The sequence below is a fragment of the Ambystoma mexicanum genome, chromosome 10 (genome assembly GCF_040938575.1).
Source record: "Ambystoma mexicanum isolate Mex_15411 chromosome 10, UKY_AmexF1_1, whole genome shotgun sequence".
In the NCBI taxonomy this organism is placed as follows: Eukaryota; Metazoa; Chordata; class Amphibia; order Caudata; family Ambystomatidae; genus Ambystoma; species Ambystoma mexicanum.
This window is the reverse complement of record NC_090932.1, coordinates 1,078,023,185-1,078,167,363: the sequence shown is the minus strand read 5'-3', so window position 1 is coordinate 1,078,167,363 and position 144,179 is coordinate 1,078,023,185. Positions and strand designations below refer to the sequence as shown.

Sequence of the window (144,179 nt, the reverse complement as noted above, 5' to 3'; positions counted from 1 at the left end):
AATGGGAGAGGGAGCAAACAATGGGCCATTACGAGTTGGCCCATTGTTTGCTCCCTCTTCCCCTCGCGGGACCCGGTAAGCACGCCTGGTTTGACCAGGCGTTACTTACCAGGTCCCGCGAGGGAACCTCATAATGAGGCGGTACGGGATTAACGGCGCCGGCACCTTTTACGAAACCATTAACCCCGTACCGCCAGGGTCGTAATGAGGCCCAATGAGTCTTGTATGACTACTCTACTACACCCGCTTGGGGTCGCCGGTGTCACGCAGTCATAATACTGAAAATATTTATATTGTGGTGTTGGCAGAGGCTTTTGGTGCTCTTTCTGCTTGAGGTGCTATGGCCTCTAAGCCCTTCAGGTTTGGGCTCAAATTGGAAGATATTTTGAAGGCAGCTGATAGGTTTGTTTGTTTGTGCATTTATGTCAGCAGGCTCTGCACGGATGTCAAAGCGAGCGCTCTACTCGCTGTGCTATCTTACTCAAACGTTAAGTGGTTTTGCTTTAAGCCTGAAGAGTGCACTCTCTGCACCAGGATCTGCGCCGCTGAGGGCGGGTACTTTGCTAATGCACTAATGCATTCATTCATTCAGATCTGTGTGTGTCTCACAGGTGGATATCCTATGGAGGCAGGGCCTTGGGTGGTGCAGATGTAGATGATGCAGGTGGGCGATGGAAACGCAGGCATTTCCCCCTCGTTTACAGCCATTGCATCGATGCTCCAGTCATTGCACTCCGAGTCGGGTAAACAAGGAGTACTCGCTTCAGGCATGTGGCCCTCATGGCCGAAGATCACTGCATTCGCGCAATGGATTTCCAGATGCGTATATGTGGGATATAAATTCTGAACAGACTGTCCCTGAAAAGCCCGACAAGTGCCTGGTTTATCAGCCTCATTCAGGCGAATAAAAGACTACGTTGATTAATAGCAACATTACAAAAAAGGTAGCAGGTGCCCCTCTCTAGAAAGACCATAGCTGATAACCTGTTCTGTGGTTTTTACCCACTTTGAGAATCTATCGCTTTTTGCTCAATGTACTTTTCACAAAAGAGGAATATCCATTTCTATATCAGTCTTTGTCCTGCCCACAAGGGCAGTCCAGCACCGAAATGCCAGGCAAACCTCCTTTGAACAACAGTACCAACAGCAAGCCCAGACACATATTTCAGCTCTGTTGGGCCTCATCGGTGAGGTGGTGCTGTGCCTCTCTGAGCACAGTGAGCAAGAGGTCCACGTATGGGTACACCCAGGTAACTTAGGGTGACCAACCCCAAGTTCCTTGCAAAATTACAAAAAGGGTTTATAGCAACACCTGTTACTACAGTGATTTGATTCTGTGGTGATACAAGCCACTGATAATTATTGCCCGGCCAGTGAGATGTGGGACAAAGACTATATGAAAGGCTGGTGGTATGGTTCCTAAGTCTTTTGATATACTATTGGAAAGCTGTTTTCATCATGATATAGATGCTGCCTATTTAATGGACTCCTAACATATTTCTGTTATGGGAAAAATGTGCAATTCTTTTTCCATTGATCAACACAAACGGAATTGTTTCTTGGGGCTTAAATAATAGATTGTTTTATTACCCAACTTCTCATCCTCATTGTATCCACTGTGGAGTGGCATCAGGGTGGGTCAGTTTACCGGAATGTAACCCTCTGACCTGCAGGTCCTCACCCAACTGAGCTAGCTTAACCGTTTGAGAGGGCAACAAACCTGGTCTCCCTGCAATGGTGGTTTACATTTCCCTACTTGATGCATTCCTGATAATAAAACATAATGGATGTATTTGTAAAGCACACATCCACCTACAGTGAGGTATCGCGGCGCCATTGACGGATAACAGATGTTCTATTGTTACCCAACTTAATGGTACTTATTTTATAGACCTGAGAAAGATGATGAGCTGAGGGGACCTGCTGGGATTCGAGCCTTGACCATGCGGTAAAAAACAGGCCCCTGTAGCAGGTGCATTAGTCCACTGAGCCACGGACTCGGCTGACAGCCATGCAAGACCTGATTAAAAAGCTAACAGCAAAAATAATATCAAATCGACCTAAAATCTAATTTGAAATGGACACAAGTAATTCACATATGAAAGAAATGGATACCGGTTCTGACAAAGCAAGGTTTTCATTGTGGCTAAAATGGTGTATTTGTTTAGTATGAAAACCTGTTCGTATTTTTTGTTGTCTAAGATTGAAATTATGCATGGCAGTTGTTTCAAGATATTTAATGATGATTTGATAGAGGCAGTCATAATTTGTTCAATGTAGGAACAAAGGTGGAGCTGGAGACTAAGTAGCATCTATGCTGCTGCAGTAGCCATGATTCCAGTAAGACTGCCCTTTCCAGGGAGCCCTTGCTGCCATCAATGCATATTTACCTATGTAGCCCACATATACAACTGCAAACATTTAAGGAGATGCGATCTTCATGACACATTTTACAAGCAATATAATGTACTCTTTCATGTGGAATGCACCTTTCTCCTGCACGGGGTACAGAAATATTAAAGAAACACTGCTTCACTGATCGCCCAAAAACAGTGTCATCAATCCAGATAGTGTGCCAGGTGCCTGATGCAGTCCTATATTGCGCAGTACTGCCATCATACTGCTCATACTGCAAGCCAGCGTTTAGATCCTGCAGTGGCAATGTCAAATGTGCTGTTCTCCTTAATGTCTTTGATCAAACGCATTAATTCCTTTAGGGTACAATTCTTTAAATATGTCAATAACGTTATGTTATGTTATTTGGCATTTATATAGCGCTCTATATATCATTGGTATGACCTCAAAGTGCTGGTAGGTTGAACGCCCTTGGGGACCATAGTCCAGGTCAGTCGAGAGAGTAAGGTGTCATAGGTTGCTTGGGTGCATCGATTATGTGCACAGCTGATCCAATTGCCTTATGGTAACTGCAAGCTAGCATTAGGTGTGGTGGTATTTGATATCAGTTGAATGTGTGCAATCTGGAGCTTGTTCACCAAGACTGGGTTCTGGCTGCATCAGGCCTGTGCAGGACGCTTATGTGTACAGCTAGGCCGATTTTTTGTGGGTGTAGCTGCATTATCAGAATGTTGATGTGTTGATGAAGTATTGTTTGTATGTGAGCAGCTAGGCCTAAATTGATTGAGGGGTGTAGCTGCGCTCTAATTGTGTGTAGTCTAGAGAGTGAGGATAGGGATAGGAGAGGTGAGTGTCTGGGCGGAGGTTTTGATCTTAAGAGCTTGCTGTTCCGGATTTCCGGTGCGCGTTTGCTGCGTTCAGAGTCAAATTATTAGCGACTTAGTTGCATTCAGAGGCGTCATTGCTCGGGGTATCCTGAACATTTGTCGGCAGGTTGAAATACTCAGCTTTTGTTTAAACTGAAATAATCACACAGTACACCATCTCGTAAACTTCCCCACTGACTCCTGGGTGAAATACCCAGCAATTTGTTGCTAACTCTTGGTCCTGGCAATCCGATCAGTCGGCTTGACCCCCCATATAACCCCTCTTTGCGAGGAGTGACATTAAAAAATGAAGCTTCCACATTTCAATGCCTGCTTGAGCACTTCTGAAGTCCAATACACAACCATGCACTAATTCTAGTACCATGAAACCAACATACTAGAAATTGTCTTCATAGAAAACATTTCTGGACATAACCCATGCTTTATTCCCTCTCTTCCTGATCAACATTTGTTTGATCAAGTACTAATGGTTTCACAGGCTCCCTTGATTAACATAACATAACATCATTTATGGTGAACAAAACAATACTTTCAAGACAGAGATCATGATTGTGGTTGCAGAGGATTGGCCTTCAGAACTTTGGCCATTAGCTTTGGGGCGTTTTCATGATGGCAATCCCCTTGTATAAACATCTGGGAGTTCACATAGACACTTCTTTATCTCAGAAATTGGGCCTCATTATAAGTATGCTGGTCTGGAAACAATGGTGCCGGTAAGCTTACTGGCACCGTTGTTTATGGACCAGAATACTACAGGTCGACCTGCCAGAACCGCCGTACCTGATAGGTCTAACCCTGCTGGACACAGCAGCCATGGTAGGCAGACCGTCATGGATGAACCCGCACCGTACCTGCTGCTGGGGTTTCGTGGTGTTTTCTTGGTGTTTTCTTGGCTCCCACACCGCGTCCTCTTCCTGCATCTCCTTCCCTCCCGCCTCCCATCCCGCCCCCGGCTCCCATTGGTCCATGGACCGTGTTGGTATCATAGTAGCAGTGGAGCAGGGCTCACCGGCCCCATTTCCATCAGAGCGCGGTGAGTCCTGCCCCTGTCTGCTGCTGGTGTTTCTTGGTGTTTCTCTGTGGAATCGAGGAGACCCCGAGGCTCTAGTAAGACCCGCTCCCACCCAGCGCCCTCTTCCTGCATCTCCTTCCCTCCCGCCTCCCGTCCTGCCCCTCCGGCTCCCATTAGTCCGTGGACCGTGTTGGTATCATAGTAGCAGCGGAGCGGGGCTAACCGGCCCATTTCCATCGGACCGCGGTGAGTCCTACCCCTGTCTGCTGCTGGTGTTTTTTGGTGTTTCTCTGTGGAATTGAGGAGGCCTCAAGGCCCTAGTAAGACCCGCTCCCACCCCGCGCCCTCTTCCTGCATCTTCTTCCCTCCCACCTCCCGTCCCGCCCCCTCGGCTCCCATTGGTCCGTGGACCGTGTTGGTATCATAGTAGCAGCGGAGTGGGGCTCACGGGCCACTTTTCCATCGGAGCACGGTGAGTTCTGCCCCTGTCTGCTGCTGGTGTTTCGTCGTGTTTCTCTGTGGAATTGAGGAGGCCCCGAGGACCCAGTTAGACCCGCTCCCACCCCGCGCCCTCTTCCTGCATCCCCTACCCTCTCGCCTCCCGTTCTGCCCCCCTGGCTCCCATTGGTCCGTGGACCGTGTTGGTATCATAGTAGCAGCGGAGCAGGGCTCACCGGCCCCATTTCCATCGGAGCGCGGTGAGTCCTGCCCCTGTCTGCTGCTGGTGTTTCTTTGTGTTTCTCTGTGGAATTGAGGAGGCTCCTAGGCCCTAGTAAGACCCGCTCCCACCCCGCGCCCTCTCTCTACATTTCCTTCCCTCCCGCCTCCCGTCCGGCCCCCAGCTCCCATTGGTCTGTGGACCATGTTGGTATCATAGTAGCAGCGGAGCAGGGCTCACCGGCCCCATTTCCATCGGAGCGCGGTGAGTCCTGCCCCTGTCTGCTGCTAGTGTTTCTTGGTGTTTCTCTGTGGAATTGAGGAGGTCCCGAGGCCCTTGTAAGACCCGCCCCCAACCCGCGCCCTCTTCCTGCATCTCCTTCCTTCTCGCCTCCCGTCCCGCTCCCCGGCTCCCATTGGTCCTCTCTGCCCTCATACCACTCCTCCCAGAGCAGACCTCTGCCCGTACAGCCCCGCGGCTAAGGGCTCTAAGGCCAAGGGCGGCCCCAACAGAGGCGGCTCCTAGAAGTGTCAGCAGGTGAAGCCAGTGACCAGCCATCAACCATCAACTACAAGGACCAGTAAGGTAGGAGTGGCCCGGATCAGGAGTAGAGTAACTACTCTACCCCGGAATCCGAGCCACTTACCAAACCCATAGTAAACAAGGTGATTACTCCCCACTGCATCTCCCTCTCCCTCAATTTAGACACTATTAATCATTATTTAATACTGTACCAATCTGACCGGCTAGGCTCAGACCCCCCACCTCTGTATAGATCTACACAGGTCTCTCAAATGTAGCAGGGTTTCTGGGTCCAGATTGTACTGTATGATACTCAGATTGCATTGATAGGCCTCTCTCCCACTATACAGGTCTCTCAAATCCACTGGGGTTTTGGGTCCATATTGCATTGTATTATACTCAAATTGCATTGATAGACCTCTCTCCCACTATACAGGTCTCTCAAATCTAGTAGGGTGTTTGGATCTAGATTGCATTGTATGATATTCAGATTGCATACAAAGGCCTATCTCCCACTGTACAGGTCTCTCAAGTTTAGCAGGGGTTCTGTCCCCGAAATTCAACTGTGTGATACTAAGATTGCATTGATAGGCCTGTCTCTCAAATCTAGTAGGGCTTCTGTGTCCAGATTGCATAAAGTGATATTCAGACTGCATTAATAGGCCTCTCTCCCACTATACAGGTCTCTCAAGTCTAGTAGGGTTTTGGGTCCAGATTGCACTGTATGACATTCAGATTGCATTGATAGGCCGCTCTCCCACTATACAGGTCTCTCAAGCGTAGCAGGGGCTCGGTCCCCAAATTCCATTGTATGATACTCGGACTACTTTGATAGGCCTGTCTCTCAAATCTAGCAGGGCCCTGTGTCCAGACTGCATTAAGTGATATTCAGATTGCATTGATAGGCCTCTATCCCACTATACAGGTCTCAAGTTTAGCAGGGGTTCAGTCTCCAAATTGCATTGTATGATATTAAGATTGCATTGATAGGCCTCTCTCCCACTATACATGTCTCTCAAATCTAATAGGGTTTTGTGCCCAGATTGCATTGTATGATAATCAGATTGCATTGATAGACATCTCTCCCACTATACAGGTCTCTCAAGTGTAGCAGGGGTTTTGTCTCCAAATTGCATTGAATGATACTCAGATTGCTTTGTTAGGCCTGTCTCTCAAATCCAGCAGGGCTGCTGTGTCCAGACTGCATTAAGTGATATTCAGAATGCATTTATATGCCTCTCTCCCACTATACAGGTCTCTCAAGTGTAGCAGGGGTTCTGTCCCCAAATTGGATTATGTGATACTCAGATTGCATTCATAGGCCTGTCTCTCAAATCTCTCTCCCACTATTCAGGTCTCTCAAGCGTAGCAGGGGTTCTGTCCCCAAATTGCATTGTGTGATACTCAGATTGCATTGATAGGCCTTTCTCTGAAACCTAGCAGGGGTTCTGTGTCCAGATTGCATCAAGTGATATTCAGATTGCATTGAGAGGCCTCTCTCCCACTATACAGGTCTCTCAAGTTTAGCAGGGGTTCTGTCACCAAATTGCATTGTATGATATTCAGACTGTATTGATAGGCCTCCCGCCCAATATACAGGTCTCTCAATTCACTTACCAACTCACTCTAAAGTAAGACAGAACCCACCACTGAACTACTGTGGAGGGATACTCCGATTAGGAGGTCACGCCTCATACGGCATAACTCCTAGCTGCACCCCTCAAAGTCACTCCTCAACTAGTGCAGGTCCTTCTTAAACCTGCATGGCTAACTCACCGCAGTGAACCGCGTTCAGGGAGACAGAGACCAAAGAAAGCCACCAACAACCCCAACTATAACTATATAACCCTTAACCACATCCCATACCCTAACTGAGACAGCGAATGAAGGAATAGGCAACATCAGCCGGAAATACCACCTACAGACACAGACTAAAAAAACAGTAGCGGACAGCACCCACACCCAGTACTACACCACAAGACAACCAGACCAAAGCAGAACCAACTGGACACCAGCAAACAAACGAAGACTAAACAACTCTGAATCTTATAATGCCACGCAAATGACCCATCCAGAGGGAAAGAAAAGGACAAGAAAGAACAAACACCCCATAACTGCAACAAAGAACCACAACTATAGAACACACCCCCACAGACAGGGAAAAAAATCAAACCAACGCTGAGAGAAGAGACAAATCCCCCTACTTAACTCCATATCTCGCTGACAACTGCTCACCAGACCAAACCAACCCAATGCTAGAAGCGGCAACATCAAACAACCTAACAAAATCACACAGAAGAAGAATGAACAACACCAGAAACAGCAAACACATGACCAAAGCGATAACACCTTACATCACCAAAGCTAGAAGAACTTCCAATCGACAACCACAACTCCTGGAAGACGAACCCGATGAAAAAAAAAACCCAAGACAAAACTTAGAAGAACTATTCGAGGACACTGACACCCCGAAACCTACACCTCAACAAGATCAGAAGACGAGCCTAACAAGAAAAGCCAAACAAAACTACACCTCCAAACCCAACTGCAATCTAATAAACGCAAGATCCATGTCAAAACACTCTACAGAGATCTTCGACCTACTTGATGACAATGGCATTGACATCCTATTCATCACAGAAACATGGCTGGATGACAACTACAAAATCACACTCCAAAGCTGCCTTCCAGCAAACTTCAAATGCCTTCAAATAAACAGGAAAAACAAAAAAGGAGGAGGCATCGCAATAGCATTCAAAGAACACCTAAAAATAAAAACGGACAAACCACTGAACATCCTCAACTGCTAAACCATGGTTATACATCTAACAGCGAGTCCAAAAACCAACATCACATTTGTCTTGGTGTATAGACCACCGACTTATGATGTATCCTTCGTCGACAACTTCATAGAAGCCATTACCAACATAGCCATCAACCACGAACACCTAATCATCCTGGGGGACTTCAACATCTGGTTCGAAGACAGTCGCACCAACCCCCGAAACTCGTTGATTGAACAACTCGCCACCATGAAACTACGACAACTAGTAAAAGGGGCAACACACTCGGCAGGACACACCCTGGATGACGCAATTTTCACCAACGAAAAACTCATCACCACAGCACCACCAATACAAATACTGTGGAGCGACCATCTCACCGTCCCATTCCTGACCAGTCTGCCTACTCAAGGCTGCATCCCACCTCCTAGACTCGCAACCACCACAAAAAGAAACTGGAAAGACGTCAAAGAAAGCAACCTATTCGAACAACTGGAGTTAACCAAACCATCAACTACAGAACTAGAGCTAGCTGACCTAGACGGGAAAGCGGAGCTATTACACAAATGGATTCCAGATACACTTGACAAGATCGCCCCAGAAAAACCATTCACACCATCAAAAAAAAGGGCAACGGCAAAATGGTTCACACCACTATTAAACACCATGAAAAAGGAAAACAAAAGGATGGAACAAGAATGGAGCAAAGAATACAACCCAGACAAAAAAACACTGTTCCAGAAACAAATCCGCACATACAAGAAGGAAATTCAAAAGGCGAAGAGAAGGCATTATGATGACAGAATCACAAATGCCATCAGCACACAAAATGAAATGTGTAACATCAGTAAAGAAATGAGAAACCCACCAGGCTGTGACAACACCTCAACCACCTCGGAGAAACTATGCAACAACCTGGCAGACCACTTCATTAAAAAAATCACTGACATCCAACAAACCATTCAACAGAGGCCAACCAACCACAACTCACAACCAAACGAACCTAATTCACAACCACAGCACAAACTCAAAAACTTTCCTGAAATATCAGCAGAGGCATTCGCATTGCTGGTAAAACAGAGCAAGAAAGCGGGTTCACCCATGGATCCCTGCCCCTCGGACATCTACCAATCAATCCTCGCACAAGGAACACCAGCAGAATATTACAGAAACCTTCCAAATCTATCACTAGTAACAGGAACTGTACCGAGAACCTTCAAATCAGCATACATCAAACCACTTCTGAAAAACACAAGCGGCGACGTAGATGACCTCTCCAACTATAGACCGATCTCTTACATCCCCTACCCGGCAAAACTCCTGGAAACCTATGTATACAAAATAACCCAAGAACACATTGAAAAACACCACCTGCTAGATCAAGCTCAAGTCGGCTTCAGACCCACAAGAGGAACGGAAACAGCACTACTACCCATGTGGGATGACCTAAAAACGAACGCAGACTCAAACACAACCTCAGCCCTTATTCTGCTCGACCTCTCCGCAGCCTTTGACACAGTTAGCCATGACACCCTAACCACAAGACTAGAAGACATAGGCATAACAGACGCAGCATTACGCTGGTCTAAATCATTTGTAGCAGACAGAACAGAAACCGTATGGATTAAACCCTTCAAATCCACCCCACGAGTTAACAACTGTGGATTGCCATAAGGATCCTCACTATCACCACTGTACTTCAACATGTACCAGACCCCAGTTATCAGAATCTTCAAGATATAAATTACATGCTACAACTACGCAGATGATACTCAAATCATCTATAAAATCAAAGACACCCAAGCCGATCATTCAAACTTAACCGACTGCCTAAAAGAAGTCTTCAACTGGATGAATGCCAACAACCTGAAAATCAACCCACGAAAAACAGAAATGATGATCATATCCAAAGACCAAGAGAACGAAACCGCCATCCCGTGGCCAACGGAAATGGGAACAGCACCATCACCATCTAAGGTAGTAAAAAATCTGGGAGTCCTGATGGACAACACCCTAACCTTAGAACCACAAATAAATGCAACAGTCAAGAAATGTTTCTTCCACCTCCACATGGCAAGAAGAATCCTACCTTTACTCTCCTTCACGCACAAAACACTTGCTATCATCGCCCTCATCATGCCAAAAGTAGACTATACAAACAGCCTCTACCTCGGAATACCAGAACACCTCCTGAAGAAATTACAACAGATCCAAAATTAAGCAGCCAGACTACTCCTCAAACTATCCAGAAGAGACCACATCACCCCTGCCTTAAAAGCACTACACTGGCTCCCAATAAAACATTGCATCACCTTCAAAACAATGTGCATAACGCCCAGGGCAATCTGTGGACAAGGAGCAGAATTCCTACAAAAGAAAATAACAATCTACAAGCCAACGAGACCCCTCAGGTCAAGCAACGAAATCCACCTGGAACTAAAACCATACATCAAGAAAAAACTCGGAGGAACCGCCTTCTACCACTTAGCCGCAAAAACCTAGAACAACATCCCAAAAGAAATAAGAAACACCAAAGATCACCTAAAATTCATAAAATTACTAAAAACCTGGCTCTTCAACACCAGAGACTAAAACCGAAAACCAAAAACGGGAAAAATAATTGACTAAACCGGAAAAGGACACTGACAAGCTCCCAGAACTGACTGAGAAGCACCCACGGCACCTGGACGGGTGACGTCGGGCAGAGTGGAACACAGGCGAAACCCAAGGAGACAGAGACAACAAACCCAGCCAATCCCTTCCAACATCTTCACCCGCCCCCCAGCTGCTACTACGTACAACTGTGTTGTGGAATTGTCGAGATACTACCAATCACCACACTAACTGAGTTGTGGACACTGGCGGGTGCAGTTGCCATGTAGGTGGGGGGGGGGAACATGTGGGTTTGTTAGGGAGGTTAGTGGAGGTGGCAGCGAGACGTGAAAGGGACCTCGAATGCAGGACAGACCCAGACCTAACCAGAGGCACAGAGTGCCCTGCAGCCCATCTGGAGAGATTACGCAAGCTCAATTTGTCAAATCAGGATAGAGATGCCAACTACCTAACCACTAACAATTTCCTCCTCTGCTCACACCTCTCAAACTCCAAACCAGACACAACCACAAATCTACAGCACAACAAACTACACAAACTTCACTACACCGCAACAACAAAACAAAAAAACACATAGACTCGCACAACAGTACACAACGACTACCGGCTGCAAACACCCCAGGCCCAGCCAACGGACCCACCGGGCTGAGGCCGCCAATAGCACATCACTGCACTCTTGCTTTTTCCTGCCTCCTCCCACTAACTCGCCCTCCCTCCCTCTTTCAGAGCCGCCAGAGCGCCAGGGGACGACTCCGGTGGTGATAGTGAGCGGTACAAATGTCCTTTAACATTAACATTAACCATTAACAACGGTGCCATTGCTTCCGTGGTCCCTGCTCCCATAGAGTCCTGTTGGACCCCATGGGAATGGGGACTTAGAATTTACAGGCGCCTGACTTTCCGGTCTGCCGGGTTTGTAATCCCCCGGTGTTACCGGGAAGTCAGGCGCCGGTAAATCATTATGGGTCTGGCGGCAACCTGCCGTTAGCTCTAGCATGGTTACCGATGGACCCGTAATGAGGCCCATTGTGAATTGCCCAAGTCAATGAGACTGGCTTCTTCATCATCATAATGCTCAAAAGGATCTTCCCTTTGTGGAAATGGCAGTATCCCTATGCCACTTGTTTACTGTGGGATTTCATTTTGCCAATCTATTGCGTGACTTTCATGTTTCCCAAATGTGTTTTTCACATTGCACTGCATATGTCTGTATATTCACTGCACAGTTTATGCTTGCTGTTTATTTATGTCAAGTGCTTGCAAGTTCCCCAGTGTGTGTATTTCATTTCTGGAACACTGGAAATTTCCCATCATTGACGTTGTGTAGAGTGTGTGTAACCCTGCCTTGATCCGTGTCCCCGGCATGCTCCTTCCACAGGACTCAACTCCCTCCAGGAACTGGTTCCACCTGTTGTTAAGCTAAAGCCTGGGACTGTCCCCTTTCAACCCTTCCGCGGACCTGTAAATTCCATCACCCCTTTGTTCTGCCATCCTTGATCCCTACAAAACTAGTACAACTTGTGTCCATCATGGGGTTGAGTGAGCCCTGGAAAGCCACTTGTCCCATGGCCAACAATTAACCCCCCTTTGGGCCAAACTGCCCTGCACTCTATAATTTCATCTCCCCTGACCCTACAAAAACCCTCCTGTGGGCTGGTAGTGGAGATATTTTGGCGGCAAGTAAAAAAGCAGTTTAAATATAAGATAGCAAAAGGCATATTTGGTGTCGACAACTTTACGGTGTGTGTACCCCCTCAATACCCCACTTGTTGCAACTATTCTATGATTGACAAATAGCAGCTCCATTTTTATTTGATGTTGGAATCTGGATTTAAATTGGGAATTTAGAAAGAAAAAAAGTCTATGCTTCTGCTCGTGGAAGGTGTTAGGGAAACGAACATCTGGGCATAAGCTTCATCCTTGGCCCTAGGCACACAGGGAGGTAGACTTTGGCCTATGCAGGCTCCGCTGGGAACAACCCTGTCCTAGGCATATGCCAAAAGAAAGACACATTGCTGCGATTGCGATAGATTCAGGGCACACAGGGAGGTAAACCCACTTCACTCAGCTTATCACTTGTGTGCCATGACTCCTATATTAACACAGTCCCTCTGCCTAAGTCCCGCCCCCCATCAGCCAGGCCACCCCAACTCCACCGGAGGGGCAATACCAGAGTACATTGTTTAAATTTCCAACACGGATCAAAATCATATTTTCAAGTTGTCATAGTGCTGTGAAGAGTCGACACTAACATCAGTGTTTGAAGTGTAAAAGAAAAAGTAGTGGAATTATGTTGCCACACCTCCTTTTCTGCCCCCTCACTCACCGTCGCCCCCCCCTGAATTCAAACTCCACACCTGGTTCCTTCCTTTCCTTGACTCTGCCCCGCAATCAACTCTCTGCTTTACAGTAGTTGTAGCATAACTGAAGAAAACCGTTAAAGAAAATGCATTTAACCCCTTAAGTGCCAATGACTCATCCCTTTTGCATAGAGTTGCATAATAGCCTGACCCCAGTTAGTGTGTCATTGTCGTCCCACAGCATGCGGCTTTGTGCAGCCTCCACACACACACACACACACACACTCTCTCTCTCTCTCTCTCTCTCTCTCTATTTCTCTCTCTCTCTCTCTCCCACTCTCTCTCTCTCTCTCTCTCTCTCTCGCTCTCTCTTTTTCGCTCCATATGCAGATGCCAAGCAGGGCCTTTTAGCACCTTCAAGATAGCACAGTGAGATGTTACACTGACTTGCTTTGAATCTCCAGAAGGGCAAAAGTTTAAAACACAACACATAACAAAACCTGAGTCCTGGAACGGTACTCCGGGACACATAAAGTAAGGGAACAATGGCGGATGGTGCCGAAAAGTATGGAAACGTCATATCGTTCAGTTCCCCCCCACTTTGACCACTGCTACAGAACATGCGTGGTTTTGGACAACCAATATTAACTTGTTGCACAGTACCAGGTAGGTCAGTAAAATAACAGTCTTAGCAGTATTGCACAATATTCACTCACCGAAAAGTAAACTGTGACACAGCAGTATCTTCATGAGGATCAGTACCATCACATCACATGGCCAGGAGTCCTAGTCCCAGCCAACCCCTACCCCTAGCAACACGAAAGGCACAAAGTGGTGCTGCAGCGGAGTGCACAGTAAAAAAAAAAGTAAAATAACAAGCATTGGCAAGCCAACAGTTTGGGCTTTTGTGGGCATCTAATAGCAGTGCCAGCAAAATGCCTACTCCTTTATACATATGGTCAATCAATGAGGAGGCAAATAGCCAAACACCTACAAGCTTTGAGTTGGCTCCAAAATACGGTACTCACACAATCCAAAGAGATGCAACAAAATTCATCAAAATGGAAGTGCCTGCAACTTCAAGTAATCAGTTCTGGGCTCTGCTTGGCAGCAAGATATGCCAGCAACCAAAAGGGCATTTGCTGCTGTGCCTGCAAGAAAAACATAGGTTTCAGCTCTGCGCTACTAGAAAGAAAAAAAAATAACCTGATATGTGATTGTGTTAATTATGGTCAATCATAGATGGATGAAATCCTGATTCTACCTCAATGGGATTCAAACATGTGACCTATAGATTGCATTCTGTGCTCAGTCAGCAGCATTCGCTCAACCTTCTTGATGACCTGGTTGTGCAGTATTCTAACTATGCAGACGACACTCAGTTCATCATAGAATTAACCGGCTGTCACAGTGCAGACTCTGATGCTATTAATATTATATATGAATCCATTCAGGATTGGATGATGATCAATTCTCTGGCTCTTAACCCCGAAAAAACAGAACTTTGATTGCAGCATCAGGACAAAAGCTTAAAAATATACCTCCTGACTATGAAACATTTCTTATAGCAGGTGATAAAATCAAAGTGTCCAAAAAGCGGAAAACGCTGGGTATAGTGCTCGATGCAGAGTTGTCCATGAAACCCCATGTTGCCCCTGTTCCGGCCTCCTGTGGCTATGTGACCAAATTATTGAATCACATTTGGCCATACCATTCATTAGAAAATAGATCCCTGCTAACTACAGCCCTGATTAATTCACACCTTGATCATTGCAACAGCCTGCTGGTAGGGACATCAAAGGCTAACCTTCAGGCCTTGCAAGTTACCCAAAACGGGGCAGTCAGAGTCGTCCATCATCTCACCAGGAGGGAACATGTCACAAATGCCAGACAAGATCTCCATTGACTTCCTATTAAAGAATGAGTTACGCACAAAATGCTCCCTCTTACCTACAAATGCTGTAATAGTGAAGCCCCGCAATATTGCCAACTGCCTCACCACACTCCCACCTGGTCGCTGCCTACGCTCCCACGATCCCTTGAAACGTATACAACCAATGTATTATCTTAAAACCTTTGGAGGCTCTACAGTTTAAGTTCAGGCTCCATCGCTCTGGAACAAACTCCAAGTGAGCTCAGGCAGGCCAACTCTATCCATGAGTTTAAGAAAAGTATTAAAACTCATATGCTCAACCTTGATCCAGACATGGCTGCACAGTTCAAATTAGAGCAGACTAGACCCGTTTTTTTTGCTTCCTCTGAATTTCTGCAATTTGTGTTCTGTATGTTCTTATTTTTGTTTTTTGTGCACTATGAGGCCCATGAGCGAGTAGAATGTATTAATAATTTAAAATAAAATAAATAAATACATTTTAAACAACTAGCAATTTATCCTAGCTAGCAAAGCAAACATTTTTCCATCGCCTCTAACCTGCTTCTGTCCCTCCTTTCCTCTGCCTCCCCTCTACCACTTCACCCATCATGTTCACATCCTTAGCGCACCTGGGCCTTACTGCCTACCTGCACTTAAACATGTGCAATGTAGGTTATCCTTAATCTATGCATGTCCACTTATCGGGGTACAGCCTTGGAGCAGCAGCAAAGGTGCAGAGATAGATGGGGCATTCCCGTGCTGGTGTTAAGTGGGTTGGAAAAGAGCCTAAAATGCTGGCAATATTTTGGGAAGAGATTTAATGATGAAACTTAACATGACGATTTCAATTACTGATCAAGGAATAATGTGCTCTACTCCAGGAATAAACTATTTAAACGTGGGAGAGTTCATACTAGTGTTCACAGGGCAAATGGATCTGCGAGGCGTTCCAGTATATCCTGAGATTTTCTATATGGGGTGAGCATTTTACTTAGTTGGCTACCTGGTCTGGTGGAAAAGATTCTGAGAATACCTGATTAGTTTCTATTCAGACCACAAATACCCATGGGTGAGGAGAGTGGACAAACTATTCCTATAGAGTTGGAAACAGCCATAGTACGAAGGGAAATGGTAATACTCGAAGGGATAGACGATGAGGGCTAGACCATGAAGAACAGTGATAGCTCTTGAAGGGGGGCACAGATTGACTGACATAACTGATGGCGATATGTTCGGGGAAGACGGAAGCGATGATGAAGTAGTGTTCTTCATGAGCATTACATACTGGAAAGGAATAGAGAAAAGGGAAGTCCCACAGAGAATGGGAATAATGCTGCAACAACCAGCATTTTTTCAGGATGATCTTGAAAAGGTTCCGAGTGCTTTATAGACCACAGGCCCTTATGACCTAGGTTTATTGAAGGGGATAGTAGAGGTTAAAATAAAGCTTAAGCCAGGTGTGAATTTACCTCAAGCAAAATAGTACAGCATGTCTCGAGAAGCCGATGAAGGTATATTTCAGACTATTTCAGCGCTGATGACTCAGGGGATTCTGGTTGTGTTCTCTGAGAGACACAGGGGACCCCACACTCTGGATAGGAGTATTAATATGAAATTGGAACACAGAAAGGCATCCAAAGGGTACAATTCAAGGGTTTGGTATCAAGGATTTTTATTGAACCTGATACAAATTTAATGTATGAAACAAATCATGATTTCATCTACACTTGTCAAAACAATTTACATAGCAGGAAACAACTTTTGTTTAAAAAGAACACATCTAAATAGTAAAATTCATCCTATTCAATCGTCCAAGCATTCATCCACATGCATCCATCCAGCAATCCACTCATAGTAGGCACCAATGGGTGTACAATATAAAATCTATAAGAAAATTCATGATATATAATTATCAGAAAGATTTATAGAAAGAATGTTCAATCAATCTGTTCGGCCACAATAGACAGTATCAGTGGCCTAGGCAATTGAGATGGTCCTAGAAGTCTCCGACCACGACCTCATCCCAATACACACTCAACCGGTTTCGACATATGTACTTTATTGTAGTGACGTCTTCATCAGGAGTAAAAAGTTTACATTCTAACAATGGGGAAGGAGGGAAAAAGAAAGGGAAGGGAAATATAAATACATAAAGTCCCTTAACTTAGGTGACGACATGAAACGATATATAAACTCCAATGCAAAAAACAATATGTAACATCATTTAAAAAGATCAATTAGTAGACACAAACAATAACCTGCTCTCACCCCGGGTGGAATTCTCCAGGGTGGAACTGAGGTTTCAGACAGAAAGAAGTGCTAACATCCTGAATTGATGTCTCAAGGTCACAGTGGAACCAGGTCATAGGCAGAGCTGATACCAATTAAATACATAATCTTAATTTGAAAAGGGATGGGCACAGATGTGGAATGGCTGAAGCACGCCCGGATGGTGGAAGATATAAAGGAAACATACAGGCCACATACTTATAGTATAACCCAATGTGGGCAATTGCGCTTTGACCAGCTATGGTGATGTGACCCAACAACATGGTTGTCCTTACTATGTACTTTAAACTTTCTTGGAATAGTGAATAAGCCCCAAGATGCTAAACCGGGGAAAGGGAAAAAATATTGATAGCGATTAACTAACCTTCACATACACATAGGAAGGCTGTTCGTATCTCCCTTTCATTTGTAGCTCGGTCCACCTGTGTGAACTAATTGACAGCGTCCCAAGGAAAGTTCCTGCACACAAGAATGCTGCGCGCCAGAAATGCTCCAACCTGTGAGGTGTTAATTGGTATGTAAACATCACCGGATAGAGGCCCATTTAACATTGACCTTGTAGTTTGAAAACCAATGAGAAACCGTGTATCTAATGTTTCTGAAGATGATGGGCCTCATTCCGAGTACGGCGCTAACCAATGGCGCTATTAACGCCTTGGTTGACGCCGTACCCGGACCGGCAGCGCCTTGGTGGTTGGCGGAATTACCGCCCCATTCCAAGGTTGGCGGGGCGGTAATTCCCCAATCCCCATTTACCCTTCCCCATTCCCATTCTTGCCCCATAGGGCATAATGGGAGTGGGGAAGGCGTCAATTACGCCACCGTAAATTACGGTGGCGTAATTAACATCAAGGTCCCTTAGCGCCATGTTATTTAACGCCTGCTAAAAGCAGGTGTTAAAAGCACCATGGCGCTAAGGGAACTCGGAGTATGGCGGTAAGGGATTACCGCCACCGCTCTCGTTAGCGGTGGCCGCTATCCCTTACCGCCATCCTCGGAATGAGGCCTGATATGTTTTAGAGGTAGGCATATGTTGTCCACCTGACAGTGGGCAGCCAATCACAATCCTAGTTCCTATAGAATGTGTACTTCAATGTTCCCCTTAAGCCTACCCCGATCTGCAGTAGATTTAACATTATTTGCCACATAGTATGAGGTCACCTCTGATGTATTTTTGATATAAAATCATGTTTTTATGAAAAGATTGTTGAGAGAAATCGAGCGTATGGTATACTGTTGTTTCATCGACAGGCATTTTTACAACTACCTTTTTTATGTGGACACTATTACAAAAAAAGTCATCCAGATTTTCGGGGGTGGGATCCAGATTTTCGGGGGTGGGATAGGGCAGATAAGGTGTTGGGGGTGTCCGGAATAGTTAAAACTTGTTGGGGGAGGGTGTGGTTGGGGGAGCCCCACCAAAAGAATACAAAAAATGTCGATGACTTTTTCATAATAGTGTCCACGTTAAAAAGGCAGTCGTAAAAACCCGAGCGTACGTCCGTTGATGTTCATTGTAACTGCCTGTTTTAGATAATTGTTAATAAAACAGTACTTTGCAATCTTCCTGAGTTGCTTTGGTTATTTGGACTCAGAGTTATTATGTATGAACCCATTCATTGTATACACGTTCCTAAAGGGCCCTAAGCTCACCTTCTTAAATGTCATCTTCATTGGAAAAGCTTTACAGACCCTCATTTGAAGCCCATATTCTAAGTTCTTATGTTAAAGCTCTTAATGACAATAGTTTTGCCTTAAAGATAGTGCTTTCAGCGCCACCTACTAGCCCAACCTAAAAAAACAGAGCCTGAACAACTGGATCTGGCTTTGTGCGGCCGGGGGAGTGACTCAGAAAAGGCGATGGCTGGACACATGGACACATGGACAAGTAATCAATGCTCCACTAAACTCTTTTGTCTGTCCCTGAGCTCGGCAATGAATAGCACAGGCACACAAGGAGAGACTCAAATAGCAAGTCATCAGCAGACAGGGAAACAGTGAACAGCTGACCAGTTATTCAAGAGGCCCATGTAATGTGTGCAGCAGTGGTCGAAGTGTATGACAAGAATAGTGGAATTATGTTCTCTGCTGGCCAGCTCCGCTCCCCACAAACCCCACTGCCCCGCCCCCTCCCACGCACAATACAAGCCTACAAACAAGTTTCAACCGCTTCCTACACTTTTCTTTTAATATGAAACCATTCTGGAACGGTTTCTTTTTTATTTAATGTATTTATTTACTTGTACACCCTAGAAGCCCGCAGGCATCAGAGCACACATTAACACAGTGGACGTGACAGATAAGAACAGGGCAAGCAATGACCTTTTAGAAATAAAAGTATAGGAACAGTAAAACTTCATTTTAAAAAGTAGAGGAGCGGAGCTTCCAACACCTCCCGCCCACTTAGACCACTGGTGCACAGTATAAAGAGGTTTGGTCAGGTCAAACCACAGCCTAAGAATAGGAAACGGCTTTGGAGAGGTTTCCAATATGTTATGCTGTGTAGTGTTATCTCACAAAACGTCCCTACTGTGCCAAATTACCACAGCAGTGGTGTCAGAGTGCAAAGGCTTGCCTGGAAGCTGAGCATTTTGGTAGGAATTCGACTTTGCTCCATGTCAAGGAACAGCCTAAAATATTTTCTTACAAGGTCCAGTTGTCCCTGGAAAGTCTTCCTGACATCAACAAGATCCAATGGCCAAAAGCAGGAGTTGGGATTCCCAAGAAAGGTTTTATCCTTCTGGAGAATATCAATTTATGCTAATCTCCCTCGCGGGCTGGCAGGCTGGAGTTCAGGGCTTTTGACTCTGATTCATTTGCCTTCAAATCTCAGACACAGGGTATGTGCATCCAGATGCAAAGGGTACGCGTGGTGCAGTGTGGAGTGACTTGTCTTGCTATAGCAAGACTTTTGGTTATGGAGAATCAACTCTTTGTTCTAGCCCTCACTAAGCTAACACTGCTAACACTGTCTCACTGGGCCTCATTCGGACGCCATTACATGCTAATGCCGGAAGAGGGAGTTGTCTTTCTATCCCTTGCCGTGGCCACACGACTAGCCCTCATTAAGCTAACATGCTACTTCTGTCTCATTAGTCTTCACTTGCATGCTGTGACATGCCAATGCCGAACCAGGGAGTTTTCGCTTGCCTTTCTGCCCTTCCAGCTAGGGCTGAATGACTTGTTCTATCCTTGACACAGCTAACACTAATAATACTTCTGTCTCACTAGGATGCCACGGCATGCTAATGCCAGACCAGGTAGTGGTTACTTAAGCAGTAGAACCCGACGAGGAGAGGCATTACCGGCATTAATGCTGCCAGTGAATAGTTAGAACATAGCCCCTGGGACATTACCTAACTGGTAAAGCTCCCCCCCACCCTTCGAGGGATCTATTGCTATTAGTACCCTGGCACGTCATACCAGGGTACTAATAGCATTTTTCCCGAGTTGAGAAACAGCGTTGAAACCATTTCTCAACTCTTTTTTTTTTAAATGGCCACCAGATTTCAGCCCTGCTCCCCTTCCAGGGTGGCCATTGGAACAAAGTAAACAAAAAAGATGGCCACCATGGAAGGGGAAGAAGGGACTACATGCAGTCCCTTTTCCCTTTCCATGGTGGCCGGGACGTGGATGCCACCAGCCCAACAAAGGAGTTGTCGGTCTGGTATGGACCCGGCGTGTGCCAATGAGCTTGCTTGTTCCCTCACCGGCTCCTAATAGAGCAACACTTCCAGTTAGGGCTGAATAACGTTGTTCTAGGCTTAACTCGCCTACACTGCTAATGATGTTTTACTACACCTTACTAGTATGCCATTGCTGGACCAGGGAGTGGTGACTTATCTTCAAAGCCCTAACTAGGGAAACACCTCTAGCTAGGGGCCAATGACTTGTTCTAGCCTTGACTCCGTGAACACCACTAATACTGTCTCACCCAGGCTTAATAGAAAGCCAAAAATGGACCACTGAGGGTTAGGTGTCGTCCTAGCCCTTAATAGAGCACACTTTCAGATATGAGTGAAGGATTTGGTGTTCTAGGACTCAGCGAGCACCGCTAATACTGTCTGACTCGGCCTTAGGAGAAAGCCAATACTGGACTCGGGAGTGGTGATGTGTCTTCCTACCCCTTACTAGAGCAACACTTCCAGCTGTGGGTGAATAGTTTGTCGTTCTAGACATAACTCACCTAACACTGCTAATACTGTCTCATTGTACCTCATTAGGATGCCATTACATGCTAATGCCGGAAGAGTGAGTTTGTCTTTTTAGCCCTTACCATGGCAACACGAATAGCCCTCATTAATCTAATATGCTACTTCTGTCTCACTGGGCTTCACTAGGCTGCCGTGAAATGCCATTGCCATATCAGGGAGTTTTGACTTTCCTTCCTAACACTTACTAGGGAAAGACTTCCAGCTACGGGTGAATGACTTTTTTTTAGCCTTGACTCAGCTAACACTAATCATTCTGTCTCCCTAGGTCTCACTACGATGCCATGGTATGCCAATGCTGGATCAGGAAGTGGTTATTAAAGCAAAACTTGCAGTTAGGTGTGAGTGACTTGTCGATCTAGTTTTAACTCGCCTAACAGTGCTAATGCTGTATTACTATACCTTACTAGCATGCCATTGCTGGACACGGAAGTGGTGACTTGTCTTCAAATCCCTTACTAGGGAAACACCTCTAGCTAGGGATGAATGACTTGTTCTAACCTTGACTCAGCTAACACCTCTAATATTGTCACACTCAGACGAAATAGAAAACCAATAATGGACCAATGATGTTTATGTGTCTTCTTAGGCTTTACGAGAGCAACACTTCCAATTAGGGTGAATGACTTGTTGTTCCAGCCCCCACTCAGCAAACCCGGCTAATACTGTCTGACTAGGCCTTAATAGGAAGCCAAGAATGGACTACGGAGTGGTGATATGTCTTCTTAGCCCTTACTAGACCAACACTTCCAGTTGTGGGTGAATGACTTGTCGTTCTAGCCCTAACAACGCTAATGATGTTTTACTAGGCCTTACTAGGATGCACTTATTGAACCAGGAACAGGTGACTTGTGTTTCTAGCCCTTACCAGGGAAACACTTCTAGCTATGGGTGAATGACTTGTTCTAGCCTTGACTCAGCTCACACTGCTAATGCTTTCTCAATGGCCTCACTAGGATGCAGTGGCATTCTAATGCCGGACCAGGGATAGGTAACTTGTCTTCCTAGTACTAGGGCATTATTTCCATTTAGGGGTGATTGACTTGTGCTGGCCCTAACTCAACTAACACTGCTAATGAAGTTTTATTAGGCCTTACTAGGTTGCAATTGCTGGACCAGGTACAGGTGATTTGTCTTTCTAGCCTTACTGGGGAAACACTACTGGTAATGAGGTCTCACTGGCCTCACTAGGATGTTGTGGCATGCCAATGCCAGATGGAGTGGTCACTTGGATGTTTAGCCCTTACTAAAGCAACACATCTAGCTCTCCTTAAGCTAACTCTTCTAATACAGTCACACTCAGCCTTACTAGATTGCAATTGCTTGACGAGGAACAGGCAACTTGTCTTTTTAGTCCTTACTAGGGCATCACTTGCAGTTAGAGTTGAATGGCTTGTTCTAGCCCTCCCTCACCTAACACTGCTAATGCTGTTTTACTATGCCTTACTAGTTTGCAGTTGCTGGGCCAGGTACAGGTGATGTGTCTTTCTAGCCCTAACTAGGGAAGCACTTCTAGCTAGGGGGTGGAATGACTTGCTCTAGCCTTGACACAGCTCACACTGGTAATGATGTCTCACTGGTCTCACTAGGATGCCATGGCATGCCAATGCTGGTAATTTGGCTTCTTAGCCCTTACTAGACCTACAATGCATATCCAGCAGAGTATTTTATGGCAGGCTGCCAAGAACAACCTCGGTTTTCCTCCCAATAGTAGTGAACGGAGAGACAGCAAGGAAGTGACCCTCGGAATGACTTGCTTCTGCTGGTGATTCTTACTTTGCCCCTGCATCGAGCACCTCCTGTATGAGGCAGAAAATGTTCTGTGCTCTCTAGTTGGTGATTATTCCAACAACTGAGAAACTGTCTCCTCCATGGCTAAACCCTGGTGGGCCTGTAGGGGTGTTGGGGTGGTCAGGAAGGGTCCACATTATTACGAAGAGTTTATGTTGCACTCACCATATTGATGACTGGGGACGGCAGCAAAATGGGCATGAGATATGAGATTGAAATTTTATATACTTCGAGTATAGGTACTGATGGATGGGATATGTTACTTCAGTGTTATAGAAATTGATACATATTAGCTTGCATGCACGCAGAAAGATAAAATGTTAAACCCACCAAATATAAACAATTACATGCACAATAATTTTTAAAAAAACATGGGGAATTCATGAATCTCACAAATGAATCAAAACCACGGTAGTTGGGGCTCTTTTGCAAAACACACTTTTACTTTTAAACTGATTTTGTCAGGTTTTCAGAAGGCAGAGGGCAGGTGAATGAGTAACTTCATAACTTTGGCAGTCAGTACAGCTGTAGAAATAGCTATGAGTTTTGATGGTAGGATAAATATAGATAATAGATGTAATCTCCTGATGGCTGAGACCCTGACAGAAGGAGTTTCATTATTTATTTTGGTCATTGGTAAAATGTGCAGTAAACTATTGTCTAGGGCTATTCAGGAATTTCAATTGTGCAATGAAGTGGGAGTGTTGTAGATTGGAAAGTTTCAATGGAACAGTGACCTGGGGAATGAGATAACATTGCTAACCCAAAGAGAAATCATTCACATAGCCTTCCTCATATCACAGGGAATATTCATGCGAGCCATGTGTAAAAAAAGAGTTAGGGGTAAAATGGCTTAGGCCAGTTATTGCTTGTAATGAATTATGTTTCAATACCAATGCTTAACTATGTGCTGACGTCATGACCTACTACGAACGAATCCTAAGAAGAGATGTGTTTTGAATATGATCTGAAGATGACTATTAAGATAAAACTGGCCAATGAAAAACTTAGGAAGTGGGAAAAGATGGTATTTGTCCAATCATGTTTGGGTGGTGAATTACAATACATTATTTGGAAGTGTTTTAACTGTTGCAAAACTGTATAAAGATGTGAACTGATGTGGTTTGTTGCCACTTGGGTTAGTTTGGTCCTGCAACACCATCTAACTGTTCCCTGGAGAATTGTACAATAAACCTGCTTTATGTACAACTGTGCTCTCACTTCTTAAGTGGTGAGCCTGTTTGCGTTAAGGTGATTAAAGGACCATCTGTACATTTGGCTGCGAGCCAGCTAGGAGCCCAGGCTTTCTAAGACATTGGGGGCTCTTCTCTCCACGCTCTCAGCTGCGTCACCTCATGATGGGGACCAGTCTTCCATGCACAGTGAAAAAATGGTTTGCGGAACCCACATTGGTTAAATGTCCACCTGCTCCCCCAGAGATGTTGTGACGTGGCCCGGCTTTGCAGGACGACTTGATGGAGCACCAGATCAGAGTGCCTTGGGTTCACGTGAGTGCACATGAGTAGGGGTTAAAAGGGGTTGTTTGTTTGATTTATGGGTTTTGGCAAGGGTAGACTTGGAGTGTGTGTGTGAAATTCGTTGAGGTTGTGGGGAATGGAAAAGTGGATATTTTGACAGATTGATTGAACTGTTCTGTGTTGTGAGTCCCTTGTATATATTTCATTGCTTAGTTTATTATTTTAGAGGTGTGAGTTGGTATTTTACCACACCTGGCCAGTGTGAGGCTTGTCCTGATACTGTTTAGTTTGCTTGTCTGGTTGACTCAAGCCCGTACATAAGTGTGCGGTGGTATCTTATGGTAAGTCCAATTGTAGATACCTTTCTGAATTAGGCTCTTGACATTCTCTTGCTTTAGCTGTGTGGGTGAACCCTTGCCGCGGTCTTCTTGGTTAGTCGAAGTAGTGAAGGGGAAGTCAGGAAAAGATGATCTTGTCGTAGAGAAGGTCGTACCAGTAAAAGAGAGAGAAGCGAGAGCAGCGGTGCTGTAGTGGAAAGTATTATGCCCCCCATATATCGGATTTTTTCATAAACAATTTTTTGGTAACTTGGGTTGGAGTATGGAGACTCTGTTGAATCATATGTGCCTTATATTGCCCGTCTAAAAGGCGAACACTTTAAAGTATCATAGAGAATAGTTGTGGGAGAGTAAGGGTAAAATGATCAACTCTTGGCCTATTGAGGGAACCTGTAATACAGGGATACTGGATAATTGACATGCTTTCTTGACTATGGAGCATAAGGGCTCGAACTTGGGAAAGCAGCCAAGTGTCTTAGAACTCCGGTGGATGTATGAAAAAGGCGTGAAAGGCCAAAGTGTTAAAATCAGGGACAAGGGGCTGAAAAAGGAGGGTGCAGTAACTTGTTCTGCACTGCCTCCACATGGGTGCTATCCTTTATCTCCCGCAGAGGGGTATATATACCCTACATTCATACCTCCATTATCCCCAGCAGCTACTCCGGTGGCTACGAGGTGGACATATGGCCTCCATCGACTGTGGTTCTTAGAGACTGTGCTTTTGAGGAAAGTGGAATGATAACTCCTCCAATGGTTACGGCTACAGAGCGGTTGAAAGCAGAGAGCGGGAAGGGGATAACTCCCCTGACTGCTAGGCTAGCTGATAGATTAAGGATGGAGGAGTGAGAAAGAGTGAGATCGGCAGTCCGAAGAGCAGATGAAGGATTGAAATGAGAGAGAGGAAGAAGAGGTTAGGCCTTTTCCTGCTAGGATAGAGGATAGGCTGATTAGAGTGGTAGAGACACTAAAGCGGGACAAAATTAAGGAAGTGCTAAAACTAGCAGAGGAAGGGGTAGTGCTGCTACTGCGGCAAAGAGATGAAGAGTGAGAGGAAGTGAGAAGACAGGTAAGGGATGTAGAAGAAGGAAGGTGGAGAAATGGGCAGGTTCTTGTTAGATTGGACAACTCAGTTATCAGAATGGTTGAGGTAGATTTGGAGAACAGGGATACTGCCACGGGTATGGGTCTGTGCAGGGAGGACAGGAGATGGCAAGCTATGGTAGTGCTGATTATGCTTTCGTGCATGCCAAAGGGTCAGGGGATGTAGTAGATGGAGTAGATGATGAAGAAGGAGAGGAAGGAGATGTCGGGCAGTGATAGTAGTGGGCGTAGTCACCCTATCTCCCACTCCAGTAGCAGGGATAGACAGCACACAATGGAACCATAGGACGTGCCAGGGTACTTCCAAGGCTGTAACATGTAGAAGGGGAGAGATGGGGGAAGCCCCAGAAGAAATGAGGGAAACTCAGTTTCCATTGCTCCAGAAGGGCTTGGGAAGTGCGTATTATGTCCCATGGTCACACATGTACTGGATTAACTTGTTGAAGACACTCCCTTCGCTCACTGTATGGGTGGGGAAGTGGATTTATGCATTAGAAAAACACACTGCCGGTGCCATGTTGGCCATAGGGGACATGAAGAGCTTATTCACACCCCTAATGGGGGAGCGGTCAGACAAGCTTTGGAAGAGATTGGGGTATCCGGGAGTTCAGTTGGATAGAAATACCCATGATCGAGGAGCTTTTAATAATCTTAGTGCACAGGTATTGGGGAGCCTTGAGGATTATGTATCCCGATACACCTGATATCAATTCAATTTTAGCTAAGACGATGACATTGGATGATGATCTTGCTGAACACATTGAGTTAATTCAGGAGTTGTGGAGGGCACAAACGGGAGATGCATGGGACAAGAATGTGGTGATTTTTCACCACATGCTGAAGAAGCGACTTTCCAAGTCCAGCACAATTGAGATAAGGTGGTAGAGATGGAGACCAAGGGTTGGCCAGATGTTCAATCACAAATTGTGCATTTTTAGAAAGATGACAAGAAAAAGTGATGGCGCGTGTGGAGCAGGCATAAAAAGCAGAGGCTAAGGTTGTTCAAAAGCAATTGTAGAAGATGTGTCTAGAAGTGATAGTAATCATGAATTCTATGTAGACAGCAGGGGCAATTGGGACAACAGAGAAAGGGTGAATTGGGCATGTCATAGAGGTGGTTGGATGGGTTCCCAGTCCTTGACTGATGAGAGGGTTTTCAAGGGGCAGGGGGTTTTCCACTGGGAAATGGGTCATTTGGTGGGTTCGGAGGTACAGGTCCTCCGTTTAATAGACCAACAGGAAATAAATATGGACGATTTAATGAGATTCAGTGTTGGTCATGTGAGAGTCTGGGACACGCGTCACGAGATTGTCATGGCAGACCACAGTAGTTCAACATTGCAGCTCAACAGATGCAGGCACCGACCTGCCATATGCCTCGGGCTCTGTGCAAATGCAGCAGGCACGGGTTGAACAGAACCCACGTGACTGGGGCTTCACACACCTTCACGATCCCACTGGCCATGCCAGCAGCAGTATCAGTGCATACATGGGACAAGAATTCTTTACCCTACGGAACAGTTGCACATTACACTGGAGCGAGTGTTTCTGGGAAAACCTTTCTCTCCCAGGATCTAATATGTACCAGGAGTAGGACAGCCCACAGGAGTTTCTGGTGTATCCAGTCCTGTCTATTACCACCAATCTGGAAGAGGCACCCCGGATAGGTGTGCAGGTAGGTGACCAAATGTTCTCATTCATGGTTGATATAGGGGCTACAACATTTTGCATCAAGAAAGGTGATTTTCCCTTGTCAGGCAAAATAATGGACACACAGGGATTCTCTGAGGCTATCCTGTCAGTTCTTATATTGATGATCTTTGTATCAAGATGGGTAATCAAAATGTATCATCCCCTTTGTTGCATTGCACAGACACCCCAAGGAATCTTTTGGGAAGGGACATCCTGAGCAAGTTGCAGATGTTGATTGCTTTCATGGAAGAGGGTATATTATGCTCAGGGTTGTATCCAGTAAGGGAAGCAGTGCATTTTCAGATCTATTGTAGCAACAGCGTGATTAGTGGGGTCCTGTGCATTCAGCATTGTTTCTTTATGGGGTGATGGTTTTGTTGGGTCTTGGGGATCAGAAATCAGGCCTGGCGGGCACCATTTGAGTTCTTATTTCATCCTGATGTGCCACAGGAACTAATGCAAGGTGAAGGTGCCATTGTTACGATTCTTGTAGAGGCTGTAGTGATCAAGAAGAACAGGGTGGCTCTCTCAGGCACAGATGAGGAAGATGGAAATGGTGTACAGTTCTGTGCATCAATCCGACCTTGTTGTTAAGGGAAGTGTCTGACAAGCAATTGTTCGAAGACACTGAAGACACAGGAGAGATGGTCTTTGAAATTAGGGTGCCTTGCCAGATAGCGATAGAGGAAAGGGAAGTACCACAGATCATGCTCAACTTTAAAAATATATTACCATTTTAGAAGAAGGATTTGGGAAAAGTGCCAGACTATTTGTGGACCACCAATACTCATGATGTGGGGCTGCAAAAGAGTATTGGGGTGTTGAGGATAGCATTGAAACCCGGTGTGATATTACCACGGGTTAAGCAGTACCCCATGTCTAAGGAAGTGGGCAAAGGAATGTGTGAGACCATTATGGCATTGTTAAAGCAAGGTATAAAATAGCCTTCTGTGTCCCCATGCAATACAGCTATCTACCCTGTGAAGAAAGAAAAGTGTTCTAGTTGGAGGATGGTCCAGGATTTGCACCCCCTCAATAATATTATTGAGGTGAAATTTCTGGTGGTATCAAACCCTGCCACCATTCGATGTAACATCCCTGCTGGGTCGACCCACTTCACGGGATCAGTGATCTTCGATTACTCTAGTTATGTGAGGCCCTTACTGCAGGGACTAAAGGAAGCGCAGAAGGTGAATGGTCTGATAGAGTGGTCTCAGTAAATGGGGACTTGCTTTTTGGAACACAAGGCTGCGATCAGCAATGCTCTAGTCCTGGCGACCCCAAATTATAGGAAGCCATACTTTCTGTTTTCCCAATCAAATGGGCAGGTGATGACAGTAGTCCTGACCCAGCAAACATCGCTAGGTCACTAACCTTGAGCGTATTACAGAGACTTCCAGACCCAGTGATGCAGGGACAATTAGCCTTGTGAGCAAGCTCTAGCAGCAGCGGCTTTTGAGATTCAAAAGTCTTCGACTATTACTATTGGTTGCCAGGTAACACTGTAAGTGGAGCATGCACTCTTCATGATTTAAGAAAAGTTTAAATCTACATTAACAACTCAGAGGGTATCAGAGTATGAGGTCATTTAGTCAAATGCATCAATTCATCCCATGAATTGTCACCTAGTAAATCATGTGACATTCATAGCAGGGCCAGCGCAGCGTAAGGTTATTCTTCACAATTGTGCCACGTATGAGGGAGAAGAGGAAGAGAGGGTGAATGTGAAAGAGGATGCCCTGGAGGGGGTGAGGTGATTTTTGTTGATGCGTCTTCGACCATCAACCAGGAGACGAATGCGAGGCATACATGTGCAGCTGTCGTGGGTCTTGTGGATGGGGCGTACCGGGTCAGACTCAAGCGAGGGTTGCCTTTTCATTACTCTGCGCAAGCAGCAGAACCGGTGGCATTTATAGAGCTGCTAGAAATTAGTAAGGGGAAGACAGTCACTGTTTATTCTGACTCTGTGTATGTCACCTCCACTCTGCATTATGGGTTATCAAGATGGCAGAGAAGAGGGTTTAGGATTTTGTGATGTGTTCCCTGTCCTGCATGCTGCACTGCTATCCCAGCTAATTGAAACATTAACCTTGCCAGCAGAGTTAGGTCTAATAAAGTGTGCTGCCCTTACTAACCGCACTATTTCAATAGCTCTCAAAAATCATGCTGCAGACAAGGGAGCCAAGGAAGCAGCGTATTTTCCTTTCAGTGGTTTCTAGAAAATGGAAACCCTGTTCCGACAAGTACAGTTACCAGCACTGTACACCGCAAACCTGGTGCTACAGATAATAGAAATGCAAAGGAAAGCCCGTAGAGAAGAACAGGAGCTCTGGAAAAATAGAGGATAATTAGAGGATGTGTTCTCTCACCCACAGATTACAGGCATTACAGGGAAGGTAGTAATGCCTGTACAGCTGCTTCTTTTGGCTCTAAAGCAACTACATTACCTGTTGAATACATCTCAATAACAAATCGCAGCAGAGCTCCAGGAGGACTGATTTATCCCTAACATACAAGAGCAGGTGCGTAGATTCGTAGGTAATTGCGTAGTGTGCAAGGAGTTCAATCCTGGAAATACCATGAGGTCGGTGAGCTGTATCTTGCCCAGGCACTCTGATCCATTCAAGGAGCTCCATATCGATTTTGTTTACATGATAACAAGGTGCAGTAACTTCAGATATCTGATTGTCATGGCTTGTCCATTCTCGTGGTGACTTGCGGTTGGTCACTGCATACACCCTGATGCTGAAATTGGCAGTGACCTTTCTGGTGAGAGAGGTATTTCTTTAATTTCTTTTATGGTGCTATAGTCAAAAGACTTTTCACAAATACATAAGAAAAAAAGAAGAAAATACATTATGAAAAAAGTTATTTCCAAGAGATAGGTCTTTCTAATATGGGGAATTTGCGAGGTCCTAAAATCCAACAACAGAAACCACGTCTTTAATGCCTTGTTCGCAGAAATCACTTCGCTGCTAGGAGTAAAGCATAGGTTATGCTTGGTGTACCACTCACATGCCAATGATATTGTGAAGAGGCTGAATGGGGTCCTTAAGGCCTGTTTAGCTTAACTATGTGCAGAGTTAAATAAATCATGGTTAGTGTGCCTTCCGCTGGCACTATTTTATTTACCAAACCAGAAAGGGAGGGACCACCATTTGAGCCCTCACTAATTCGTGACTGGGCACAGGCTACAAACAACTCTCTAACCTACACAGAGACTGCAGCGGTCCAAGGAGTGGAGTTTAGTGAATACCTTGGGGCGTTAACAAAAAATGTTTAAGAATATATCTTCAAAGGTTGTGTCTTCTCACCAACAGACTACAGGAGAAAATAATGACACTACTGATAATCATCACAATACACAGCTTCTCCCTGGGGACCTCATCTATATCCACACCATTATGCATCTCTGTAATGAGAGCTGTTTCCATGGGCCACACAGAGTAATCTACGTGACTCCAACTGTCATGAAGGTGGAGGGCAACAAGAATTGGATCCACCTAAGGGATACTCGAAGGGCTAACAGCAGCACTCCACCTGCATAGGAGCAGGCAGAGAAGTTAAGGACGCCCTAAGGATTTACCGTTCTTTTCATTGTGGAGGGTGCAAATAGAAATATGGAATTTAAACAATTCTGTATAGGAAAAAGAATGTCTAGGATTGGAAATTGTGTAAAAATGAATATTTGTGTGGTTTTCTTGGTCCTTGGGTCATCATGTCTGAAGATGACAAATAGTATATAAAGGCAACATTTTAAATTTTCTAGTTTTATGAAGTATGAGGAGGAAATGTTAAGAGTGAAAAGAAATGTCGATAATCATTTTTTTGATAATGACGGTGATGAATTCAATCTTACAACAAATGCATTTAGTTTTGCAGTGGATAACATATGTATAGTCATTTGAGGATGGTGGGGAGAGAGAGATCTGTAGGATATTGCTATATCTGCTCTCTCATCCCCCATGTTTCTGGTGTTCCTAGGTTATCTAACCCAAGTTAGGTAGAGGTAGAAGATGTGCTTGAAGTGGGAGAATGGAAGACCAGGCTCCCGTCCTTCACCTCTCGCGCTTGGCCTAGAGGGTCACGGCCCAGACACCCGCCGCGAGAAGAGTTTGTCCAGTTACCAGACGACCAGGTACCATGGTACAGGAACATACGGATGTGTCCACCTGTTTGCCCAGCAGCCCGCACTGGCCATGTCGACACCTGCGGCTCGGATCAGCTAGACTAAAAAACCACACGTCGTTAGAGATGCCATGACGACCTAGACAACTGGAAGCACATCTGTACAAATATACACACCTAACATTCCCACAACAATCTACACGAAGAACATACTCAGTGCTCTGACGTAGGCGACAGGCATATTCACGGACGTGCATCTTTATTATTTTTACATAGGCTTTCAGAATGCAGAAACGCAAGATGCATCATGAATTCATCTATAACGCCGCTTGCTCACGCTTCTCTTAAAACCCGTTACCACCATGAGAGGTATAATAGAAACACGATACTGGTCATGGAAACATACGCCACTATAACCTAAAGCACCCATGCCCGAAATGGATCACTTATACACCAGGCCCAAGTAGGCCTCAGGCAAGAGTTCCCGTGGACATTAACAAAGCAAAAGTCAGGTTGCTGATCCCGCAGAATGAGCCTGGTGGAGCAACCAGCCAAGGTCGCAATGTTGCAAACCCACATCCAAGAACAAATCATCAAAGGCATGATGTTGCAACCTTGCACTCCGCGTACCAACGTTAGAATCATATCTACATATTAAACCAGACACACAGTGGAAAAGCAATATTAATTGTGCAGAATTCTGCCTCAAACACGGTCCCGCCTCACGTGACCAAGCCGAACCTGACGAGATGCCAAAGCCCAGGAGAAAGAAAGGCGTCTGGGTCCCTCGCTACGAGACATAGGCCGATACACTTGAAAGGCTTAATGGACATCTGCTACAGTGGGAGCGGTCAGCCTTCCACCTATGAATAAATCCTCACATTGTCTGCACGTACCCTTATTGAAACATTGTTGCAAACACAGGTACACCGAGAGCTGGGAACAACGGTGGTCCCAGGCTGGGGAGCTCACGGATGCACCAATCAGAACATGGGGCTCTTATCTCAGACGTCAGTAACATTAGCCAATCCTCAGGAGTCTTCATGTAACAATTCTTATGTATCTAATTATAGGGACAACCCAGATATACCACCTGACTACACCTTGACCACTAATATCATTCTCTATATGTGTACTATACTAACCCTACCACTCGAGCAACCAATTAATAATGGCGATAGGTTTTTTTTGTTAACTTTTTGAAATGACGCAAGTAGCGCGTCATATTACAATAAAAAGGGCCTGCGAGCCCCACGAGTGTGTGTGTCAGGACGAACGCGTACGCTCCTTGACCCATCCCTGCCGTTTGCATAATAAACAGCAGAAGTTGCCTTGCTCCTTGTGTGTGCCTCATACTCTGTCTCGATCCGAGATATACACGGGAGGAGTTGGGGCCTCCCTGCCCGGAGGTCTGCGGACGGCCCGGCTGACCCCGGCAGAATTTCCCCCCGACAAGTTGGAGGCACTGCTGAGATCTGTTTAAGATCGACTTTTATTTTTAATTTTTCCAGGCACTCCCGTTGCGAGGAGGCCCGGCGGCGCGGCCCCCTCTGCCGTTGCCCCCTTCTGAGGACTACAGGACCATCGCGGAGCTGCGAGAGGACCGGACAGCGCAATCCGGATATTGGCCCTCGGGAGCCGGTTGAGAAGTATCCCGCCCGCGGTCGGCGAGTGTCCAGACGTGGTCCAGACGAGGGGAGGTGGCGAGCCGCTTGGAGGGGTGCACGCAGTCGAGCGGCCCTGCATCGAGAGAACTTGGTGAGCATGACACGCACAACAAGCAATGCGAAATTGTGAGGGAGGAGGGAGGTATTGTAAAGCGGCGAGGGTTTAATTGAGTGTTGCTAATGGAATGAATGGTAGCGAAACGAGTGCGAGAGCAGGCGGCTAACGTTACGCGAAAGAGGGGGGCGGGGCACGAAAATATCACGTGCAGCCGCTCGTAACAGTGGGCTAACGTTACGCGAAAGAGGGGGGCGGGGCACGAAAACATCACGTGCAGCCGCTCGTAAGACACTGATTGGCCTAAATCGCGACTACGTGTGAGGGTGGGTGTGTGGTTTCCTACGGTTTGATATTTATTATTGAATGAGTAGATGAGGTTCCCTATTGTTCGAGCAAGAAACTCGATAGGTAGATGACGTTTCCCTGTGGGCGGTGGCTAGTTACGTAGTTGCCCAAAACGGAAGATAATTGGCTGGTTAAGCCCTCCTGTTGAGGGGCGTATCACACGCGAGGCGACGCAGCGTGTGCAGTCCGGTTATAGTATTGATGAGATTACCTTGTTCCAGGAGAGACAGGAAGACAGCTGTAGGGTTAGCGGGGTAGATTACAAGTGTATTTTGAATTTAAAGAACATAACACGAATATACCAGTAGCTCGAAGAAATCGGTGACGTCACCAGTAGGGATTTAATAGGATATCGCGAGCACAAGGAACATTGGGTTGAGAGTGGTGGGGAGGAGAAGCATGATAAAGGAGCTGATACGGAGATAAACTATAAACCAGTGGATCGAAAGAAGAAGGGGAAAGGGGCGTGGCTGCGCACGGAGAACGCCGGCCACGGCAAGTGTAAAAGGGGGAGGAGAACGGAGAAACAGGACAACTGTATAAGATCGTCGTAAGGGGTACGCAGCCGCAGGGGGCTGCGTGCGCTTCGGCCGCAGGGGGCCGTAGGGGAAGGAATATAATATAACATCACATTTATTACTATTGCATAATTTGTCAAAGGATTGTCGTAAGTCCCCACACTTGCGGGGCGAGGTAAGCAATACAAGGTTGTATATTGTAAATTGGTAGTAAGGGGAAGGGTAACAAGGGGAGTACAACCATGTCATACGGGAGAGGGTCGGGAGGGTGGGGGAACACCCTCACTACCCCACTACAGCACATATGCACCACACTGCCACCACACAGGGAGAAGTTAATTAAGTACAGCATAGAGTGGACCCAGGGGACAGACAACAAAATGTTAACACCATGGCCGCCTAATGGTAGTTTCGATCCATATGCCCAACACTCACTACTGAACCATCTGCACAATACATACAAGGGGAAGAAGTTGGCAAACCACGTGGAGGTGTTTAACTTATGGAGGATGTTCCAGGGGTCTCGACCAGGACCAAATGGAATGTTCACTATGGGGGAAACACCGGAAGAAAAGGAGATTAAGAAAGAAGGAACGGGTGGGGAAAAGGAGAGCGAAAGCACAAAAAATACGGGGAACGAAAGAAAGGGAGGAGAAAAGGTTGATAAATCAGACGACATAAAAAAGGAACCGAGCAATGAGATACCCATAACACCGGGAGTGAAAACAGAGGGAGGAGGGTTGTACCCTTTAAGAGAATTAGGAGAAATAGAAGGACAGTTAAGGGCGGCTGAAGGATACTCAAACCCGGCATACAGCCCTCCACCATATGTGGCTCATGGGAAGATACCAATGGGGGAAGGGAGGATTAGAGAAGAGCAGACTGTAGAGATAGGAGACGATGAGTGGGTAGCTGCACAGATATTGTTGAAATTACGAGGCTCACTAACTGGAGAAGAAAGGGAGGCGGTAAGGAGAACAAACGAGGATAGTGCCAGAGAGAGTGAAATGAGGGGAGAGGAGCTGCTACGGCAGAAGGAAGAGATTTTGGAGGAAAGATTAGCAAAACTAAGGGATGAGCAGAATGAACTGATCAAACAACTTGAGAGGGAGGAAAGAGAGAGAGTGAGGAAAAGGAAAGAAGGTAAGGACGAATTGGAAAGATTAAGGGAACGAAGCGAGGAACAAAAGAGAGAAGCTGAAAGGGTAAAAGCAGCAGCAGATAGGGTATCAAGAGTAGTGCTGAGAGAGAAGAAGAAGGAAGAAGAAGAAAAGGAAAAAGAAATGGAAATATGGAGGAGGAGGATAATATCTGAGACAGCTAAAAAATATGAAGAGGGGAAGGTAATAGAGAGTATAGTAGAAAGAGAAAGGGTGAAATGGGAAAGGAAGAGGGAGGATGAAAGGATATTGGAACAGATGAGCAACGAAGTAATGGAGGAATTAAAAAGGAAAAGAGAGGAAAATAGTAGGGAAATGGAGGAGAGAAGGGAAGAAGGAAGAGAAGGGAGGGGTAAGGAGAGTGAAAGATGGGGAGATGTATATAAAAGTAGGGAGGTAGCAACGACATCAGCACTAGGGGGGACAGTTGGTAACAACGAAAGGGGAGAAAGAGACCTAATAGATTTAAAAACAGTAACAATAAAAGGAAAAAAGGCAGAGTGGGGGGTGCCATTTATAAATGATTTTTGCAGTGAGGAGGAAGAAGGAGTGGAGAAGGATGGAAGAGAGAGTGAAAGGGAAAGTTTAGATAAACTGTACCTCACTAGAACAAACATAGATTCGCCCTGGATGAGTAGAAGAGGGGAGGAGCTGGAGAGAAGTAAGGAGGAAACGAAAAGAATAGGGGAAACACAAACCAATGAAACCACGCCACCCACATCTCCATCACGCCGCCCTCCCACGTCACTACCTACATGTTCAACCACCGCACGCTCTCTGCACAGAATAAAGCTCGCGCCCTTCATGAACGAACTTACACCGTATGCATGTCGGCTTAGGGACCTCCCTAGTCGCAGGCAAGACAGACAAATAAACATACCCATATTGAACACAGGAAATGATGAAAGAAGGGGAAAGGAAGAAGAGGGAGGTAGGGGCAGAGGTAGTAAGGAAGAATTTGAAGTAGTAAAAGAAATGGGGGAAGAGGAGGGGTGTGAAGACTCAATATCATGGAGCGTAAAGGGTGACAAAAGACAGAATTTAATGCCACTGTTGGAGAGAGGAGGGGTTAGACCACAGTATGTACCTTGGAGACATACGGATAAGGAAAATATAAAATGTAGGCTCCCATCACTAAGTGGAGGTGCGGGTAAGTGGATATATGAAATGGAAAAACACACCGCAGGACAGAAACTAGCAGTAGGAGATGTGAAGGGCCTGTTAATATCAATATTAGGGGATAGAGCGGATGACATTTGGAAAAGAGCGGGGTTCCATGGGGTAACAATAACAAACACATCGCATGATGGGGCACCATTTGCAAACTGCAGACATGCGCTATGGCAGGCACTGAGAGTGCAATACCCAGACACCTCAGACATAGGAGCCATTACTTCCCGTAAGATGGGTGAAAATGAGGATCCTGTTGATTATATCCAGGACATTCAAGAGAAGTGGCGCATGGAAACTAGAGAACAATGGGACAAAACACCAGCCATATTTTATCATATACTAGTACAAGGGCTCCCAGAAGGAGTTCAGAAACAACTAAAGAAAGTAGTAGGAATGGAAGCAAAACCATGGCCAGAAATACAACTGACTATAGTACATCACTGCAGGACATGGCAAGGAAAGATGAAACAAAAGGAGGAGGACAGGAAAACAGAAGAGGCCAAATTAGTACAGAAAAAACTTACTAAATATACAATGGAAGGGGCACTAATAACTATGCCCACACCAATGGCCCAAAGCCCAACGCAAGTAGTGGCTGCACAAGATCCAGCTCAAATAGCGCCCCCACAAGGTGTAATACAGCAAGTGCCGCCTCTGCAATTACACACACCGAACATGGGAGGAGGGTACCCAATGCAAGGAACTGGGTATTATAGTTATAACAGAGGAAGAGGAGGGGTTATGAGGGGGAGAGGATATGGATATAATACCCAGCAACAGGGGGGGGGACTCAGAAATTACTACCCCACAGGGCAACCCGTATACCAGGACAACACAGTGAGCTTCCCATGGCAAAACAGGGAACCACCCGTGTGTTGGAGCTGCGGACTATTAGGACACATGTCACGTACATGTAGGGTCAGGCCAGGAACACCAGCATGGAATGAACAAGCACAACCTAGGACCTCACAAGAACAGCAGGGCATACAACAACAGCAGATGTCACAACAAGGGAGTGACCAACCACAACAAACACGACAGCAACAAACCTATTCACTGCCACAACAACAAATAACACAGCAACTGACGCCGCCACAACAACAAGTGGCGTTAATACAACCACCACCCCAAAATGAACGAACACAATTGGGTGGGGTGTCGGTGTTGGGACACAACCCTTATACAGGGAATGGCCAATCATTGTACCCCCAATAGGCCAGCCCACAGACGGCCTTGGTGTGTCCCATCCTGTCAGTAACACCTAATAGTGCGGAGGAGCCACGCATAGAGGTAACGATAGGTGACAAAAAATTATCATTTCTTGTTGACACCGGGGCAACCCGGTCTTGCATAAGGGAAGGTAAATTTAAGATGTCAGGCGAAGCCATGAACACCCAAGGATTTTCTGGGGCTAAAGGGTTGGTTCCATTTACTGATAACGTTCCCTTATCTATTGGAGATTATGATCTGTCAGTCCCACTTTTGTATTATAGTGCCTCGCCAGTAAATATACTGGGGAGAGACATAATGAACAGGTTGAATATGACGATCTCCTTTACAGAGGATGGCATAATTTGCTCTACTCCAGGGATTAACATGCTCGCAGCACGACAGATTTTGCAAGCATACTGTGGACAGACAGCGATTAGGGCGGAGCCACTGGATGGCGAGATATTGCAATATGGCACAGACATGGCATTTGCATGGATGCCAGGGATAGAAGGGAAAATATGGAGGAGGCCAGCAGCCTATCTATTCCGACCAGAAACACCAGCTAATGAACTGGAAGGGAAGGTGTTTGCAGTGGACATTGAGAGCATTATTGCAACAGCTGATTATGTTGCTGTGCACGCCCAAGATAAAGAAGGGAGAGCCTGGAGGGCGGTGATAGCACTAGCAGAAGGGTGTAGGCTGACCCAGGTGTCAGATGAAGAGCTGTTCTCAGAAGAAAAGGAAGAAAATGAAATGGTGTTCATGATGAGTGTAGAAATATGGCTAAGAGTGGCTCACAAACAAGTAGCACAGAAAATTGCAATGGCACTTGAGGCACCCGCAGGCACCCCAGTCCCATTTTTTAAGGAGGATATGTCAAAGGTGCCCAAATCATTATGGACTATTAGCCCTTATGACGTGGGATGCATAAAAAGCATAGGGGGTGTAAGGATAAAATTGAAAAAAGGTGCCATATTACCAAGAGTGAAACAGTACCCATTGTCAAAAGAGGCAGATGAGGGCATATATGAAACCATAACGGCCCTTATAAACAATGGCATATTGGTCCCCTCAGAATCACCATGTAACACAGCTGTGTACCCGGTGCGCAAGGCTAAAGGGGGGTCTTGGCGCTTCATACAGGACCTCAGACCCTTGAACAACATAGTAGAAGCAGAGTATCCAGTAACAGCAAACCCGGCCACAATATTGTGTGGCATTCCAGCAGAAGCATCACGATTTACAGTGATTGACCTTAAAAATGCTTTTTTCTCAATACCATTACACCCAGACTCACAAGATTTGACAAGCTTTACTTACCGAAATACAAAGTGGAAACATACCAGATTACCACAGGGGTATTGTGAATCACCCTCAATTTTCAATAGAGTAATACAGATGGATTTGGGTAACGTTGAGGTGGAAAGCACAGTGTTACAGTGTGTGGATGACTTAATAATTTGCAGTACAAACGAAAGCAAATGTAGAGAGGACTCCTTAAAAATGTTGACAATATTGGCTGAAAAGGGGTATAAGGTAGACATGGAAAAGATACAATACTGTCAGGAACAGGTACTTTACATTGGCCAACTGATATCTCAACATGGAAGAAGGATTGCACCACAAAGAGCACAGGCCATCTCAAGCACTCCCGTGCCACAGACTGTGAGAGAACTGCAGCAATTTCTGGGGCTGTGCAACTACTGTAGAGCATGGGTATTTGATTATAGCTCATACATAGGACCCCTGCTTGAGGGTTTGAAGGAAGCAAATAAAGGGGAGAAAAAGTTGGGATGGACTATGGAAATGAGGGAGGCATTTGACGAATTAAAGGACGCGATATCAACTGCTCCAGTACTGGCATCCCCAGACTATGAGCGGCGCTTCTTTATATTTTCACATTGCGACTCAGCAGTGATGAAAGCAGTGTTGGCCCAAAAAACTAGCATGGGCTATAAACCAGTAGCATTTTACAGCGGTCACTTAGACCCTATAATGTTAGGCCACTTCTCTTGTGAACAAGGTCTCGCTGCAGCTGCTTTTGCAGTAGAAAAAGCATCAGCAATAACTATGGGGTGTCCAACTACACTATTTGTGGAACATGCATTATTTGCGATATTGAATAAACCTAAGTCCACACTAACAACACAGAGGGCATCAGGTTATGAGATTATTTTGTCTAAAGCTGAACTAGCAATTGTTAGATGTAGCACGGTTAACCCTGCAAGGTTCCTAGCAGAAGTAATTGAAGAGGGAGATTACGCCCACGACTGCACCCAAGTAACTGAAATGTACTCATGTACTAGGAAAGTTGAAGAAAACGCACTAGAGGGAGGTGAGCTTTTGTTTATTGATGGGTCATCAACTATTGATCAAGGAGATGGGATACGAAGGACTGGGGCAGCAGTAGTAAAAATGATGGAGGCGCCGGTGTGTGTGGCTATGAAGTGTGTACAATTACCACAGCATTACTCTGCTCAAGCCGCGGAACTCGTTGCACTAATATTGGCATTAAAGGAAAGTTTTAATAAAAGAGTAACTATATATTCTGACAGTGCATATGTTACATCAACTGTCCACTCAGGGCTATCAAAATGGAGAAGAAGAGGATTTAGGAGAGCTGATGGCACTCCAGTACAACATGCCCTCTTGTTGGCTGAACTAATTGAAGTAATAAACGACCCCCAAGAACTAGCCCTGGTAAAATGCACCGCACACACAAATGGAGAAGACTACGTATCAAAAGGTAATGCAGCAGCAGACGCACATGCGAAATATGCTGCATATTTTGGTGAGATATGGAACCCCACAGACTCACAGAGAGGGAGAGGGAGGGGAATAGCTAGGGAGATGTTAATAAGAGAAGGGTACACCCATCTCCCAGCCACACAGATTATGGAACTACAAGCGGCTGCACCAATGGCCGAAAAAGAAGTATGGGTGAAAAGAGGATGCACAATGTCACCAACTGACGCACTATGGCGCCAGGGTGGCACTGGGAAAGTTGTAATACCGTTGGCACTGTTAAATACTGCCCTGAGCCAATTACATCACCCTGCCCATACAGGCAAGGAAATAATTGCAGCACGAATTAGAGAAGATTGGTTTTGTCCCGAGTTAACCTCTCATGTGTCAAATTTTATCAGCAATTGCCTCACATGTCAACAGTTTACGGCCGGTCATACTTTAAAAGTGATAAGAGGTATCATACCCCGGCCAGAAGGACCTTTTCGGCACCTTCACATTGACTATGTTGATATGATCAACATATGTCAAGGTAATAGGTATATGATTGTAGTAGTATGCCCATTTTCTAGGTGGATTGAAGCAGGGCCCTGTTCACACCCTGATGCGTTTAGAGCAGCCAAATTCATAGTAAGGGAGGTCTTCCCCAGGTGGGGAGTGTGCGAGGTGTTAAGATCAGACAACGGGCCCCATTTCGCAAACGAAATGTTCCAGCATATCACATCCCTGCTGAACATTAAACACAAATTTGCATGTGCATACCACCCACAGGCTAATGGTGTATGTGAACGCCTGAATGGCTTATTGAAGGAGGCAATTGCTAAAATACAACAAACAACAAAGAAAAGTTGGTTGTATTGCCTTCCGTTAGCATTGTTTGAACTTAGAAACAGGCCAGGGTCCGACCACCACCTCACCCCACACGAAGTGGTTACTGGACGCCAAATGCGCCTTCCCCTAACACCAACGTCAAGGGCATTCACCGACCACGAAAGTTCAGCGAATGTGTTAGGTGATGAAATGTATCAATATGTGTCTTCTTTGATTACTAGTGTCGTGTTTGTGTCTCAACAGCTCGAGCGCACACGGGGCGGGTCTACCAGCAACCAAGAAAAAGACGAAAATACAGAATTGGGAAAGGAGAACTTGTGCAAACTTGCCAAAGGTGACCACGTACTACTTCGCAATTTCAATAGGAAGTGGAACCAGAAGAGGTTCACTGGCCCCCATCTGGTAGAGGACGTATCAACAAGAGCAGTAAAACTAAAGGATAAGCGTGCCTGGAACCACCTACATGACGTAAAGATCTACAAACTGCAGACCCGCCCCAGCGCCAACGACAGATCCATTGGAAGAACAGCAACCACATCCCCTACAGCGGAAGAAAGTTTAACCACAGACAACGACCCAATTGTTCCCTCGGAGACAATAACTAACGAAGAAGGGAGTGATCCCCATACTGCCCACCCCATGATCACTCGCTCAAAGAGTAAAAATACTTCCGCCATTTGAGCACAAACCCCCCATTGACTGCTAAGTACAGTTGTAACTAAAACTGAAGGACATGCTTGCACTAATACACATGTAAACACGTGAATGTTCTCTTTTTTCTCTCGCACATACAGGAACTGCGTAATATTGTATTGTTAAGAAAGCTAATTAACAAATTCAGTGTGCAGGTGTAGATGGTGCTGCCAGACGATAACTACCCAGAAGAATTGTCACACCAGTTCGTATACGAAATAAAGAGGCCAACATACTTAAAAAGGAGAAGGGTACGTGTCTACTACACAGCCTTCCTCCTGGCCATAGAATATCACATGCCCCACCTCCACCCATACTTGCCGGTCTTAAGAGACCCATCACTTAGAGTAGCGTGGGAGCAGCTCTTCGCTTGGGCACTGAATGACTACTTGATAGGGAGAGCTTAAAACTAACATTTAATAACAAGCACTTTTGAGAATTTTTAGGCGGGCAACTGTAACGTCGCAAGAATAAGCTGCCAGGACTGCAGCAAGGTAAGAGCAAAATGCCGGTGAAATTAGCACATGTAATAAAAATAATGGGGATTTTTATGATCACCGGGTTCTTGGCTGCCTCTGTCTGGCAGTACAGCTATGCTATCGATTTTATTGCTGCGCACAAACTTAATATACCCCCGCCCTCTGCTGCAACAGGTGTTACGTCAGGTGGTAATAGTAACATTGCACCCAAGAAAAATAGAGTTAAACGCAGCACATACTCAGACAATAAAGGTATTGATAATTATGTACAAGATTCAGCACATGTCACAAACAACATATGGTACCAGCACATGACCCGCATTGGTAAGCAGACAACTGAGGATAGCTGTTACGTTTGCTCATTAATACCATACGCCATGAGCGCCTCACGAACATTTGTTGCCACAGAAATAGATGAAAAAACAGCACAGTGCATAATATATTTGGCCCTGTTCCAAACGAAAGGAAGATTTCAAGGAACAGTGGTGCACATGACATGGAAAACGCGAGACTCATACCCATATGAAAACAACTTCCTCAAGACCGATCTGAGTTATCACAAGACCAGTTTACATGCCGAAGCATTCAGGTACATAACAAGTGGCCCTGCAAAAGGAGAAACAAAGAAGGTAACACTGCAGTATCTACCATGTGATTGGTACGCCACTGAAGTTCCGGGTAAACAAGGATGCTGGGAAAGGCCGCTACTGACGATAACAGGAAAGGTGTATCTGGACAACAGCTGGGAGATAGGAGTAATTGGCAGCAACATGGTAACAAAAGAAACTATCTCAACCATCGAGACACACAATCATCGATGTTGGACGACGTGGATCAAGTACGTACCTATGCTCACGTGGGTAGAAGAAGATGAAGACCCAATAACAATATTACCATTGACTGCGCCCAAAGTATGCTACCAGCATAAAGGAGAGGTGGATGTAGGATATAACACCAATTGTGCAAGTGTGATGGAGTTACCTGAGGGGGGTGCGGGAACAGCAGTAATAATGGACCATTATTGGGCCTGCGGAGAAAAGGCATATCATACACTGCCTCCCCTGTGGAATGGTGTGTGCACAATGGTACACGTCAATGTACCATCACTAGTGGTACCTAAGAAGCATGTCAATGTGGCGAAATTTCCTAAAATGGATGAAGGGGATAAGAGACGAAAGAGATCTGCACCACTCCAGAAGGAGCAAGAGAACAAGACCAACAGCGAGGATACTGTCCTAAATAGGAGAAAACGACAAGGAGAGCCACTGACAGGAAATTACCTGTGGGGAAGGTCGGAAACGGAACTAACGTCAATACCGCCAGAACACAGACTATTCAGGAGAGCAGCAATGTTTTTCTCCTCAATAATACATCCGGGACTGCAGGCATACGCAAACGCAAAATGGCTCCAAATAACAAGATGGGAACTAATGATGACCATCAATTCAACAGTAAATGGGTTCAACGCAATTAAAGAGGAGCTGCGAGCTGTAAGGATGGTAGCACTACAGAACAGATATGTACTGGACCTTCTCACAGCAATGGAAGGAGGAGTTTGTGCAAAGATAGGACAATCTTGCTGCACGTTCATACCTGCCAACGATGCTGACAATGGTACACTGACAGAAGCAGTTACACAATTGGCCCAGATGCACTCTAAAATGATGGACGAGAGTAACGGTGTAAACAAGGATAAGAGCTGGTTCTCACTATTATGGTCATGGATGCCATCTTGGCTGTCGGATGGACTGAAAATAATAGTGGGGTGTACTATTTTGGCTGGAGCTACTCTGATCATAATTAAATTTTGGAAAGCCCGAAAGGCACGCACGGCTGACGAGTTGCTGGAAATGGTGGGAATGCACCCCTTGATGCCAGCAGATGATGGTCAGCATACAGGGGTGATAATACAAGAGAGGGAGAAGCTGCGCACACAAATCATCACCAACCATCTAGATCCACCATCAGTGAAGATCGAGAACCCAAGGAACCCCAGGAGCTACATAGGAAGATGGGTATACTGTACTCCTGGAGGAACATGTGAATACATGTATTGGTCGTTTGAAGATCATGTAAACCATTATGGACATCTCGGAGGGATAACTAAGATATGGAGGGTAAGAGGAGATAACGAGAAGGATATGTTTGTGGTCGACAAGTCGACCAGAGGGGGGACTGAAGTGGGAGAATGGAAGACCAGGCTCCCGTCCTTCACCTCTCGCGCTTGGCCTAGAGGGTCACGGCCCAGACACCCGCCGCGAGAAGAGTTTGTCCAGTTACCAGACGACCAGGTACCATGGTACAGGAACATACGGATGTGTCCACCTGTTTGCCCAGCAGCCCGCACTGGCCATGTCGACACCTGCGGCTCGGATCAGCTAGACTAAAAAACCACACGTCGTTAGAGATGCCATGACGACCTAGACAACTGGAAGCACATCTGTACAAATATACACACCTAACATTCCCACAACAATCTACACGAAGAACATACTCAGTGCTCTGACGTAGGCGACAGGCATATTCACGGACGTGCATCTTTATTATTTTTACATAGGCTTTCAGAATGCAGAAACGCAAGATGCATCATGAATTCATCTATAACGCCGCTTGCTCACGCTTCTCTTAAAACCCGTTACCACCATGAGAGGTATAATAGAAACACGATACTGGTCATGGAAATATACGCCACTATAACCTAAAGCACCCATGCCCGAAATGGATCACTTATACACCAGGCCCAAGTAGGCCTCAGGCAAGAGTTCCCGTGGACATTAACAAAGCAAAAGTCAGGTTGCTGATCCCGCAGAATGAGCCTGGTGGAGCAACCAGCCAAGGTCGCAATGTTGCAAACCCACATCCAAGAACAAATCATCAAAGGCATGATGTTGCAACCTTGCACTCCGCGTACCAACGTTAGAATCATATCTACATATTAAACCAGACACACAGTGGAAAAGCAATATTAATTGTGCAGAATTCTGCCTCAAACACGGTCCCGCCTCACGTGACCAAGCCGAACCTGACGAGATGCCAAAGCCCAGGAGAAAGAAAGGCGTCTGGGTCCCTCGCTACGAGACATAGGCCGATACACTTGAAAGGCTTAATGGACATCTGCTACAGTGGGAGCGGTCAGCCTTCCACCTATGAATAAATCCTCACATTGTCTGCACGTACCCTTATTGAAACATTGTTGCAAACACAGGTACACCGAGAGCTGGGAACAACGGTGGTCCCAGGCTGGGGAGCTCACGGATGCACCAATCAGAACATGGGGCTCTTATCTCAGACGTCAGTAACATTAGCCAATCCTCAGGAGTCTTCATGTAACAATTCTTATGTATCTAATTATAGGGACAACCCAGATATACCACCTGACTACACCTTGACCACTAATATCATTCTCTATATGTGTACTATACTAACCCTACCACTCGAGCAACCAATTAATAATGGCGATAGGTTTTTTTTGTTAACTTTTTGAAATGACGCAAGTAGCGCGTCATATTACAATAAAAAGGGCCTGCGAGCCCCACGAGTGTGTGTGTCAGGACGAACGCGTACGCTCCTTGACCCATCCCTGCCGTTTGCATAATAAACAGCAGAAGTTGCCTTGCTCCTTGTGTGTGCCTCATACTCTGTCTCGATCCGAGATATACACGGGAGGAGTTGGGGCCTCCCTGCCCGGAGGTCTGCGGACGGCCCGGCTGACCCCGGCAGAATTTCCCCCCGACATGCTATATCTTGGAAACTAGCCCTGTGCAGGGTTTGAGGACCGTTTAAAGTGCTGTCTGTTACGGCATCCATCATACCAAGTGAGGTGATTGTTCAATTGCCGAGCATGCCGATCCCAAAAATATCATGTGTGTACAATGAGCCCAATTGACCTTAGAAGGGGAAATGTATTCTAAAAACCGATGTAAGCAAGGGTTGAAGAGTTGCAGAGCTCGAGGAATTAGGGGATTCTCACAAGAAGGGTTGGCACTAATAAACAAATAGTGTGGGACAATATGGTGAGATCAGTTGCATTGTATGACATGGTTCAAGGAACCAGACAAAACTGTTAAGATCCAGACACCCAGTTTTCCTTGTGTTTAAGGGCAATGGCACAGTGCCCGAGGCGCAAATGGGAACTCAGTTGCAAGCTTCTCATCACAGATCTGGCTGGAAATATGGCTGCTCTTCCTGATCATTTCTAGTCCTGTGGATTGTATGTGTACAGTCAGTTAACTACAGCCTGGTGAGGTGTGTGCAGTCTCTTTGCACTTCATGTGCCCACCCTTGTGATCCCTGAAGAGCACCTGATTTTCAGTTAACTCCAGCCTGGTGAGGTGTGTGCAGTCTCTTTGCACTTTATGTGCCCATCCTCGTGATCCCTGAAGAGCATCTGATTTTGGCCCATCCAATGCCCACGGTTATAGCTGTTCCCCTTTTGTCCACTGTGCCCCTTGCATCCTTTCATCACCTTAGATGGACAAATTAAAGACTATGTATGACAGCGAAAATCATGAACAATTGAAAACCAGGAGACGATCAAACTACCTTTCAGAAGCATTGTCACAGGTTTTAGCAGACATTCCTGACTGATATCGTCTGTTTAGCCAGACCAAGATTTTCTTTGCATCACTCCTGGCAGCTGGCGTCCAAGCAGAGGCCAATGCCAAATGGCTCCAGGTGACCAGGTATGAACTCCTACTGTTTATGAAAACATCCGAGTCAATGTTCAGTGCCATTAGGGAAGAATTAAGGGCACTCAGCCTTATGACTCTGCAAAACCGGTATATACTCGACCTCATAACAGCAATGGAATATGGGGTATGCCAGACGATAGGGATTACCTGTTGCATGTTTGGGCCTCCCAATGATACTGGAAATGGGACAATTACCAAAACTATTGCTGCCCTGCATAAACTGAAAGTGATCATGGAAACAGAGGCTGGGATCACCAACGACTCATTGATCGACTCTCTGTTCTCATGGATGTCTTCTTGGTTGAGCTTCACTGTAAATATCATGTTACCTATTTTTTTTTCTCATTCTTTTTCGTTCTTGTCATTTGCTCCTATGTTGTTGCTCTGCCTAGGTACCAACATTTACTGTCATTATGACCATATCCCTGTCCATGGCGAGGACCACCAAGTTGTCTTGTGTCCTCCACCAAATTGGCATGATTGTGTGGATCAGTGGGTAGATTGCAGAAAGGGTGGGGGACAAGTTGGGTCTGTTTGCCAGAGAAGTATGCCCATATTGGGACAGGTATGGGGAATCATTGTAGGGTAGTTCACCAAGAAGATGGTTAGGGGTTGTTGGTTAATGTATTAACTAAAGGAGGGAATGATGAGGTGGTCAGGAAGGGTCCCCATGATTACAAAGATGTTATGTTTGACACACCATATTGATGACTGGGGGGGCGGTGACAAATTGGGCACAAGGTTGCTTTTTATATACATCGAGTGTCAGTAATTATAGATGGGATATGCTACTTTTGTGTTATAGAAATTTATACATATTAGCTTCTATGCACACAGAAAGATAACATGTTAAATCCATCAAATGTAAAAACATACATGCACAATAATACAAAAACATGGGGAATTCATGAACCTCACAAATGAATCAAAACCACAGTAGTTGGGGATTTTTTGCAAAACACACTTTGACTTTTAAACAATATTTTGCCAGGTTTTCAGAAGGTAGAAGGCAGGTGAATGAGTAACTTCATAACCTTCGTGGTCAGTACAGCTGTAGAAAATAGCCATGAGTTTTTATGGTCTGATAAGTATCGTAGATAATAGATGTAATATCCTGATACCTGAGAGTGTGACAGATGGCGTTTTGTTATTTATTTTGGTCAGTAGTAAAACACAGGGTAAGCCGGTGTTTAAGGCTATTCAGGAGTTTCAATTATGTGATGGAGTGGGAGTTTTGTAGATTGGAAAGTTTCAATGGAACAGTGACCTGGGGAATGAGATAGCATCACTAACTCAAAGAGAAATCATTCACTCAGTCTTCCTCATATTGCAGGGAATATTCATGCAAGCCATGTGCAAATCAAGTTAGCGTTTATACAGCCAGTTATTGCTAGTAATGAATTATGTTGCAATACCAATGCTTAACCATGTGCTGACATCATGACCTACTACGAACAAATCCTAAGAAAAGGTGTGTTATGAATATGATCTGAAGTTGGCTATTAAGATAAAAGTGGGCAATGAAAACCTAGAAATTGGGAAAAGATGGGATTTCTTTGAAGAGGGTTTTGTTTGGGTGTTGGATTGCAATAAATTATTTGGGGGTGTTTTTTAACTGTTGCAAAACTGTATAAAAGGTGTGAAATGGTGTGGTTTGTTGAGACTTGGCTTAATTTGGTCCTACAACACCATCTAACTGCTCCCAGGAGAATTGTACAATAAACTTTCTTTATTTACAACCGTGTACTCACTTAAGTGGTGGGCCTGTTTGGGTTAAGGTGATTAAAGGCCCATCCACACAGAGGTACCCTGGTAGCAAGGTTTTGGTATCCCACTTTACCATTTGCCTACAGACAGATCTCCTGCCTTGCAGCATATTGCAGTGCTGCAACAACCATTTGGCAGATTAGGTTTCCTGGGTCTGCAAGGCAATTATTAATGTAAAACATTTCATTGATAGCAACTGCATTCGTATGCATACATTTTTAGGCAATTGAAATCATGATGGGATGTAATCACTTGCATGTCAGGGGAGTGATTGGAGGGTTTGAGGGAACAGGAGACAGCTCATTCTCACAGCAGTCCTTAAGATAAAAGTGATACTTCTTTCTTAGGTGTAATATTTACAACCTTTAAAACGTCAAATTGTGTTCTTCCACGGGAATTAGCATGTACCCTTTTTTGGGTTGTGATACAACAATAAAGTGCTGTAGGGGTGTTGTTATGCAGACCATGGTGGGCAGGGGTGGACTGGCCTATAGGGAACTCTAGAGATTTCCCGGTTGGCCTCTACACCCTTTAACCTCTAATGAGTGGTAACCTTTTTTATTTCTGATTGATTTTCTTGTAAGAAAAGGGTTGGGCTTGCTGAAAATGTGTAATATTGGGCCACTTTGAAGTGATTACCTTGGCCTCTTTTGGTTCCCAGTCTATCCCTGATGGTGAGGACGGGTCATTGCAATACTACACATCACATTGGATTGCTCTACTCGCCATTTACATTAACTTGGTTTGTCAGCATCAAGGAGCTCTGCATTAATCTTAAAGCGCATCCACTGCTCCGGCCAGGGTAGGGCAGCTGTGATAGATGCATGTGTTTAGTTGCCAAGTTCCGTTTGTACCCCCTACCGTCATCTCCCCACCATTCTCTCGTGCCTTTAGATTGTGATATTATTCTGAGCTCTTGCTGCGAATCATCAAAGCTGCCAGTGGGTGTCCCTCCCAGGGTTTTGCAAACCCCAGCTTCAGGGATGGCATTTCTCAATGGGGGCTGCAGAACTCTGGGACTGGCACTCTTTATTTCTTAGAAATATCCGTTGAAAGGCTGACAATATGCCCCGTATGTTCTGCCTTTGCGAGATGATGTCTAACACTGTGCTCCCTACAGGAGGTGCAACATGGACCACCATCGAATGGGTTGGAGCCTGCGCATTGGCCCTCATTTTACTTCCTCATAAAAGGATGAAAAGCTGAAAGCATGTATTAATGTATGTGTTTGTATGTATGGGATTTATGAACGCAACACCAGCTGGGAAGCCATGGAGCACTGTACAGAAGGTCCCATCTCAGTGCTCAATTTGCAGTGCCAAGGCCCAAATATTTTTTGCGCATGCGTGTTACACATCAGGGCGGGCAGCTCTCCGTCCACTGATGCCACCACCCATGGGCTGTTCCCCATCATGTCAGGATATTTGGGGTTAAAGCTGTAACTCTCACCGGTTCATCGGGGTTGATGGATACACTACCCAAGGCATATGTGTGTTTTACAGACATCGATCGACCTAACACAAAATAACCCAACACGCTAGATGTGCCTTGAAGTAAGGGACATATTTAGGTGCTTTTTAAAACTCATCATTGTTAACATGTGGCTCTGAGACTATAACTGGCAGTGCCACATGTTGACCATCTATCCACAGAAAAAGAGCAAATGTGCTTTCCTCCTATAGAAAAATTAGCAAATGCAGCAAAAATCATAACTGAACGAATGAACTTCCCTGCAACATTAAATCCTTCTGTGTAGGTTGGCACTCATGACGGGCAGTGCCCTTTGGCATTTAGTTTTTCCCTGTGCTTTGCCCTGTGTTGGTCCAGTTTGCATGGCCACTGTCCTGTCAACAAGCACGGAGGATTGACTGCCACCTTCCAACTCATTGTTCTCCCTGAAAACGAAGAACTAGCCTTGCCCTGGCCCCCTGAATCTTCTGGTTCATGAATAATCGCGAGCTGGCCCGAGCTATTGCACACTGCAGTTGCTTGATATTTGGCTGCGACGACTGACACTTGAAACAATAAAGTTTCCAAAACACCACATCATAATCAAACTGAGTCTGAGACCATAAGTGCCAGGGCTCAAAAATAAGTGGTAGGGCTGAGTCCTGGCAAACACCCCCACAAATTAACAATTACAGTGTAGATAGAAGTCTGGCTGGAAAGGGGCTGCAAGAGACCTTGGTTTCCACATTTATTTTTTTAAGGAAAGGTTGTTGTCCCTCTTCCATTCTTGAATAATCCCCGTCCCCCCCATGAGGCATGGCTAATGCCATGTACCCATGCATGCATCCCTGGGACCATCAGAGCCCCACACTGTTCCACTGTGCCAGGTATGTTGGTAATGGTCAGTGCCATTTTGACTTGCAGGTCCCTACCCAGCTTCAGTGCTCCAGGAGCACTGCTATTGCTATGTGCCCACCGGAGCACAGCCTTGCACTGTTCCAGTGCTCCAGGGACACTGCTCTTGCTATGTGCCCACCAGAGCACAGCCTTGCACTGTTGCAGTGCTCCAGGAACATTGCTAATGCTATGTGCCCACCAGAGTTCAGCCTTGCACTGTTGCAGTGCTCCAGGGGCACTGCTATTGCTATGTGCCCACCAGAGCACAGCCGTACACTGTTGCAGTGCTCCAGGAACACTGCTAATGCTATGTGCCCACCAGAGTTCAGCCTTGCACAGTGCCAGTGCTCCAGGGGCACTGCTATTGCTATGTGCCCACCAGAGCTCAGCCTTGCACTGTTTCACTGCTCCAGGAACACTGCTAATGCTGTGTGCACACCAGAGCACAGCCTTGCACTGTTTCAGTGCTCCAGGAACACTGCTAATGATGTGTGCCCACCACAGTAGAGCCTCACACTGTTCCACTGTGCCAGGTATGTTGGTAATGGTCAGTGCCATTTTGACTTGCAGGTCCCTACCCAGCTTCAGTGCTCCAGGAGCACTGCTATTGCTATGTGCCCACCAGAGCACAGCCTTGCACTGTTCCAGTGCTCCAGGAACACTGCTATTGCTATGTGCTCACCAGAGCACAGCCTTGCACTGTTTCAGTGCTCCAGGAACACTGCTAATGCTATGTGCACACCAGAGCACAGCCGTGCACTGTTGCAGTGCTCCAGGAGCACTGCTAATGCTATGTGCCCACCAGAGTTCAGCCTTGCACTGTTCCAGTGCTCCAGGGGCACTGCTATTGCTATGTGCCCACCAGAGCTCAGCCTTGCATTGTTTCAGTGCTCCAGGGACACTGCTATTGTATGTGCCCACCAGAGTTCAGCCTTGCCCTTTTCCAGTGCTCCAGGGGGACTGCTATTGCGAAGTGCCCACCAGAGCACAGCCTTGCACTGTTGCAGTGGTCCAGGAGCAGTGCTAACGCTATATGCCCACCACAGCAGTGCCTCACACTGTGCCACTGCGCCAGGTTTGTTGGTGATGATCAGTGCCAGTGTCACTTGCTGGGCACCACACAGCTCCAGTGCACCAGGAGCACAGTTAATGCTAGTTACCCACCACAGCTCCGCCTCTCGCTCCTCCAGGGGAGCTCATGTAGTCCGGTGAGGTGCACGGTTCACGCAGCAGCGAGCTGCTCGTGTGCCGCGTGTATCGGTGCCAGCGCCAGAGAGTACTGGGAGCATGGAACGGCTCCATTGGACCCGGAGCACTGCCAAAGCTTCACACTCGTGAAGACAGAGGGATTCTAGTCTCACACTGCTCCTGTGCGCCAAGGGCACACACTTCTAATATCTCAGTCTTCCAGTGCACCAGGTTCACTCTAATTATACTGTTACCCTTTGCCCTCTGAAGCTTCTGGAGCCAAACACTGCTCCCGTAGCACTGCTAATGCCATGCCCTCCACTGCACCTGGGGCACTGCCAAAGCTCTGCAAGGAAACAATCAGCGTCCAGAGACTGCTGCTTCAGCCTCGAACTGCTCCAGTGCACTGCTAATGTTCCGTGCCAATGAAGCCCTCACCGTGGGGTGCTTCTGTGGCCACACAATGCCCCGGTGCACCAGGAACACTACTAGTGCTTACACTATTCCATTGCCCCAGGGTCACTGCTAATGTTCTTTGCCAATGAAACCCTTTCTCATGCAGTGCTGCTGTGGCCACACAAGGCCCCTGTGTAGCAGGAACACTGCTAGTACTTACACTATTCTAGTGCCCCAGGGTCACTGCTAAATGTTCCATGCCAATGAAACCATTTCTCATCCAGTGCTTTTGTGACCACACAATGACCCGGTGCACTAGGAACACTATTAGTGCTTAGCTTATTCCAGTGACCCAGGGTCACTGCTAAATGTTCTGTGCCAATGGAGCCCTTATCGTGCAGTGCTTCTGTGGCCACACAATGCCCCGGTGCACCAGGAACACTACTAGTGCTTACACTATTCCAGTGCCCCAGGGTCACTGCTAAATGTTCCATGCCAATGAAACCATTTCTCATGCAGTGCTTCTGTGGCCACACAAGGCCCCAGTGCAGCAGGAACACTACTAGTGCTTACACTATTCCAGTGCCCCAGGGTCACTGCTAAATGTTCCATGCCAATGAAACCATTTCTCATCCAGTGCTTTTGTGACCACACAATGACCCGGTGCACTAGGAACACTATTAGTGCTTAGCTTATTCCAGTGACCCAGGGTCACTGCTACATGTTCTTTGCCAATGAAACCATTTCTCATGCAGTGCTTCTGTGGCCACACAATGCCCCGGTGCACCAGGAACACTACTAGTGCGTACACTATTCCAGTGCCCCAGGGTCACTGCTTAATGGTCCATGACAATGAAACCCTTTATCATGCAGTGCTTTTGTGACCACACAATGACCCGGTGCACCAGGGATGCTACTAGTGCTTGCACTATTCCAGTGCCCCAGGGTCACTGCTAAATGCGCCATGCCAATGAAACCCTTCATCATGCAGTGCTTTTGTGACCACACAATGACCCGGTGCACCAGGGATGCTACTAGTGCTTGCACTATTCCAGTGCCCCAGGGTCACTGCTAAATGTGCCATGCCAATGAAACCCTTCATCATGCAGTGCTTTTGTGACCACACAATGACCCGGTGCACTAGGGATGCTACTAGTGCTTGCACTATTCCAGTGCCCCAGGGTCACTGCTAAATGCGCCATGCCAATGAAACCCTTCATCATGCAGTGCTCTTGTGACCACACAATGACCCGGTGCACCAGGGTCTCCACTTATGCTATGTGCCCCTGAAATTCTGTGCTAGGCATTGCTTTAAATGGGCTAGTGCTACCCGGCCCTCAGTACCTGCACTTCTTATTTTTGAGCATTTGAGTACCTGCACTTTGCAGCGCCTGAAAGAGTACTGACACTCAAACATGCAGTGAGGTGAAAATTAAAGCTTTTCATTTCACTTGTTTGCAACTTGAAGGACTACACTTCTGCAGCCTTTGATGTGCAAAGTGCCCTCTCCCTCTGCACCTGCCACATTTTCCTGCATAATGTCTCCTTCAGGGCAGACCCTGCATAACAAATGGAGAGACAAGCATGCAGCTGCTGTGCTCTCAGCACACCAGGCGCGGGACTGTTTCACTAAGTTTACTATTGCTGTCCTTGGGTGGAGCAGGGATTGATTTGGAAAGCCTGAGAAATTCGTGTTTAAGTTGTTACTTTGCTATTAGCAAGGCCTATACTAATATGTACATGTTTAAGTCGTTTTCGACGGAAAACTCGCACACCGGAAAACTCACACACAGCTCCAGTCACCTATTGAATTTCTTATTAGGCAATGAAAGCACGCAATAATAAAACTCCCCTTTTAAAGGTTAGTTTACAGCTCAGCTAGCTTGATGCACACAAAAGAAAGTCCCATTTTATGTGGATATTCAACCTTATTAGCACAATGCATAACGGCAAATGGAAGCTGTGTGAAAATATCCCAGATGCACTGCTCTATCAAAGTGTGTGACCCTTGGCACATAATGTAATCTCACTGGGCATTGCCTGCAAACTTCAGACTATGCCTAAAAGGGACCTGGGCACAAGGTGCCGCGCCGAAACGGCCGGCTCCAAAATCGATGTCCAGCTTCATAGCTTGGCGAGTATCCGCACTTCCATTGGAAGCACAGCAGCTAGGCCGAGCTTCCGTGCCCTCCATACGGTTCCGCTGCATTTGGTGAGCATCTGACCGCCAATGCCAATACATTCTTCGAAATGCAACCGTACTGGCCTCTGCCACGCACTGCTGCCGTGCGCAAATGGCACTGTTAAAGCGCCGTGCAGTGCTCAACTAATCAACGATCAAGCCCTTTGGCCACATCTTAGAAAGATGGCACATCCCTGCAGTGCTTCAGTGCCCAAAGGCCAGGCAGCAGCGAAGCGCCAGTGCCAGCCAGAACTCGCGGGAGCGCCAGGACGCTACCACCCATTCGTAATCCTGGACGCACCGAGCCGAGTCCCACGCCAGCCCCAGGCACTTAGTTCCCCAAGGTCCATCCTGATGCGATGCACCCCAGAGACAGGCAGAGTTCATATCCGGCCGCCCCACTCCGCTCTGGAGCATCTCTACCGCAATTCCTTACTCACGCGACCGTGCCCCAGCACCAGAGCGTCTGCACCAACCAACGCGCAGCCGCACACCCTGTGTCGCTCGTTACCCACACATCCCTGTTTAACCCCATGATAGGGCCTGCTCTTACAGCCTCGAGTGCGGAAGAGTGCTAATGGACAGATTCCATTGCTTCCCGGTGATCTGCATCACTCCGAGTCCAAGCCTCCGTCGTCACAGTCCCTAGCATATAGAGTAATGACTGTGACGAAGAAGACGGGCGAGAGGGGTACTGCTCTGTGCTCCCGTGTTACCCTGCGCCCTCCCGAGGGCCCGAAGGAGTCTCGTAGTGTGTCATTTCAACAGATGCAATGCCAATGCCCTGTACTCGTGTGACCCTCTGCCCAGCAGCCCTACACTGCTCCAGGACGCGAAAGGGACTGCTAATGTGGCGTGCACCTATCACCATCTGCCGCGCAGAGTGCTTATGGCCCGGGATTATGGCCCTGTTCTGCTCTAGCGCAACAGGGCGATAATGCCGCTCTGTGCACCTCTGTAACCCTATGTCAGGCACAAATCCAGTAGCCTAGCACTGGTCCTCTGCACAAGGTGCCGCGACACTGCACTCGCGTAACACCTTGCCCAGCGGATCTCCCGTGCCCTCGCACGGTCCCAGTGCACCAGGGGCACTGCCACTGCTCTGTAGCCAGATCCCAGCCATATATCCGCCCCACACATACGTACACCGCTTTATCGTCTTAACATTACAGTCCATCAACATGAAACAAGTATCTATATAGAGCTATGATAACACGGCAGTAAATGTTGGCGCTTTACTTTAGAAGAATACACAATATGCTTAAATAAGCCACTTACTTGTCCAAAATAAAGTACAGATCGAACCCTCCGTAACAGGACGGGCCCCCTTTGCCCCCCTTCTCGTCTTGCCCGTCGCATGCCAACATCAGGAAAGCTGCCAGGAAGAGGCAGCGCATGCCAACACGCAAATCAGCCATCGTGCCAGGGGACCAAAGTCACAGTGGTCCGCAATCCACAAACAAAGGAAGAGTGCACTCAACAGAACTTCCAAACACTAAAAAGAAAAAAGTGCAACTTTTCCGCAATCTTTCCTGAATGAATCCGCAACTCCGCAGTAGCTTTTCCCAAGTCGCCCAAGGAATGTCCGCGTCCCCGGCTGGGCGAGTTTGCACGGACTCTGCAGCCCAGGCTGGCGCTGGCTCCCCTTCTTGGCCAAGTTCAGATTCCAGCTACACGAGTGCAATGTGTTAATATTGTTGTTTTTTTCTGGCCCGTGTTTGCTTTAAAGGGACTTGCCATCTGCTGCGCGCTCCCCCCGGCGCTGCGTCAAGTCTGTGTTTTGCTAACGGGGTAAAGCATTTCCTGACGAGCCTCGCATGGGTCCAAGAGCTAAAAGGGTGCACATCCAGCCCCCGACAGCCCCCTGCTGTTCTCCCACTTTTGTTATGGGACAGTCGACGAGAGCTGAAAGAGCGCCATCTTGTGGGCCCTCAAGGTCTAACAAAGGCTTTTGTTATGAGCTTTGCAGGACTTAAGCAGGGCGAACCAGTCCGTATTTCTGATGGTGTTTACGGGTGGCCTTAAGTGGGCCGGGTCCAAGGTGAAATACTGCATACACTAGCCAACTCTTCTCTGCAGAAGACAGCAAAGGGACACTCTTTCCTCCTCCTCTTCTTCTTCTTCTTCTTCTTCTTCTTCTTCTTCTTCTTCTTCTTCTTCTTCTTCTTCTTCTTCTTCTTCTTCTTCTTCTTCTTCTTCTCCGTCTCCTTCTCCTCCTTCTGGTTCTCCTTCTCGTTCTCGTTCTAGTTCTCCTTCTCCTTCTTCTCATTCTCGTTCTCCTTTTTCTTCTTCTTCTCCCCCCTTTTCTTCTCCTTCTTCTCCTTGTTCTCCTTGTTCTCCTTTTTCTTCTTTTTCCTCTTGCCTTATGTGACAGTGCATTTGCAGAGGCTTCTGGGTATGCACATGTCTTGCTCACATGCGCCATGATACACACTGTCAGTTGTATAGACACTCCTACTTACTGGGGAACTAATGCACGAGGATTTGACCTGGTAAACAGTTGTAACATTGCTATAGAGCACTCGTTATACCTTATCGTGACTACGAGTTTTCAGATTTTGGTTCCCTGCAAGAAACGTTCAATTTCTTTTAGTGCAGGCCTGCATGGATGCCAACCATACCAGAAACGCTAGACACATGCAGTTCTTGCTTACATTTAATGATTTACAGGCAGATATCGAAGTGTTTGCGAAATATATGGAACTGAGGATCACTACTTGTTTACTGTTAACAGTTCCACTATTTTTTGCAAGCATTTTCACCATTCAGGAACTAAGTATTTACTATCTATGTCCCAATATACAGCACATGATGCAGTTCCCCGCAACAAGCGCATAGTTTTTCCTTGTCTATATTTACTATTTATCTATGTTCTAATATGCGTCATGATGTAGTTCCACGCAACATGAGGTGAGCTTTCTCCAAGTTTGTATACTTTGTACCATCTAGGTTATTTAAGTATTCCGTGATTTTTAGCACTTACTGTAACCGTATTTTTAAGTAAAAGCACCTAGATACCTCTGGGTTTTGTGCGCTATATAAATGTCTAAATAAATAAATAAATAAGTAGATGCTAAAGGCGTGCATGTGCGGTCTGAATTCCCATAAGGAAACATTGCATGCTCCACCCACTCCATACCTCTTCATTTTTCCACCCTATAGCAGGCACACCAAACTGAGATGTGTTGGACCATACGTTGATGAAGCCTGGCACATTTCAAAACAAAAGGTGATGGCTGGAAGGTTTACAGTTAATCTCAACCTCTGGCATCGATCTGGGCAAACCCACAGAGCATCGTTTCCTTAGCCTGCCACATTACAGGAAGGGGAAAGGCCCTATGCAAATCGGGATTGGTCCCACCCCAGAAAGGGCAGTCCAGCCGGAACTTCTAGGTCACATCCCTTCTGTGCTAGACCCCAAGTATCCACAGACATGTTTCGGCTTCATGGATGAACTGAAGATGACTTCATCTTGGCTAGCGTAAGATGGAGACGGTCCTCCTTACCCTTAGAAGGAATGTCTCCTCACACCACACCCCTGGTTTTCAGAACATGTATCCAGTTGTCATCTCAGGTAAATTACACAGGTATTATAATTGGTAAATCTCCAGGCCACTAACAAGGGATGCTATTTTATGATCAAGTGGCTCTGTGGGATCTGCCCCCTCATGCCACGGGACAGGTGTGCAGTTTAGTAGGATCCTCGGAGACTAGTCATTGGACACACTAGTCCCTAGTGCACACTCCGGGGTTGGCGGGTACTACAATGTCTCCATGTGACTCAAACGTGATTGGCTTTAGGACATAAGAAAAGTGATCCTGTCCAAGCTGCGCACAGGAACCTGCTGTGGCTTCCAATAGACGAGAGGATTCAGCTTAAAATTCTCTGCATCTTCTTCAAATGCATTGATTGGGCTTCTCCTGCTTACTTAATTGTTGAATTAATCTTTTATAACACGCTTAATACCAGGGACCAGTTTCTAAGCACAGGACCGGGATTCAAAGCTGTGTGGGACTGCTTTGTCTTGCTTCCAAGACATGCTCATTGCCCCTGAGCTATCCTAATGGCCGCGCTTACATGAAGGATAGCATCACACAGTATTTCTCAGGATGGAAACTGTGGTCATAGTCAATGTGATTTCTTTCCAGAATACACTCAACCTGCTGCCCTCCCACATCATATGTTCGAATGAACCCACCCTGAGTTTGCACCTCCAGCGTGCTTCAGAATCTAGCAAACCCCTTGCATGAAGTTTGAGCGGAGTCCAGTATACTCTGTTCATAATGTTGATCTGCCCTTCCTTTCTCCAAGGTTACATATTCTTCTAACACCTTCTCGAAGACAGTGCAGTAGGTCAGTGAAAATAGTTTCTGAAAATCACTGTATATACTGCTAAAATGTTCCAAATGATTCTACAACAAAAGAAACAAAAACACGACCGAAAATACCTCTAATTATTAAACTTACCGTTCACAAAAATATGCTGCAGGAATGCCATCAAATATGCTACCAATATATCTTTACACCTATTAGTGTAATGCCAGCAAAGTCAAACATATGCTAATGAAAGATCTGTCATGTTGGCAAAATATTGGTAAATAATCTGCCATAATCTTTCCTAATTATACCGCTCCTAAAACAAACCACGACAGTGTTCCCAAATGCCATGCTGCGTTGGTCCCAAACATGGAACTAAAATGCCCTAACATATGATGCCACATTAGTCCAAAACATGCCAGACACCAAAGGCAAGCATAGTGATGCTAATGTGCCCACCTGGAGACCCACCCCCAAATTTTCCACTATAGCGTCACCAAAATGTACTGTAATATGGTATAGAACAAAGGTCTGTGACCATTGACTCTCCAGATGTTTTGAACTACAGATCCCATTACTCCTAGCCAGAATAGTCAATGGTGCAGGACAATGGTAGTTGTAGTCCAAAACATCTGGAGAGCTAAGAGTTGCAGACCCCTGGTATCAAACCTCCCTAAATATGCAACCACACATCTCTAAATCTGCTACAAATCTACTTGCAAATGTGCTGCCGGAAGATGCCCAATAATGCCACCCAAATATGCTAAGAAGATTTTCACAAGTATGTGTAATGATCACCCAAAGGAAACACAGGTGTCATTATATATATATCTTGATTTCTGCAAGAAGCATCATGTACCACAGATGAGGATTCCGTGGCAATGATGCGGGCTCATCCCTCCCGCTCCACCAACTCCCGGTTACCTTTGAACCACTGTTTAACCATTCTCCCACCACTTAACATTATACTGCATGCACCATATCTCTCCCTTCTTTTCAAAAAAGTGCTTAAGTGTAATTCTTTAGTCAGAAAGCCTTCATATTTCCTTTCATCCTCCCTTTGCTTGATTTGCTTTTCCCTTCTAGCGTTCACACAATCCTTTACTCTCACCCACCCAATCCTTCTCAATTTTCATTGCTTAGCTATTCTTTCTGGCAAATATGCTTTTGTTATGCTTCCCCAAACCGATGTGTACAGTTCTTTCTATTTCAACCACGCTAAACAACATTTGATATATGCCTGGCATCCTCTTCAAATTCCAAATGATATTGATTTATTTTATTTTTAGATTTATAAAGCGCGCAAAAACCCTTGGGCAACGAGGCGCTGTTGCAAACCAGTTGCATACACATGAAAGCAAAGTGGAGCAGTAGGGCTGACTTGGTGGGCCTTTGTTGAACCGCCAGGTTTTCAATGCTTTTCTGAAGGCCCCGTAGGATTGTTCAGCTCTCAGGCAGGGTGGTAAAATGTTCCATTGTCTGGCTACCACCGCAGGGAAGCTTTTACCGCCCCCTTGCACTCGGTGGAACATTGGTTGGAGGACCTGATGATTGTAGGCCCATCTCATTGGACTGGAAAACTGGGCTTTTATGAACTTCTGTGAGAGGTATGGCGGCGCAAAGTTGGGGAGGCACCTGTGTGTAATGGATAGCATATGGAAGAAGATCCTTTCTTGGATTGGCAACCAGTGGGCATCTCGCCTGACCCCTGCGATGTGTTCGTGTTTTGGAATGTTGAGTGTAGCGCGAATGGCATTGTTTTGGTAACTGAGTTTGTAGTAAATAGTAAATGGCTTTATGCGTCTTGCAAAGTAACCAAACATCCTAAGTCCTACTTGGCTTCCTGTTTCAGGAAGGCTAGAAGTTGCTGGGGCGGGAGTGTTCGAGAAGGGAGGTGGGGTGAGCCAGCCATAGGAAACCAATGTACAGGAGTGGCAGCTTTCAGGGCAAATAGATCGGGGGAAGAGAGGAGAGTTAACTGGCTGTAACACGTTGACTGTGTCTATATAGTGTGCAGGTAGGAGACCAGGCCAGCCTTTGTTGGAAAGAGTTTCTGACTTTGGGGAGCATCGAAGGACCCCATTCCTCCTGGGTAGAGTGAGGGTCCCATACCATGCCTCTGTACCAGACCACCGGAGAGCACCCCGCAAAGGGGACAGTCAGGATTTGGCAGATGGCAAATTAGTGAACTGAAGACTACGTAAGCGAGAGAAGAGGGAAAGTAGCCAGCTTGAGCCTCTGCTTAGTGACTCCGGCTATTCCTTAGGGGCTGGAGGAAGATGTGTAAGAACTGGAGGGGGATGGGAATGGTGGATGGTGCTTTGTTGTCTTAGCTGAACTGCTCCAAGACCAAAGTCCACTACCTTCCTGCCTCTAACACTTCACCTATCCTTCCCACATGCATCCTGTTTCCCCTTCCTCTTGTTCACTCTGCCTTGTGGTCCTTTTCAACAGTGACCTCAACCTTCATCACTTTATTACCTCTACCTCAACTGCAGCTGTAATTAACATGCATAAAATTAGGGAAATCTGCCCCCTACTCACTTACATCTTCACCAACCCCTCATACTGACCTTGCTAATCCGTCACTTTCTCGCTGCTCCTTCTCACTGCTTGACAAAGTACAGAGCTTTGCCACCCGCACCCTCAACAATCCTCCAACATCGCATTGCACCAAACATGAAACACCAGTCCTATTGCTTGTGTTCACATCCAGGCACGGCCTTTCACCTCCTAGATGGCTAATACTATCTCGCACTACTCTCTTCCACCAGCCTTCACTCCACTACCCTCCCTAATTCCTCCATCCGCGAGCACCCTCAGTGCCCCTTCGCTTCCACTCCTTCCATCTGTCCCCTCGCTATTGGAATACCCTTCCTCCCCATGTGAAAAATGCTACTTCAGTCCACTCCTTCAGACATCCACTAAAAGTCCACCTCCTTTAATCCACAAGGATCACCTTCTCCCTACTCCCACATCCTCCGTGACCACTGTCTGTTGTATGTTCGTCTTTTCCATGGTTTCTGAAGCGTGCATTAACAACATCCACCGGCCAGTTGGTCACTATTTTTCCCACTAACGTAAGGCAGCTGATTTAGGGGGGTTATATGGAATTTGGCTGAAGGAAAATTCAGAGTGGTAAGTTTTTATTTTATTTGGGGGGGTCCACCCCAGCTCCCCCGTTTCCCAACCCTTTTAACCCAATCCTCACCCAGTTTAACCCCTTGCCACACTACCATATATATATTTATTTAAAATGGTCTGTATTTTTTCGGTACTTCAGTAAATCTTACCACTCTGAATTTTTTGGGTAAAATGGCTGTATACCCTTTAGGACTTGCATATCGACTGTAAGTTCTTCTGTATATGTTTCTGGGTGAAACACAAGGTATGCTCAATAAATAAAAGCAAATGCAAGAGTGTGCTTTTGTTGTAATGAGAAGGCAATGATGAAACCGTGTAACCTATTTTAAGGGAAAAATATGGTGCATGCTTTCCTTCAGCCAAAAGGGTATTGGGGTTCATCAGAGGTAGTTCCGTGCGGATCCGCCTACAGGATCCACTGCTCTTAAATGATTACAAAACAATTTCATTGGCTAGAAATAGTCTGTCTTTTTTCCAATACATTGTAATATTGGATTGTGTGATTACTCACTTGGCACATCACACTAAGGACAGATACACATTTACTACTCCCTGTGGAATGGAATGTAAAGCATAATGACTTGCTTCGTTTTTTTGTTTTACTACTTGTCATAGGTTTAATAAATAGGCAGAGTTAACCTCTTTTGAAAAACACTTGCTTGCATTATGCTGTAAAAGAGTTGGTATCGAACTCGTAAAAAGGACTCTGACAACAAAGCGTTTCACATAGTCCTTACTCCACTGAGTAGTAGTAGACTTGGCCAAGCTGTAAAACAATAGGTCTGTATCCTGCCTTAAGTAACATACTTAGGGGCAAATTCACAAGGAAGCAATTAGCCATCTAACCGAGCCTTAAGGTAAATCTCAGAAGGGCTATTTGATTCACAATGCCACCAAAAGTAACCTGCCTTACTCCTTAATTACTCTTCTCATTCCTGCAGAAAGTCAGGTGTAGGTCAGAATTACTCATACTACCATCTTATGTTCCATTCAAGGATCCGATTTCTTGCATATGCTGCAGCGAGCATATTTTACTGCTACACCCTGTCATAAGTTACTCCTAAGAATGGAAACGTGATATTCACAAAGAAATCAGGTGTCTTTTTTAGCAATATGTGAAATGTATAAATGCTTTAGAAAAAAAAAACTGTTCTACACCAAAGAAAAGCTGTCCTGCCAGCGATGATCTTGCTCAGGCTACAGCCAGTAAAAAATACACATTTATACAAAGATTTTATAAACGTTTTCTCTCTCCAAATATTGTTCCACTTCATTCAGGAAAGACAGCAATCATTATCCAAAAACCAAGAGAACAACACCTGCATTCCATGGCCCACAGAAATGGGAATCGCACCAACACAATCTAAGGTAGTAAAAAATCTGGGAGTCCTGATGGACAAAACCCTAACCTTAGAACTACAAATAAATGCAATAATCAAGAAATGCTTCTTCCTCCTTCACATGCCAAGGAAAATCTTACCTTTCCTCTCCTTCACCCACTAAACACTCACAATCGTCGCCCTCATCATGTCAAGAATCGACTATGCAAACAGCCTCCATCTCGGGATGCCAGAATACCTCCTGAAGAACTACAATGGATCCAAAATACAGCAGCCATACTGCTCCTCAAACTATCCAGAAGAGACTGCATCACTCCAGCAGTAAAAACACTGCATTGGCTCCCAGTCAAACATCGCATCACCTTCAAAACAATGTGCATAACTCACAGGGCAATCAGCGCACAGGGAGCTGAATTCCTGCAAAAGAAACTAGCAATCTACAAGCCAACGAGTCTCCTCACATCAAGCAACGAAATCCGACTTGAACAAAAACCATACTTTAAGAAAGAAATTGGGGGCTCCTCCTTCTCCCACTTAGCCGCAAAAACCTGGAACAACACCCCGAAAGAAATAAGAAACACCAAAGACCACCTACAATTTCAGAAAATAACTAAAAACCTGGCTCTTCAACATCACAGATTCAAACTGAAAAAACAAAACAATCGAATGTGAAACACAAAGGAAAGGTTGACAAAATTTAGGATGACAGGCATCACGTAGGTGGCCGGGGCCGAACTTGGGCAAGGTTATGAATATGAGTGGATGCCATGTGTGAAAGGGTCTGTGAGTGTCGGACGGAGACGCAGAGATGCTCGTGCACCCCACCTGGAGAGAATACTGAAGTTTAGCACCTCGCTTCCAGACCGCAATGCCAATTAACCAATCCAATAACAACTTCACCCCTCTGCATACACCTCTCAAACTCTAATCAAACACAACCACAAGCCTACAAAACAACAATCTGCACAAACTTCACCACACTGCAACAACAAAAAAAACACACATAGACTCGCACAACAGCACACAACGACTACAGACCTGAAAACACCCCAAGCTCAGCCAACAGAGTTACTGGGCTGAGGCCGCCAACAGCACATCCCTGCTCTTTTGCACTTTTCCAGCTTATTCCCACTAACTGACCCCCCCACTCCCTTTTTCAGAGCCGCCAGAGCACCAGGGGACCACTCCGGTGGTGATAGTGCGCGGTACAAATATCCTTTAACATTAACATTAACATTAACATTATACTGCCTTACTCCAAATGTTCCACTAATTTACATGCATTTTCATTCACTTTCACACTTCATATACTGCACTTAAATTTAGAAAGTTCAGGTGTTATTTAGGCGTGTTCACAAAAGTTCATAAGACAACTTTGAAGTTTTGTGTGTACACATAAAGTTCAGATACTTCTGGGACACAGCGACAACATCCCAGCATGCCCCTTTTTTGACATCTTTGTGATAAGTTTTGCATGCATAGGTGGCATTACTGTACCTAGTAGTGGAAGGAAGTATAATATAAATCATAGTATGCCATACCACTAGTTCATGTTTTTGAAAGGGCATGCATCCCATTAGTTTAAAGCCTCCTGAAAAGCATCCCGGGTGCACTTTCTTCCTCTCTCGCCAAACTAAGCATCAGCTCGGCTTGGATGATCAAGTAACGCCCATTTCCCAGCCTCTGGGGCTTTGCATCCGGCACCTAACTTTGCAAACACATTCCCATACATATGGACAGAGCCTTTCCTTTGTGTGATGGGACATTTCCATTGGAAAGACCACCCACAGCCCCAATTGCATAGCACATCGTTGCCCACATTTGAATCAGTGAAAGGGAATAACCCGATGAAGCTCCCTTTTCAATGTTAGCTTATACCCATGATGTCTGAAACAAGGTTTGCTACTATGTTCATAACCTCGTGTATAAACACGAGCTGGATGTTTGTGACAGAGACTTTCTATATCTGAGCGATATTATTGCACAACTTCTTTTAGTGTGTGCCTTAAAGTGCTGAAAGTACAGTGGTGTTAAGCATTACATTTTTCAGGCTCACATTATTTTTCATTCTAGGGCTTCTAGATTATCCATTTAGGATATGGAAAATAAAGCTACAATGATGTTTATTTGGCATAACATGTTTCTGTAAATGTACATGTCTGGTTGGTCTACTTCGCAATTTGTGTGTTTTGTAAGTAAATTCTAGAAGACCACATTATTGTAGGCCATGGCACAAAAAGCTTAAATATTTGTACCAAGTAAAGCTTGGAAGTTATATGGTATTGTACCTAATTTGAAGAGTAGTTTAAATTCCCCGCCTCACTGTTTAACTAACGTGTGTAATCCTGGGCAAATAAAGCAATCTCAGTATGAGTTCACTGCCAACATTGGAGTCCTTAGAAGTGATGAAGTTCACACTTTTCGAGACAAAAAGTCTCCATGACAACTGGCAAATTCAATGGTTTTATGGACAATATGGTGTACTCTTGTGCTCCTATGTTAGTGACCCAGAGTCTGTCACCTAGAATTTCATTATTGTTGCTCTAGCCCACCCGCAGTCCCACACCATTTAGATAACCCAGCCAGACAGTAAATCAGAGATATGAGGATAGAGGGCAGTCTGTGACAGTACCAACATTAATTTCTTCCTCTCCTGTTGACAGTTACCAAAGTAGCTTGGACCGCCCATGGTACTTCCCCCAGGAGAATAAGTGGACCTCTATTATGGTATGTTACTAAGTCTTGTATAGCACACCTTCTTCCATTTTCATGGTTTTACTGAAGTTTTAGGATCTGCAAGGGGGGGTGGGGTAGGGAAATAATGTAATAGCAGGGGAGCAGGGCAAGGTTCTTTTGTGGAAACATGGATGTGTGCAGATCTGAATAGACAAGGCTCTCTGTAGGGTGTAGGTTTTAGATATTTTGCAGGCTGTCTGGGGCATTGGTAATGTGCGCTCCAGTTTGCTAGGGTAATTGTGTGATGGTCTGTGGTGTCTGTAAGCATGGTGCTTAAGGAGTGTGGAGAGTTGTGTTGGTGTATCTGTGGTGGGTTAGTATGGCGCTTAGAAAATGTAGTACTGAAACAAGCCTTCTAGTGATGTACGTTCTATCATGAAACCTGTACTGGATCAATGGAGACGTTTTGCGTTGATATGTGCTGTTGGTTTTCTCGGTTGTAGCTAGAATGATTTTGAATTTGCGATTGTTACCATAACTTTCTCCAATTCATGCCAGATTTGATTGCATGGATGGACCAAATAAGCACAGGAATTTGGGTATTTCAATGTGCACCTTAGGCATCTACAGCACAGAGAAAAAGGAAGCACATTTCTTACATTTGTTTTCACCAGGAACTTGCCAGGGAGCCATGCACCAGAGGAGAGTGACTTACCAGAGCAGCCACCAACAAGCAGGGTGACTGAGTAGACTGAAGAGGGTTGACGAACCAGATGCAAGTGACTCAACAGGGAGCCAAGGATCTAAGGAGTGATGGACAAGGGAAGCAACTCACAAGGAAGCCATGGACCAGAGAAAAGTGACTAACCAGAGAAGCCAAGGACTAGAGGGGTGATGGACCAGAGCAGCCAAGGACCAGAGCTGTGACTGACAAGAACATCCAACGGACAACTGTGCAATGGACCAGTGGAGAGTGACTCACCAGGGAACCTTAGTTTTACTTCAGTCCATTTTGTTTAATTGAATTGACTACATGTAGATGATTACTGGCACTACAAAGTGCCCAGAGTTTAAGATAAGGGTACAGACTTGCCCAACATGTTGCATTTCTGTTTCATTCAATTTCACTCAGTGACACCGTTTAGAGCCCTATTTAGGTCTAATTTAATGCCAATCACAATATGTTTAGCTAAGTTTCTGTTGGTGTTGTTTAGTGTAAATGATGAATCAAAGTTGACACCAATAAACACCCTAACAAGATTTGTATGTCAAGTGGTATCTTGTCTAATTTGCATCCCCAGGTAGATCAACGATTTCTATGCATTAATATATTGTTTGAATATTAATGTCAGGATAAATCTAGTGCCATTTTTGTATTATTCCAGACATTGTCTAGTCAAGCACCAATAAAACAAAAGCCAATAAAGATTGCAAACCAAAGATCAGGCTCCGTCCTTCCCCATCCTCCCCAAAACCCATTTGGCTGTGCCTCTGGCCCTTCAGCCAACCAGGGTACCACTATATCCCTTTCCCCACCTCTACCGCTGACCCTGCCTAAATTATATTATAATATATGCAGATAGAAAAGTAATATATCCTTCTGATAATCGCTCCTAAGTCTTCTTGTGAATTTGTAGTAAATTACTCATGAGTAAATTACTACTTTTTCTTCTGGCAAAAGCATTGCAAATACCTTTTTGGAGCGAAGGGTTGTGAAAATAAATAAATAAAATATCATATCATATCATATCATATCATATCATATCATTATCAGAGAGAGGCAGTCATTATTTCCTCCCATGAGCTTTCCCAGATCACCTGTCCTGTGACTGACTCAGAAGGACATGTTAGTTACAATGGATAATGAATGCCTACATACTTTGATACACCAAATGGACTGCTTGGCTGTGCTGGGAGATTCTCTTAACCAATGAAACACGCCGCACATACCTCCAATGGGTCTGATTCTAGAAATGTCCCATCTATCAATGACAGAAAACCTCTTTTTGTTTAAAAACCAACTGTATAAGCAGCACATAGGGGTAAGTATGGGGGCTACATTTGCCCCTGATGTTGCCAATCTGTATGTGGCCAATTTCGAACAGAAGTTCATTTCATGGACTAAAAATGCATAGGAGCAACATCCTGAACATCACTAACATCTGTGGATGTGGCGAAGATACATTGAGGATGTGTTTATCATTTGGATGGGGTCGAGTGAGTCTTTGCTCAATTTTCATCAATGGTTCAATAGCTGTAATGGGAATATTAAATTTACCATGGAGTGGAGCCAAACAAAAGTCGGTTTTCTGGATCTGATGATAAGGAAATCATTGGTTAAATGTAAGACCACACTGTATAGGAAGCCTATGGATAGGAACACTCTGCTGCACTATTGTAGTTTCCATCTGGTAGGATTAAGATAAAACCTACCCTATGGCCAATTCTTGCGAATTCGCCGTAATTGTACGGAAAGACAAAAATTTAACATACATGCCTCACAATTGAAAGAAAGTTTGACGGAAAGGGAGTACTCTAAAAAACTAGTGAGAGATAATCTTAAAAGAGCTGGGAATACTAGTCGGGAGGTGTGTCTGACCCCCCGGGATAAAACAAAAAATGACAGATTAGTATGTGTGACCACCTTCAACCTAATCAGTAATGAGATTAAGAAAATTGTCAATGGAAACTGAAGCCTTGTGAAACAACCTGGGAGTCTTTTTAAAAAACCTATATTTGCTTTCCAAAGAAGTATGACCCTAAATCAGAAGCTGGTACACACACATACCGAGAGACCACAAGAGAGCAAATGGTGCTAAATCAATGGGGGCTTCCCCCTGTAATAGGCCATCATAAATGTGGCAACTGTGCTGCTTACTCCATGACTGAAACAAGATATGAATTTAAACACAGTACTATAAGATGGAAACTCAGAAACCATACTAATTGCCTGACCAAGAACAAGATTTATATCATCATATGCCCATGTAAGATGATCTATGAAGGGAAGGTCACTCGAGAAGTGAGGCAGAGGATATCAGAACATAGATCCTGTATCTGCAATAGAGTGGCCGATAAGCCCCTAGCAGATTACTTTGTGCAGAAGAATCACAAACATACAGAATTAAAATGGTTCATATTACAAGCTATCAAACGACAGGCTCGCGGTGGTGGCATGGCCACAACACTTCATTGGATTGAGCAAGGTTGTATTTATAAACTTGACACAGTTCGACAGGGATTAAATGTCTCGGTTGAGTGGAACAACTTAATCACAAAAAGATGAATGTTGGGCCAGAGGATCTGCCTCAGGGTGACACTGGCCGGAATTCCGTAAGAAGAATAGTGTTTGTGTGTTGAAGGGAAGAGAGTGATCCCTGGATGAGAGGGAGCAAACTTTGCCTCCTTTATGAGAGAGGACATTTAGGTTATGTAGAAGGACCCACACGAGCAGAACTTTTTTGTGCAAGAAATACTGGCGAGTCCAAACAAAAACAACATCACCCATCAGTATGGGAAGATAGGCGATATGACATCGGGAGGTACACCCTGCCTGGATGTCTAAATAATTAGTAGGTAAATTCCAAATGGAATAAAGAGATCGCAATATGGCTTTTTGATAAAGAGAAACACAGTCCTTTTATTAGGATTAGTAATGGCGACTAGATGAAGCGTATATAATATGAGCGGAATACGGTATGTCCAAGAGAAAGCTACGTGGAGAAGAGAAATTATACTCTTCTCTCTATGACCACTTGTCTATACTTGAACAGATGCCTGCAAAGCGAGCAGATTTCAAAACACTTGCGGGATAGTCAACTTGTAGATTTTGTGGTTCAGAGGTGAGTGAATTGGAATTGTGATGGACGTATGCAAACTGTGATGTGAGAGAGTTCTACGTACACTGTGCGAGTCCCTGTAAATAATGTAAGTTGGACAGTCAGCAATGAAGTTCAGTTAATAGTTAGACCATGTAAAGCATGTTAGATGGATGGAGCCGCCCGTTAATGGAATAGACAGAGGGTGCAAGGGCGGTTTTAGATAGCGGGATTCGGAAGTTCTGTAAAATGTGGCGACTCAATACAACACGTCACTTTCATTGGGAATAGTAGTCGTGAGTCCAGTAAAGGTATAAGAATGTGAGCGCAATTATAATGCCCGAAATATAGCAATAGGGTTTATCTTCACAAACCACAGCGTAAAGATAAAAAAGATAGTCCTCCCTCTATGACTATTGGCCGGGATGAGAGCAATGTGGGCAGAATTTGTAACGCCCAGGAGAGAGCTACACCTGAGAGAATACATATTGAAGGTGAGAGAATGGAACAATGATTACATGTACGCATTATATTTACGCATAGTAAAGACAAGACATGAGAATATGTGACATGCTGTCTGTCAATCCATAACTAGGATGAGAGTCTGGTAGACATGAATAAGAGAGTGGATGTAAACGACGTATCGGCCAGATAATAGTAAGATGGGACTAATAGAGCGAATAGTCCACTTTCCCCGATTAGTGATCAAAACTGGACGTATTTTTCATAGCTTGACCGGGATTGTACCTGCCCGAGTGAGAGTCAAACCGTTGAGAATGTGCACCAACGAGAAACAAAAGGGGATTGCAAACAGTTGTTCTGAATAAGAGATTGGAATAACAAATGTGTGCTGACAAGAGCCGGTTCTGTTTCTGTGTTTCAGTACTTAAGCACCGGGATGACTTGAGAATGAAGGTCTCCATGAAATTTAGAATCACTGAACGGAAGACAGGTAAGTAACTATTTAGCAGTTACATGACTATATATGAAAGTTCTGAAACTCTTGAACGGTAGACACAAATAGAGTGAACAGAGTTGAAACTCAAACATATAGAGCCTATAAAGCTGAATAATAGTGACTGAAGATGGGGTATATATCTATTCCCCTGCATAGGTGATCTGTGATCAACAGAGAGGACTATTAATGGCATACACCACCAGTGAAAAAGGTTATTTTTGAGAGTAAGTGATTAAGATTGGTTGATCCAAAAGACAAGGGGGATCACGGAAGAGTAAATTTTGGCCTCCACATATTTTTCTCTCGATTTTGAGAATTCCAGCGGGCTGATTGTAAACCGGAGAACGGCTGGACAAGAAATGTCGGCCTAACACGGCATGTTGGTGCAGGAAAGAGAGAGTACACTACCCTTGTTCTCCATTAAAAAGGAGTTTTTGCGATCAAGGTTAAGATGCTTGACGAGGATAAAAAGTGGGTGTATTTTCAACCCAGGTTTTCCATTGTTACAGGCCAAGGAGATAAAATATAGCAGTGACTACAGAGCCTTTAAGGGACATTGCCCAGAACATTCGCACTTCCTCCAAAAACTTTAAATTGGAGGTGAGTACGATGCTGTAACAACTTGTCAAACTAGAAATTATATCGTGCCTCCTATTGCTATGAATATATGTATATTGGCCTACGCCAAGCTGCTAACAAGCTGCTTATAAACTACATGTGAATAAACTCACATTGCAAGGTCCTGACCTTAGAAACCATGTAAACTGTCATTTTGGGTCAAGCCGCCATTTTAGGTTTTCTTGCTCTATAAAGTCACCATGTGAGCTAAAATGGTAGCCTATGTTATTCAGAACAGAACTCGATTGTCATGACCTCTGTACAGCTAATGTATAACTTGCCTGCAGGCCACTTGTTAGGGTCATGAGCTGAGACCTTGTCCTTCTGCTGACCTGTGTGCAATGAATTACCTGTATCACCGAAACTGATCTATAATTGAATGAGAACACCTGCTTAACTATATTGTATAAATTAAGTCCCGCATTGTAATGTTAGGGCTAGAGCATACATTATTACTATTTCTTCTTGTTAATGTATAAACCTAAGATGAACTAGATTTGACCTGGCAAGGGACCCTAGAGCAGTAACTTATTTATGGAATGGTTAACCCAAAGGAGGGCTGAAAAGCCGGCTTGAAATGTATAAAAGCCTGACTGTTTCAATGAATATTTGCACTCACTGAGCACACCGAACCACGCCGGATTTTGCTGTGTTGTACTGAGGGTCGATAGCTATCTGAATTTTGTTCTGTTCTTTTGTAACTGGATTCAGTATAAAATAAAGTACTTTGTATGTTCTTTTGCAACCTGTGTATGGTGTGTTTCCTTTTTGGTTACCCTGCCTCATATTATTTCCTTGTTTTCACAAACTATGAATGTTACCTACATCACAATAATAGTTTATACTAAATAATGCGTGGATGGAAGTTGGTGGTAATAGGTTTAACTATTATGTTTTTTAGATGATGTCTCTAACCCTATCTATTTTGATACAAGACACAATTGGTACTTCGCTTTTGTCCTGAGGAAGTTTGGATCAACAAAAAGGGAAGATTTGTGATGCCCTGCATAGACAACGGAAACACGTGTCGACCTGAAAAATCTGCTGTGTTACACACAGACAGACACATCTGTATTGAGGAAAGGGTGCAAAAACATTGTGTTAATGAATTATGTTACATAGTAATATATTGATGCCACCTTGTTTTGATTTAGTGAAGAGAGATTTCTGGTATGAGAGTATGAGTGTGTATGTGTGATGGGGTAATTGAATTGTGAGCATTTTTATACATGAAATGCATTAACTATGTTGAACTTTTATAATTTAAATAAATATATTGTTTGAGTAAAGAATTGAGTAGGAGTATATTGTCATCCCGATCTATTGGTCTAGCTTGTGATTTTATAATTATTGTTACTGACTCTGCCGCAGCCCCATTTACATTTCAGGGGGACAGATTTGTCTGGGATGCACCTGATTCCGCAGCGGGGCGTATAGTGCGGTATTACTCTGCATAAAATGTGTGTACTATCAGGGGAGGAATTGGGCCAGAACAAGACGGAACTGCTGTCCTGCAAAAAAGTGCCTTGCCGTAGTCCAGAGGCCCCACGCCCCAAGTCGAGGAGGCACTCTGCCCCCGCCTGCAGCAACTCTCCTGAACACATTTGCAACTGCTTCACAGACTGCATCTGAAAGTCATCCTTTGCTCAAGAGCCCAAACTCAACAAATGAAACAATCCAAAGCTGTATATATGTCTCATGCTTTGCGCACACTTTACTGTCATCGGGACTATTCTGACAGATGAAATGAACATCATACCAGGTGTACGTTGCATGATCAGAAGGAATGCACATTTGACTTACTCGCACAGACATGTTTGATAAATTGCTGGTCACTGTTATGTTCCCAGAATGCACTTTATTTTTGTGCAACGCATCCAGCTTCCTATATTCAGGGCACCTACGCTATTTGAGAGTTATCAGTGCCCCTCGGTTCTGCCCAAGCCACTGTTAACCACCCCCGCCCGCTGTGCGAGTGGACGGGGAAGGGGCGAGGGGGGAGTTCCCCCAGTAACTTTTGCCCATTTCCAGCACTGTGCACTCTAGGTGAAAGTGCCTGTATAAATTAAGTATGTACTGCACAGTTTGATGGCGGCTTGTCTGGAGGGGGTATTGATCCACGAATCCATCCATGCACCTACTGACTAAATACATCCCCCCAAGTCAAACTACCCAAAAATGCATCCGCTTGTTCATTAGTCCTTGTAGGACGGCTACATTAGGATTTATATAAATATATATTTTAAAAAAGCACTTTATGTTCGCATAATAAATATCCAGGGAACGCCCGGGAAAAATAGAGCCAGGTGAAAAAGGATTGACAGAACCTTCATCGCTTTTATTGGCTGCTTAAAAACAACGTTTAGATCGTAAACACTTCAGCGCCCAATTTTCCATGGAGACAGGCCCTCACCCTCTCAATCAGCATGGTAATCCTTTAATGTACATTCATAACACGCCCCTGCGACGAATAGAAGATCAGATCTTCAAACACTCGAACTTGGATAGCACAGAGACCCAGGGCCCCTGCAGAGGTTGCGCCTGAAGAGCACGTGGTCGTGAGAAGAAGCCTTGCACAGGATGGCCTCAGAACAGGTGTATTCCTCCACACAGGTTAATTTCCAGGAAGAGGAACCTGGCTCCAGCGCAGCCGCCTCCGCCAATCTCCGGACTTTGGGGTTCTGTAATTTAAAGAACAAATCACTCAAGTAGACATATACGTATTCCCATTCATTAACATACAGAGAAAGGACAAGGAGCTAAGGCCGACCTAGTCAGGGGTGGAGACAGCCTCACAAATGTAGGGGGGCAGAGGACAGTTTTAAACAGGGAGTCATGAGTGGGCCACGCGTGGTCACCGAACACCCAATAACTCTACAAGCCCCTGCATGTCTGCTAGCTGCCGTGCCTATGCTATGTGCTCTCTGGCACGGGCAACCCCTACATAAGATATTTTTCTGTTCCAAACTGTGCTGAAGAAATTGTGGGAGAAAAGTGAAGGATAGGAGTCAGTTTTATTGCAGGTGCTGGCAATCAGGCAGGGTACCTAGTCGAGGTGATGTGAGGTGACTAAAGGTCTCGGCACAGCAAGCAAACCGGCATCAGTATCTCATCAGGAACCGGATGGAACCTCTGCAGCTCCGACCTGACCCAATTCCCTCCACAGACACAACTCCTTTCCAGGCTGCTATAAGGGTTCTAAGTGAGAAGAGCTTTTTGTAAGGATCTTTTTACTAAAAGACTGATTTTGAAAGACCGCGTCGTGACTGCACAGGGCAGTCTTCCTTAATCTGTCACGCCCCTGCCGCACACAAGTGCACGCAGGGGCTGACAGGCTCCGCGGGACCCGGAAGCGCAGTACCAGGAGAACGGGTAAGTTTGTGTTTGCGTGTGTGTTGTGTGTATGTATGTGTTTTGGTTTGCGGGACTGGGGGGTGGTGGGTTGGGGAGTGTGGGGCTGTGAGAGGGGGGTGCGTGTGTGTTGGTGTGTGTGTTGTGTGTAGGTATGTGTTTTGGTTTGGGAGAGCGAGGGGCTGCTGAGGAACAATGGGTGGCTCGTGGGGTGAAACACCCCAAATATTTTTTTAAAAAGGAAAACCGCATTTTAAAGGTCTCAAGAGAAACAAACAAATTACAATGCCGGTTTTCCGAGCAAAAGAAAATCGGTCAATGTAAATCGGTCTTTTTCGCTTGAGACCTTTCAAAAAAGGTCTTTTCACACAGAACCGTTATAAGTGCTGGTATTGTTTTTGCTCTCGTCATCTTTCACTCTGTTAGGAAATTCTGTCTACGTCTGTCTCCCTGCATCCTCTGATTTATTATATTGGTTTATGAAGTGCAGACACCATTCCTTAGTGGTGTCAGAACACTCAAATACATTAGAGCTGGTCTAGAGGTTCTGAGGGCTCAATGCAGAGACCAGGGCATTGAGGGTCTAATAAAGTGATTTTAAAGTCAATTGTGGGGTTTTGTCCTTGACTGATTTCGATTTTTCTTCTCTGGAAGAACTCAGTCGTTCTATCTGGTATCCTGCACGTCACGCCCGCCTGGTGCATTGTGGTGCCCCACCCTCCCCCACGCCCACGGGAAAATGTTGCCAACCATTTCAACATGTAAATAAAGCTCTTGTGATCTAGATGCGGGCCGCAGTGTCTCATTCCTTCGGTGTACCGATGCCACTTAGCTCTATCCACATATGTCCTCAAAGGATGATGTGCGCCGTCTGGGCTTGGCTCCTTGGTGTTCGTGGCATGGATGGCGTATGCCTTCCTGAAATGTAACAGGCTGGAAACAGAATTCCTTCTGCTTGGCCGAGAGAAAGCACCTTCCGGTTTTCAGGCTGGGCTTCTGTCTGTGGCTGTCAATGATATAGAAATGACCCGGATGGAGCCAGCTTTCTCGTGGCATTTCTTTTTTACTCCGGCCTATCTTTACGTTTTCATATCACCAAGAAGGACCAACCTGTGTAATCCCACCTCCATCTGCTCCACTTGGTCAAGCCTTCCCTTCCACTCAAGACACGCCAGATGTCCCATGTTGACGACAGGAGTGCTATGCTAGTGGGGATTTCTACAACAGCCCTGAGGCCCCTGAGCTCAGACTGGTGCTGAGGGCTGGAGAGTATGACCCTATAACAGTGGTCCTGGTTACCCCACACTAGTGGCCCCTGGTGGCTCGGGTTCTCAGTAAGTGTGATTGTCTGGCTTCCAAGGTTGTCCATGCACAACATGAGTCTGCATCCTTTAGGCTCTTGAGATGTTTTGGACTACAACTCCACTCAGCCATAACCAGTATGGTCATATGTGAGGGATTATGGGAGTCATAGTTCAAAAGATCTGCACAGCCTCAGGCTGCAAACTCCTAAACTCGAAAACCCCTTATCTGGCATACCAACCAAAGATGTCTTTTGGCAGCTGAGCTTCTAAGCTCAAAGTAACTCTGGTGCTCGAAAGACTAAACCCCAAGAAAACCCAGCCTCAAAAACGGCCTTGTTCGTCATCTCCTCCATATTTCTGGAACCAGCGCTCTTGCCTTTTCTGCAAGAGGTGATAGATTTCCCAAGTCTTTGCTCCTACTTCTCAAGTGACTAGTCGGGAGCCCTGAGATGCTTTTCAATTTTTCTGAGACCGATTTTATTATGTGTTTTTGTTCTTGTTTAACTTTTTTTAATGTAATGTTTTTTATTGTTTGTGGACTATTTCTAGCTGATCCATCTACTGATTGAATGATGGTCTGCTATTGGTTATGACAATAGTATACCATTGTTGGTATGGCGCTTTAAAGCATACTTTTAATAAACTAAATACATAATTATTTTAGGAGACAGTTGGTAAGCTAGCTCAGCAAGATAATGTCTGTTATGGGCGTCTGTGTGTAACATCTGGTTAAAATCCTGCTGAAGTTGATGAGATGAGTCCAAATTAGTTGGGTAATGATAACACCTTTTAGCATACTCTTTGAATACACCATGATGTAAGTGCTGTAAACAAACCAGTTCGTATATTTTTGGGCAATTATAGGTTTTGACTATGGCCCCAACATTTGGCTTTTTCTCTTTACATCCTTGGAGTGTTTATTCCCTTCCTGGTTGATTTGATCTGATGAGAGTTTATGTTGAAACTGAGTCGAGTGATAAAGGAGAGGAAACGTAATTGCCTCTAGGTGCTACGCAACCAACGTAAGCAAACAGGCATTCATGACACTACAAAACTGAGTGGACGCAATCAACAAAACAGGAAGCAGAGGTGGAGAAATTAGAAAGTAGACAGATCCCTAGGGGGAGATCATTCCACGCCTTAGCAGTCAAGGAAGAAACACATCTGTCACCTCGGCTTTAAGAATTGAGGCATAGGTATCCCAGTAAGGGTGAAAAGGAGGAGCACTAATGTCTTCGGACGGTCAGGATACATTCTGGACACCAGATACAGAGGAGCCAGGCCATGCAGACATTTACAAACTAAACAACACATTTTAAACTGGATCCAAAACTCCACAGGAAGCCAGAGAAGCTGTTGGCATAGCAAAAAGATGGAATAAAAACGTTGATGACCAAAAGTTAGACATACCTCAGCATAAAAGGAGGTCACTCAGTCCTGCATTGAATTATTCAGCGGCCCTACCACTTCCTGATGGAAGTTCTTTGGACCAAACGGGAGAGTGCTCTCACACTTGTGAATCTTGAAGAACGAGCTCTTGCCCACAGCTGGAAGCCGTGAGCTAAGACTAAATTCGGCATCCCCGATGAGTCTGAGGTTTGCCACTTTCTCTTAATACTTCATGGACTGATCTGAGAGGTGCCCTCGTGCCGGAAAGCAAACAGAATCCTGCAAAGAGTGGAACGGACCCCACAAATGTCTTATTCCTTTCTGAAATTAGCTTCAGTCCACTGGCTGGCCTCCACTTGCTCACCTTCTCAGGACCAGAAGGTCTGGAAAGTCATGTTAGGGGCCCTTAACACGCCACAGTGTTTGGGGATCATCTGTGTATTTGGGGATCATCTGTGTAGGATTGTTACTGCAGCCGTATCTGCTTAAGGACTCTCATCCCCTCAATCCATCTTTATGATGGAAGGGTAAGAGGGACTCGTTAGACCTATTGGCCATGATTCTCTAAGTAGGGCCAAACCAATCGAAAAATATCCCCTTCACATGGGTAACTTCTGACAACCAATCCGAAAGGCGTTGGAGATTCACGGTGTCAGAAGTCACCAGTAGATCAGGCATGATGATCGATCGGCCAATAAAAGGATGCTGCTCCATACATATAGGAGTATATATCAGTTCCATTCCTAGGACGAAATCCAGCTTGTTAAAGATCAAGGAATCCAGGAATGTCTGAATTTGTTGGGTGACAACCTTTTCCAGGAGACTAGAAATTCACTGCAATCCGACAATAGGCTGATAGTTCCCTGTAAACCTGCGGATTTAAAGAGTCCTTTTCAGGGATGGAGTCGGAATGGCCTGATTTCAAGATGGGCCGAACCATCCATGATGAAAGGGAGAGGACAATACAATGTTATATCCATGATGGCAGCAACATTGACCTGTATCCATGAAGGATGCCAAAGGGCGGCAAGAAAGGGGAGAAGAATTGTGCAGTCTGTGCAGAGCTCAAGTCGAGGGTACACGTGGGTGGACATAGTCCCCCCACTTTTTTTCAGAGGGCACCTTGATATACTAATTTCTGGTGACACCACATTCAATTGGTATGGTAATGAGTCCCCCGACTTTTGATTTTTTTAGGACTTGACCCCCGAGTATTTGTAAGAAAAAGAACAGAGGGGCCATGATGGAGCAGCGAGGGACTGTCGAAAGGTACAGCAGAAGTAAGAACCAGGGTATTGGCAATGACTGATTGAATATTCATGATTTTTTGAAGAAAGAAGCAGTTAAACTATCACTGTGTTTCTAAAATGTCAATAACACACCACTCATATCAGAGGGAGTTGGAAACTGTTGTATGTTGGAAACAAGTTGCTCAGATGTCTTTAGTGCAGGCACAGATGCATTTCCTAGGAAGGATAGATTGGCTGAGAAAAAGGCAGGTTCGTAAAAATCTAGGGAGACTGTGGCAACTGTCCCATCAGAATATATCAAGGTTTTCATCCAGCACCCCGCTGCATAAATGGAAGTAGGCCATTGATGGCCCTGGTACATTTATGGCATTTAGTTTAAGCTATGACCAAAGGGACCCAAACAACCTTAGACCCATAACTAATTGCAATTTCATTCTCAAAATTATGGACAAAATTGCCACCATGCAACTCCAGTCATATGTGGAGGAGTCAAACGCCCTCCACCCACAACAATCTGGTTTTCGACCCGCCCACAGTACCGAGACAGCCATGTTAGATCTCCAGACCAAAATGCTCGGCATTATTGACAAGGGTAAGACAGGCCTTCTTATTTTACTCGACCTCAGTGCCGCTTTTGACCTCCTTGACCACAACCTACTCCAGGATGCTTTGAAAAAGTCCACCAATTGCTCTGATGAAGCCATCAGCTGGATAATGTCATTCTTAAAAAACAGAATATCCAGGGTGCACTGGGGGGACAAGTTCTCTTTGGAAAAAGAAATCCTCTGTGGAGTCCCCCAAGGGGCAAGCATGTCACCATTGCTGTTTAACATCTACTTGAGGCACTTATGCCTAGTTCTTGACCATATTAACACCTATTTCACTAACTATGCTGATGATACGCAGCTGGTATTTGAACTAAGTGGCGATTATCAGAAGGACAGTGAGCAACTCAACATGATTTATAATTACGTGGAGCAATGGATGGACTCCAACTGGATGTGCCTTAATGGGAAAAAAACGGAGCTCATGATTTTTGGCTCATCATATGCCCGAGCTAAGTTACCTACATCCTACGCATCCTTTCAGATCAAAGACACACCTATACCAGTATTAGGCAAGGTCAAAACCCTTGGTATGCTGCTTGAAGCATCCTTAGGGGCAGAGGCCCAAGCACAATACGTTAAGAAAAACTGTACTTACCACCTCCGCCTAATAAAAGCCATCAGACCCTTTTTATCAGAGGACAATTGCGCGACCATAGCTAGAGCCACCATCTTGTCGTGCCTCGACTATGGCAATGCCTTACTCCTGGGTGCCTCCAAACGGTGCCTACAAAGCTACCAAGTTATACAGAACAACGCAGTAAGAACTGTCAAGCTTAAATCTAGAACAGAGCATATCAGCGACTCCAGAAGGGAGCTTCACTGGCTAAAAATTGAAGATAGGGTGCACTTTAAGACCCTAACTATTGTTCATAAATGCATCCACGGAAAAGCACCAACATACCTAAAAACGAGGATCAGACCTTACGTCCCAAATAGAACACTGAGATCATCCCAACTCGGCAAAATTATAACAGCACCACATAAACTTAAAAGCGGCCTAGGCAGAGCCTTTCCGTCCCTCGCAGCCAATCTCTGGAACAATCTCCCGGACCAGCTAAGAATAGAGCCTAATTACATCCGTTTCCGCAAATCGCTAAAAACCCACATCTTCAAATAAATTACCACATGTCCAAATCCCAGCTGGAGTAATCTCTGTATGTTCATTCCCGTCTCTGCTGTCCGTTTTCCTGTCTGTCTGTCTATCGTGTTCTTATCTCTGCGCCCCGAGGCTCGCGAGCTACCGGCGCATTACAAATATTAAATAATAAATAATAAATAATAATATGGCCAATGGAGCTACATAACCTAGCTCTGCGGTGACAACAGCATGAAAGGCACCAAGAAATGGCTGCCAAGAGGAACTATACATGTAAGTGATCCATATCGAAGAGACCCTGTTATAGCACCGTGGGGACAACTTTCCTCTTGGCTCGATATCATTTTTGTTGAGGTCAGATGGCACCAAGTAAATGCTGAAATTGATAATTTAGACGTAATAAACAGAGCACATGATCAGACCATGCCAAGGGGTAGGTTACGGATAAGGAAAAAGCGACATTCTTGAAGAAAATCAAGTCCAGGCAGCGGGCCTTATCACGGTACGAATCGGTGGTCAACAACGAATCATCGCAGGCATCTATGAGTTCTAGGAATGTCTTGTAAGTGGGGTAATGTGGGGCATCAACGCAGACATTGAAAGATCCTAGAATCAGGAGGTGAGGGCAACCAAAGGGCCCAGAAGAAAGTAAATGACTAAACTTAGTTAAAAACCATGATCTAGTCCCGACGACACAATGCAGACCTGCATTTTAACAGCTACATTATCATTAATCAAACTTTAAAGCCCAGCTCATCAGCAGGCAGGATGGAGGGGAAGGAAAAACAAAGGGAATTGTGTAATTGACTGCAAGGCCTCCACCACATCAATGAAGATGAATGGCCCATGCAATGACGTCATTGTCTGGAACCAGAGTAGCAAGCACAGCGCAGCAGTCGGCCATGGGCCATGCTTCTATCATAAAGAAAGTATCCAGATCTGTATCAAGAAAGACTTCTCCAATGTGGCAAGCGTTTGACACAGCTGATCAGAGGTTTAGAAGACCGCAAAGGAAATGAGAGAATCCATTATGATTTCATTGTGGTGGCCAGTTGTTAGGTGGCTCACGGCTCAAGCCATTTGAATTATGGGTGCCGTAAGTGAGGCGTGGCCAGCCGGGGAGGCACCGGGCACTGTGATGCACAACATCAGGCCTTTTCCTCCAACGTGACCCTTTAAGACCCAGAGGAGCTGTCCAATGACTTGATTCTGCATTAGCAACCGAGCGGAGCTGGGAAATGTAGTCCCGAACAAAAACTATAATCTTAAACCCTGGAATAAGACGACGCAACCAAGGCAGTCCTGAAAATAGGATAGAAAATGGAATAAAAAATCACAGTCGCAATAAAATGTAGAATTCAATTAATCAGTTAAATGCCATTTAAGGAGACAAATACGAAGAGTGCCAATCAAGCTCTGGTACGTTATGTGAGGGTAAAATAAAGCAAACACTGCTTTATGTCAACATCAAAGAATAGTGTGAACCAAGTATTTGATACCTTGGTAATCTTTCATTCTCTCAATACAATGGTAGAACAGGGTGCCCCCAAATTGGCAGAAGCATTATCTCATCTGGTTTTGGGCCTCCATCCTTGTCCAAACAGTTGCACGGAACCTGCTCCAGTAAGCAAGCATGGGTAAAGGCAGCAATTTGGGCTTTTCTGTGCACATGAGATAGGCGTTTGCAAGGCATTGTCATATAGGTTCTACCTGGTGATAAGACGGAAACAGCAAATGGTGCGAGAACCTGTGCATATAATGGCAGTGCGAGGAAAATCCATATTTAGAGCCTATAAAAGAGCAAAAACTGTTGGCTTTGCCAATGCTAATTTTGAATAGGAATTCAATGCAAGGACCAGATGTGAGGACACACATGTTGCTTAAAAATGAATTTGCTAAAGGGGCATTTGGTTAAGACATTTTCTTTTACACAATGAACTGCTTTACAACTGCAACTGAGCAATTGCCTTTCAGAAGGCTGCTGGAGATAACCATGGCAGCCCCATAAAAGCCTGAAGTTTGTTGGTACTACATGATAGAGGTGGCAGGTCAAAGAGATGCCAGCAGGGTGTTTTTCGGGCAGATAGTAGTTGGTAGTGGGTGGAAATTGCAAATAGGGATTAGCATGGTCATGGGCAGCCCATGGGTGGCTAAAAAACAAATACACCACACATGCTGTGGGCCCACCTCACAACCCATCTCTTCGGCCGTGCTTCTATGCCAACCGTTTTGGTTTTGTAGGTGGTGCTGAAGAGTCACTCAATAGCCAAAACTAAATGCCAAGTCAAGGTTGCAGGAAGGGTTCCCAGTTCCCCATTGGAAGGTGGTTGACACTGCTTGGGAGAGTGGGGCAGAAGGCGGCATTGGGGAGGAGTACGGTGTGCTTTTAGCTTCTGCCAGCTTCTAGCTGCTAAGAACGTTTTTTTCCGACCACTAGTCCCTTTTCTATAGCCGGCCTCTTTTCAAACTCCAAAGCACGCTGGATTTCCGGCTCCCTGGCTGCTATATTTTACCAATCTGTCCTCGATGAGTCTGAAGCCAGGTTAGCAAGCGGCCTAACCATAGATTTCTGCAGCAAGGGAAGTTGACATTTTTCTGATATCCCACCTTGTAACGGAACCAGATTTTATGTTTGTTGGGTGATGTCATCTGGAGGTCACCCACAAGTGGCACCCCTGACAGGCACCAAGAATTGTGTTGCTGCAGCACCAGCCCTATCTGTCCCCAAATCTAAACAATTCCCAATGCTTTTCTTGGACGCAGTGTGCGGCTGCTACTTTCCGGATCAGGAGCGTTCACAAGGGACTCGCGCTGCATGCAAAGGCGGCCTTTTAGAAGAGCATTGCCTCGCGCGGCTTCACTAGCAGCTGTCCAGTCACCACTCACCCTCTCCAGAAGGCCGCGCTCTGCTATTTACGATGGGATGACCTCGTTTCTACGATCACATCCGGCGCAGAGGCTTCCGGCTGCGAAGTTCTTTAGGAAAGAGACACGTTTACTATCACCCCAACCCACGGTACTGCCCGGAACCATGAAACCCTGAGCCTTTGCCCAAGCTTGTGCTCCGCTGATACCGGGTTGCTGCAGCAGCAGGCACTTTAAGTAGCTAAGCTAACTATTACATTTTATTTTTTGTTTTACGAAATTGAGACTAGAAGGAGCTTAGCTGCCAAGACCTGGCCTTGATAGAGCTGGCTTCAGGCCTACATCAAGACACGCTGAACTCCTGGGATAAAAATACATACGTTTCCTTAATTGTTGTTTTTTCATGCCCCGGGGAGTGTGGGGGGGGGGCATCTGGGGGTGAGATCAAAGGAATGTGAACAAGACTCCCCCTAGCCCTCTTACTGTTCCTGAAATACCTTACTAAGCAGCTTTTCGAGCAACTGATATTTTCGCCAAAATTGCTGTCTTTTTTGTATCCCGGCGGTCCTCTAAGCAGGACGTTTTCTGGTGCCATCGCACGCTTCCTTGAAGTTCAGTGGAATGGGGTTGCGGGTGGGTTTTATTTTGCTGCAGAGCTGTGCCTGATGGGTGCAGGTATCCGGGTTGAAGCCTGGCAGGTCACACTTCATCCCAAATGAACAAAGATGCTCCATCTAGCTGGGTCATACAAGCAACTCTCATTTGGCAGTTCTATTGGCTATGGGTGCGTATAACTAGTGAATATCATCAATACGTTTTCATTATTTAATTAGTTGACCCTAGGTCGTTCACTTCTTCCCACTGGTGATGCTGCAGATCCGCTAGGGAGCACGCTGTGCCCTTTTCCTTGTCCCAGACCTTCACCCATGCATGTGCCCGTACCCACAATTGAATGCTGAATCAATGCCCGGCAGCAACTGGCTCCTTTTTCACCAGCTGAGCCGGCAACCCTAAGGTTTCTCCATGGCACACCCTTACAGAACACTCCATTCCACTTACGTTCATACTCAACAGCCCAGTAGGTGGGGACGTCCCAGCAGAGGCCCTGGATGGCGCCGCCAAACTGTGCCAAGTTGTTGACCTGGTTGTTGGTGATCTGGTAGTGTTTACGCAGAGCCTCCAGGTCTTTCTTCAGATCCTGTTCGAATGGAAGGACAAACAAAAGGGTGAGGGCATAATTAAGATGTTGACTGATAATATATACTGAGGATCCATCGCTCGGCCTACCCTACTCCTCATCAAAAATTAATGTTCAGGCACATGTAGCTGCTCCAACGTTGCCCTCCCACTTGGCTTCTCCCCAAGCCCCAGTCTGGAAACTCTAGGATGGGGGGCAATTCCTCAACCCATAGACATGGAACGGGCAAGCCAGGCGACCATGGCGGTAACCAGTGCAGCATACAGACTATTTACATGTTTATACTGTGAATGGGTGTGCCACCAGAGAGCCAGGCTCTCAATCTATGGCTGCAATGACTTCAGAATGCCTCTTGAGCAGAGTCATAGAAGATGCAAATCTTACCCTCTTGCTGTGGATGAATTCTTCAAATCGGCCGAGTCCTGGGAAAGAGCTGAGGTGCATATGGGCCACCACACAGATACCTTTGTAGGGCATGTGGTAGGCGATGATGTTCTGTAAGACAAAGAGCGGTAATGGTGGTAAGCAGCCAATCCAATAGGCCTTCAAGTTGTTATGAGTGACGGCCACGCCACCCAACAGGCTGCCAGCTTTCTGTCATTTCAACAAATAAAACGTATTGCTTAGTGCTGATTGGCACAGTCTCCATGTCCACAAAAGGAGCTCTAGGGAAGATGGCAAACCCCTGGTCCTGGGATTACAACTGCTGCAGCCCTGAAATGCATCAGGAGACATTGCCTATTTAATTATTTATTTATTGGAAATTTGTATGGCACCTATACACATGTGTTTCCAGGTGTCACAAGACGAGATGGGGACCGGGGGGGGGGCATGGGAATCAATAAAGTAGAACAACAAAAAAGCAAAAACGGATATATTGGCAATGTGACAATCCTACTGTGCAAGTGCAAGTGCATGACGAGGTGGTAAGTGCAAGGGAGAGGGGGCGGGGGGCATGCAAGAGTATGGAGCCCCATAGTGTGTGGGCAGGCAAGTTCTAGGTGGGCCAAGGCAGCAAGTGCCAGGGGAAGTGGGGAGGATGAGTGTTGTGGACAGGAGGACCAACTTGGGCTAGTCCGGAGAAGGGAACCCAAGGGCAAGTGCTGGCAAAGGATGCTGGGGAGACTGATAGGGGGTGGTATGGCCCCAGTATGGCTCTGAAGGGACCAGGCCCCAGTCGCTGCGACAGGTGGAGAGTTAGCAAGGGAGGAGGAGAGGGAAGGAGGAGGAGAAAAGGAAAGTCTTGAGAAGTTTCCAGAACTTTAGAAGATCCGGCTCAAGTCTAAGGGAGGGAAGGATGCCATTACAGAGAGAGGAGCCAGCCAAGGAAAGGGCTCTACCTCGCACTCTCTGCTTGGAGAAGTGTTTGGCCTGCAGAGAGTTGGAGCCAGAAGACCGAAAGACTCTGGCTGCGAGGTATTTAGGGAGGGAAAGCTGGATGTAAAGATGTTCCTGCCCCCAGATAGTCTTTTGGATGATGTAATGGGTCTTGAATTTGATCCTTGTGGTCACCGTGAGCCAGTGGAGAGATTCTAGAGAGTCTGGAAGCGATACGCCAGAGTTGTCCAACTTCAGGCCTCGAGGTCGACAATCCTGGCGGATTTTCAGGATATCCCTCATTAATATTCATGTGAAGAAGTTTGCATGCATTTGAGAATCATTGTATGCAAATTTAGCTCATTAATGAGGGTATACATGAAAATCTGAAATTTTTCTGGCCCTCAAGGGCTCTAATTGGACAACCCTGCCTTATGATGTTCCACTGTGCGATCCCGCCAGGATCGCCACTGCGGACCATGATACGATGTTACTACAGGGGGGGAGGGAATTGCTGTTCATGGAATGGGAATGTTGGGCTTCTAACCTTGGCATTAGGGGTGTACAATTTAATTATCGCAAACTAAATTAGTGTTGATGTGGCTTAATGTTTGCATCGCAGGCACATTTTGAATAACACAAATTGACTTGTTGCAAATAGAAATCGGATTGCTTATGTAAAAAAGATTCTTCAAAAAAATTAATAGATTTGTTTTTAAAAAGCTATTCTTCAAGAAAATTAACGTCAGAAAAGATAAATTGGTTCATAGTATCAAACGTTTGGTTGCAAAATGGAACGGATTTGTTTAAAAAGAAGACATTTGCTTTTGCCAGTCGCTTTCCACTGGGAAAGTGATTCATGATTTGCTTTCTAGCAAAACTGCAAGTTGATCGAATTTAAAACCCAATTCTCTATTATATCTTTTTTTTCGCCCATCCCTAGTTTGGAGTTACCTGGTTGTAGTCCAAGATAACATTGCTTGTGCGGCGTCCAGCATAGATATTGAAAACAGCCACGTTGGTTTGCTGGTTGACGTTCACCGTCTGGTACACATTGCCGCCATCATTCCCCTGGTTTATGATCTGGATTGCCTAAGGAGAGAAGACACAAGAAACTCCTGGGAAACACTGGGCTATGACCAATCACAAAAGTCAACTTTGTCAAGTGTAATTCGTTGTGACCCTTCTTTTATATGCATGATACCTATAGTTTCCATGACTTCAATGACCAGTAGTGCAAATGACCCTATATCAGGAGGCTACTGGCCCCTCCTTATTTGTCATTTCCTGTACCAATGCATTATGATTTTTCTACTTGCGCTTAATCAGGTGAAGTAGAACGTCGGGTATGTAAACGCCTTCCCATGGGTGGAGCTAATTACATTGCTTAAGTAGAGGGTGTACCGAATAGCATATTACATATTTAGCTGAACATCAGTTCTCCGGATCAACGCGCACACAATTAGTCACTGGCCACCTACCTCCTTCTCTCCAATGCTCCTGCATCCACAGAACTCCATTCCACACAGAGATACCCATCGTGTCTTGCTCCTCACCAAGACCGCGTCTCTCACACCAGGATGTGGAGAACCTTTTTTGATATCTCAGTGCTACGTGGATAGACCTACTCACACCTCACCGCTCAATCCTCATACGCCTACGCCTACTCCCCACCACCCCAGCATATGTCTCTGTGGCTCTCTGGATGACTCTAACAACTCTCAATTCTCAGCTATCCTCCAGCTGAGTGGTTTATGTATGTACCACTTCCTACCAACATTTAGATCCTAAGCACCACCAGTTTTTATCAGAAGTGGAAAGGGAGCACCAGGGGGACTAAGGGGCTGATTCACAGAGCGTTTCCCTCTGGGATTGTGCCATTATAAAATGCTTCCGTGAATCAGCCCCTCAGTGTCTTGGCCAGGATCACACATTGTGGTCAGCTAGAGAAGCAGGGATTAGAACACAGGTGTCCAAATTTCACACTTGGCATGTTAGCCTCCAGACAGCTCATTCTATCCACTAAATTGCCATAAAGTGTGTGCGTAGCTCTCTCTTTCACGCTTAACGGCCCTACCATGTCGTACTAGTCGTCACATTACAGCTGTCTCTGATTCTACCCTGCGTACGACTCTCTCTGTCCCATATAGACTAACACACTCACCCCTCAATGCTTAATCACCACCCTATCATCTTGCCACCACCCCAACATATGCATGGTTCTGTGGCTATAAGCCCTACACAAACATACTCTCACAACCATTTATCCTCAGATATTCTATCCCCAATCCAGTCCATGTATTTACATGGTGTTTTCTATCTGTTTTTACTTTGCTTCTAAGCTCTCCCAATGTTACACAGATATGTGAAATGAGTCACAGGAAGATAAAGCAAATTGCACAGGATCACACAATTTCGTCCACTTGAGAAGTTGGAACGAAAAGCAAGGTCTTCAGGCTCCAGACTTGGCATAATAGCCACCAGCCACTTGATCATTTTCACCACTCCAGCATATGCGCACGATTCTAACCCATATTAACAAGTCCATGCTTTACGCTTCACTCTCCTCAACTCTCCTTCCCACAAGAATATGTAGGGCTCTGTGGTCTCAGAGTGTGTGGACACACAAACACACCCACACACACACTCTCTATCTTTTCCTGCACTCATCACTTGTCCTTGCAGCACAGACATGACACTTAGAACCAAGCACTGGGGAAATATGAATGCATTTGGCTAAAGCCGAATAATTGCACTTCATCGTACATGTTTGCCTGCATCTCTATTTGAAGTCAAGGTTCAGGAGATCAATAGCTTTACCCCTCCATTCAAACTTTGGCCATGTGATGCCACAAGCCAAAGCAAACGACCAAGGATCCCTTTAAATTGCAGAGGTGGGTAAACATCTGTATATCTCTTCCATTGCAAGACACGGCTCCCATCCTTAAATAAGTGGATCACTTGACCGCCTTGGCTAAATAAATAAAACATCTCTAGACGTCTCAGTCGCTTAACTTCCCATAGAGCACAGCATCATTAAATCCCTATATCACTTGATGCTCGCTGTGAAGGTGACAATCTTTGTATGGTAATCACATGTCGATCTCTAAATGACTTCATATTATAATTTAAATTGGCTTTTAGCCCACCACTTGTAATCTACTTTGAGACATCGGGCCTCATTACGAGGTATGCCGATAGCCATGCCGCTATTGGCGGCATGGCTGCCGGCAAAACCACATCCGTGTCTGTGTCCTCGGAATGAGGACTTACCGGACCATTCCGAGTTCGGATGGCCCTGTAATTCCTCACTCGAGGACACGGACACGGTTCATCCCCATTCCCCCATAGGGCTGAAATGGGAATGGGAGAGGGAGTAAACAACGGGCCATTACGAGATGGCCCATTGTTTGCTCCCTCTTCCCCTCGCGGGACCCGGTATGCACGCCTGGTTTTCCCAGACGTGCTTAACGTGTCCCGCGAGGGGACCTCGTAATGTGGTGGAACGGGTTGAACGGCGCCGCAGCCTTTTACGGCGCTGTTTAACCCGTTCCGCCAGGGTCGTAATGAGGCCCATCAACTTTAAATCGGTGTATTGCTCGATGTCATTGTGCAAGACAACCATCACTAAAACTGAAGGTCTTTTCATTTCCTGGGCACCGGCGGCCATTTTCTTTATGTTTTTGGTCTGTTGAGATTTCACTTCACGTCAATTCTTTTGGGATACCTGTGCCGCTTGACAACCTCGGTCCATGCAGTCATTTCTAAATCTTAGCATTACTAGATGTCTGTTAATTTACTCCAGCCTTACGGATCATCAGAGATCCCAGAAGAAATTAGACACATGTTTTGATCATACACCAGATGACATTCTATAGAATGGCAAGGCAGCCATCTTTGGATGTTGTACTGCCCTCTGGGAGATGATCCAGAATTGGCTAATGATTAGATTTTAACGGAAGGGGCATTCATGATACATAGAATTTGCGCATGATAGACAGCAAAACAAAATGCTGCGATATACTGGAGCAGTAGCATTGTCTTTCCACTGTAAAGGATGGTCTAAAAAAGCACGAAAGTGCATTTAAGAAATTGTTTCGGATATTAGTTCTTTTAAAAAATGCAGTGGCAATCAAATGCCATACTATCAGTTTTGTTGCCAAATAATTAAATTGTTTGCATCAAGTTTTCCCAATGGAATTCTTCATGTTGGGAACAGACCTGACTCTCACGTTTCTGTTCAGTTTACGACACGCGCCCTACTGAAGTGGGCGATTAGTCTTCTTTCTGTGATAGTTTGCACATTTCTACCGGAGAGGGGGGTGTTAACTTCTCATATGTCCACCTCAAGAAGACGATTCATGTGAAAATTGAACTATTTCATATCTCAAAAATCAATAATATCAACTCACATCTGCAAAAAATGATGGAACCAATTAGAATCGAAATGGAACTGAGGGCCTTCATCCGCCACATTGAGAAGCAGGAACAGCTGTGCTTACGGATGAGGAACAGAGAATTCTGTCCCTCATGCATTGTTTAAACTCATTTCGAACATATAGAGAGGGTAGGCTAAGTAAAGGGGTATACAAAAAAGCTGAAAGTGAAGTATGATTTAGTCAAGTGAAATAGACTAAGAGAGTGGACGATTTTGTTTCTTCTAAGTTTAAAAATGGCATCACAATGTTATGCATGGCTCTAAGGTGTTAGATAGATTGCTCAAAAACATTACTGTTCAAATCTTTAGCCGTGTCTTCCAATTGAAAACACGTTTGGCGTGCTAAATACTTGCCAGACGTCATACAGAGATACGCATGACGCAGAGTGTGAGTGCATGCAAGGGTGCTATGATATCCAGTATACTTCTGCTTCACAATCATAAGCTGATATTTTTGTATTACTTTACACCTGAGAAATTGAGTCATTGGTACCCAGGGAAGTTGATGATATGTGCACAGCATGGGAAGCTATCTGCAAATCCAATTCATATACTGTTAACATGTCCCTCAATGAAGGTATTTTTGGCTATTTTTTTCTTTTCTAATACATATCTTATGCTAAACAGTGCTGTTTGATTCCGACAAATACATTTTTGGGCTTCCTTTTAGGGTTAGGGCAATTCCCTGTTTACCTATTTTATACCAAAGCCGTGATCATGGCCCAACTTCTATCACGCGCCGCTGGAATGACACGAATCCACCTAAGGAAACGACTGGTTTACTGAAACGATTTACACATGTTACGATGAAAGGTTCATGCACCGAACATGCAATGCACATGACCCTGTTAGGGGGGGATTTATACAGTTTTTGGAATCTCATGGCTGGGCTGCCGATATGTAGATCAGGTTATATATATTTTTTTATCACGTATTCAGGCTAGTAGAGTTATTGCTGATTGTTCATAGTGTATTCATTTTTGATGGATTGACTACTTTTTAAAATATTTTTTCTACTGTCAGTGTGTAGAAATGAAAAAATATTTAGAAAAAAAAACCTTGTTAGTACATGTGATTGAGCAAACATGAGCCTGGGGTTGGAGTACGCCTGGAACAGATAACACAGTGGAATTAGACCGGGTAAACAAAGGCCGAAGTTTAATTGAACACAATTAAGATGTAGGATGAATTTATCTGACTTTGAAGCTGACTTGTGACGAGGACGTGACATTTGCATGTACTTCTATTTTTGTAAACTCCCTGAAAGCAAACGTACCAAGGTATGCATGCTTTTGGAAACTGACTAAGGCTTTAAGGGAGTTCCATGGCATACTTCTATTTTTTCATATTGTAAGATAACATGTAAGATACAATGAATTGTCAAACAATATAAAAGAACAAAATAAGAAAAAGTATATTCTATGGAAGTTTTGCTCCCTTTTCTTTTAAATAGTAAAATGTGGATCTTCGTGGACGCAAAATGAGTAGCTTATTTCTTTTAAATAAAAATGGGAGACACGAATATGGCCTGAGGTGTTGCGTGCACCTCTCTAGCATCGATCGACACAATCAAGTCTATTTGATTTAAAGTGCTGTATACATAATAATATACATTAAAGAATACATGCATACATAGGTAGGATAGGTCATGGGTGCTGGCAAAATGTCGAAAGATAAACAAAATATCAAGGGTAAAAGGAAACACAGAGATCAACTCTGGCATGCAGTCCACTCCGCACTGAAAAACCCACGCCCTTGCGACAGTATTTTCTGTTTATGTGGAGGTTGTGTTTGAACAAATGGGATGAATTTCCACACAAAACCTGTCTCAAAAAGTGAACCAAGGCGTTGACAATAATAGTACTGTCTATTGATATCGTGAACACCACCAACTAATTACTGTCTGTGGGCAATTTTGCAGCAGTGTTCAATTTTCACTGATGTCTGGTCATTTTGCCCTAACATCTGGCAATTTGCATTTGTATTGAAAGGTTTTTCAACAAAATGTTCACTGAATGGCCAGTGCAAAGAAGACATTTCGCACCAGTCCTTCTATGGAAATATGAGTGCAATATTACCCAGCCTTAGTACAACACTCCCAGAAGTGATGTGATGTATGAAATGGTGCCAGTAAGTGCTGAGAAAATATACTACAATCTTAGACAAAGTCACTCATTTCATTGTATCCCAGATTTAAAACTTGGACCTGCAGTTCTCAGGGTGAATGTCTATGACCCTAAGCTATTTACAAATATCTCTACGGTTGTAGTTTAATAAAGAACAACTTTTCATTCTGAGTAAAGCCGGGCTACCAGGGCTCAGAAGAGGAAAGCGTGCGGGTGCAAGAGGTCTGATCCCTGGACACGGGACTGCTGGCGCGTAATTTCTTATGGGCATAAGAACTGACTTGGCATATCACTTTCACAGTAACCAATAGGCTGCTCGGACGACCAAGGCAACTGCTGGGCAGGACCTCTTCCAAAGAAACACTAATAGAGAGCGGTCTCTCGCAAAACTACTCTCGAGTCTAAAGTTGTTTTGTTTTTTTAAACTGACCGTACCGTCATTATTAGCAGAATAAATGTGGAGTCATAATATTTTCCAAATAAAAGATGGGGAGTGAGGACTGACCAAATGACCCATTATCCTGATGAACCGGCGCGGCAACAGGTGGTGGCAGTTTCTTACAAAATACACGACTGGAGCGTTATTACTGAAAAGTACCTGAGCAGGACTTTGCTCACCATAACTGAGCAGGACATAATTACATGGAAAATCGACTCCTTCACCCGGGGAAGAACTGGTGGGCAGCACGTGCTTTGAAATGACCAATGAGGTTGTGAGCATTGGCAGAATAAAGGGTGAGCACGAATTCTTCCAAAATAACTGAAGGAGGGGCGAGGGGGTGACTGAGCGCAAAATAACTGATTCGTATGAACATCTGATGTGGATATTAATTGACAGACCGGCTGGTAGCACATGCCTGCTTGCAATCACTTGATGCAATGACAGAGGGAGGATCAATGCCGTGCCTTTGCTTTACGAACACTGGTTGGGATGGCCATAGATTAACAACTGATCAAGCATTCTTTCTTTTGCAAATCTCAGACCGGCACATGAATACCTGCACACCGACTCATGGCTTGATTTCTTTCAGAGAATAACAATGATATGCGAAAATATCGAGGATATGAGTACAAGTTAAACGTGGATACACCTCTCCGTGAATGACTACTATAAATATATGTCACATGACCAGGTGAGGTACACATTCAGGGCTATCCTCGTGTGACATGTGCACACTTGTTACATGGCTCTCAGTGGCGTTGTTTGCATTAATCATACACGGACTGGCAAGGCTTAAGCAGGGCCATGAGAGGGCGATTGCCAGTTGAGCTCACACATGTCGTGGAGTTTTGAGGGAGAACACCCCAGAAAGGATAGGTTGGAATAACTTGTGATTGGGTGGGGATGGTTGGATGAAAGGATGCAGAGAACGATGGGTGGCTGAATGGAACATTGATGAATGAATTGATAGATGGGGAAAGCAAGGGTGAAGGCATACCTGACACCATAACCCATTCTATTCGGGATATTCCTGTACAGACCTGGTTTTAAGTTTGCATTCCAGGACTTCTGATCCTATGTCTATAATGGCAGAAATACAGGATTACAGGCCCGAGAATGCAAAATAAAAAATCGGGACTAGACTAGCATCCCCAAACTGGAATGGGGCATGTTGGCATGCTTGGGAAGGATGGAAACATTCATGGATGGATAAATGGATAGATGAATGGATGGGTAGATGGATGGATGGATAACGGACATTCATATGTATGGATGGATGGATAGATGCAGTAATAGATTGATGTATCAGTGGAGGACGGATGGCTAGATACATGAATGGATGGCTGAATTAATAGATCGATGTATCAAAGGAGGAACGGTGGATTCATGGATGGATACATGGATGGATGGATGAATGGCTGAATTAATAGATCTATGTAACAGAGAAGGAAGGATGCATGGATACATGCATGATACATACATGGATGGATGGATGGTTGAATTAATAGATCGATGTATCAGAGGAGGATGGATGGATGCATTCATGGATACATGAATGGATGGCTGAAATAATAGATTGATGTATCAGAGGAGGAATGATGGATGGATGCATGCATGGATACATTGGATAGATGGATGGCTGAATTAATAGATCGATGTATCAGAGGATGAAGGATTGATGGGTGCATGCATGGAACATAAATGGATGGATCGATGGCTGAATTAATATATATGAATATATATATATACAACACCAAGAAAGTTATGGTGGGTTTAAAAAGGTTTGAAGAAAAACCTTTCACCTGAAATGTGAAAGTCAGAAAGTAGAATTGAGTCAAGTCACACATTCCACAACGCCACCTAGTAGTAGTCTACTTATATAAATATATATACACACACACATACATAGTCGGTGTGATAGAAAAAGGAATTGAGCCTCAGGTACTTACATCGTCAGTTAATGCTGGTGCCAAGAAGACCCCCAGAAGCACACCCACGAGAATCTGTGATGGAAAAAGAACACCTGTGAGTGTAGCAGAGACAACTCGAATCTTTAATTATCTTGGACCCAGCCCTGCATGCCTTCTACATGTGGCTGATGCTGAGCTTTCAAAGCCATTCTCGGACATGAGACTGACTCTGTCCCAGCCCTGCTGGCCTCCGGTCATGCGACTAGCTGCCTGAGACACACCAGCCTTTCAGAGTTATTAAGCAGACATGCTCATGGATATTGGCCACCTATCCCGTAGGCATGTCTGCTGCTCGTCCAAGAGGTGGGAGGGGAGTAAACACATGGAGTAGGCCTGATAGCACCCCGGTATGTGCTGCATGGCGTGCTTCCCAGTATTCATGATAAACCTCTTTCTTTGGAGATTCTCTTTTATTTAGAGATTAGGAGACAGCACGGGGCCCCCATCAAACACTACAGATTTCCCTAAGCGTCTCATCAGAGCTCTTTTCCGTGTTTCCCAAAATACTCTTTCACATCCTTTTCTCAATCATTGAAATCCTATATCTTAGCAATTTGGGATTCAGAGTCATATGTAAAAATATACAATATAAAAGCATGAAATGAAGGTGGACAGAATGTGTCAGAACCTGGGGAAATTGAAGGACAGTGATAAATGGCAAACACGGCTACTGAGGGATGGCTTGGTTTCCTTGCTCAGTCCTTTCTCACCTCTAAAGAAGAACAGGCAGTGCACATGTAATGTGAAATGGGCACTTTCTACACATGCAATGGAGCTCCTGGCACTTAACAAATCTAGACATCTACAACCAATGGCTCTTTTGATGTTCTGGACTACAACTTCCATCAGTCCTAGCCACCATAGTCAAAGGTGAGGGATCATGGCAATCGTAGGCCAAAACACTGGCAGAGCCGCAGGTTGCAGACCCTTAATACATCATACATTTATCAAACATAGCATCGACAAGTGTAGGAGATTGCGATTTCTTATTGTAAGACATACCACGCTCCTTTTCTGGGGAGTAAGGGGCCTTTTGCTCCTTCCTTCATGCTGCCTAGTCTAATTGTTTCAGCAACACACCTAGGGAAGGAATACCACGCTCTATAGCTTTGCTAAAGGAATCTGTCATGCTCACCATTGCCTTCATGGCGTCTGCTGCGTAGCGCCCTAGGACTCAGTAGAGAAGAAGCTGTATGCCAAGGCGCAGGACTGGGCTGCATGGAGCCTGCCCCCTGCTTATATACGCCCCTGCATGACCAAGCGCCCCCACTTTCCTCTCCAGATAAAGCTATTTGCTCACCTCGTGAAGGTGCCTGCGCAATAACAGTATCAGCATGGACTATTTGCCAAAGAGGATGGGTTTGGATTTTCACCCTCTTCCTTTCGCTTGGAGGGATGAGAGCCCTGCGTTCAAACTTAGCGGAGTAGGGCGTTCTTGTTGGGTGAGTGGGAAAGGCCCTCACAAAGGGAATGAAATATTGCGGAATAGGTGTCGGCGTTTATAATTAGACTCCCATTCATGTAAAAGTGCAAACTGGGCTCTGCGTGCCACTGTGAGTCAAAAGAGGGTTAAAGGTGGCATGGCAGAATGCCGCGCCCAAGTTTATAATGGGAGAAGGAAAAATACCCTTACAATAATGATTTACAGTTGCGTGTTAATGGCACGCACTGAGATATAAATCCGCTCCAAGCAATATTGTACATTTTCTGTCTTTGAACTAATAATTTCTATATTTTCATAAAGAACTCACCAAAAATCAATGTATCTTTTGCAACTTAATAAACTCAACCTATCAACTTTTGATGGCATTGCAATCTGAGTAACTCTTTCGGGGAATCCAACCTGTGACCTACACGTTAGAGAAATAGCTCTGCAATGAGCACAGAGCCCACTGAACTAGCTCACGAGGAGAGGGGCATTTTGTCGTGGGCACGATACAGTGGTCCTTATTACCACAGCTGTATTCCTGGGAAAGATAGTGGCAGGTGGGTCCAACTAGAGCAGGGTGGTCCAACTCGAGGCTTTGAGGGCCGGATCCATGTCGGGTTTTCAGGATACCCCTCATTAATATTCACTACACACATTTGCATACAATGATTCTAATTGTATGCAAATCTTTCCTTATGAATATTAATGAGAGCTACCCTGAAAACCCATCAGGATCCCGGCTCTCAAGGCCTGGAATTGGACAACTCTGAACTAGAGGGTGGCAGGTGGAGCTAACTTAGGAAAAAGAAGCTGGACCACCCATGGTTATAAATAGAAATGGGTTTTCTCTGATGAACGAAGCAGGTATGGACCAGAGGTAACAGGGCACACAGCTCCATGCAGCCGTGGGTACAGTGATTGCACCCAGAACAGCGGTGCAGGAGGAGTATCCACCAGTGACGTGTCCAGACTCTTTTGACTGGGGTGTCCCAAGTGGGGTACTAACGTGATAGTTTAGGATAACGGGGTGGCCAATCGGATTCCATCTGTAGCACACGCCACCCCAGGCCGCTCCCTGGACACCTCACTGGTACCCGCAAAAAAGGAGGAACATTGAAAAAGCAGACTTGTGGGCTGGAAGGGACCAGGAAGGGAGGATGATGAATGGGAGCGGGCTGGAGCGGGTAGGTCTGGAGCAGAAGGAGTGGCGCAGGATAGTGCCAAGTCTGTGGCCAGTGCCAGATTAAACCTTGTGGAGGCCATAGGCAGTTGAAATGTCAAGGCACCCCCTTGCAAATTATCTCCTAATACGTTTAAACATTTCTGCACCGATTTACTTTGATCTGTTGTCGCGGGGCCCCTAAAAGGAGCCGGGCCCAGAGGCCGGTGCCTACTTGGCCTGATGGGTAATGCGGCACTATCTGTGGTGTGATGACAGAAACATGACAGTCGAGGCAGCGAATCACTGTAAAGTGATGCCGATCCTTCTCACCAGCCACCCGATGACAACACGGAGAGAAAATCCGAGTCTTCTACAGAAGCGTCAGATCCTCGAGAAAGAGAATGACAATCCCAACTCCCTCCCTAACCCTCAATGACTCCAGTTCAAGATAAAGTTGATTCTCAAATTGAATACCAGCCCCCTTCCTAATTCCCTCATGATGCCAGCTTGACCAGGTCAAACAAAACTATTTGTTTTTCCTTCCTCCTATTATAGGGATGGGATTATATGTGTACATACAGGAGGCGCAGTGATAGAAATGGAAAATAAAATATTGAGGTACCCTCTCCGCTGTGGGTGCTGGTGGGCTGTGGGGAGAATGCCAGGCATGGTCACACTACACAGTATTGCTACATAGAACCAAAGCCTGGCTATTTACAAAAAAGAAAAGAGCATTATGGAACATAAGATTGCCCACAATTTCAAATTTTAAACATGTCTGATAGTGATTCCGCAAGAAACCCTTTTGAGCGAGTAATGCCAGTTGGACTTTACTCTTTTCATTAGTCAGAATACTCACCCTAATAAAACAATGTCGGAAGACAAATTTACCAAATTGGACATTTGTTAAAGGGTCTGTGACTTTGGCTGTTTCTTCATTCCTACTCACAGCTCCACTTAATGACACAAATGAGAGTTGCTTGGGCCCATTTCCTTCCTTGAGAGGGAGGGAAGAACATTCTGGGCATGGCCTCGCACTGCTGTTTTGGGGAGGATTAGAAGTGGTGCAATGTTTCAATAGGAGAAGGGGCTACATACCCTTTTTGTTCAGTACTTCAGCTGTGCATGAGTGATGCGCTGAAGGTTGTGAGTTGCCTCTTTGAACGATGAAGAAGAGTGACAGACTCGACTGCTAGTGTCCTGTTTTAGCTCTCACAAAGCCACATTAATGTTAAGGTATGAGGAAAAGGTACTGTCTGATGTTGTTGCTGGCAACTTAATGAAGGATACGAAGAGAAAGGAGATAGGGAAATTCTGTCTAGTCCTGCCTACCAGTGTGGCTATCCCTGGTCTCCGCTGGTGTGCGGAGATCTACGATTAAAACTTTCTCATGCTAAAAAACAGAACTGTATCTGTGATTATAACTTGACTTGTAACAAGAAAAATTCCATGTCTTATACAACTCATTGCCCTGGGCAGTGCGCGTTTCATCCTACTTCCAAAACCAATCCTATACCTTTGAAACTGATCTGGGCTATGTTAGGGGGATCCCAGTGGAAGTACTAATGCAGAAGGCCTTTTCTTCTCAACAAGTTGTTATAACACATTTTAAGGTGCTGAAATTAACACACCGTTGGTCTTTGGGCGAAACCCCCAGCTTGCTATCCCTTGATATTTTCGCCTCTCCAGTGCCAGCTGACCTCCACAATCTTTTATCATGGCAGATTACCTGCTGAACCGTGATGAAGACTGTGCGGCCCTTTTTGCACGTAGAGGCAGCACAGCTAATGCCTTTAAGAGCAATTTCAACTCAATAGAGACTCTCAAACAAAAATTAATCAAGTTAGAACGTCTCTCAAAGAAAGAAATTAATAAGTATTGGGAGCAAGCCTCTTTAACCAACTATTTGGATAATGATAAAACACCTAGGGGCTTGAGCATCCTTATCTTCCCTAATTTTGAAAATGATAATGACGGTGATCTTGCAGAGAAATGGAAAACTAACCTTTACCATAGCTCTCAAAAAATGGTAGAATTATTAGTCATGCATGCCAAGAGAGAACACACGAGAGTCACATCTCAAACTGATGTGCTAAAAAATGAAATCAAGGCAATGATCAATGCAGAATCAACCAAACAAAATTATGAGAAAATGTATGAAATACTCTGAGAGTACCAAGATGAAATAAAACTGAGAAAATTCAGAAAGTATTTTAGAGACGACAGAGACTACAGACAAGACTGGGTATATACCTTTCAAACTAAATACGATGGGACAATTTCCAAATCATACAATAACTCTTACAACACTAGCCCAGTCAGCTCAGACCCAGACTTTGAGGGAGATACAATCACTCCGTCTGGCACCGATGCTGAAAACACTGAATCACCATCCTCAAGTGGACAGGCTTTTTTAGAACAGATCCAGTGTTACAAGAAGGACAGCCAACACAACCTCAATACAAAACAATTCAGATTTCGCAATCCTCTAGTTCCAAATAATTCAACACCGCAAACCACACCAGGGGGAGGAGGGAGGGAAGCGGAAGCTGCAGCTCGGACGAATACTGTGGCCATTCTGGGATTTTGACAAGAGCCAATGCCAAGAAACAACTGACCAAATGAATGTGCCCAATTTGGAGGTTAATTTGTTTGTTCGCATTCTAAATGACGATTAAATCAGGGTACTAAATAAAGGTCTTTCTTTGACACCAACCTTGAATACTGATTTTGTTAACTTTCTGGTAGACCTTTTCAAATTTGTAAGAAAATTGAAATACATTTGTTTTTTTGCGACTCAAGCCAAAATGCATGTTTCCAAACCCATACTTGACCCATTGAGCACGTACACCATGCCAGACATTGCTAACACAGAAACACTGTTATCATTACAATTAGATAATGTTCCAGACAGAGATGATCTATGCAGGGGAATTGGCATCAAGACTTGACACTTGGAAATGGTTGAACTGAAACCCAGGTCCAAATTCACCCCACATTTGGGAAAAGATACTTTTCATTCAGCTCTAATCAAAGACATACATACAGTTATGGACAAACCACAATATCACAACAAGAGAAATCCAGAACTAATCTAGATCCTCGAGAACTTAAAGCTTTGCACAATCTAGCAAATGATATTTCTATTACCATCAAAGAAGCCGATAAAGGAGGAAACATTGTTGTCCTCAATACCCATGAATCCATCACGATGGGAACAAATCATCTAGCCACTCCTGGCTGTTATCTGAAACTGAAAAGCAACCCAACCAAAGGAATTGTACAAGACCTACATGTTGTAATTCAAGAATGGTTTTCTTTAGGATATCTTACAGATGAGGAAAAAAACATTTTATTCATCACAGAACCGACCATGCCCACTCTTTATTTTCTACCAAAAATTCACAAACATTTTGACACACTCCCTGAAGTCAGACCCAGAATGAGTGGCCTGAGGTAATCTCGCAGTATCTCCCACCTTTTTCAAACAAGTTGCCAAACACTGGTATCTCCTACACTTGGATACAGACCTTCTTCCATATTTATCCGACAAGCCTAAATTCATCTTTACCAGAGCGAATACACTCAAGAACAAACTAAGTCCAACCGTTTTCAATCCAAACATTACTTAACCCCAATCTGTGACTACCTGGTTGCAACCACCAGTGGGTTTTCATAAATGTGGTATTTTGAACACTTGCAAGTTCGCTTACAAGAACTGTCAAGAATTAATTGATGACACAGGAACAGTAATCAAAATTAAGGACTTCATAAACTGCAAAACCAAGTTTGTGGTTTATACCCTTATTTGTGTTTGTGGGAAACTGTGCATAGGCAGCACCATTAGGCAGCTATGGGTGCGAATAAGGGAACATCTGGCAAGTCTCTACAAGAATGATCCCAGATTGGCCCTTGCAATACTTTGGCAACATGAACATCAATTGGCTGACGAGGCAGATTTAAGATTCATAGGCCTTATGCAAGCAAAAAAGGGTACGTGTGGTGGTGACCTTTTGTTGAAACTTCAACAAATGCAATCCAAATTAATCTGCTATCTGCGATCTACTGTTAATGGTCTAAATACAGACCATGAAAAGCATGTGTTCTTGTGATGCAATGTTTATCGTGGTCTGTCGCCATGATATTTTTTAAATCAGTTTCTCATTAGCATATTTCACGCCCATTATCTGCAGAAAAATTATGGCAGATCTATGGGTTGGGAAAACAGTACACCCCAACCGTATTAACTCATTTGGAATTACCTTGGAATATGTTTCTGCATGTCTCTCTCCCCTTATGTACTGCGCAGAACTATGTAAACTCTCTTTTTCTATTGCAAACTTTCCGGACTCCATGTATTTGTGTTATTGGCACCGTCTAATCTCCTTCACACACCTTGAGAGATTATTGTCCATGTTTCCGAAGTTACAATGGACACAGCAATGTGAGTGTCAAATCACCTCATTTGCGCAGGAACATCACCTATTGCAAGCTTTTATGGAACGCCCATGCTTAATACAATCTTCTACAAACATCATCCAACATCTACTATTAGACGTTAAACAATGACTCCACTATCTGGAGAGGACCGCCGGTTGCATTGATGTTCTGGCACGTTATATAAGTCTGTTTTACCAGACATCTCTTCAACAATTTTCAGTCCTACCATAATATATACTGAACAGACGTAATTTAAACGTTTATATTGGAAGATTTACACTCAGGAAAGCGTTTCCAGACTTCTATTCTTAATTGAACTCGAGTCTACTCGCAACAACTTTTTCTTACTTAGTCATCCCAATCTGACGTTTTTTGTTTACCTATGATGTCACACGGGCGCGTGACATCATCGCGCTACCGTGTCACACTCCCACGGACTTCTCCATTCTATTACAGCCACACAGCAGCACTCTCCCGAGATGTTGCTTTCGCACGGATCAAACCCTTTCATTCTTGTATCTCAGCACTTTTCAAACGCCAAGAAAGGTGAGTTCTTTTTCTGCTTAAGTACTAGCACGATGCTTCTCCCTGTATCATTGGGACCCACAAATACCCGCTATTACCCACAAGTACCGTATTCCGATGGTCCGGAGCTTGTGTTTACCCTGGCCGTATCCTCATATCGTGCTCTATGTTTCTCCACACAGGCACGACACCTGATTGCACATGCGATTTGGCGTGCTTATTGGAAAATATTGACATTGTACCTTGACTTATTCACCAGACTGGTTTTATTTCTCCTTAAACCGCATGGTGATTTAATCATTTAGTATCTTGTTATGTTTTACCTATCCTGTGTGTGCAGCTATTGCCTGTCCATGTGTAAGTCTGTGTCTGGAATGTTAGCATCAGAGGGTTCTACCTAGAATGTTATTGTGTGAGTGCCTAAGTTCTGAATGTATCAGTTGGAAACTGAGCTTGGGACAGGGGGACCGGTGGATGCTTCTATCCTATGAACTTGTCCTATATTATACCTAATGTACTTACCTGTGTTCCTGTGGACTTACTAAAGATACCTAAACCTAACAAGGCTCCTGAGTGGTTATTTATAACCCCAAACCCATAACCTAACATATCTCCTAAGTAAAAGTCTATCCAGTTCTGCGCCGCTTGTTATTTACGGTGTGCTTATTCTCATATATTTGTTCTGTTCCATTCAATCTTCATTGAATTACATCAGCTAGACTGAAACTGATGACCAATGTTTTTGAGATCGTTTCTCCATCACATACTCCTACAACACTGGTCCAATCCAGTCCTTTGCCTTGACAAGTCGCTACATGGTACGGTATTATTTTCCTTAGCAATTCAACGGTGTGGCCCTGTGCACTTCCCATCTAATCTGCCACTTTCAACAGTTACTGTGTACTTTCTCCACTTCCCAGTGCCTTTACCATCGAACCTACACTATTTTTCCTATTCCTTATGGTTCCAGACACCAGGGTAAGCCGGTCCCAAGTCACCTAGTGGAATCCTCTTGATGCATGCCCCAACTCCTCCCCTACCATCTGTCCATAACATAGCAACATTTCATGTTTGCTTTCACAAAGACATTTATCACACAAACATTTGAATGCCATATCATTTGCTTTTGTTCTCTGTTATTTTTCTTCCATGTGCGCCTTCCGTAACCCCCGAACTCAACCCCTGTACTGCGGTATGTCACGCTCATTAATTTCATTTTTTATTTCTTATTTGTTATGATGACCATTACTTTGTGTTTGTATTATATGGTCTTTTGATTGGATTCATGCTACCTATGCTTCATTTTGATTTCCAATGGTATCAAACAAACAACTGCCACTCTGTCAATTTGGCAAACACTTTTTCTTTTATTCACATTTGTCTCATGTCAACTGTGAATGATTTCTGTTACTTTTATGACCACACATATGTACTATACTTGAGAACGACCCATGCGGTCGAAACACGTGTCGGCTGTTCAATTCACAATTAAAACTTTCTCATGCTAAAAAACAGAACTGTATCTTTGATTATAACTTGACTTGTAACAAGAAAAATTCCATGTCTTATACAACTCATTGCCCCAGGCAGTGCGCGTTTCATCCTACTTCCACAACCAATCCTATACCTTTTTCACTTCTCAAGGGTGCAGAGGAGTTTGCAATGCGCTGTCCTGTGGAGCTGTTTCCTTTTTAAGGAAGCTGGCATGAAGCCAAGGCTTCACGACGATTGCCACGGCAGCAGCCAAAGTGAACCGATGGCGCCTTGGTCGCCCTTAGCAGGACCGGACATGGTCATGGACGCCCCAATGTCGCCGGCACCACGGTAAGTGGAACCCATTCAGATAAGGGGCCTACGAGTGACCAAGGCGACATTGTGCGTAGCGTCGCCACCTGCCGGTCCGAAGCGGCCACAGCGGGCGTCATGTCAGAGCCTCACAGTGTGTCTTTTCAAGGAATTCAGGATCAGGTAGTACTCGAGAATGAATCTGAGCTCATCAAGTTAAAGAGTGCAGCGAGTAACTCATATAAAAGGGAACAGATGTTTCCACAAAAAAAACATAATTCCATTAGTTGTCTGATGACCTGCATTGCCAACTTGATGATCACCCAGTGTAACCGAAATGATCTCGCAGTCGCACGTGACACATTTGTCTTGAACAGCAACAGTATCCCACGTGATGACGGCACTTACGCATTACAGCAGCTGGCTCAGGCACAAAAATATATTTCTTTAAATGTTGATGAAGTTTTTCGGGAAAAAACCTGCGGCAAAACTCCTGTTTAAAAGCACGGGAGGCAACTACCACGAATAAGACATACCTCCTTGCTGAGCAAGTACTTCCTGGTTCTTAGGTAACAGTGCAAACCCATTACATTTGTGGCTGATGAGTCCCTTCCTATACCAACACGCGTCCACTGAAACACGTTATCATGGGCATTAGAGTATTTATGGGGAGATTTAGTTTGATCCATATGAGTGGGGGGGGGGGTTATACTATATAGCTCTATGAAGGTGTGTCACATCATTGCAATGCATGTCGCACAACACAGCAATAGATTGTAACCTTACACAGCCAGAAGAGCCTGATATACCACCATGCACAAAGAATAATCAAGTTGAAAATACGGAAAATGAGGCAGTAGAAAGAACATAGAAGAGACAAGAGGTTGTTCACATTTTTTTGCATTAAATAAATGGAACTCTCGAATTTTAACAGACCATTCAATGAGCACCATTGCCTATTGTGACTGGGGCCTGGTTATTGTTTTGTGTGTTTCAGTGATAATGGAGTGGAAGAAAGTAGCCAGATGTATATATTGTATGGTGCCTAGAGAGATTCTGCATGCAGGGTGGCATGTGTAAGGGGACCCATCTTAGTAAGCGTGGGCTCTGGCTACGTGATTGGAGCAGCCCACCTGGGCACCCACAGGGCCGTGGTGCCTGTTGGCCTGCTCAGGGCCTAGATCGGACTGGACCATCAACATCAAAGGGCTCAGGCGGCATGCGCAGGGCTGCTTGGGTTGCAAATTAAAAAAGCTGCCCATTCCTGACCATGTGTCTTTGGAGCAATGGAGGTGGAGGTCCAAAGCTGTAAGTAAGCCTGGGAGACAGGCAGTAGAGCAGCTCCAGGCGGCACCAGGCGCTGTCAGCTAGGTTGGTTCAGGAGGGGCTGTCTAACACAGTTAAAGTCCTGGAGTTAAAATGCGCCCCCTGAATTGCATGTGTGTGTATGCTTGAAGCGTAAACACATACACCACATTTAGCCAGAGATATTATTAAAGGAGGACAGTTAAAATGTGCCCTAAATTTCATGTATGATGTATGCTTGAAGCATAAACACATACACCACATTTAGCCATTCATATACGATAAGGAGGAAATTTAAGATGCGCTCTGAATTTCATGTGATGTCACAAGAAAAGTAAACATTATGAATTGTGTATGTTTCAAGCATAAATGCGTACACTTCAATTTAGCCATAGAAATGCGTAAATGAAAGCAGGGGCGATGTTGTGGCACGCTGAGTTCATAAATCATCCTGCCATCCCCTGGCACATTCACAATTTTGCACCCAGAATAATACCACAAGGGCGCACAACTAAAAGAATCCAACTGACCTCCTCTTTCTTAGGTGAGCATCTGCTCTTGGAAATTCTCCAATGTTCAGATTCGTATCACCAATGCTGGAAGATGAACAATCACTGTAGAACATAGTTCTCCCCAATCTCTCAGCAGCTTCATGTATGTTCTGGATCCACAGGCCCAGTAGTGGTCCATTATCACTACTGTTCCATCCTTCATTTCTGGTACATTGAAGATTAGACCACACTGCTGATTCTCTCCAACTTTTCGTGCGCCATTGTTTCTGAAGCATAGCTCTGCACTAGCTATCTATCAGCAATGGGCCTCCTTTGTCTTCAACCCATGTCAGCAACTTTGCAAGCTTTGGCCCTGAAGGTTTGCATCCTTTTTCCACATGATCTATATCTGGTTTATGATGTCCTGTTACTGCCACAGCTCTGTATATGACTATGCCTTCTTCCCAACCATCTGGAAAAAGTACTGTTCCCCAGATCTGCATCTGTCCTCTCTCCTTAAATCTTTGTATTTCTTCATCAGTTTTCCCTTAGCAATTGATCTTCATATTTATCTCCCATCTGATTCCCGCACCCTTCATTCCAGGCTTTTTGTATCTTATCACATGATCTCTCATGTGTGGTCTTGTTCTTTTCTTTAAATCTTGAACATAATCATCTTCTTCTGGAGATGACCATTCCATCACGCATACCAAGGATGCTGTTCAACCCTGGAATTGACCTCTTGTATGGCAGAATGCAAAGTGAGTCAGGCAATGAGCTGTCTGGACATCTATTTCTATAGCTCTGACTATCTTGGACGTCCCCATAGCATAAGGTAGGAGAGCACATACATAGCAATCCTCCTCAGAGGGTCTTTCCCCACCTCTCCCATCTGTTGATACCACATATTCTTCCTCAAATCTGCTGTACTATCTAGATAAATATTGAACTCATAATTACATAATCATCTTCCCTTGCACTTCTCTTAGGTCTCCTTCTTGCCAAATGAGTTCATACATAATGGTCATGGAGTATATAAATAACGGACCATCCTGCAGGGGGAATCATAGGAACACTTGCCAGAGAAATGGGTGGCCTTACATGTGTCTCTGGTGTAGGAATAATCACATATGGCTGTGGTTTCTTTGCAACAGCTAATTCTGTTTGGGTCACTGGAGTGGGAAGAATCAAAGGGACTCCTACCCTTCTGGGACCAGCAAGGTAAGCAGCGTAGATTAACAAAAGTAGAAAAACAATTATCGATGCTGTGTACACATATATAATGCACTAATACATGAGACCCCACCACTGGTGTCTCTCCACACATCGTTGAGTATGTTCACTTTTAGGAATTGCATTATTCTCAATAGTCCACATTGTGCCTTTGTACTACTTTTAAGGAAGGAAAACACCTTTTTAATCAGGCAGCCCTGTTAGATGCTCGGGTAGCTGCTGAATTTGCTCAATTATAGCTGCAAGCAATCTTCTAATCGCAGGGCCATTCTTCGGAAACTGCACAAACGTACGTATGTCAGTGCTATCCCCAAGAAGAGCAGGATAAGCTCAGAGTATAACAATGAAGACTGCAAGAAGGAGCCTATGGATATTGACATCGGATAGAACCATAAATCTAGCCAAAGAGAAACTCAGTGAGGAATGAATCGGGGAACTGTTCCCTTTTCCAGTCGTCAAATATAAAATAAAGATCTGGCATTTATAGCACATCAGCACTTTCTAAAGTCCAATTAAAGAGTTTCCTGTGGCTCAAGAATGTTGCATTATTGCACTCCGGAAGAAATATCTATAAAGAGTGCTAGGGTAAGCCACAGTTCAAATCCACACTTGCATTTATTTAATCAGCAATCTAAGCATCCTTCTTCCTCATCATCGATCGAGTATACATGTGCTGAACTGTTTTTTCTTGTCTTGCTTCTGAATCAACGGTTGGTAGGTGTATCGGTCTCACCAGCATATGGCTTCATGTCACCAAAGTGAATCCAGGCACGCCTTTCTTGGACTTTTACTGCTGGGGCAGTGACATTTTCTATGATGAATGGTCCACTAAAACGGGGCTCATGCCACTTCCTTGTGAAGTTGCGTACTAAAACAGGGTCTCCAACAAATAACTTGGGTACAGACAGTAATGTTGCACATCCGGTTGCTGAATGGTCTTCATCTGTGCCCTGAGACCGACACCCCTTACGCCTGAGTTGATCCAGGCATGGATGGCTTCGCACAGTCTATGCCTGAATGATGACAAGACGGAACTCATCATCCTTGGGTCCTCTACAAACATAACCAAATTAGACCAAAACTATATCAACTTCATCATAGACGGGAACCCGATCAAGGTTGCCAGAGAAGTGAAAACTTTAGGAATATACCTCGACTCCGCCCTTACCTTCCATAAACAGGTTAGTTCCATGGCATCTTCCACGGCCTACACATGTAAGCTTATAAGAGCTGCCAAACCCTTCCTATCGCCCCAGAGCTGCATTACACTAGCCAGAGCCTTGGTATTATCCAAACTGGATTACTGTAATGCCCTCTACGTCGGAGCCAGCAAGCAAATCACAAACAAAATTCAGACGCTCCAAAACAACGCTCTCAGAGCTGCGCTTAACATCCCCAAGAGAGCCCACATATCCAACATCCGGAAATCCCATAACTGGCTCAACACCTCAGACAAAATCTTGCTCAAAGTAGCATCGCTAACGCACAAATGTCTGATTAACGCTGCCCCATGCTACCTTGCAGACAGAATATGCAAATACATCCCCAACAGACCTACCAGAACCTCCAACGCAAACCTACTCATAGTCCCCAGGTACAAACGCACTAAAATGGGCGGCAACAGCTTCCAGGTGAAGGCACCCCAACTATGGAACGCCCTACCACCATCCCTTAGGTCACCTCAAACCTTCACTCACTTCAGACGCAATCTTATCCAATGGATAAAGAACAAAGAGCTCTAATTCCTCTAACCCAACACCACATGGCCGCCAACCTATAACGAATGCTTATCTGCAAACTCCCTAATACATCTGCAATGTAGGTATATGTTATGTATAAGCTCTAAGTGATATGTATATGATATGTATAAGCTACCTCACTGTAACACTGTAAGTGATAAGTATAAGATATGTATAAGCAACCTGTAACCAAGCTTTGAATAATCTGCTGCTCATGCGCCCACATACCCTTGGGTCTGGCGCGCAATACAAATGAATAAACTAAACTAAACTAAACTAAACATGTTAAATACTCACATAGCTAATTTCCTAACAATTCTGCAGTAATCTGGGCATCACTTCTACTGCTTGAAGGAGGTGACAGGGGTATTCTCATTTGCCTCTCTTTTACTAACTCCTGGGGTGTGAGGTGGTGGTCCGACCCAGACTGATTGCTTAATGCATATCATGCAAAGGGCAGGCAATACAGCCATCCCTTCTTCAGTGTCAATTTGAGTTTAGCGATTCTTCCTTTGAGAAGACCATTGAGTCTTTCAAGTAAGCCGTTCGCTTGCAGGTGATAAGCTGAAGAAAACTGGTGTTTTATACTAAGCAATAGGCACATCTGTCCGAATACTTCATTAACAAAATGGGGCCCATTGTCGGATCTCAGCACCTCACATACTCCCCATCTAGGAAATACTTCTCAGACTAAAAGGTTCACAGCGCAAGTAGCATCAGGGTGTGTACATAGACCAGCTTCAATCCATCTTGAAATGGGGCACACCACCACTATCATATACCCATATCCAGTACATACTTGCAGCATATCGACACATTGATAATCATGACCACTTTTTCCTTTGCATCTGGAGTATCAAAACTAGAAATATCTGGTGAATATGCAACCCTTTTGGCCTCTTCGCCTGCGGCTTCATTCCAGCATGAAATAAAATCAGTGCTCTTAGTAAGTGATGCTCATTTAATTATTGCGATGGCTACTGAAGGTTTTAGTGCCTTAATAAGCCTGTCCAATAATGCTGCGTGCTGCACTGGAGTACCGTACACTCGGAGGTAGCCCCTCTTTTACCAAAATGCTAGCCCTGCGTGCACGGTTGATGTCACATAGGCAGAGTCACTGTACACTGTGACTTGCTGCCCTGCATGTTTCTTCAGTGCGACAATAAGCGCCACAAATTCTGCAGCTTGGGCTGAAAAGTGACATGGTAGTCTTGCACTTGCCACAACTTCAAATTCCCCATTAGCTCTGTGCCTTACCACAGCTGAACCTGAATGCCTTTCCACATCAGTTTGATACATTTTTAAAGACCCGTCAATAAAGAGAACCTCCTCCCCTGCTAGAGCATTCTCCTTTATGTTTAGAATCTCATCGTAGAACTCCTCGTAATTGAATCAATCATGCACTTGCTCATCTGCTGTCACAGGTTCGGCTACGAACGTGGCTTGGTTCACTATTTTGCACCTGACTATTTTGTTCGCTGGATTCAATATAACTACCTCATATGCAGAAGCCCTCTGAGATGTCAATGTACCCTTACGTTTCTCCAAAATGGCAAACAAAGCATGCTCAACAAATAAAGTCATGGAACACCCCATCACATTGCTTGTAGACTTCTCAATGGTGAACGCAGCTGCTGCCAGCGATTGTTCGTAAGTAAAGTGTCCTCTCATAACTGGATCTAGATGCCAACTATAATATACCAGAGGTTTGTACCCTAGTGTAGTCCTCTGTGTAAGCACCGCTGTCATAACTGTTCCATTTGTATATGAAAACAGGAAGAATTCCTCAGAATAATTGGGAATTCCTAAAACTGGAGCCATACAAATTGCACTTTTCAATTCCTCAAACCCTCCCTCCATGTCCTCAGTCCATTCTATTTTTTCCTTGTTCACGTAGGCTTTCTTTAAAGCCTGTAAAAGGGGTCGCGTGTAGAAACTATAATCAAATACCCATGCTCTAACATAGTTGCGCAATCCCAGAAATTGCTGCATTTACTTTATTGTGAGCGATTTTGGTGTTTTCATAATCACCTCAGCTCTTTCAGTTGTGACTTTCTTTCTCACATGAGAGATTAACTGGCCTATGGTACAACACCTCCTCCTGACAGTATTGCAATTTCTCCTTGTCTACTTTATATCCTTTGGCTGTTAGGATAGTCATTAAACAAATCAAATCTTGTCTGCACTCATCTTCTCTCGTGCTACAAACTAATATGTCATCTACGTACTACAGAACAACAATTTGCAAATCAATATCGCTTAGGTCAATCTGCAGGACCCTATTAAAAATCCATGGAGACTTGCCGTGCCCTTGAGGCAAACGAATACTCTTCAGCTTAGGCTGACAAAACGTGAATGACATAAGGTCTTCGGAGTCCTTATGCAACAGGATTGAGAAAAACTAATTTCTCAAGTCAATCACCAGGAAATATCGTGACTCTGTCAGAATATTACATGGAATCAACACAGGATTCGGAACAAAAGAAAATTCTGCCTCTAAATCTGGCTAATTGGCCTCATGTCCTGAATTAATCTCCACAACCCCCCTTTCGATTTTTTCACAGAGTACACAGCCATATTACACAGTGACTCTGACATCACCAAGATACCCAGTTCCATCATGGAGCTATATTATATATGCTATATGCTTTTCTTGTGCTAACCTGTTTATATTGTCTTTCTTGCAGGGTGTGGTGCTGATCCAGAATACGCGTGCTGAGAAGATGGAGAGCGGTGAGTAGTGGTGAGCGAACCGCTTACTGGCACTCTGAGCTGGAACCAGCCCTTCCTTTCTTCTGCAGGCATTGGAGGCCGTTCTAAGCAGGTAAGCGAGTACTTATTGAATGTGAAGAATAAACGCTTACTAATTCTGTTATCTCTGTTTCTTTTCCCAAGTAGCGGTTTTCTTGATGGAGCGAGATCCGCCGAGATGTTGACTGCTCGGGATCCTGGAGCGGAGTTCAAGAGCTGATTCCAAAAGGTAAGCGAATACTAATGGTGTTTTATCTTTGTTTCTTGCAGGAGATCAGGTCCGGTGTGCGGATGAAGAGTCCAGCTGATGGCGGTGAATGTCACGCTGCAGCAAGCAGTCCAACGCGAATCGTGTTCTGCAATCCAGTCGTGGCTTATATAGCCTGCAGGTACCCCAGGTGTCCCTGGGCCTGCCACACCCAAAATGCTAGACTGCATGACTGAGTTATGGAACTGAGCCATGTGGGAGCATCCATGTTGTTGAAAAAATGCTCTTATGGGCCCAGATTATTGGCTCTTTTCATGAGCCTGGTGCCAAAGGCGCCGGGACTGACTCCAAGTGAGTCTGGGGGGCAAATGTCAAGGCCTTTGAGGCCCTGATGGAGGTATTGGGTGCAGCCCACATGGTCTGACACCTCAGTCCAAGGGCAGGAGTCGTGACAGATATAGTCTTGAAAATGCCCTCATCCGCCTCTTGAGACATCGGGTACTGTCTTGCTCGAGGTAAAATTGCTCCTGGTTTCAGCTTAATCTTAATTTCTCCCACCCCCCTCAATAGGGCTACGTCATAGGGGCCTGTAGTCCATGTCTTCATCAAAAAGTGCTGGGGGCTGCCGCAATATCACCATTTGCTGTGGGATTTCCCTTCTCTCTATTCTGATCCAATATGTAATCCTCATTTCGAATGATACTTCATCATCTGATGGATCATCTTTAAACATATCTCTGTCTGTGACTTTACTCAATATGTACCCTTCCCCAATGTGTCACAATTCGCTCCCTTCGCTCCCATTCCCACCACTTGGGGGCATGATTTGGGGTTTATTCCATACTGGTGCTCGTTAAGCAGGTTTAAAAGCCTCAGTTTGCTTCAGTCCAACACTGGTCATTAATGTAGTGTTCCTATTTGTGACTGGTGCCTTGTTCCTGGTTCTTAGCCTTGTGCCTAGTTCCAAGTTTCTATTTCTTGTTCCTTATCCTTGGATTTCGAATTTATGTGATTAATTGATTTCTGCTTCCCAGATTCCCTTTCTGTCTTCCTCTGTTTGCAGGCAGCATTTCTCAGTGCTTTCCCTTTTGGTGCAGCCCAGTTTTCCTGTGTTCTATATTTCTTTGACTTTGTCCTTTGCTGTTGTAAACCTTGATGCTTTAGTCTTTCCTCTTTATATATTAGCTTCCGGCCTTTTTCCTTGGATGGGTGGGGGAAGTTTGTTCTTGTAATTTCGTTTCTCCTGCTCCGGTTCATTTACTTTCTCTTGGAATCCATTCCATGTTCTCCCTTGCCCTTCTGCATATATTTCCCATTGATTATTAGGTGTGATGTGCGGTTGTAGCTAGCTCCTGTGTGAATGCCTATGTTTTCCTCACTATTCTGTAATCACTATTCCTACTTGCCCCTTGTCTTGAGTCCTATGTATTTAGTTATCCTTCCATTGCTGTTACAGCCTTTCTGGGTCCCTGTTTGATCAACAGGGTTCGTTGGCTTGCTGACATTCAAGTGATATTTCTCGTCCTCGTGAGTACTGTTTTTAAGTTTCCTTATTCAATACCATCAAGAGTGTTAGATCACAGATCCTGTCGTTGCTTGCGCTCTACGTGGGCTTAGCGTTGTCAGTACCTGTAATAGCAATTGTGGGTAAGGAGTTTGCCGACTTTCCTTGCAGTCATAAGGAGCATCTAAGTGCTTACCCCACATCCCTTTTCATATATTTGTATTGTTGTCACACTCTGTTTGCACTCCTGGGTTTTAGTATACATGAGTCTTGGTTCCTGTGTGTAAGTTGTTTGATTCAAAGCTATTCACTGTGTGAATCTGTGCTCATTTCCCTTGCCATATTCACTGCCTTTGTCCTTACCTGACACAATGGCAATCACCATTCTCCATGGCCTGCCCTCATCATCGGTTCCTTTGAGCATGGCCAATTCCCCTTGCACTATGGCTGCTTGTAATTCTAAGGGAATAGTCTGTCCCCCCCCTCTTCTTCCATAGGTACCTGTGGCCTGAACGAGAACTCATCAGGTATCCTCATAATCTTTCCCACTAGGCCGCGTAGCCATGTCAGTAAAATGCGTACCGAATAAAGAAAGACTTCTGGTTCTAATGGCAGTCCTCCCAGAGCCATTTGCCCTGTAAACGCCATTATAAATTCGCCCACGTTTAGATAATGTATCCCTGGAGAGGAACACACTATGCCTTCATCAGTAAAGGAAATTGTCATATTTAATTTTGTCATTAAATTTCGGCCCAGAATATTAACCAATTTCTGCCTTGAGTACAATAATGGAACAGACATGTCACATTCTCCTATCGAGACGGGTAATTCATCAATAAAAGGAACTCTTCTTGTAGCTCCAGAGAAGCTCTGAGCATTCATGTAATTTCCCGATAACTGACATATTCCCTCTCTTATACAAGAGCGAGTTGTCCCAGCATCTACTAAAATAGAAAAAACTTTGCCTCCTATGGTAACAACAAGCCGTGGTTCCTCTTGGGGTTTCAGTGTTACTGATAGTACAGAACACATTAAGTCACCATTTGAGCTGTCCTATTGTGGGTACATACTTATTCCCGTACCTGTAAAAGGACTTCCTCCCATGACAGTGACACCCCCTATGACACAATCACAGATGGCAATCCGTCACCGACATGTTCCTCCAACCCTCCATGTTATGTCTTTTCGTAGGGCCTTGTGCCTAACATGCCAGTTTGTTCATTCCAGCCATCTTCATGTGCCTTATTTGTCTTTTTCTCTCTTCCACTCAATACACATGCACGTAATTAACTCGGTATTACCCAACTTGACCTTCTACAATTTAACTTTTGTCCTAATTGACCTAATTATAGTGGTCGTAATTGACCTTCTGCACAATTGATCTTTATATTATTTTAGTTATTTTATGTATGTATTGGGTTGGTTTTGGATTATAAATAATATAAGGGGATTGGGTGGAGGGTTTCTGGGGTTTATGGATTGGTTGGGGGCTTGCAGGGGGTTCCTCCCACATATATGTCCTAATTGACCTTTTAAATTAGGTTAATTCTCCCGAGGTCAATTCTTCCGAGGTCAACTGTGAAAAGGTCAATTAGTATACCACCATTAACTTATTCTCTCTTCTAGAAGGAATGTCAGTGAATGGACAGATACAGAATGATACCCTGTATCTTGCTGGCCACCTGGTGCTGCACCTTTCCAATGACAAACAGCACAGCTTCCTGAATACCTTTCACTTATTGAGCTTCCGGTCCTACCTCTTGATATTTTTCAGACCAAGAGGTTCATATTTGAGGCTCCAGCACTTCCACTCTTACCTATTCTCCTTCATGCCGCACATACCATCCTAGTCAGCTCCTCCCACACCAGATCTGGACTGTACAATCTGCCACATTTTCCTTAAGAACATTCACTCTTCTCCCTAATCACCTTGACAATGTTAGTCTGGGCCACTATGTGTTTCTTCCAACTTTGCGGATGATGTTATGTAATTGTGTCGTAGTGTTATTGCATCTCATTGTGTCGTTACATGACGTTGTTAGCAGGGCCAGCCTTATGGCAGGGCCGCCTGGGCGACCGCCTGGTGTTCCATTAGCCCCCCACTACGCCAGCTCGGAGGAGTCTTTCAAGGTCTCCCCCGAGCTGGAGTGGTGGGAGAAGGCATGGCAGGGGCACCTTTTGAAAAAATGTTGCACCCCTCACGCATGACCAGGGGTTCAAGGAGGGGGGGCATGTCAAATGTCTATTTTGCTGCCAGACGAATTGCCGCCGCTAAGGCTGGCCTTGGTTGTCAATGATTGTTAGGTTCATTCCTTTCTCGAGTCGTTCTTAGTTTAAGCACAAGAAAGAAGGCATTGTTGGTGGACTGGGAGTGTTCTGTGGCTCGGTTACAAGGCTGACGGGTAAGGTCAGTACTGATGAGGTGGCCATGGGGTGCCACGAATAAACCTAGTTGACACCTTACATGAGCATCTGCCTGATTCGTGGGGGTGAGGGTACCACACATTGTTCTGAGGGTATAATGTTATTTTCTGTTTTAACTACAGTTTGAGCCAGTAGAGCGGTGTATACAATGCAGGTAGTCTCTTCATATGCATTTATCACAGATTTGTCTTGAATCTGTAATTCAGTATATCTAGTGTTTTGCATTTATTGCGGGTGCTATCCTGCAGGAGTTTATAACTTAGGTAAAGTTTCAGTTCCAATGCAATGTCTGCCTACACTGAGGGAGGATCTGATGGGCAGGGATGTTCACTAGATGGAGTGCCCGGGCATCACAATCTCAAGGTATGCTTCTGGGGGGGGGGGGTACTGTTCTCTTCCTGCAATACATCAGGCTTGCTTACTTGAGGGGACTAGATCCCATCAGACACCTGACGGCTCCTTCCATGTTGTATGATTCTACCCCTTTGTTCAATGGCTTGAACTCTAAGAAACCCATCTTCTGTGACCCGTTTAGCACCCATAAGGCTAGGGTTTTCAACCTTTGGCTCTACAGGCGTTTTGACTCAACTCCAATCAACCCTAGCCACCATAGTCAGCAGTGAGGTATAGTAGCCCAAGAAACCTTGCATGCCGAGGGGTGCAGACCACTTCCATGGAGGATGTGGGGAGTGCAGTGCTTTATGTCTTACCTACTCAATGTTATCTTCACAGGTGCTGGGGCTAGTGAAAAATGCTAGTGACATAGGGTCTGGCAAGAATTTCAATGGCCACATTCCCAAGGCTAATGGGGTCATTATAACTTTTGAGGTGAGGGAAAAGTGCAGGTAAAAGTGGCAGTAATTATGTTATTGTGAAAAACAAAAGTAACAGAGGATACCGGGGTATCTTTATGCTGTGATCTATCCTGGACCATACCAAAATGTATATCTATAAACATAAAGATCACAACATTAGTGTTTCTGTTGGCAAGCTCTAGATGTATGTACACATATGTATGGCTAACATCTCTTGGTTACTTGTTATAGAGCATCATTAGTTAGCATACCATGATAGATGACAATTGATGCAAAACAATTAAATACGCATCATTCCCAGTTATAATTTGTAACACATTTTTTTTATTAATTCATACATTATTTGAAAAATCATGGAAACAATTCTAAAAATATTTATATATCACAATATTGTAATGTATTACATAAATACTGTAGAGTACTTAAGTCAATTAAGATCCCAACAATACATACACACAACCTTCTAACATTCCCTAGAAACAAACTCCAAACATATCTCTTTCATAAACATACAATTCAACATTCTCATTTCGTCACTCAATACCCTACTACTACCATCGCAGTTTAAAAAAGAGAGAAAACGAAAGACAATACTAACAAATACCAGCAATTGTCTTATTGTTTCAGAAGCAGTACACATAAATCTGCACTTTTATTGAAACAAATTAAACAGTTAGGTCAAAATATCTAACTGTTTGTTGCATTACTTATTATACAAAATATTCATCGCCACCCAACATGTTTCTTTCCGTATGTCAATTATTAGGCGGAAATTCTTCAGGGGTAAATATGCCTGTAACCTTCTGGGAATGTTATGTTGAAGTACAGACTTGTAGATAACATCAGTAGCTTGCCTACAATTAAAAACAGAAACACGTTCAGTCGGAATGGTTATTTAATTATACCGACTATATATAGGCAATCCACTAAATGAATAAGCCGGATGCAATAAGGGGCACCATGCACCCTTTATTATCCAAATGAAATAAGCACATCAACTGAGAATATCACTTGATGTCACGTGATTATCACTTGATGTAACGGGAAAACCATCTTAATTGGTTCAACCAGTTAGAGCTAACATTTACATGAGATCGTGTTAGCACTAGCAACTTTTACCTTTGGGACCTTATAACTCTTTCTTTCTCACAATGTGATCATGAGTTAACTACGCTTCTTATCGCCGTCAGTACTCCCATTACTTTGATTTCTACAGATTTCAATCAGTTGTGTGCATACATACAAAAATATATATAGTCATACCATAGTCATTACTTCAGTGAAGATCATCGTCATAGACATATGGATTGGATGGGACATCCATCTACTGATTATAGGTTGACACGATGTACATTAGTATCCTTACTTCATCTCATATCAATTGTGGTTCACTGTCATTAACAAAATTGAGTGAGGTACAAGATAACCCTTATTATACTGTTTTTTAACATATTCTGGAGGCATTTGAACTCAACATCACGTTCACTCAATCACCAGACTCTTACTAACCTTATTTAATCCGGCTACGCGTTCTACGACTTTAGCTGTCACGGTATTGCAGTCTTTCACGTAATCCGTTGTCTAGTATAGGGACGTTAATGCCGTCTTGCAATTGAATTTACGCAAAGAATTGCGGTATCCACAACGTAACAAACAAAGTTGTTATCAGTGTCGATACTTGTCTCTATCATGGAGCTGTCACTACTTCAGATAAATTCATATCCTAGCATTTCTATGACCTCTGATCTTATAGGGACCGTTAAAGGCTAAAATCTCCTTCTCTGTACTATTCGCATAATCATGACGCTTACCGTTTGTGTTGTCAGTCACATCGCGGGTAATTCTAGTCCGTAAAAGGTACTTCCCGGAAAAGGAGGAGTCAGTAAAACGCTGTTCTTAAATGTATGTCACGTGTGGCCGGCAACTGCACATGATCGCGTGACAACGTGCGGTGGGCATCTTGCAACGGGTAAAAACTGTGCTTCAAAGGTCTAGCATGATGTAAAAATATTAATTTCTTCCTGTTTGTTTCATTATACAAATTCGTAGTGTTATGTTCATAGTGGTGTACGCAGAATCCTCAAAATCATGTAGTAAACATGGTCTATATTGTCCTATGGTATGTTTTGATATATGCCCGTGTTTAGATTATCAGAATCACACCACCACAATGATGTTTTTTATATATTCCAGTCTAGCTGTTCATTTAAGCCAGACTTGTAACTCTTACTCAAAAAAATGAGTTTCATTTCTTCTCTGGATAAAGTTTGTTTATCCAGGGAATTATTATTTGTTGTGGGTATCTTCTTAAGGATGGTCCATTTCAAATTATCACAGCTGTGATTATGCATAATGAAATGTCCTACCATAGGGGCTGCTAGGGTTCTATTCCTAATACAGCTCCTGTGTTCGCTCACACAGACCTTTATCTTACGTTCAGTCTTTCCGGTGTACAATTTTGGGCACGTGCACCATATGGCGTACACTACATTCATAGAATTACAGTTTGAAAACTGCCTCTGGTCCCAAAGCCTTGGTAACCCGATATCTACTTCTGTAGTTCTTCGTGTAAATTGGCAACAAACGCACATCCCCCATGGGGCATGGCCTCTCACTTTGGCTAGCCCCCATTGTTCTGTGATAGTAACCTGTGTATTTCGTTTTTCCCTCACATCATTCCTACTAACCAATTCCTTTATGTTGTGTCCTTGTTTAAAAGCACAACGTGGAATGTCAATAGGAATATTTGCATTTGCCAAAATATGCCAATGTTTTTTAACAATTTTTACCACTTGATAAGACAGGAGGTTAAAAGTGCTCACGAATACTAACGTGTCTGGGCCTGCAGGTATAGGCTTTGGTCTGTACTCTAACAGCGCTTCACGGTGGTTATTAGAGGCTCTTTTCAATGATCGTTTTCACTATATTTTTGGGGTAACCATGCTCAATTAGATATTTACTCAGCATGTCAGCTTCCGTTAAGAAAACTTCTCTGTTGCTGCTATTGCGCTTTAGCCTCAAAAATTAGCCAAAAGGCAAAAGATCTCTTAAAGATTTAGGATGGAAGCTGTCATACCTTAATAAAGAGTTGTGATCAGTGTCTTTATGAAAGAGCTTTAGCACTAACCTCTTGGTACTGATTTGCAACAATTATAAGATCCAAAAAGTCTATCTGTTCTTTATGGTAGTTCAGAGTACATTTTAGGAATGGATTAACCTCATTCAGCCATTTGAAAAATGCCAACAGTGTAGGTTTGTCTCCGTGCCAAATTAAGAGCACGTCATCGATTTACCTTTTCCACACTGTGATGTGTGACTTGAAACTGTAATTATGTTACTGCCACTTTTGCCGAGCTGCAAAAGTGCAGGTTTGCCGGTGGGGGTCACTGATTTACCTACAGCCAGAGCTGGAGGTAAGGCGGGCCACCACTAGAAAAAAATTGCCGGTATCCCCTCCATTGAGTCTTACTCCATGAAATGGGGATTGGCCATCATTGTTTGCTGCCGCAAATATCCCGGCGGCGAAAACAGTAGGTCACCAGAATTACCGGGGAATACTGGCAAACATATGATGACCCTATAAGTCTGCTTTTGATAGAGAGCATTGGACTTAGCTCTTTCTCAGGATCCAGTTTGCCATCGCTCAGCCATACAGAATCCTGGCTGCTCTGGTCAGTGCTTCTCTTAAAGTAGTATTTGCAAGTATTGTAGCTAAACAGCGGATCCAGAAACAAACTGAGATTTAATGAACAAAGAGTATCACACTATGCTAACATGTTTTGCTTCCACAGCTCTTCTTCAGGGCTGGGATTCCTCTTACCATTAGATTTTCACTTGATGCATAGACCTTAATGCTTCATACATGTATATTTTAGATCAGTAAATAAGGAATCCCCAATCTGAGCTAAATTCAGTGGCTAGAATCGTAACCAATACATCCACAAGGGAACACGTCACACCTGCTCTAAAAAGACGTAATTGGCTTTACATTGACGTCAGAATCAACTTAAAGGCTCTTAATTTGGCCCACAAAAGCCTCTTTCAATCTTGTCTGCTATAATTCCAGCTCACAATCAGCTGGCCCTTCCCCGCTACAGCTCTATCTATAGCTCAGAGAGTTAAGCGCTTGCCTTACACACAGGGGCCAGCCTGCAGATCACACATTTGAATCCTGGCACTGCTGACTCAGCTCTTCATCCTTCCGAGGTCGATAGATTGAGTACCATTAAATTGAGCATTAATCACACCTATTAGTGCAGTGCATGGAAGCAGGAGGAAAGCAGCATAACGAGCTATATGAAAAGGTGATATTATTGTGAGAGCTCCTCCTTCCAGGGACACAGGCATCACCTCCACTGCTCGCTTTAAAAGCATCAGAGCTACAGGGCGCTCCTTTTATATTTTAGCAGCTAAGCTTCTTAGCTCTCTCCAGGAGAAGGTCAGCTGCATCACTCTCTGACCATTCGATTGCAAATTCAGCACTTACTTGAGGGATTGCTTTGCTGCCATGTTCTTGATGGAACACTGTGCTTATTTGCTTGTTTGGGATGTTGGCACTATATACATGAGAAAGAAAGCTGGATAGCTAGGATAGATAGATTGATAGACAGATAGATAGATACATTGATAGATAGATAGACAGACAGACAGACAGACAGACAGACAGACAGACAGATAGATAGATAGATAGATAGATAGATAGATTGATAGATAGATTGATAGACAGATAGATACATTGATAGATAGATAGATAGACAGACAGACAGACAGACAGACAAATAGATAGATAGATAGGTAGATAGATAGATAGATAGATAGATAGATAGATAGATAGATAGATAGATAGATGGACTGTTATGGCCAAATTAACCAGAAGGCATTAATGAAGTTAATGAAGGAAGCACCGATATGGAGACATTATTCAGTTCTTGGCCCCTCAAAGAGGAGCCCTGCCTTCTAGCTGAGTTATGAAGTTGTGAATTGTGTTTTGCTGGTGCTAGCCATAGAGTTCTAAAAATGGCAGCCACACTTAGTGGCTTATGTAACTACACCTCCCTGGAGTCCTCATTGGGCTTCAGTTTTAAGGGACATGGACACATTTCTCCAGTCTCGTGCACTCTAGCAGCAACAGCGGCAAGGCCTGCATGCCAATAGGTGGTTTGCTCTAGCACCACGTGCAGAAGGGCATCAGCGAATGCCAGTGTTGCTCTTAAACATGAATTCTGGCCCATTCGACTAGGCGAGAGAACCACAGCGGCATTTACATTGTTGCACCAACACCACTTACGGGAAGCATTTCATGGAGGAGTGCAGAGCTGATCAAATGCCTATTTGTGGCCTGAAGACCGATAGAAACCCTTTAATCTGCTAAACATAATTCACCTAGCAACCCTCCCTAAGATGGACAGGATGCAATAAGCACAGCTAATGATAGAATGCTGCCCCTGCGAAGTGTGGTGCAGCTGCACCAGATTTATTGGGCGATCAAGAAGGAGAAAATATCACTGCTGTCTCTACTAGTGTATATGCTCAAGGGCACTCACTAGGGCACAGTGACACTGCCTTGATAAATAGTGCAACCTTGTTTCCAACTTAAGAAACAGCTTCTCTGTACTGGAAACCAAGGAACTGGTGACACAATGGCGCCCAAAAAGGGGTCAGGAGTGGTGGTGGCACTTGAACCAAGTATTCTTTACTCTGTGCCAGAAAACGGTGCTTGTGTCAACCGTTAGAGATTTTATTTGCTATTAACACCATTATGATTACATTGTAAAGATTACTGTGGAGCTTACTCAGCACAAAACATACGACAGCAGTAAAAGCGCCCCCCCCAAATGCAAAAAAAGGCCCTGCATGAACAGCAACAGTGTCGTCTCCCCTCACACATAGACTAGGCAGTTGTGAGGTGACTGGTGGGAATGAAGTCATTGAGCCCCCAATCAATCCGGCTTGTTTGGCCCCTGGCATTGTATCGGTGCCCGCACTGGTAGACTCGCCATGTGCTGCCACGTTGGTTCCACAAAAGACCATGGTCTCTACGACGTCAGGCTCTTATCCTTGTGGGAGGGACATTCGTATCAAAAAGTCCACAATGCCACTATGCCAGAGATTTCTAATGTACATCAAAGAGACCTCATTATGGACCATAGGAACATTATTGTAACTGACGTGTATAGGCCGAAGAGGACTGAGACTAGAGAAGCTTTAAGAAACAAGGGTTTATTCTGGCCTCACATGAGAGTGGGCCATAGTTGCATCAGGCTGCAAAATGGGTCTGAGACTTCTTGGGAGAAAATCAAATACCGGACTGGTGTACGAAGAGTAATACCAAGTGTATTGTTATTGGCTGTGGCCAGAGCAATCTTCCGGGTTTCTGAGTTGTTATAAAAAGCTGAAGAACATATCACCTGCTGCCAACCTAAGACTGCCGGTCTGGTAACAACGGTACCAGTAAGCTTGCGGGTACCATTGTTACCGCACCGGCAAACTACGAGGTCTGCTCGCGGGTCCCTGTCAGCCCAGCAGGTCTGACCTGCCGGACAGAACGGCACCCGCGAGCAGACCTACACAGTAGCCCGGCACCGTTATTAACGGTGCTGGTGCTACCAGCCTCCCCATTCCCATTGAGCCCTGTGGGGCTCAATGGGAATGGGGAGTAATAAATACCGGCATCCGGCAATGGGCAATTACCAGGTCCAGCGGGTCCGGAATGCCCCGGTAATTGCCCATTGCTGGGTGCTGGTAAAAAAATGACTCCGGTCCGTATTTACCGGCACGGCTGCCGCCTCAGTCATAATGAGGCCCATGGTGTTGCTTTTTGTGTTATTGTATGTGTTGTATTGTTTGTTTAGCGCTCCAAGGCCTGTGGGCGAGTGGCACTTTATACAAATTAAACTAAAATAAACTAGACAGTATAAGGCAGCTGTTCAACAACAGATCAGGTCGAGAATGTGTAACAGCACTGCGGTTCCCTCATATACATTATGAGCATTGTGGTAAAATAAAATGTTTTTTTAAGTACCTACTATGCTTAAAATACCACCTGAGTATGGTTTGGCTCATCTGGGGCATTTACAGCATGGAGTACATAGAGAGTGCCGCGTGAGGTAAATATGGGTTACTTACCCCATGCTGCACTCTCTATGGACTCCATGGGCCTCATTACAACCCTGCCAGTCCGGTAACAACGGTTGTTACCAGACCGGCAGAGTACAAGTTTGTAGGCCGGGTGCCTTCCACCCGCCAGGTCTGACCTGGCAGGCGGAAAGGCACCCGCTTGCAGACTTTGACGGTAGCACCGGCACCATTCTAAATGGTGCCGGTGCTACCGTCTTCGGAATAGGAAGAAAATACACAACTCCGGCGGCAGCCTGCCGCACTGCTACCGCCAGAGTTGTAATGAGGCCCCATGTCATTAGAGCATATTTGAATGCTTTGCAGTGTCCCGATTGTTCCACTCTCATTATAAGGTGGTATTTTAGAAATGGGAAGTTTTTCAAATAGCAAATGTTTTTACCAGAAACACCACACTCATGAGACCCGGAAAGTGGAGAGCATGATAAGTTGTATTTAAAATGCTACAACATAGACAGTACTCCGCAACCCCACTTCCTCCCGCACCCTCCCAACATGAGGACAGGTGGGGCTACGAGGGAGGCTGATTGAGGTGGGGGATAGATGAGAAAGGGACCTTTAATGCCAGACGGGCCCAGACCAGGACAGACCCACATCAGGGGAGACTATGCAAGCCTAGCGCCTCAATTCAGGAGAGAGATGCCAACTAACCAACTCCACTAACAATTTCCCCCTCTGCATACACCTCTCAAACTCCAAACCAAACACAACCAAAAACCTACAGCACAACAAACCGCACAAACTTCACTACATTGCAACAACAAAACAAAAAACACACGTAAGCTTGCACAACAGTACACGACGACTACCGGCCAAAAAAAACCCAAGCCCAGCCAACGGACCCACCGGGCTGAGGCTGCCAACAGCACACCACTCCTCTCTTGCACTTTTCCTAATTCATCCCACTAACTCACCCTCCCCTCCTCTTTCAGAGCTGCCAAAGCGCCAGGGGACCACTCCGGTGGTGATAGTGCGCGGTACAAATGCCCTTTAACATTAACATTAACACACAAAACAATACACAGACCACACCACTCCTGTCCCCGACGCCGCCTGACTAGCTGCCCAGCATCATGCGTTCTATATTTGGAATGCTCCTATTGTCATAACGTCCGATAATGACTTTTGATTTGCGGTTTTTCCTTGGTCATGTGACGACACAAAGCTCTCGGATCTGATACGTTATCAGGTGTGCCTGCCACTTCTTCACCACACCTGTGTTTGGACACACCATCCATTTTGAATCACAGGTGTTGACCCAATGTGTTGGTTTAAAATAGCCTTTCACTACAGAAAAATTCCCACCGCCAATTAGCGAGGTGCTTCTATTTACATGCTAAAGCAAATGACTAAATGAAGCGACCAAAGGTCCAGAGAGGTTCCTGCAGTGCCCAGCCACATGCCGCCGAAAGAACCTCAGATATGCGAGCACACTATTTCTACATCTTACATGCAGTGGTCGAAGTGTACAAAACGAAGTAGTGGAACTATTCTCCCTACTGGCCTTCACCCACTCCCCACAAACCCCATCACCACGCCCCATCCCACACACAACACAGACTCCCAAACACATGCACCTGTTGTTTAAGGGAATGTTCAGTGTAGTGCACTGAAAGTGTAAGTTTCAACTTCTTCCTATACTTTTATTTTAAAACGAAACATTCCAAAAGGTTTCTTTTTAAAAATAAAAGTATAGGAACAGTAAAACTTAATAAAAAAAAGTAGAGGAGCACTGCTCCCAACCGCTCCCGCTCACTTCGACCACTGCTTACATGAAGGACATTTTAAGGGGCTCTTTAAGATCGAGGCAGTGCGGTAAAAAAGTGCCGGTAATGAAATTACCACCACTTTTACCACATCACAAAACTAAGAGTTTACACTGAAACTTCCTGTAATCCAGGGCTGAAGTCGAGGGTACACACCTGTGAACAGAGGCCCCCTCCTTTTTCAGAGGACTCCTTGATATGCTAATTTCTGGTGACACCACATTATGATAGGTTATTTATAAGTCGCTGAATGCCCAGAGGTTTCTAAGCGCGGACCCGGGGGGTCGAACCTGTGTTGCTCTGTGTCGTCTTGCTTCCAAGCCGAGCACGTTGCTCCTGAGCTATCCTCCCGAAACATTCAATTGCAATGTTAATGAGTCTCCCCAATTTTATTTTTAGGAGTTGACACCTGCAATTATCCAGCTGCAATATTAATACGTGTGATAATTATAGCATGCATTAATATGCAATTCCCTTAGGTGTCCCTTGGGATTCCATAATGGGGAATAACGGAAATGCCTGCATGACTACGAAGCAAGTACACTCTTCTAGTTACCACATGCTTTCTGCATGCAGAAATGGTAATACCATTTGGCCGAATTGCCACAGGTAATACTGGCACAATTTTAATGAGGGACTTCATTTGATTCTAGAATGTCTACACATTTGACACCAAATGTCCCTTTTCTGATTTAATGTTCATAACTTAAGACTACATTTTCTGCTGATATATTCTTAAATATGCCACCAAGTAATGGCCTTTAAAAAGGTCAGAAAATGTCTGCAGATTTATTGATCAATGTTCCTAACTATGCAAAATGGCTCACACTATGCTGTTTAAATGTTCCAATATATTCTGTAAAAATATTCTGCCATCAAGTATTGAAAAATGCTCTAGAAAATGTCACCGAATATGCTATAAAATGTTACAAGTCTCCTCTAAAAATGTTCACAAATATGTTGCTAAACTGCCCTGAAATATTCTGTCAAATGTTGGAAAAAGGCTGTCGATGTGCCCCCAGGTATGCCAGGAAACTATCTCTTAGTATGGTGTTAACATTTCAGTGGTGTCAATCCTTTTGCTAAATTCTAGTTGTTAAGAGATGGTGTCAGGTGCTCTGTTCATACCCACTCTAGCATTGTGGTTGGGCACTTAAAGGGTTGAGTACGATTTACTTACAAAACCTGAAGGTTAATTGGGAAGAGGAGAACTCACTGCGGCTGAGGGCGATGACATCTTAGGCTGGATAAGAGTGGCTGATAATTGCAGGTGTGGAGCCAACATCTGTCAGTCATCGTGAGGAGTGGGAGAGGCACTTTACTCCAGGACGGGATAGTGGCAAGTCAGCACCAAAAGGCGGAGTTCCAGGGCTGGCTCAAGGAGTAATCAAGCAGTGCAGCCGCACAGGGGTGCCAAGCGCACCGGGGTGCCCCGCATCTCTCCCTCAGCTGCCCTGCATGCTTTCAGAAGTCGGAGTGCATGCGCTCCGACTCCAGAAAGAAATTGCCACTGAGCCATCCTCCCGGACCTGACCACCATCACTTCAGCAGCTCCATTACTTAACCATGCAGGGGTGCAACTGTCCCCACCCTGTGATACAAAGCGTCCCCCCATCAGGACTTGTGCTAATGGATGCTCTACACACAACAAACATCCTACAAACATTACATCCCCAACCTTAAAGGGAGCTCTAGTTAATGTGAGGTCCATCCTAGCTCACGCATTGGACATTGCAGATCTCATCATACCTGCTAGCCATCTCTGAAAGATGTGTGCAAGCTGCCTCTGGCCTCGCACTATCTTTAGCTGTTCCCCCTAATTATATAATTTTTCCGAAAGACAGACTAGACACTAGAGGTGTGGGGTCCCCCTCATAGCCAGAGATTCCCTCCCCTTGAGAGAAATTAGCAATTCTACCATGCCGACAATTGAATTTGATTAAGCTAACCTTCTCTCAAACATCTACGGAAAATATTCACTTGGTTTATCAGCCACTAGGCCCACAACTCACCGTTGAAGAGGATATCACGCAACTTCTTTCTGCCAACTCCAAACCATCATCCAAGACTATTCTCATGGGTGATCACAATGTGGGCTTTAGAGCTGACAACGTTGTAAACACCCTATCCTTAGCTAGCTCCATTAAGTAACTAGAATTTTACGAAATGTATCCTCTGCCCCACTCACAGCAAAGGCTGGATCCTGGACTGGCTTGCCGCCTTGAACTGTAACATCACGGTCACCTCTAATCTGCCCTGCCTCTGAACTGATCACAACATTATCACATCCTTGGCTGTGCCTTTGCGCCCTTCACTAACAAGGAATTCCTGTAACATAACATCCTCCCGTATTTTGCCTTTACTGAACGGGCTCACCAACTTGCAAATTCCTATCAGTGGCCCTGCTACCCTGTTAGATATCTACAGTGAATCCCTTATGCTGATTGATCATCAATACTGTGGCCCCACTTACCCAACGTAAAGCGAAACCTACCGCACATCTCAATTCCTAGTTCACCTCTGACTTTAAAGCACTTTGTGCAAATAAATGAGTGGCTCAAACCTCTTGAAGGAACAACCCTTCTGAGTCAAATAAAGCATTTTTCACATCCCTAGCGAAGGCCCACAAACACTTCATACTTCTAGTGAAAAAGTTCCACCTATTACACAAGAATTGCTGCAGCTAACTCAAGTTCCCGGGAGCTCTTTGCAATATTACAGGAGTTAGAATTGTGCGCACTCCCCTTAACTAACAGCACAAAGGACAACACTTGGTGCACCCACATACAAGATGCCCTTCTATATATAATCACCTCACTTCAGAAGAAGATACAGCTGAAAAAGAAAACACTAAGCAGTTCCTCCGCAGAGCATCCAACCACTGAGCCCCCAGCCATTCTGCAAAATCTTTCACTATTCAACTTATTCCTGATGCCAAGGGAATGTCTGCCCCGCCACAGTCATTAAGGACTGCGCTGAAACACTTGCACCTTTACTCTACCTTTACCCGGCCAGCCTCAAGAACTACCTCCCGATCACCACTGTCCGATTCCTTCTCAAAAACCTAGATTGCGCAGCATACCTTCAGATCCAGTCGCACCTTGAATCCAACAACCTCCTGGGTTTGCGGCAATCCGGGTTTCGACCAGACCATGCACAGAAACGGCATTGTTAGACATAAAAAAACTATTGGATGAATTCAAAGATACTGGCAAGATAGCCCTCTTCCTCTTGTTGGATTTGTCAGCCGCCTTTGATCTCGTGGACCACCAACTCCTTTGCAACACATCCACTCTGCAGCACATTTCTGTGCTGAAGCCATAGCCTGGATCTCCTCTTTTCTGACCAACAAATCCATGAGAGTTTTCTCAGCCTCCGCCCCCCTGCCCCTGTCACTTGGGGAGTCCCCCAAGGCTCATGTATGTCACTTACCTTGTACAATATCTTTACCAGCCCCCTTTTGACCTCTTAGATGACCGGGGCTTATCCTACACAAACTACACTGATGATACACAACTACTCCTACCCATCACAGGTAACTATGCTACTGACTCAAACACACATCAGTCTACCAAAACATCCAAGTCTGGATGGCCTCCCACATGCTATGCCTCAATAATGATAACAGTAAAATTCTCCTGGTCGGCTTGAAAACCTTACTAAGTGAACTTGACAGAGCTTTCAGTTACTTTGTCATTGATGGCAACACTATACCAGTCTCCGGTGATGTCAAGACCCTAGGTATCTACCTAGACTCCACTTTGTGTCTATTAAGGCAGATCAACGCCATCACCTCATCTGCGGCCTACATCACAAAGTTAATTAATGCATGTAGATAATTTCCTTCTACTGACAGCCGCCTCACCATTGATCGGGCGCTCATCGGCTCTAGACTGGATTAATGTTACATCTTATTTGCAGGCACCTCCGCTCGTAACATTAGCAAGCTGCAGGTCATACAGAACAATGTGCACAGGGCTGCGCTGAACAGCCGCCAGAAGAAGTGCTCAGTGACGTCCAATTAGTGAGTGCATTATCTTCAAAGCACTAGCCATCACCCACAAATGCCTCTCGAACACTGCCCCAAGTTATCTCTCACAAAAGCTCTTAAAAGCGCACTTAGCGAGACCTACTCACACCTCCAAAACTCACCGCCTCATCATTTAAGGCTAATACTACAGAGATCTGGGGGTGCTAAGCTTCCCGGTCATTGCCTCCAAGAATTGGAATGCCTGTCTGGAGGGGACAAGTCATGCAAAGCTGTAAATAGCCTCACATATTCTCAGAATATTATCAGGTTCTGAAAGATACATGGTGAAATCACAAATTGAAACGCAAACTGCACTCTCCTATCCGACTTACTCCTGCGATACTTTGAATTCACTGCCACTCAACTACTACCACATAACCCTTCAATCTCTGCCTGATCTTTAGGCCACCTGGCCTTCGCAACGTCTTTCTCTATCATCCCAATAACTACTTCCCCACAGCAGCTCTTACTGCTCCTGTAGGAGAGGTTAACATGTCTAACCCTGACAACCATCTTGAACAGGGTTTTCTACTCTTTGACCACTCCCCTGACATGTGCACTGTCGCACTTTTGCTTATTGCCTTCTACCCCCTCTTTCGTACTCGTCTTAAAAATCATCTTCTTTCTTCCTAAATTGGTCAAAGTTGTAATTTTCTTTTGTTTTGGACAGCTTTTATTGTGTTCAGCACCAAGGTGGTCGAGCTGCTGATGTCAAGCACAGCTCGGCCACCCCATGGCCGTGGCGTCTGTCGGCCCGTCAGGGGGCCAGATCAGACGGGCCCAGTGAAATCCATGGACCAGGCAGCAGGCCAGGAGCTGTCTGGGCCACTTAAGAACAGCCCAGCCTGGGCCACATGTGGAGGGGCGACCCAGACCAAGGCTGCCCAGATGTGCCCCCAAAGGCCCACCTCGTGGCCAGCGAGGTGGGTCTCTCATTGAAGTCCTCCTGTGCTGTGTATGCTAGGAGCAGTTCGGGTGAAGGTAAGTGGCCAGCCCCCCTGCACCTCACGACGCATTGCAACAGTGTATGAGGCAGCATCCCTATGACAACAGGGACGCCACTAGAAGTCAAAATGGCACACAGAATATAAATAATGCAGTGAGGTGCGGCAGTGAGCACAGGTGGGGCCCAATGCCATCGGGGCCCACCGTGAAGATAACCTTCAATGCAGTTGCGGCGGTGAGCGCAGGTGGGACCCAATGTCGACAGGGCCCATCCTGAAGGCAACAAAGGGGCCATGGGTTGTGCAGTGAGCATGGGCAGACCCCCACTCTTACAGGGGGCTGCCAAGGATTATATATAGAGCGTGCACCATTGCAGTCAGTATGGGTGGCCTCACGTGGTGGACTGGGCTACCCTGAAGAATGAAGAGGGCCCAGGGCTCTATTTGTCATCAAGAGGCCCCAACCAGCCAAGCAACGTTCCAGCCCTGTCCTCCAGGAGAAGACTCAAGTCAGCACAGGATCACTACTCAGCATTGCCTGCAGCCAGCTCACTGCCCAGCATTGCCTGTAGCCAGTGTCATAGCCAGCACAGAGCTAGCGCCCCAGCAACTGATGCCAAGGTACTGTGAAGGAGTGGCTGACTGCAGCAGTCACCACGTTGTGGCAAAGGGGGTAATTCCAAGTATGGAGGTAGCCATGCCGCTATTTGCGGCATGGATACCCCCATACCGGGTACCAGGTACCAGGCCCGGGTTCCCTGAATGGGGAAATACCGGGCCATTCCGACCTTGGAGGGCCCGGTATTTCCCCATTCAGGGAACCCAGACCCTGTGCATCCCCATTCCCATTCGAGCCCCCATAGGGCTCGATGGGAATGGGGAGCATGCTAACAATGGGCCCGTTAATGACGGGCCCGTTGTTAGCATGCTGGTCTGCTCGCGGGATCCCGCTAAGGACGCCTGGTAAAACCAGGCGTCCTTAGCGGGATCCCGCGAGCAGACTCGTAATGGGGCGGTAAGGGGTTCACAGCCAAGGTCGTAATGACCTCCATAGTGTTTTATGTTGTATATATCTTGTTAGTCACTATATATATATGTAGGTGTAGTTATATGTATATATTTATTTAAATATTGTTATGTATGGTTATTGCTAAGTAAGGGAAAGTATAGAGTTGGGGAAAGTAATCGGGGGTATGTTAAGTAGATGGAAAAGTTAAGTAGGGGTAGGAAGTTATGTAGAGATGGACATTAGTTAAAATAAAGAGTAGAGGGGGGGTACTCTGGCTTGACATAGTGGGATAATGTGGCGGCCTGCCTGAGGCTGTCTTGCGAGCGGACTCCACCCACAGAGGCCATCCTCTGGCCTCACACACCTTGTGGGTTGCACCTGAATGTTGGTATGGGGTCTGTTGCGCAAGACTCACCCTAATGGTCCCTGAGACCCCTCCAAGGAAGGGTGAGCTGATGTAGCAGGTCCCCAGTCAGTTTGGAACTCACGTCAGGGGAATCCATGAAAAAAGGGAAAAGGTATAAAAGGTATTGGTGTTTTTATTAAATAAAGAGGGGTTCCCAATTGTGATCCCTATAAAATTCACACTGTGTCCATTATTGTTCAAAGAACTCAGAGTTTAGCTCATCTACTGTTCTCAGCAATTTTTATTTGGCAGGTGTAGCGATCCTCCCTACCCAGCAGCCTAGGGCTTTTGTTATCCATGGGAACTGTTCCTGCTTCAGGAAAGAGGAGTGTACACCCTTGCATGGACCAAAGCCAAGAAACAGGGGCTGCATAGAGGTAAATACCGAAGAGGAACACTTGATGTGTGGACATTGGGCTCACGGATAGAAGCTGCAGACCTATGAGCAGTAACAAAGGCTGCCAGTGTATATTGCTAACATACAAGAGGTGCATGTGAGCACAATGGAAGCAGCATCAACACAGGACTTTTTTAGGAGTGGGTGGAACACAGCATAAATCTCCGAAACCTTTGGCGTGGTTTGCTTCCCAAATGGACAGACCACGTCCACTGTTTGGCATTCTGGCCAGGTGGCAGATTAAATTCTGCTATGCATTTCTGCCAGGCCCTTCATTTGTGGGCCAAGGCTCTCAAGCCCTTGCTCCATTTCCCACTGCAGTAGTCTCAATGTATGTATGTCCTACAGAACCGGTTTTGCCCAAGGTCTGTAGTGTTTGTGCTCCTTGTGACATTTCCCTGGCACCTAATGTCTCCATATTAAGACCACCTGTTCCCCCCTTTGTAGTGTCACCATTCACTAGTGCTCCCAATGCCAGATCAGCATTTCACATCTTCTACTTTTGCTGTGGGAATCCTACATGGGTATCTCCACTCATTGCTCATTTCCCACTGGTGCCCCTCCCACCAGCCATAAGGGGTGCTCCAACCTTGTGTCTAGTTTGAGCTTGTGGTCCAAAGGCATTTCTGCATCCACCGTGATCTATCCTCGTCAACTTCAAAAGTTTGGGGTCCCACAGAATGATCTCATCTTCTGTCTCCAGTTCTGGTGGCAAAGTTTGTGCTGCCCAGTTAACACATCTTTAGAAACAGTTGTTCAAAGCTTACACACCACACTGACACATGCCAGGCACAAGTAACCCATCCAGTCTTTTGTTTAATCATTGCTTTCTGATAGTTGTAACTCTTGTTTTTCCACTATAAATGCACGACTACAATGCAAGCAACGAAGATCCTGTGAAACTAGCCCTACTGTGACAAGTCCACACAGACCATGATGAATCCTAACCCTTGACTACACACTCAACCCGAGAAGATGGAGTAATGAGGCTCAAGCCACGGTATCCAAAAATCACTGTTGATGGATGAAATGTATCAGCAAGAAGACGACAGAGAAGCAACAAATCCCGCACTGCCCTTGTCAAGGACAGTCTTTGAAGCAATTCAAGCCACAGCAATCAAGGACCATTCTCATTCAAAGCTAAACACAACCTCTAACAAAACCAGACTGATTATCATGCACCAGAGTCTGCACCAAGCGTTCAATTCTCAAGGCTAAAACCTTCGCCAAGATTTTGTTATCTGTATTAATTAAGCTTATTGGACGATAGCTGGAGGGCAGATTTCTATCCCTCCCCTTCTTTAAGAAAACTGAAATGCATGATTAGGGAATGGTGGTAACAGACTGTCTCTCTTAGAGGCAATGAACATATCCCTCAATAGTTCCAACGCAGACTCTGGTAATATCTTGTAAAATTCAACAGGTAAACCATCCGGCCTCGGTGACTTCCGCGTGTTCAGGTTGTGCATTGCAAACTTGAGTTCATCCATAGTTATAGCAATTTAAAAGTTCCATTTGATCAGTGTCTGTCATTTTAGGAATACTTAAATTACTTTAAAAAGATTCACTATGCCCCGTAATACCCGGTTCATTCTGATATAAAGTAGTGTGGTAATGTTTAAAAACATCATTAATTCCTTTTGGGTTAAACGTGGTAACACCATCTTCTCCACAAATCGACTTCATTGCTCCATCAGAGTATTGCCGACAAAGCCTATATGCTAACCATCGGTCACATTTCTCGCCCCTCTCAAAGTATGAACACTTGACTCTTGATACAGATCTCTCTCTGCCCTCTATGTTAAAATTCCATTCATCTGCTTCCAAAAGTTACACAACTCTTTCTTCTTACCTGGGCATCCCGGATCCCTCACTAAGTAATTTGTTACTTCCTGCAAATCTAACCTCACTTTCTCAATTTTCTTTCTCTTCCCGCTGAATAGGCCTAAAACTAGACCCCTCATGGTACACTTAAAAGCTTCCCAAACAACTTTGGTACTTAGTTCATCAGTGTGATTTTCTGTCACAAAATGATTTGCTTCTGATCTCATCTTTTCAAGCAAACCTTCATCATTTAGGATAGAAGTTTTAATCCTCTATGTAAAAGAGTTTCAGAGTTCAAAGTCTAATTTCAAAGCCATAGACACAGGTCCATAATCTGTTACCATAATGTTTCTGATTTCACCTGTTTTATAGTTTTCAGTCATCCTACCACCTGTAAAAAGCATGTCTATGCGAGAGTAAGTAGAATGCGAGCCCGAATAAAAACTGAATTTTCTCAAATCTGGGTACTCCAGCCGCCAAGTCTTTTAAATCATGTTCTTCAACCAAGGACTGGAGTGATGAATAATGATAATCCTTCCTCATTATCGTCCGAATCAAACTACGATCTAAAAGGGGATCCATTACCAAGTTAAAGTCACCTCCCAAAATAATGTTAGGCAAATCCGGATCTTGGATCATTTGAGAGACTTTCCTGCAGAAGAATCTATCATCGATAGAGGGGGCAGAAACATTACACAAAATTGCAGCAACTCCTTGGATTTCCACCAGTAACACAATAATTCTCCCATTTTTATCAGAACACTCCCTTAGAATTTGAACTGGTGCATTTCTACGAATTAATATTGCAACCCCTCTAGATCATGAGGAATAACATGAGCCATAGGCGCTACCTACCCACATCTTTTGTACATTTTTTATCTAGCATGTGCATCTCCTGCAAGAAGTAGATATCACTTTGCAGGTCATCCATACAATGGAAAACCTTCCGTCTTTTAACCTGTTTATTAATTCCATTGACAGTCCAAGTCATGACTTTCAAGTCAAGTCTCGTAGCCGTAGTCATCTTGTAAAAAAGCACAAAGCACAAATAAATATGCACTAGTTTCAAAGTCAAGCAAAAAAAACCAAGCCCCCCCTCTTAATGAAAAGCTGGAATCCAACACCAACAAAGGAATACAAAACCCTATACAGCTGGCTCCCCTCCCAATTTAAAAGAAGAATCTAACCCAATTAAGTACTAAAACATTTATTATGTTTGAAGCAGCAGGGATGACACGTACATCTAACTTCCAGTCTACAAACTATTATTATATCTGCCCATATAGAGCCACAGACCCACAGTTATAGATCTCTTCCACAAGTGAACAAAGACCACTCTAACTAACTTCGTAATAGCAATTACGCTTTGAACTTATCACTTCAACGAATTGATCACCCTCCTAGACACAGTATATTAACCAATAACCAACAACTGGACCAATTTGCGGATAAAGTTAACACAAATGAGTTAATTTTTATACGCAAATGACAAATTTGAACATCCTGGCCCAAAGAGCTGCCATTCCACTGGTGAATGCCAAAGTCTGAAAGCATCTTATCCATTTCCCAGTGCATCACAAAACAGTGTAATCACATGAATTCCTGCTCATCACAATCATCAGTAGCAATTTTCCCAGACAGCACATCCCATCTTCCATATCATATACCGTACTTGGGGATACTAATTGTAGCTTTCACATATAAAAGCCAGAAGTCCCATTGACTTTCGAAGCACTATACCCAAAAACAACCCATGGGCCTCATTACGAGGAGGGCAGTAAGGGGTTAACAGCGCCGGTAAAGGTGCTGGAGCCGTCAATCCCTTACCGCCCCATTACGAGGTCCGCTCGTGGGACCCGCTCAGGACGCCTGGTTTTACCAGATGTCCTTAGCGGGTCCCGCGAGCGGCCCAGTATGCTAACAATGGGCCTGCCATTAACGGGCCCGTTGTTAGCATGCTCCCCATTCCCATTGAGCCCTTTGGGGCAAAGCTACCTGCAAACTCGTAATGAGGCCCCATGTCTCTCAAAAGTGCTAAGCTAACAAGCTCCATGGACCCCTTTCCCTCATGTGACAGCCACGCATGACATGTATGCAAAGCCATATAAGTTATTATTAAATCAAATTGTTTGAACAGTTAAGTATATTCTCCCACATGCAATAAGTCTCTGGCCCTCATTACGATACTGGGCGCTAAACCATGGTGCTATTAGCACCATGGTTGGTGCTGGTATCGTAACAAATCCGCCAATGTTCAATGGGGAATTACCACCCCATTCCAAGGTTGGTGGGGCGGTAATTCCCCATGGAACATTGCCCCTTCCCCATTCCCATTTTTGCCCCATAGGGCTCAATGGGACTGGGGAAGGCGCTAAGTACGGGTATGCAAATTGCGGTACCGTACTTAGCACCAAGGTCCCTTTGCGGGTCCCTACTTTAACGCTGGTCTAGACCAGCCGTTCAGGTCGGGTCCCGCAAAGGGACCTCGTAGTAAGGCGCTAAGTGTTTAATGGCACTGCAGACTTTTACGGCGCCGTTAAACATTTAGCGCCAGGGTCCTAATGAGGCCCTCTGTGCGAGTTCCTCTCATTGTGATTCAAATCAAACCTTTAGTGCTGTAACAATACAACTTTCACACTCAAAGCACTCGCTTCATGCATACAGACTATACCAATTATATATGCTGATAAAGGCATTCCCAGAGAGCGTACATCCAGGCATGACTAACATTATCATTGTAGTCATCTGTACAGTTAACAGTGCAGCGCAGCAGTATCTACTGAAAGGTATGTACTTTCAGTATATATCTTAGTCAAAATAAGAATGTTATGCTTGTTTTACAGAGCAAATCACATTATCAAAATGCATAATAAAAGTATAAATTGTCTTCTGACAGAAGGATATGGGCAGTCTGGTACCTCCACTTGTTTTTCTTGAAATACCACTTTGATAAAGGGAAGGAGACAAATTGCATCAATGAGGACTTCTAGCTACTTTGTCTAACATCAAAGAGTATTTGGGGTACAGAGGAATGACAACAGATCTTTCTATTTGAGAAATGTGCCTGAGATAAAATACTTGTATACTAGAATCCGTAAGTACATAAAGCACACAGGAGATGGTGCGCATTTCATTTTTCAAAACACTCATCCGACCATTAAAGTGATTGTGACATGAACCACATGCGATCATTCGGTCAGTCGCCGGATTTGGATGCAAGGCTAAAATGGTTGAGATTTGTTTAATTCCATTGGAGCACGTAGCCTGCCAGATGTTTGGAAAAGGAAGGACAGAGAAGGGAAGTTGCGCACAGACATTCTTACAGAGTTATTTGTTGTGATCTGTATTATATTATGGCAGACAAAGATTACCGTTTCCGCCTCCCCGCAACTCTCAAAGAGGAGTTGAGAATCCAATGTTTTCTTAGCTTTGTCCACAATGTTCTCTGTTGCACGAATTTGGATAACAAATGTGAATAGCAGACCACGTCTCCATTTAGATGGGGTTCACTTTTCAAAAGTCTTCAGATATTGCGAAGAGTCTTGCAATTCAACAACAAAGACTTGTTCCATTTCCAAAATCATGTCTCTGATTGGTGTGTCAGCTAGTATGACACTGCTGAATCATTGTGGTCGATTGGTAGACTCTGATCAGATAAGACCAATCAAAACACTATAATTTGTTGGTTCTTTTCCTGAGTGCGGACCAATCAGCTAATACACAAAAAGGATACATATATTGGAAAAGCACAATTGAGGGACCACGTTGATATATTATATGGGGAAGGACATGTGAATTGCACACAAAGGAGGAATTCATATTTATAACAGAGGTGAAACAGCGAAAATTGAAGAATTCAATTTTCTGTGAATTGTAAGCAGCACAAATTGAACAATAACGAATTATGACACATATTCCGAAATAAAATACAATTGAAACCAAAATAATTAGGCAATATGATCCGAGGAGGGGGGGCATTACTGGTCGGATAATACCCCTGGGGCCCACTTATGCTAGGGCTTTAAAATAGCACCGGGCGCATCACCTGACCGGTAATCCCCTTCCTCTCATGTCATATTGCCATTAGTACCCTGGCACGTTGAACCGGGTACTAATTGCACCTGTTCTGGAGTCAAGAAATGGCAGTGTGGGTTTTTCTCGACTCAAGAAAAAAAAAGAAAAAAAAAGGACTACAAGTAGTCACTTCTCCCTTTCCGTGGCAGCCATTAAAATAAATGTTAAAAAAGTAAACAAAAAAATGGCCGCAATGGAATGGGCGACTGGCAGCCACTCGTGGGGAGAACTCCGGGATGCGGCAGGGCTGGGGGCCTTGTCGGGCAGATTAGGCCCGGGCGAGGGCCAATGAGCTTGCTTTTTACAAGCTCATTGAACCTCGCCAGGTACTAACCAAGAATAAATGTGGTGTGGTTTTGACAGAAGAAAGAATTGTTGAAAAGGCAACATTGCAGTAAAACATTATATAGAAATATGTGCATGCAAATCATGTATATTAGAGTCAAATATTTCCATGTAACCTTAAACCAAATGGAAAGTCTATTATTATATGTCACATGAAGTATATCTTTGTCAAATCACTATTTAATGTTTCAGCGCAGAAGAGGTATTTTTTATTTCTGCAACATATAAAAGGAAACGTTACAGTTGGTTAAACCATAGAGTAATTGTTTGATATTGACAGAGTCACTAACCATTTTTTAAGTGTATGAATAATACGCCCCATTTCCTACTGCTCACAGAATAAAAAGATTATTGGTCTTAATCTGAGTTTGACCCTTTCATTGAAGGAAGGATATTTCTAGCGACATCATTCTGTGTCTTCCCACTCAAAGAAGCCAATAAACAGCTACATTATTTCATTTTACTATCATTTTAACCTTGATTATTTTAACATTATATAACGTTTCCACCAGCCCAAGGTCACATAGTTGGCATATCTAGTTCCTATGCTTTCTGGGACTGCCTGCGACACCACCTCTCAGTTTCCAGACTGTGGACACTGTCCCTGCATGCTCTTCAGGGTTTTTTACTCTAAGTAGCCTGCTGGGTTGCATCTTTTATTTAGCAGGCTGAAACATTTCATTTAGCTGTGTGTCTGAGTCTGGGTCCCAGTGGGTGATGAATCTTGCCCTCTTTTCTCTCTCATTCACGCTCTCACGCTCCTCTTCATCCTCTCTTTTTCTCTGTCCTCACTGGCTTTCATGCTTTCCCTCGCTCTCTATCGCTATCTCACCTTTGTGCAGGAGGGCGTTTTTTTCCACTGATGGGCCCATCGGTCAGTGCTCACCCTCTAGTACCTGTAAAACAAGATAGCTGCACCACGTGAGGAATGGGTGGTGCAGGATTCACTTACTCCAACACGACTGAGGACTCAGTAATTTGGCAAAGGGAAGTCTGTTTAATGACAAGTACATCAAACAGGGAAACAATTGGAAATCAGCATCATGGCGATCGCCTGTCTCGCTTCAACTTCCTTGAACTTCAGTTGAACAGCAACTTTTATACATAAAACTCATCATCACTGACGTCTAACTCTACAATTTCGTCATGCAATATAATTGGTTAGGAAAGGTAACTTAAGTATAGGTGCAATATCTGTATATGGTAACAGAGCATGCGGATTGGATAACTCTTATCGGGTGGGCGTCTAAGCCCGACCCTCTAAATCATGCGTGATAGACATGACTACAACTACGACGTCCCATTGGTTCTACTACCTATAGGACCCTAGATAACTTGGTCCATCGTGATTGGGCAGGTTACACCCCTAGGCGTAAATCTCCATTTTAATTAGCAGCATGCAGACTAGACACTCAGGTGCCTAGTGCCCCAAGATTCACCCTGCCTCCCTTCCATCAATCAGGGCTTTTGAGCTATGTGTCAATTAGTTGGCTGGGTATGGCCTCGAAACTGTAGTATCTTATCTAGAGAAGTTATGGCACCCTTGGATTTGGGTGACATCAGACGTTGGTAATTCTTCGCGCCTGACTGGTCACATGTCTGTTCACCGTGAATCTGCTTCAGTTTCTAGCTTTTTGTGGATTCGATTCTTCTTTAGCCTCGCCACCTGCCTGTGCCCCTTTTATCTTGACCTTCATGGGGCAGGCTGGTATACTCTGAAGTTTCGATTCTCTAGCGTTGCCGCTCTCCCCCTTTCCTTGGGTTGACCTCGAATTCCCATGCATGAGCTGCTCTTTGTTGAGTTTCTATTCCGCTCTTTTTCCTGGCTGCCTTTGCATACTTCTGCATACACAATGGAGTCGCACTTGTATAATGTGCCTTATTGAGGTAGATATTTGTTTGGCGCTTGCCGCTCTATCCTTCTACTAAGCACTGCAAGCTGTATCATTCTCTTAGCTTCTTGCGTTCCAAGCCTATTTGCACGCGTTAACTGGTTGGTTACTTCCATCTTGTCTCATCACAACGTTTCCTTATGGTTTAACATTGTCTCTTTCCTGTGTCCATTACAACTATTTTTCATAGCTGCTCGCACCGGCGTGCTATTCTTGATAGCTGATTTCATTCATTCGCGAGTCTGTCCAGGCCCTTGTGTCATTTCCATTGGCCCTCCATTAAGGCTCTTTGGGTATCTTCGTGGACCGTCTGCAGGTACTCTTAATTTCGTCTCAGCTGCTGGTAATGTTGCCTAAGAGGGTATCGTACAGCTCATGGCTGTCTGGTTATGGGTGCTTCAACAGGTACGGCTCTTCTGATGTACACTGGGCAGAGTCCCAGCGCGGCTCTAAGTTGGTTCATTTGCTCTTCATACATCACATACCTTGGTGAGTATGCTCCTGGTACCTTGAACTGGGGAGCAGGGGTGCCGGCCATCTTCAGGACCTTCTCTGCACTCTCCCCTCTGGTCGATTCATCAACCACTTATGATTCTTCTTTTGTATTTATTTCTTTAGATTCTTCAGTGTTTTGTTCATCGTCTTCAGGGTTTGTACACGAGGGTGTGAATGTGTGCGTCTTTGGAGTCCATATTTTTATCACACCCTTCAAACTTCCTGCTGTTTTTACATGTTCATATTTGTTCCATGTCATTAGCTGCCATTGTCCGTTTGGGCTGCAGTAGATCCATTTCCCTTCATACTTTCTTCGTTTCCTGGGATATGTAAACTTTGTTCCTTCTGGCGCAAATTCACTAGCCTTCACAAAGTCTCTTATTTCTTCATCAGTCAAATCTCTGGGCTTCCATCCTGGTTCGACATCGACCATTATTTTCATCTCAATGGCTCTCTTCACAGTTTTCTGGCACTGTGTGATGATTATCTTGATAACACAGAATCCTAGCATTATCATTTCTAGTACGGCTCCCAGAAACTTGAATATGTCCGCCATCCATTGTGGGACGCATGAGAACAGGGCTCCAAACCAGCTGTCATCGTCCACCTCATCACTTCCATCGATCATCTGGTTCTTTAGGTTTGTCAACATGCTTATGGCTTCTGTTAGGGTTCCATTTTCCTCATCGTGCGATGGTTTAAATGTGCAACATGATTCTCCGATTTTTGCACAAACACCTCCATCCATTGCTGTGATCATGTCTAGTACATATCTGTTCTGGAGGGCCATCAGTCGGATTGCTCTTAGTTCCTCTTTGATCGCGTTAAATCCCTTTATAGTAGAGTTGATGGTCTGCAATAACTCCCATCTGGTTATCTGCAACCATTTCGTATTTGCAACAACTTGGACCTGGGGCAGGAGTAGTGTTGTGAATACTGTTGAGGTGAGGCTAAACAGTCTGTGCTTGTATGGGATTGCATGGAATGCTTCTTCTGATTTGGTAGAAAATTAATTCTCTCTTCATCCGGGATATCAGTTCCACAGTTCTCCTCTTCCTTAGATGAGCATCTGCTTTCGGAAAACTGTCAATACTCAGGTCATTTTTTGGGATCACTAGTGCAGGAACATGGACGTTCACTAGTGTGCATATGCCTCCCCAATTTTCCGGCAACCTTATGTATGCCTTAGATCCACACACCCAGTAATAGTCCATCATAACTGCAGTTCCTTGTGTCATTCCTGGGCCCTCATAAATTTGTCTGCAGTTTTGATTCTACCCCATCTTTCTCGTGCCGTTGCTTCTGAAGCATAGTTTTGGGCTCTCCAGTGGTATTATTTGCAGGGGTCCTCCTCTGTTCTCGACCCATGTCAACAGCTTTACCAGCTTTGGCCATAGAGGTTTGTATAACCTCTGCAAATTCTCTATTGCTTCTCGGCAGGCTCCAAAGACCATCAAGCTCAGCAGATTACTACTCCTTCATGTGCTGATACCATATGTTATTTCCGAGATGGGCTGTGCTGTCCAGTTAATCGTTGAGTTCGTTGTTATCTTTATGCAGGCTTCTCTTGATTCTCAGCGTTCTTCTGTAGTTTGCTATGACTATGTCTTTAAATGCATCTGTGCTGCTTTTCCACTCTGGGTGTCTCGGTGGAGCAGGTTGTCTTGGCTGTGTCGCAGTGGTAGGAGAAGGTTTTGTGTTCCCTATTCTTCCCTTTTTTGTAAATTTTTTATAGACTTCCTCTAACCACCATTGGCTCACCAACTTCCCACCGTGTGGCTGTGTTGTAGGCCTGGTGCTTGTTCCTTGTGTTGGAGCTGGCGTGCTTGCTGTTACAGTCTCTGTAGTTTTATTTCTCAGCTCTTCGTGCAGTTTCTTTGCTCTAATTATGAACAGGAACAAATGATTTATCAGCAATTGTGTTCTCTGTGTGAGTTCCTTTGTGGCTACTTCTGTTCTTTTGAGGGATTTTGCTATGCCCTCTCTCTTTGGTTTCTCACTTGGCTCCTCTTGGTTACTTCCACTATTTTCTGGGGCTGTTCGTTCAGTAGGCAGTTTCTCATTATCGGTTGCCCTTGTTTGAGGCCCTGTTGCCATTGACACTTGCCCTTGTTGGTGCGCATTCAGTGTGTGCGTGCGTGCAGTGGTCAGTGCTTGTAACGCTCACCTGAATCCTTTGGAGGCGCGGGTCTGGTCTGGGCGTTCTCCGAACCTTCCAAAGTCACGCGTAGGTCTTTGGCACCACCCTGGAAGGGCCCCCTCCTTACTGTGATCTTAATCTGGAGAGTGAGATGTCTGTGGGCAGATAAGAAACAGGGGTTAACGTCTGCCTGACGGGGTTTCG

The 144,179-nt window shown here is 44.8% G+C and overlaps 2 protein-coding genes across 2 annotated transcripts in view; both read right to left on the bottom strand.

The window, feature by feature from the left end:
* ANTXR1 (ANTXR cell adhesion molecule 1) overlaps positions 1 to 57,341 on the bottom strand; it is a 655,342-nt gene extending 598,001 nt beyond the window's left edge. Inside the window, exon 1 of the mRNA XM_069618887.1 lies at positions 56,761 to 57,341. Within this exon, the coding sequence (XP_069474988.1) occupies positions 56,761 to 56,900 (140 nt within the window). The 5' untranslated portion in view covers positions 56,901 to 57,341. The remainder of the gene's footprint in view (positions 1 to 56,760) is intronic.
* Positions 57,342 to 74,671: 17,330 nt separating this feature from the next.
* LOC138492975 (gastrokine-2-like) lies at positions 74,672 to 142,487 on the bottom strand. The gene is made up of 5 exons (XM_069620248.1): positions 142,200 to 142,487; positions 87,687 to 87,824; positions 85,800 to 85,910; positions 85,277 to 85,415; positions 74,672 to 75,035 (listed from the first exon to the last, which is right to left on the bottom strand). The coding sequence occupies exons 1-5, from the start codon at positions 142,485 to 142,487 to the stop codon at positions 74,941 to 74,943; spliced, it is 771 nt and encodes a 256-aa protein (XP_069476349.1). The 3' UTR covers positions 74,672 to 74,940.
* Positions 142,488 to 144,179: the final 1,692 nt, after the last annotated feature.

Bases quoted from the DNA above. Each gene is read 5' to 3' on its own strand.
- LOC138492975 (XM_069620248.1), bottom strand. From the start codon at position 142,487: ATGTTGACAAACCTAAAGAACCAGATGATCGATGGAAGTGATGAGGTG. The intron at 87,825-142,199 runs GCTAGTGAATTT...TTCTCTCCTTAG, and splicing joins AAATAAGAGACTTTGTGAAG to GCAATCCAGATCATAAACCA. The intron at 75,036-85,276 runs GTAAGTGGAATG...TTTAAATTACAG, and splicing joins CTGGGCTGTTGAGTATGAAC to AACCCCAAAGTCCGGAGATT.